General features: G+C 37.9%; 10 protein-coding genes and 2 non-coding genes across 16 annotated transcripts in view; 10 read left to right on the top strand and 2 right to left on the bottom strand.

Annotated features, from left to right (window-relative positions):
• LOC125583577 overlaps nucleotides 1–692 on the bottom strand; it is a 1573-nt gene extending 881 nt beyond the window's left edge. The window contains exons 1-2 of the mRNA XM_048750746.1: nucleotides 243–692; nucleotides 1–164 (exon numbers count right to left, since the gene is read on the bottom strand). The exon at nucleotides 1–164 is cut by the window's left edge and continues 881 nt beyond it. Coding sequence (XP_048606703.1) covers nucleotides 1–164; nucleotides 243–692 — 614 coding nt within the window. The remainder of the gene's footprint in view (nucleotides 165–242) is intronic.
• Nucleotides 693–4528: 3836 nt separating this feature from the next.
• LOC125583163 (meiosis-specific protein ASY2-like) lies at nucleotides 4529–8452 on the top strand. The gene is made up of 4 exons (XM_048749761.1): nucleotides 4529–5274; nucleotides 5333–5685; nucleotides 5772–6667; nucleotides 6756–8452. Exons 1-4 carry the CDS (start codon nucleotides 4529–4531, stop codon nucleotides 7791–7793), a joined length of 3033 nt encoding a protein of 1010 aa, XP_048605718.1. The 3' UTR covers nucleotides 7794–8452.
• A 6648-nt stretch (nucleotides 8453–15100) lies between these two features.
• Nucleotides 15101–16897, top strand: LOC106346500 (probable L-type lectin-domain containing receptor kinase I.5). Its single transcript, XM_048749760.1, has one exon. It carries the CDS (start codon nucleotides 15101–15103, stop codon nucleotides 16895–16897), a length of 1797 nt encoding a protein of 598 aa, XP_048605717.1.
• A 21-nt stretch (nucleotides 16898–16918) lies between these two features.
• On the top strand, nucleotides 16919–19966 carry LOC106346501 (L-type lectin-domain containing receptor kinase I.3-like). Its single transcript, XM_013785853.3, has 2 exons — nucleotides 16919–17514; nucleotides 17684–19966. The coding sequence occupies exon 2, from the start codon at nucleotides 17693–17695 to the stop codon at nucleotides 19772–19774; it is 2082 nt and encodes a 693-aa protein (XP_013641307.2). The 5' UTR covers nucleotides 16919–17514; nucleotides 17684–17692; the 3' UTR covers nucleotides 19775–19966.
• A 517-nt stretch (nucleotides 19967–20483) lies between these two features.
• LOC125584983 lies at nucleotides 20484–20589 on the top strand. Its single transcript, XR_007321876.1, has one exon. It is a non-coding gene; the product is annotated as a U6 spliceosomal RNA (small nuclear RNA).
• An 8477-nt stretch (nucleotides 20590–29066) lies between these two features.
• LOC106346502 (probable arabinosyltransferase ARAD1) lies at nucleotides 29067–31028 on the bottom strand. Its single transcript, XM_013785856.3, has 2 exons — nucleotides 29988–31028; nucleotides 29067–29851 (listed from the first exon to the last, which is right to left on the bottom strand). Exons 1-2 carry the CDS (start codon nucleotides 30840–30842, stop codon nucleotides 29294–29296), a joined length of 1413 nt encoding a protein of 470 aa, XP_013641310.1. The 5' UTR covers nucleotides 30843–31028; the 3' UTR covers nucleotides 29067–29293.
• Nucleotides 31029–47877: 16849 nt separating this feature from the next.
• Nucleotides 47878–50656, top strand: LOC106351257 (putative L-type lectin-domain containing receptor kinase I.1). Its single transcript, XM_013791074.3, has one exon. It carries the CDS (start codon nucleotides 48447–48449, stop codon nucleotides 50493–50495), a length of 2049 nt encoding a protein of 682 aa, XP_013646528.1. The 5' UTR covers nucleotides 47878–48446; the 3' UTR covers nucleotides 50496–50656.
• Nucleotides 50657–66205: 15549 nt separating this feature from the next.
• LOC125584652 lies at nucleotides 66206–66312 on the top strand. The gene has a single exon (XR_007321562.1). It is a non-coding gene; the product is annotated as a small nucleolar RNA R71 (small nucleolar RNA).
• An 8362-nt stretch (nucleotides 66313–74674) lies between these two features.
• Nucleotides 74675–80924, top strand: LOC106346503 (E3 SUMO-protein ligase SIZ1). 3 transcript variants are annotated; one of them, XM_048750742.1, is made up of 18 exons: nucleotides 74675–74856; nucleotides 74949–75080; nucleotides 75571–75651; nucleotides 75890–75932; nucleotides 76051–76123; nucleotides 76216–76378; nucleotides 76510–76640; nucleotides 76871–76939; nucleotides 77267–77354; nucleotides 77434–77509; nucleotides 77740–77813; nucleotides 77930–78037; nucleotides 78267–78428; nucleotides 78517–78621; nucleotides 78704–78784; nucleotides 78869–80063; nucleotides 80234–80587; nucleotides 80678–80924. In XM_048750742.1, the coding sequence occupies exons 2-17, from the start codon at nucleotides 75057–75059 to the stop codon at nucleotides 80371–80373; spliced, it is 2613 nt and encodes an 870-aa protein (XP_048606699.1). In that variant the 5' UTR covers nucleotides 74675–74856; nucleotides 74949–75056; the 3' UTR covers nucleotides 80374–80587; nucleotides 80678–80924. The 3 variants fall into 3 exon arrangements, with proteins under 3 accessions (XP_048606699.1, XP_048606700.1, XP_013641312.2); XM_048750743.1 differs by having other exon boundaries at nucleotides 74816–75080; nucleotides 80234–80405; nucleotides 80499–80587; XM_013785858.3 differs by having other exon boundaries at nucleotides 74818–75080.
• A 70-nt stretch (nucleotides 80925–80994) lies between these two features.
• Nucleotides 80995–84265, top strand: LOC106346504 (isovaleryl-CoA dehydrogenase, mitochondrial). 2 transcript variants are annotated; one of them, XM_048750745.1, is made up of 15 exons: nucleotides 80995–81507; nucleotides 81603–81686; nucleotides 81757–81814; nucleotides 81901–82025; nucleotides 82116–82160; nucleotides 82331–82379; nucleotides 82464–82573; nucleotides 82691–82767; nucleotides 82918–82968; nucleotides 83066–83130; nucleotides 83310–83464; nucleotides 83553–83593; nucleotides 83665–83719; nucleotides 83813–83869; nucleotides 83992–84265. In XM_048750745.1, the coding sequence occupies exons 1-15, from the start codon at nucleotides 81394–81396 to the stop codon at nucleotides 84136–84138; spliced, it is 1233 nt and encodes a 410-aa protein (XP_048606702.1). In that variant the 5' UTR covers nucleotides 80995–81393; the 3' UTR covers nucleotides 84139–84265. The 2 variants fall into 2 exon arrangements, with proteins under 2 accessions (XP_048606702.1, XP_048606701.1); XM_048750744.1 differs by having other exon boundaries at nucleotides 82304–82379.
• A 2245-nt stretch (nucleotides 84266–86510) lies between these two features.
• Nucleotides 86511–89787, top strand: LOC106349772 (syntaxin-72-like). Its single transcript, XM_013789741.3, has 9 exons — nucleotides 86511–86882; nucleotides 87010–87135; nucleotides 88053–88212; nucleotides 88311–88396; nucleotides 88474–88542; nucleotides 88682–88726; nucleotides 88825–88887; nucleotides 88995–89071; nucleotides 89163–89787. Exons 1-9 carry the CDS (start codon nucleotides 86727–86729, stop codon nucleotides 89173–89175), a joined length of 795 nt encoding a protein of 264 aa, XP_013645195.2. The 5' UTR covers nucleotides 86511–86726; the 3' UTR covers nucleotides 89176–89787.
• A 28687-nt stretch (nucleotides 89788–118474) lies between these two features.
• LOC106346505 (zinc finger protein BALDIBIS-like) lies at nucleotides 118475–120707 on the top strand. 2 transcript variants are annotated; one of them, XM_022699840.2, is made up of 4 exons: nucleotides 118475–118775; nucleotides 118919–119318; nucleotides 119436–120234; nucleotides 120306–120707. In XM_022699840.2, the coding sequence occupies exons 1-3, from the start codon at nucleotides 118640–118642 to the stop codon at nucleotides 120226–120228; spliced, it is 1329 nt and encodes a 442-aa protein (XP_022555561.2). In that variant the 5' UTR covers nucleotides 118475–118639; the 3' UTR covers nucleotides 120229–120234; nucleotides 120306–120707. The 2 variants fall into 2 exon arrangements, with proteins under 2 accessions (XP_022555561.2, XP_013641314.2); XM_013785860.3 differs by having other exon boundaries at nucleotides 118478–118784.
• Nucleotides 120708–143690: the final 22983 nt, after the last annotated feature.

The following is a 143690-nucleotide window of genomic DNA, read 5'->3' as shown; positions in this document are numbered from 1 at the left end:
CCACGCCCCTTGTAACCACCACGGCCATTGCCGTGTGATCTCTTATTGTTTTGGACGTAATTGCACTCGTTGGGTTCTTTCTTTTCAACCTCATTAGCTTCCGGTAATGGTGCTGTTCCAACAGGTCTAGCTTCACTGTTCTTCATCAGGAGCTCATTGTTTGCTTCGGCCAGAAGCAGGCACGAGATCAGATCAGTATATGTGGCGAAGCCTTTCATTTTGTACTGCTGTTGCAGTATCACATTCGATGAATGGAATGTAGAGTAAGTCTTCTCAAGTAACTCTTCTTCGGTTACTACTTCACCACAAAGTCTCAGCATCGAGACCGTCTTAAATAAGACTGAATTGTACTCATCCACCGACTTATAATCCAAGAATCTAAGATTCTTCCAGTCGTTTCTAGCCTTTGGAAGTAACACTGTTTTCTGGTGATCATATCTATGCTGTAAAGCATCCCAAAGTTCTAGTGGATTTTCCATCGTGATGTACTGATCTTTTAGACCTTCAATGAGGTGATGGCGTATAATACTTATAGCCATGTACCGATTCTTATCGGTCTCATTGTTGCCCTTGATGATAGTATCACCAAGTCCCTTTGACCTTAGACTGATCTTTGTATCTAGCTCCCACTGCAAGTAGTTATCTCCGGAGAGATTAAGAGCTGCATAGTCTCTGTTTGAGATTTTCGACATCTGAATCACATCATCATTCAAAATTAAGTCTCACAATGTGATCATGTGGCCGCAAGATAATCAACAAGCTCGGCCACAAACATGTCTTACGCATTTATGAAAATCAAGCAATCTAATCGACCATGGTGCGAAACAATCATCAAGCCACACGGCCAAGTAGTTCTACTTAATGCAAACGGTTTCAAGATTTTATAAACTAGATGCTGGTAGATTCCTTTTAAACAGTATGAATGCAATCCATATTCAGATTCATATGTATGCAAATAATCTTAATCAATTCTAGGGTTTTGGTTTAAACATTAGTAGGATTCGATTTTAAGATTAAGGTTTCAAGGCCTTTAGGAATATAAATCGAGATTAAGTGTTTTTAAACATTTAAACATTTCAAGCAATTCAGATTCGAGTTTTACAAACAATCCTAATCATAGCTCTAGGCGATCAATCAAACACTCAAGTTTCAAATCAAAATTAAAACCGATTTTTCAAAATTAGGGTTTTAGGGGATTTCGAAAAACTTTGATCTTTGATCAAGGGGATTTGATTTGAGATTCAAAAACCTTTAAGGTTTTGATTTTAATTGATCAATGGATCAATCTCGTTTTTAGGTTTAGATCGAACTTATAGAGCTTCAATTTACTCATAGGAGATTGATCTATTTAACCTATGGCTTTTAGTTTTAGAGATTATCTTTTAGGGTTTCAATCTTTACAAAACAACCAGGTTCGATTCATGTTCTCAGAATTTAGGATTACCTTTGTTTTGCAGGTTTGAACCGGACCACCAAAGATCAGAGACGAGCTGAGATGAACAGACGCGGGACGGCTCCTATCTGGTCGCGTTGCCGAGAGCTATCGCGAGCTTGTTTCTTCTCGCGGATGGTTGCGTCTAGTCGGGGATTTGGTCTGAGCTGGACGTAAGCTGAGCTGAGGCTGAGGACGTTGATCACGGACAGGGAACGCCTGAAGCTGAGCTTGATCGGAGTTGAGCTTGATCAGAGTTTGCAAGCCGGAACGCAAGCAAGAACAATTTAGGGTTCTTCGGGATTAGGGTTCCAAAAGATCAAGACGGCGCCGCGTATTGTTTCTGCGAGTGTGGGTGCGTCTGAGATCGGATCGACGAACGGTTTGCGCTGATGGATTGGTCTCGTCCAGAGCTTCAATTTTATATGTGGCTCGTCGTCTGGTTCCTCGGGGTTTAAGAGATAGATCGATTTTAAGTTGCGCTTGGTTTAGGGTTTATGTGTGACGGATTTTAGGTTAGGTTTTGTCTCAGGGTTTTGGAGTCTATCGTGCTGATAACGTGTTGTAATTAGAGAGAGAGTTTAGAGACTGAATATTTCTGTGTTATTATTAGTGATCAATGGGGTTCCTTGGATTACAAGATGAAGATAAATGGAAAGTATCCAAAACTTAATCTCATTAGGATTAGGAAAACTATTAATACATAATAATGAAAAGATTACATTTACTAGGAAAAGGAAAGAGTTTTCTTTTCTCCAAGCTTTGTGAGTCTATCTCTCTCCTGAAATTGGCTCTCTCTCTCTTCTCTCTAGATTTTGGCCTTCTCTCAATCTTTTAAATATTGGACCGGTCTCGGTTCGGACCTGATTAATGACAATCCACTCTTTGATTTATAACAAATCTAATGAATTTTTTTCTTTTGGTGGCTACCGCGTGTAGCAGTTGTCTTTTTTTTTTTTTTCTTTCTTTTCTCACTGATGCTGTGATAATTTATGCTAAAGTAATGTCTAGATTGAATATTTAACGACGTGAACGGTTTGTAATATACATATATAATATTAAATGGCTTCGCTGTACTTTCGAAAGCCGATAAAAAGTAAATGCATATGATGCAGAGTTCATATCCATTAAGAAACAAATTACCACTAAATAAGTTCACTTTTTTTTTTTCACATCTTGTTTTCTGCAGCCAGCAAAGTTTTGATCAAAGAGAGAGAGATCTGCTCAGAGAACAAGAGAACTCTCGAATTCATTAGCACCAATGGCTCGTGGATCGTTTATGGATCTGGTATTACTTTTAGTAAGTACTTTTTTTTTTCTTACCCAGCTTCATAAATAATACAAGTAGCTGTCGTCTGAGAAAAATCCGGTGAAAGATTGTGGGTATTGATTCCGAGGCACATGTAATGATTAATTTTAATAGTTTTCTTACTGTTTGTTAGCACTTTCGTTCGTTTCTTTGGATTCAAATTTGGATTACTTCTCTTAAACTAACATCTGAATTTGAACATTTGAAAACCATGTGAAGATATGTTGATTTTTATAATGTTATCAAGCTGTTACAGTAGAGTTGTTTATACAAATAAAGGAATGGATGCTAGTAGTTCTTATAATCACATTTTCTTTTAAACAGAGAGGAAAGAGATCTACACAAAGCAGTTTTCGCTTCATCGGCAGAGCAATGTCTAGTGGATTGCATCTGTTATTGTTGATCTCCTCTTTTCATCTCATCGCTTTGTCAACTTCAAGAAAGGAAAGCAGTTTTGTCTTCAACGGCTTTGGAAAAGCGGATCTTTCTGTAGATGGGTCAGCCACGGTGCTTCGCAGTGGATTATTGCAGCTTGCTAAAGACACGGAGCATCAAATGGGCCACGCGTTCACCAAGAACCCAGTCGAGTTCAGCTCCTCTAAGCCACTGTCATTCTCAACACACTTCGTCTGTGCTCTGGTGCCTAAGCCAGGAGTCGAAAGCGGGCACGGCATCACCTTTGTGATAACCCCTTGTTTGATCGGAAAACGGTGATAAAAAGATGTGGGTTTAACAAAGACGTTTTATTATGGTCGGAGAGACTTTCAGTCGGTTACAAGAGAAGTAAAGAGAAAGCGACAGAAGAGAAGCCGGCAACTCGATGAGTTACCGGAGAGATACAGATATCGGCAAGATGAGCAAAGGTGAAAACCCTAATCTAGCCGCCAAGTGTTAGTCAGATGATTTCGGATCCCTCTCTCGTTCCTCTTCCTTCTCCTTATATAATCCTCTGATGTGTCGTTCTTGACCTAATTTAGGTCGTCTTCGTGGGCCTTCCTCATTGGGCCGAAGGGCCCGTATTAATCCGAGCGATCGCCGAGCCGGATGCCTCCTAGTCGACGACGGTCGACTCGAGGTACTCTAGAAGTGAGCCGAGAGACTGACCTTCTAAGCCGGCTATCCGAGCCGTCGCTTTCATTGGTCCGGGCCAGGCCTCCTATTCCTTGGGCCTTGAGGGATGGTTAGATCCATCTCCTACAGTAAGTCCCCCCGGTCCATCAGTGAGCGAAGGTCGTTTAGCTCATGATGGATTCTAGAACATGGGGGTTCAAAGGAGTGGGAGTCCTGTCGGGAGGTTAAAGCGAGGGGTCGATGAGTCGCAGAAAAGGCTGTGGTAATGCCTTCTCTCGGAGTCGTTGAGTCGTCTTGGCTAATTGTCGATTTAACCGTTTTTAGGATAGCCGTCGATTAATTAAGACGAAGAGCCGGAAAGTCGCGGAAGCCATCGGGATCTTAGGGAGAGTTTCGAGGCCCATTTAGGCCCGTTTAGGCTTAATAATGATACCTCGAATTTTTCCCTTTTTCTTTCTTCATAAATGCATCGAGAAGTCGAAACGCCGCGAGAGTCGGCTGGGTTTTTAGGGAGAATTTCGAGGCCCATTTAGGCCCGTTTAGGCTTAATGATGACGCCTCGAGTTTCCCCCCTCTCTCTTCCTTATAAATACGCAGATCCCCCCCTTATTTCTTCAAGTTTTCTCCGCGATCAAAGGTACTTTCTCTCTCCTTACCTTATATCTCTAAGCGTTTGTTAGATTTGTTCAAAGCGCTCTTCACTGTTCCGTTCCGCGATGTCGTCGGGTCCGAGGTTATCGAGGCAGCAGAAGGGGAAGGGAGTCGCCGCGACGCTGAGTCCGACAAGGAATCCCGACGGGGATCGTGTCGACGATCCGGAGGTGATTCATCGCGCGGCGATGATGGATACGGTTAATCTATCTCGTTCCCAGAGACTTCTGGTCGCGGATGCTGCAAGGCTCGCGAGAGAAGGGAGCGAAAGCGTCGTTGCGAGAGACGCGATGGAATGTTCGAGGGACGGGCAAAGCGGAGCGATGCCTGTTGACTCGGTCACCCCGAGTACTCCCCCCGCGGGAGGCGGCCTCTCGGAAGGCGATGATTCTGAGGCCGAGTTGCTTCCGACTACCTTTTACCCCGAAGGGATTTTTGAAGAGCTTCCTCAACTCCATCCCGATTTATTGCGTCCTGCTTTCTTGGCCGGTCAAGATTGGGAAGGCGTAGAGAAGACAAAATCTACCCTGGGGAGCGTGAAGAGGGTTCTTCGGGCTGCGGGCGCTGTAGGCGTGACCTTCCTCGTTCCTACGGAAGAGCAGAGGCCCTGGTCTCCTCCGATCGGGTATCAGACGGTGTATGAATCCTATTTTCAGGGAGATACTCGATGTTGGTTTCCCATTCCTCGACTGATCACAGCATACGCTAGGCGCCGAGATATCGCGATCAGTCAACTCCTGAATGGCTCGCTGCGATTAGCAGTTACTTTGTCGATTTTGGCGGAGCAGATCGACATGCCGATGAGCGTTAGGTCGTTTGAAGAGATGACCTCGATAACTGACATGAAAGACGGCACCTACTCGGTGAAGATGCGACCGAACTGCAACGTGTGCGCCGGTCATCCGAACAAGACGCAGAACTGGCAGCGTTCTTACTTCTTCCTCAGATCTGACAGCTCGGCCTTCGAGGAACCTCCACAAAACGATTGTCGAGTTCTTTGGAACCGTTCTTGCGGTAGAATATTCTGTCGCAAACCGTAAGCGACTTATTGATTCTAATCGTGTCTCCTTTTTCGCTTTGTATGCAGTTGGCCATCCTACCTCCCCGATCTATCCCGAAGATTTTTTGAAGAGTGTTCGTGCCGTATCTCTGCTTCGAACCTATCGTTGGTCGGAGATCACCGTTAAGAAGATCCGTGAGCTTAAAGATCGAATCGCGCGAAGTACGTTCTCTCGCGGCTCTGAGTTATATTCTTTTAGTCGCGATTTTCACTCGTTGCGCCCTGACCTCTCTGCCTTCTGTTTTTAGGAGAGTGGAGATCTGATCTTCCGGTCGTTCTTCCTATTCGTACCAAACGACTAGATATCTTCCCGAAGGACATCCAAAAACAAATTTCCGAGGCAAAGAGGATGGGAACTCTTCCTGATTTGAGTGCGATACTGTCTGCCCAGCTGGGGTTGATCGGTGGGGGAGGATCGTCAGTAGCGGTTCCTCGCGCTGACGCGATTCCCCCTTCTAATACCCGCGACGCAGGGAAGGGTAAAAAAAGGAAGAGGGGTGGCTCGGGAACCGAAAGGAGTGCCGAGGGAACGAGCGGCGTTCCTCCTTCAGGTGAACTCCAAACGAAGAAGAAGAGAAAGAGGACAGAGAAGAAGTCTGCTGTCGAGGGATCAGGGAATCTCGAGGGACCGACCGAAACTGAGGGGGAGAACGTCCAGGAAGAAGAACTTCGTCCCGAGGAAGAGGTTCCCGCAGATAGGGCCCTTGGAGAAGAAGGCGACGAGGAAGAAGCCGTCGACGGACAAGAGTCTGAGACTTCTCTTGAAGATGCGGGCTCAGACAACCTCGCAGAGGAATCTGAGGGGTCGCCACTTCTGATAAGAGGGCGCGGCGATGAAGCTGATGGCGAGGAGCAACTTCCTGCTCCGATGTCTCCTCACGCAGAGATTCCAGCCCGTCCCAATATCGGGGCCGTCCAGACTGGTACCTCTTCTCGCGGTGACGCCATTTTGAGGAGGGTGCCCGGAGTCAGCTTTCCCGACAGAGTTGACTTTCACTACGAGGGGCCGGCTCCGCTGGCGTATGTTCCGGAAAAATGCGGGGAGCTCCTTCGTCAGTTTAGAGGAAGGGCGAAACCTTTGCCCGCTGTGGAGGATCTCGTCTTCGGGGGCGAGTACGAGGAGGCTGCAAGGGCCAAGCTGTTGGTGAGTAATTTGACTTCCTTTTGTCTTTTTCTTCCCTTGTTCCTCTAGTGCCATTTCTTTACGGTTTTCGTTGCTTCGCATCTCGTAGGGGGATAGCGCAATGAACATCGTGGTCGACAAATATGATACTGCGCTGAAGGGGGCTTTGAACGAGCTCGAGCAGGCCAAGAGGGAGCATGCGGAGAAAGAAGAGGCTTCTGCTCGTCAGCTAAGTGCATCGAAGGCCAACGTCGAGAGACTTAACGGGATGGTCACTCGCGCAATTGCTCGAAGGGATGAGCTCAAAGCCGATTTGGCGGCCTCTCGTGGAGTCATCCATGAGTTAGAGCAGAAGAATGCGGAGCTCGAAGGTGAGAAGGCTTCGCTCGCTGCCTCTCATGAAAGAGAGATGAAGCGTCTTAGGGATTCCAGAATCCTAGAGGTCACGAAGGAAAGGGGGAGAGTCGAGGCCGAGATGGCTGCGAAAGCTAACCGTCGCTTTGCGAGGATCCGTTCCCGAGAAGAACAGCGGGATGCCTATGATAAAGCTAGGTTACTCCATAGCCAAGCCTTTGGGACCAGGAAATGTCTTGAATCCTTAAGGAGGGTTGGGAGCGACATCTCGCAATCTGTTATCGAGATATTCGCAGAGCAGGAGAGGAAATACGAACAAGAGGCCGAGAAACTCAAAGTGGGCGAGATACCTGCGGAAGATCTCATACTCTCTCCTCTTGTGTTGGACTCTCAGTTCGTGGATGCTCGAATCTTGGCGAGTCTTGATCCATATGGGTCTAACGCTGGCTTAATCGACCCTGAGACTGCGCTGACTCTTCACACTCCTCTTACGCATCCGACTGAAGAACAGCACGCAGACCCCCCCTCCCACGTCGAGGGTCCTTCGACTGCGTTTGAGGGAGAGACGCCTAACCGAGGGAACCTTGTTGCTGAAGATAATGCTCCTTTGCTCGTACTTTCGGACACTTCGGCTGAAGGATCCCGTCGAGGCAATGAAGGAGAGAATGTGGGGATGCTTGAAGAGGTCCCGAGATCAGATGAGATGCACGTCTCTCCGGTTGCTCGCGAGTCGAGTGTTAGGGCTTCAGAACTTTCTGCCCTCAATGACCGTGAGAGCGATCGAGAGGGTTAACGTCTTTTGTGTGTTGTTTTCTTTTGAGTCCCGGAGGACTTTTGTTGTTGTTTTTATTTTGAACCTTTGCCCTCGAGGCTTTTGTTTTGCTGTTTTCTCGCTATCTCGAACTCTTTTGGTGATTTAGACTGATTTACTTTAGATTTGTCTATCGAAATCGTGATTTCTCAAGATTTGAAGTGACTCTGCTCGTTCGGTGTAAATATTGTTCGAGATGTCGAATCATTATAATTTTAAACTTGTTATGACTTTGTCTCGGTTGACCTCTTTGAGTCGCGACCGTTTGCCATTTTTAAGCTTAAATCGTTAATTTAGAGTTTTCGACTTTGACGGTTCCGCGTCGATCCCGATGTAATTTTCAAGCGTTTGGTTGGCCAGACCTTACTTAGTTAAATTATAGGATGAATCGGAGTCATTGTCTCGGCCGTGTTGGTTTAGGTCGCAACGCGGTCGATTCCCGTGAATACGTGTCTGATCAGGACGTATTCAATCGTGGGATGCGAGTGCCGATACGTTTGTTCGAGGAGCCGGGGCGTGTTCGAGTAGGCATCGCTTAAGTGATCGTCTGCTTCGGAGATCGATTCCTCGGGGAGGGTTTTTATATTTTTTTTTTATTTCGGCTGGACCCTTTTTCTTTGGGCTGCCTACGTATCCCTTTGCGGGAATCAAGCCATTCGTAGTTCTTAGATTGCGAGTGAAAGTGGCCTTTGTGGCGCATTCACTCGTTTTTTTTTTTTTTTTTTTTTTTTTTTTTTTTTTTTTTTTTTTTTTTTTTGGAGTAAAAGCCGCCTTTATGGTGCTTTTACTCGACTAGTATGTGCGAGTGAAAGTGGCCTTTGTGGCGCATTCACTCGGGTTGGTGTTCCCAGGCTAAGGGTGGAAAAGGCGGAGATGTTTGGAGTTCCAGGCTCTCGGTACTGCTTCGCCTGTCGAAGTCTCGAGGCGGTATACTCCTGGCTTGATGACTTCGACTATCTTGTATGGTCCTTCCCAGTTGGCTCCGAGCTTGCCAGCCTTCCACTCCTTAGTGTTTTCGAAGACCTTTCTTAAGACGAGGTTGCCCATTTCGAGAGGACGCGACTTGACCTTTTTGTTGTAATAGCTCTCGATCTGATGCTGGTAATTCTGGATGCGGAGTAGTGCTTGGTCGCGCTTTTCCTCGATATCGTCGAGTGCATCTAGGAGCATGTCTCGGTTGAGTTCAGTGTTCTGTGGCATCCGCGACCGGCGTAGACTCGTCACGTTCACTTCCGCGGGAGCCATCGCCTCGATGCCGTAGGCCATTGAGAACGGCGTAGTTTTCGTCGCTCCGCGAGGAGTGGTTCTATGGGACCACAGGACACCATCTAGTTCGTCTGCCCAGCATCCTTTCTTTAAGTCAAGTCGTTTCTTCAGACCGTCGATGATGGTCTTGTTCGTCGATTCGGCTTGACCATTACTTTGCGGGTTTCTCGGTGTCGACATGTTGAGTCGTATGCGCCATCTGTCGCAGAAGCCCTTGAAGTGATGCGAGATGAATTGCGAACCGTTGTCCGTGATTATCTCGTATGGGAGCCCGTGTCGGCAGATTATGTTCTTCCAGACGAAGTGTTGTACCTCCTTGTCGGTTATGCTGGCATAGGCTTCGGCTTCAACCCATTTGGTGAAGTAATCAGTGAGGACCAGGATGAACTTCTTTTGTCGAGATGCCGGCATTGGACCAATGATGTCCATTCCCCATCTCATAAATGGATATGGAGCAGTCAAGGTGTGGAGAAACTCCGTTGGGCTGTGTATGGTTTTGGCGTGACGCTGGCACTTATCGCACTTGCGCGCGTATGTCTCGCAATCGGCATTCATGGTTGGCCAGTAGAATCCGAGGTTTTTCACTTTTAGTGCGAGAGCTCGCCCGCCCGAGTGGTTGCCTGCTGCTCCTTCGTGTGTCTCGGCCATGACGAGTCTCGTCTCGTCGCCGGCGATACATTTGAGTAGTACCTTTGATGCAGTCCATCGGTGTAGTTCCCCGTCTAGGACGACGTAGTGTGTGCTGCGTCTTTTCAGCCGCCGGGCATCCCATTTTTCGACGGGCAGTAAACCCTCCGCGAGGTAATCGATGAGTTCCTTGCGCCAATCCGTTGAGTGATCATCTGGCGAGGGGGATTCCACTTCGTCAATATCCATCGCGTCGTTGATCGCTGCTATAATCGCGGCCTGTTCTGCCTTCGTATCGATGCTCGGTTCCTCGATTTTATGGATCGGGATTGTCCTTTTGACCTGGTCGTGTAACTTGCTTCCCAGAGCGGCAAGGGCGTCGGCACAAACATTTTCTCCGCGAGGAACCTTCGTGAGTTCGAAGAACTCGAAGTCTCGCGTGAGGTCTTGGACGAGTTTGAGGTACGCGTCCATCCTGTCGTTGCGGACGTCGTATTCACCGAGGTACTGGCTTACGACGAGTTGAGAGTCGCAGTAAGCGCTGACTCGCTTTGCTTTCACCGCCTTGGCGAGACGAAGCCCCGCGATGAGGGATTCGTACTCAGCTTCGTTGTTTGATGCCGCGAAGCCGAAGCTGAACGACTGCCGGATTAGCTCTCCTGTTGGTGATTGCAATTGCACTCCTGCTCCTGATCCTTTACTCGTGGATGAACCGTCGACGTGGAGGATCCAGTTTACGCTTGGTAGGATGAGGTCTTGTTCCAGCTCTGGCGTTAACTCGATCAAGAAGTCGGCAAGGACTTGCGACTTTGCTGCTATGCGATTTTTATAAACGATGTCATGTTCGCTTAGCTCCATCGCCCATTTGGTCAACCGTCCCGATTGGTTGGTATTTTGCATAACCGTCCTGAGTGGTTGGTTTGACAGTACTTCGATCGTGTGCGACTGGAAGTAGGGTCGCAGTTTTCTTGCCGAGGTGACGACGGCCAGGGCCATTTTTTCGAGTGTTGGATACCTCGTCTCGGGCTCCGTCATTCTTTTACTTGTGTAAAAGATTGGTTTCTGCTCTCCCCTATCTTCTCGAATCAATACGCTACTGACGGCAGAGGCGGTGACGGCGATGTAGAGAGATAGTGTGTCGCCGGCTTCTGGCTTCGATAGAACGGGTGGGGTCGTGAGATAATGCTTGAGTTGATTGAACGCCTCCTCGCATTTTTCATCCCAGAGGAACCTCTTGTTTCCCCTTAGTAGCTCGTAGAAGGGAAGACACTTGTCGGTCGATCGCGAGATGAACCTGTTTAGAGCTGCAATGCGTCCTGTTAGTCGCTGCACTTCGCGGCTGTTTTTCGGGCTTGGAAGGTCGAGAATCGCTGAGATCTGCTTGGGGTTGGCTTCTATTCCTCGCTGAGTGACGATGTAGCCGAGGAATTCTCCGGAAGTGACACCGAAGGTACATTTGGCCGGGTTGAGTTTCATCCCATAGTCGTTCAAGATCTTGAAGCAGTCGCGCAAGTGATTGAGGTGGTCGTCGGCCTTGAGTGATTTGACTAGCATATCGTCGATATACACTTCCATGGTATTGCCCAGCTGGTCAGCGAACATTCGATTAACGAGTCGCTGGTAGGTCGCGCCGGCGTTCTTTAGCCCGAAAGGCATCACCTTGTAGCAATAGGTCCCTCTGTCGGTGATGAATGCCGTCTTCTCGCGATCGTCGGGATGCATCAGGATCTGGTTGTAGCCTGAGAAAGCGTCCATGAAGGTTAGGAGTTCGTTGCCAGCGGTTGACTCGACCAGACGATCGATGTGAGGGAGTGGGTAACTATCCTTTGGGCACGCCTTGTTGAGGTCCGTGAAATCGACGCATATGCGCCATTTGCCGTTCTTCTTCTTGACGACGACCGGGTTGGCTAACCACTCGGGGTATCGGACTTCGGTAATAAAACCTGCGTCGAGGAGCCTGTCGACTTCGTCGTTCACTGCTTTAGATCTTTCTGGACCGAGTTTCCGTCGCTTCTGTCGGATGGGTTTGAACGTGGGGTCGACGTGCAGTTCATGGGATGTAACTGCGGGGTCGATCCCTTTCATGTCGGAGGTCTTCCAGGCGAACGTTGAAGCGTTGTCTTTGATGAAAGAGATGATCCTTGAACACAAGTCGTCGGACAGGTATACGCCCACTCGGATGATTTTCGTTGGGTCGGATTCATCAATTGCGACTTCTCGAACTTCCTCTTTCTGGGGGTATATCTTGTGGAGTGGTTTGCTGACGGAGTTGACGAGGGAAGCCTGTTGCTGCATCTTTACAGTTGCAATCAGCAGTTCTCTCGCGGCTTGTTGATCTCCCCGTATCGTCTGTGTTTTTCCGTCTTTGCCGGGAAACTTGACGCATTGATGGTACGTCGAGGGAACGGCTTTCATGGAATGCAACCATGGTGTTCCGAGGATGGCATTGTATGGTGCTTTGGCTCGGATGACGGAGAACTTGACGGTGCGGGTTATGCCACCTGCGTATACTGGGAGACGAATTGTTCCGATCATCTGCTCTGAGGCTCCGTTGAAGCCAGTGAGCGTGCGAGAGGAAGGCTTCATATCTCTTAAATCGACTCCCATTTTATCGAGTGTGTCGCGGAAGATGAGATCGACCGAGCTGCCTGTATCGATAAGTACTTTCGCGACTAGGCACTCTCCGATGTCGAGATCGACGAGGAGGGGGTCGTTGTGCGGCATGTGGATACCCTTGGTATCTAGTGCCGAAAAAGTGATCTGGTGATCATTCTCGACTGGAAGTGGCCACTTCTTGGAAGTGGTGGCTTGTCGCTTATAGTCTTTGACGGCTCGAACTGAGTCGCCGCAAGGAGGCGATCCTCCCATTATGACGCTAATGTTTGGCGTGCGGGTAGCTCGCAATGATTCGAGTTGCTTCCTTAAATCGTCGGTTGTGTTCTCGAACTGAGGAGCTTCCGCGGGCTTTTTCTTTTTTGACTCGAGACGTCGTCGCAGATCGGACTTCTTCGAACGGTTTAGTTGGATTCGCAGGTCATCGGCCTTTGAGTTGAGCTGGTCGCGAAGGTCGCCGTCTTGACCTATTCTCCTGGTGCTGGATTTTGAGATGGTTGTGCGGAGGTCGGCGCTTCCTACGTGTTCGTTTGTAGCGCTCTTTCGCTTCAACAGGGTACGCAGGTCTTTATCTGTTGTCGTGGTAGTAAGAGACTTCTCGACTTTGCTGTTCAGTTTCTCGCGTAGATCTGGCTGTACTGCCGAGGAGTCGTCGTCAGAGGAGTCGCAAGGATGAGAGAGTATGACGTCCACTCGCCGCCGGCGACGCGGATGTTCGTCTTCTGACGAGTCGTTGGCGGGGCCAACATTGTTGACAGGAGTGCGCTCAGGGCTCGCTCTTTCCTCGCTCGGTGCCGCGTTTGGTTGAGACCTCTGTGCCTTCTTCTCCTTGTTTTTACTCCAGCTCTTGGTGTTTTTTGGTGTTGTTGGAGAAGTGGGCATTTGAATCGTTCGTTAGTGATCCCGTCGAAGAATTGGCCGATGAGGACTTTGCATTCTTTTGTATCGTGGGAATCCCTTTTGTGGTAGAGGCACCATTTCTTTGGCTCTTCGGAGTTTGAACTCGTTGGCTCGGACGACTTCGACTGTTTCGAGGCGGAGTCTCGGTCCCAGTGATTCCAGGCTTTCTCTCGCGTGACAGCTGCTGTTTTTGGTGATTCCTCGTCGCCCACCGAACTAACGTAGCCTCGTTTCTGAGTGGTGTTCCCACCGGAGGAGTGCTGGCGGGGCTCAGGGTGGGTGTCGTTTGTTCGGGCAGGTCGTTGTTTCGCTGCTGCTTCTTTTGCGAATTTTGCTCTTGTGTCTTCTTCCATGCGGATGAAGTTGTTCGAGCGAGCGATGGCATCGGAAACAGATTTCGTCGGGTATCGGTAAAGATCCTGACGGAACGTGGAGTCGACGTGCAGAGTATTCATCAGAGACTCGACAGCGATATGGTCAGGAATATCAACTTTCGAGACGATAGCCTTGAACTTCTCCATGAAGTCGCGGAGACTTTGGCCGCTGGTATGAGTGAGGTTCCACAAATCTGACACGGTCGTTTCTTGGTTGGTGAACATGATGTAATTTTTCAGGAAGGCCGTCGAGAGATCGTGGAAACAATCGACGGAGTTTTCTCTGAGGCCTGTGAACCAAGTAAGGGCCGGTCCTTCTAGGGTTTCGACGAAAAGTTGGCAAAAGCCGGCGTCTTTGTCTTCGTCGGTCAGATTTGCGCGCCGCATCGCTATGTTGAAGGACGTGACATGAGTAGAAGGGTCAGAGAGACCCTTGAAAGTCGGGAGGCGAAGTTTTTCCATCTTCTGGAGTCGTACGGCGGTGACCCTCTGCGTGAAGGGCGTACGGAGGGACTCCGCGAGTACGTGCTCGATTTGGGGCGCCGAGGTCGTCACCTGGTGGATCTTGGAGTTGATGTCGAGGACCGACTGTTTCAACGCGGCCAGCTCGCTTGCGGTGTCGGCATTGATATTGTTGCCGGCGCTCTGGTTATCGATACCGGCGCTCTGGTCGTTGTTATTCCGCGCGGGAGCGACGTTGGTGGTCCGTTCAGTGGCGAACAGGTGTCGACGGTACTGCGCCGTTGAAGCTTCGGCGTTTGCAGCGATAGGGGCGAGTATTTTTGCTATCGCTGTGATTTGGTCGACCGCCGCCTTCTGCGCCGCCTCTTGCAGAGCGAGGCGTGCCAAGATGGTTTCCATAGACGCCGGAGGGGGGAGCGGAGTCGCTGGTGTAGGCGTGGGTGTTACCTCGGGAGCCGGCATCACCTCGAGAGCTTCGCGCTCCTCGCCTGACGAAGAACTGTCGTTGCTGACAACCATGGTACTAACGTTACTTTGCTAAAGGCCCCACGGTGGGCGCCAACTGTTTGATCGGAAAACGGTGATAAAAAGATGTGGGTTTAACAAAGACGTTTTATTATGGTCGGAGAGACTTTCAGTCGGTTACAAGAGAAGTAAAGAGAAAGCGACAGAAGAGAAGCCGGCAACTCGATGAGTTACCGGAGAGATACAGATATCGGCAAGATGAGCAAAGGTGAAAACCCTAATCTAGCCGCCAAGTGTTAGTCAGATGATTTCGGATCCCTCTCTCGTTCCTCTTCCTTCTCCTTATATAATCCTCTGATGTGTCGTTCTTGACCTAATTTAGGTCGTCTTCGTGGGCCTTCCTCATTGGGCCGAAGGGCCCGTATTAATCCGAGCGATCGCCGAGCCGGATGCCTCCTAGTCGACGACGGTCGACTCGAGGTACTCTAGAAGTGAGCCGAGAGACTGACCTTCTAAGCCGGCTATCCGAGCCGTCGCTTTCATTGGTCCGGGCCAGGCCTCCTATTCCTTGGGCCTTGAGGGATGGTTAGATCCATCTCCTACACCCCTTGGGTGGATTTCACTCGGGCGCAGCCAAATCGGTACTTTGGGATTTTCAACGCCTCAACGGGTGGATCTAACTCCTCCCGCCTCTTTGCTGTTGAGCTCGACACTATTAAAAACGGAGAGTTCGAGGAGACGAACCATAACCATGTTGGGATTGATGAGAACGATCCCATTTCAGTGGAATCAGCACCGGCTTCTTACTTCTCCGAGACAGAACAGAGGAATGTGAGTCTTAACCTCTCTAGTGGAGACACGATACAGGTTTGGGTTGATTACGAACGCACTGTACTCAATGTCTCCGTGGCTCCTCTTAATGTTGTCAAGAAGCCAAGTCAGCCTCTTTTGTCACGAGCCATGAACCTCTCAGATTTGTTTCAAAGCACAAGATTGTTCGTTGGGTTCTCTGCTGCAACGGGGTCAGCAATCAGCTACCACTATCTTCTTGGGTGGAGTTTCAGCACAAGCAGGGAACTACTGCAGCCACTTGACATCTCAAAGCTTCCTCCAGTTCCTCGGCATAGAGTTAAGCATAAGACACCATATGCTCTCATCGTCGGTCTGCCCGCTGCACTTGCTATCATTGTAATTTCTCTTCTTGCAGGAGTTTATTACCACAGGAAGAAAAAGTATGCGGAAGTGAGCGAGCCTTGGGAGAAGGAATACGGTACACACCGCTTCTCATACAAATCTTTATACATAGCAACTAAAGGGTTCCACAGGGATGGGTTTCTAGGAAGAGGTGGGTTTGGAGTAGTGTACAGAGGAGATCTCCCTGAGAGCAAACCTATAGCTGTGAAGAGAGTCTCTCATAACGGTGAGGAAGGGATGAAGCAGTTTGTGGCTGAAGTCGTGAGCATGCGAAGCCTGAAGCACAGGAACCTCGTTCCGCTTCTTGGGTATTGCAGGAGAAAAGGAGAGCTTTTGCTCGTTTCCGAGTTCATGCCCAACGGGAGTCTTGACCAGCACTTGTTTGATGACCAAAGTCTTGTTCTTTCTTGGTCACAAAGACTTGTGATTCTCAAAGGTATTGCCTCTGCGCTCTTTTATCTCCACACGGGAGCTGAACAAGTTGTTCTGCATCGAGATATCAAAGCTTCCAATGTTATGTTAGACGCTGAGCTGAACGGCAGGTTAGGAGATTTTGGTATGGCTAGGTTTCATGACCATGGAGGCAACGCAGCCACGACAGCAGCTGTAGGTACTGTAGGGTACATGGCTCCTGAGCTAATAACAATGGGAGCTTCCACTGTAACCGATGTTTATGCATTTGGTGTTTTTATGCTTGAAGTAGCGTGTGGAAGGAAACCTGTGGAGCCTGGGATGGAAGCTGAGAAACGGTTTCTCATCAAATGGGTTTGTGAATGCTGGAAGAAAGATTGTTTGCTTGATGCCAGCGATCCCAGATTTGGAGGAGGATTCGTACCCGAGGAGGTCGAGTTGGTTATGAAAATCGGGTTGCTGTGTACAAACATCGTGCCCGAATCAAGACCGACAATGGAACAAGTGGTTCTTTACTTAAACGAGAACCTACCATTGCCGGATTTCTCGCCATATACGCTTGGGATCGGCTCATTTACTCCAGTAGTGGTGGATGCAGCCTCTCTTACGGGCACATACACTTCAAGGAACTGGTCTGCTCCTTGGGCATCTTCTTCATCAGCCAACAACTCAGAGGAGCATGAACAACCATTGGAATCTAAGAAATCTCTAAACGTAGTTGTAGAATCAGAAGACATTGAGGCTCGCCTCTCCAAGCCAACCAGTGGCTGCTGATACAGTTTATGAGTATCCATTGGATGTTAATCTGAACACATAGGTGCTGCTTATTGGTGAATGATCTCATTGGGAGTTCATTCGCTTAGGATACTCATGTATAACTTGTGAATGTTTCAATTTCAGGTCTTCTTCATTGTATTTCAGCATATGTTTTTTTTTTAAAAACTTTCTAGTGATCTGGTGACTATTGTTTTTTTTTCACTCAATGTACATTCTTTCTTTTTTTGAGGATTAACTGAACACCACCACTTGTAAGTTGTAACCAACCGACAAAAAGATGTTCATTGGATGATGAATTAAGGAATAGTCTTAGATATGGACTGCTCTGTGCCATGTGAAGACTAGTCCCGTTTGAGTCACAGATTGTGACTCTGCATGCTGTGAGACTTGGTCAGCTTCTATGTTCTTTGCGTTTGATTTACTTGGAAAAGTAACATAAACTTAGATGTATCTTATCCAAAGTTTGTGGAGGAAGAAAAGTTGGTTTATTGTCTCTCTTGAGATGCTAAAGGGAAGACTGCCCAAGTTATTTGCTGAATTACCAGAGATATTAGTTAAGAGTAGAGGTTGATAACTAGCTCTACTCCCAAGGCATTTTCAGATTTCTGCTAGAGGTAAGTACTTCTTGTACTTGTCATGCTTTTGTTTCTTTTGTATATTGGGAATATATATATATATATATATATATGCGTTGGCTGGCTACAGTTGCTTAGGAGAAATTGTACAAGACATTGAATGTTTAAAATTGAGCTCCTGAATTTATGAGCAGTTTTTTTTTGGCAGCTTTGGAGGATGGTTCTTACAGAAGAGAAAAGATATGAACCATTAAATTCAGACACTCTTTCAATAGTAATGGCTTGCAGCAGGCTTCATCTAGTTTTGATCATGTACTCCTGCCTTCATCTGGTTTCCCTGTCAGGTCAACAAGAAACCGGGTTTGTTTACAATGGCTTCCATCAAGCAGATCTCCATATTGATGGGATCGCTAGAGTCCTTCCTGATGGGATTTTGCAGTTGACAAATGATTCACAGTTTCAAATGGGTCATGCTTTCTTCAAGCTGCCTTTTGATTTTGATCCATCTGATACCATCTCCTTCTATACACATTTTGTGTGTGCCTTGGTGCCTCTTCAGCTGGGAACTAGTGGCGGACATGGGATGGCTTTTGTTGTATCTCCTTCCATGGATCTCTCTCACGCACTCCAAGCTCAGTACTTGGGCGTCTTCAGCAACCCCACAAATGGAACTTCCCCTTCCCCTTCCCCTTCCCCTTCCCCTTCTCAGCTGATAGCTATTGAGCTTGATACCATTGAGTCATTAGGAATTGATGTGGTGGAAAAGCCTCATGTTGGGATTGATTTGAACAGCCCAACATCTATTGAATCCACTCTCCCGTCTTACTTTTCCTACGCCTTAGGGAAGAATGTAAGCATAAATCTCCTGAGTGGTCTGCCTATCCAGGTTTGGGTGGATTACGATGGAGCCTCCCTTAATGTTACTCTGGCCCCTATAGACATACAGAAACCAGATCAGCCTCTTATGTCAAGGCCCATCAATCTTTCAGAAAATTTTCAAGATAAAATGTTTGTTGGGTTCTCTGCAGCAACAGGTCAATTGACCAGTAACCAATATATACTTGGGTGGAGTTTCAGTAGAAAACTATTACAGAACCTGGACCTCTCTAAGCTCCCTCAGGCTCCTCTTCCTAGAGAAAAACAGCCTCCTCTTCTGTCTCCACCTCTTATCGGTTTGGTCATCTTATCGGTGATCCTAGTGCTGCTGGTTCTCGGAGCGGTTTATTGGTACAGGAGAAACAAGTACGCGGAAGTGAGAGAAACGTGGGAAAAGGAATACGGTCCACATAGATTCTCCTACAAGTCTCTCTACAAAGCAACAAATGGGTTTGGAAAAGATTGTTGTGTTGGGAAAGGTGGGTTTGGAGATGTGTACAAAGGAACTCTGCCCCTAAGTAGGCATATAGCTGTGAAAAGACTTTCACACAATGCAGAGCAAGGAATGAAACAGTTTGTGGCTGAAGTTGTGACTATGGGAAGTTTACAGCACCGGAACTTGGTTCCTCTTCTCGGGTACTGCAGGAGGAAAGGCGAGTTGCTTTTGGTCTCTGAGTACATGCCCAACGGTAGTCTTGATAAGTACTTGTTTCATGACCAAAACCCATCTCCTTCATGGTTGCAAAGGATTTCTATTCTTAAGGACATCGCCTCGGCTCTAAATTACCTTCATACAGGAGCCACGCAAGCTGTTTTGCACCGGGATATTAAATCTTCTAACGTTATGTTAGATTCTGATTTCAATGGAAGATTAGGAGATTTTGGTATGGCCAGGTTTCATGACCCAAGAGCCAACTTATCTGCAACAGCCGCTGTGGGAACCATAGGTTACATGGCACCTGAGCTAATCACAATGGGAACTTCTACCCAAACTGATGTTTATGCCTTTGGTGCTTTCCTTCTTGAAGTAACTTGTGGAAGGCGGCCTGTGGAACCGGAGCTGCCACTGGGAAAGCAATACTTGGTCAAATGGGTCTGTGTATGCTGGAAACAGGCTTCTTTACTTGACACCATAGATCCAAGATTGGGAGGAGAATCTTTATTCAAGGAAGTTGAGATGGTTCTGAAACTTGGATTGCTCTGCACAAATGCGATACCAGAAGCAAGGCCTACCATGGGACAAGTGGTGCAGTACCTAAACCTGGACCTACCCTTGCCAGATTTCTCGCTGAATAGTCCAGGTATTGGAGCGTTTATGCCAGTGTCAATGGAAGCATCATCTACCATTAGTGCCTCCAATTCAAGGAGCACATCAATACCTATGTTTGTTACTCATACAATCCTGAGAGGGAGTGGTAGATGAGATATATATTTATGAAACTGTGTATGCTCTGCATCTAATGTCTTGAGCTACTTAAAATGTTTTTACCCAAGAAATAATGGTGTTGGTGGTTATAATTGTATCTGTTATCTTGTGTGCATAGTTTTTTTCAAGTGAGAAAGTGGCCAAAAGAGTTTATAAGATCATATGATATTGGTTAACTTTTTTATGGTATCATGATCATCAGTTGACATGAATGTATTAGATAGTTAACGCTTTTTTTCTTGTGAGGCTTGAACAAGTCTCTGTTCGTAGTATTTGTTGACGTGAAACAATGTGTTTATTTGAATTCGTTTGTACATGAGCTCGTAGAGTTTGCTGTGTTTTGCATTCTTGGTGTAAAAAAAATTGTACACTTACTAAGAACAATGTATTCTCGTAACATATTCATCTGAAACATAGTACTATGCTTAGTAAATTAGATTAAAGCAAACAAAACCTGAGAGTTTTCAAACTAATCAGTGTCACCTCTTTTCTATGCGAGCGACTGTCGGCTGCGTCGAAATTCTTGTCTTGGTCGAAGGAGTCCAACAACAGTGTTAAATGGCCCACAGAGAGATGAAACAGACACCAGCCCTTTTTATTGTAAACGAGCCCATTAGATAGATACTTTAAATAGTAAGAAACGTCCCACATCGCCATTCTAAGAAGAAGAAGCTCTGTTTATATAGGTCGAGAGTCGTACATGATTGTCGCTTCGGGGACGTCCGATAAAATTGGAACGATACAGAGAAGATTAGCATGGCCCGTGCGCATGAATGACACGCACAAATCAAGAAATGGTTATTTCAGTTTTTGGTGAAGTTGCTACCTCAACCTCTGCTGCAAAACTGTCCACTGGAAAAAATAAAATGTGGAGTCGTTTTTATGAAAATCTTGTCAAGTAATCCCTTCGAGTAGGGCTGGGCACCAATAATCGTTACTTGCCTTATACCCGCTACTTAACTTGTATTCGCCTCGTTTTTTCAAGTACTCGTCGTTGCCAAGTCAAGTATTAAGTTATTGAGTTTTGTCACTGACAAGTACAAGGCAAGTAACAAGTATCATAAAAAAAGTTACGACTCGCTTTGATATTACTCGTTACTTGTTTTACGACTAAAAAATGATAACTAAACCATAAAAACCAAAGCCCTAATCAAATATTTCTTTGTTGTAAGAAGTAAACAATACTTTCTTATTAAATTCCATTTTCTTTTTTTAGGTGCAAATATTGTATTTAAAATAACTCTCGTGTTTTTACCAAGTCGAGTAAATAAAACAAAATTCATAACTTTCTATCGTAAGATATTATCTATCAAGTAACTTTTAGAAACTTGAAACTATATACAAGTAATTAATAAATACTTTTGTAAGTAGCAAGTAATCGAACAAGGCAAATAACTTGCAAGTAACATATTTTTGGACAAGTACTCGAAATAACAAGTCAAGTACAAGTCGAAAAATTCATTACTCGTTCAAGGCAAGTCAAATATCAAGTATACGTAAAAGAGCAAATACCCGCCTTGCGCCCATCCCTACCTCCGAGAAGGCAAAGATGGTTCTAAAAATTGGGGGTGGGGGTGGGGATGGTGCTCTGCACAAATGCTATGCCAGAATCAAGACCTGAGACTCCCTTGTCTCACCGGATTCTCCAGGAATGATGGGGGCTTTTATACCAGTTTCAACGGTAGCATCATCTGCCATTGGGGTCCAAATCTAAGAAATTCATCTATCTTTTTATGTTTGTTGGGACGGACGTGGAAGATTAGATCTACGAAGCTAATCCAAGCTTTGTGATACCTATGGAGCTACACATCCTCCGATCATCTATACTTATCAGCGTAAGAGGGCCACAATGAAGAATAAGGCCTCTACATCCGCTAACTAAGCCCATCATAAGTGGTCATGTGGTTACTTTACTATTGTGAGTTTACTTGGAGAAGAAGGGTCTAGAAGTCATGAAGAATAAAAGGGTGATGCTTTGGATTCGTGACAATAGCACGTGGGGTGTTTTGTCACAAGCTTTGCGTGATGCACTGCTGTCCATCTTGCCAAGTAAGATAGGGGGGACCAAAGCACATGGGGTGCTAGGTTAACGCGTTTGTGCGAAACCTTATATATAGAGGAGAGTACGTTAGTAGTAGTCATCAAGTTGTTTGATCATCATGTCATGACAAGAGAGTTTCTGAGAGATTCCTTTTGTAATTCATTGATCAAGCAATAAAAGTTATCTTTCTTTACATCTTTACATAAGTTACTGAGTCTGAGAAATTACTCGTAACAGCGTGGTATCAGAGCACTTTCGATCCGACACCATGGGATCTAAGAAACCATAAACACGACAAACCTCGGAGACGGAATCTACGGAGACGGGACCGGGTACTATCACCGACCAAAACAACGCCAGGCTAACAATGATGGAGCAGATCATGATCTCGCTTCAGCAGCAGATGCAGCAACAAATACAGCTGCAGTCGAACCAGCAGAACACGCTGAACCACTTGGAGCAGAGGCTCTGCGAGAAAGATGACCGGGAAAAGAGGACCTTGGAGATGGGTAAGAGTAAAGTCACGGAGGAAGAGAAGCTACCCACTTCTGAACCCATACTGGTGGGTAGCGTGCCGCTGAGTAGAGGTATCTCGCTGATCGGAACCTCATCAACTCCGGTGAAACCACAAGTCAGCGTAGAGCAGAGAGGAACACCACAGTCGTCTCAGACCTCTATAACGGAGGGTAGCAAGCTAGATCGCGACGATCACCTGACAAGGAAGCTGAAGATACCCTTGTTCGATGGAGATGATGTCGACAGCTGGTCTTGAGAATGGACCAGTACTTTGAGATCGCTACGTTTACCGAAGAAGAGAAGCTGCGCGCCGTCAGGATGTCCTTCATCGAAGAAGCGCTGCCGTGGTATCGTTGGGAACGGGACCGGAACCCATTTCAGAGTTGGTCGCAGATGAAGGACCGCGCTCTGGAGCAGTTCTCGACTTCCCAAGACACCACCGCGGGAGAGCGATTGATGGCGCTTTGACAAGAGGGTTCCGTTCGCGACTACATCCGCGATTTTAAAGCACTAGCTGCCAACGCGCCGGAGTACACGGAGGTGACGTTGGAACTGGCGTTTATGCACGGCCTGAAACCAAAGATCTGTGCGGGGGTGAAAATGTCTAAACATCGTACCTTGGATAAAATGATGAGTATCGCAAAGAGGGTGGAAGACTGGGAGACGCCGGGAGAGTCGGCGTCGGCGCAGACATCGGAAAGCAAGTCGCCGTCATCAAAACCTAGTTACAACCATAACTCTACAGGATCCAATGGGACGAGTCAGCGTAGTGGGTCTGGGCCGACTCAACAGAATGCGAAGCCCAATAGCACTGCGACCGGCCCCAACCAAAACACGCGCACTCAAGGCCCACATAATCGCGCAACAACGCACTTCCGCCTCAAACCTCCTTTTCGAAGACTCACCCCGGCGGAGATGGCGAAGTGGAAGGCGGAAGGGCTGTGCCACAAATACGACGAGAAACATTTCTACGGTCATGTATGCACGAAATCGGAGCTGACGGTCTTAATAGTAAGGGAAGATGGTACGGAGGTAGAAAGCATGGAGGAGCAGGTCGATTACGAAGAAGTGGAGGAGGGGGTGGAAGCAGAAGTGGTTGAGGTCTCGATTCACTCCGTCGTGGGGCTATCTTCACCTAAAATCATGAAAGTGAGGGGGCGGATCGGAACAGAAGAGGTAGTCGTGCTCATCGACAGTGGAGCCTCACACAATTTCATCTCGGAGAAATTGGCGCAGCGGCTAGGTCTCGTCGCCGTGACGACGTCTCTCGACGGGGTGTTAGTCGCGGGAGGAGTCTCAGTCAAAGGAAAAGAGGTCATTCACGACGTGGAGCTAGAAATGCAAGACTGTACCGTTACGACAAGCTTTCTTCCTTTCGATCTAGGCATCGCCGACGTCATTTTGGGGGTGCAATGGCTCGACACATTGGGGGAGGTGAGAGTAGACTGGAAGCGTCAGGTAATGAAGATAAAGCTGGAAAAAAGGGAACTTACTTTAGTGGGAGACAAAAGTCTTCATACCGCAGGGGTCTCACTAAAAGCATTACAGAGGAGTTGGGAGAAAGATGGAGAAGGAATGCTGGCAGAGTTCGCGGGTTATCAGGCACTGGAGTTGGACGCAGTACAAGCGGTTCCACAGAAGTGGGAGAAGCTGATTGAGAGCTACGAGGACATCTTTCAAGAACCAACAGGCTTACCTCCATCGAGGGGCAGAGAACATGCAATTACGTTGGAGGAAGGGGCAAAGCCTGTTAGTGTTCGACCATTCAGATATCCTCAAGTCCAAAAGCAGAGATTGAGAAGCAGGTAACAGCGATGATGGCTGCGGGGATTATACAGGAGAGCTGTAGTCTGTTTTCGAGCCCGGTGCTGCTGGTAAGAAAGAAAGATGGGAGCTGGAGGTTCTGTGTCGACTACAGGGCACTTAACAGGGTCACCATCGCCGACAAGTTCCCAATTCTGATGATTGATCAGCTCTTAGACGAGTTACACAGAGCTAAGGTGTTCTCTAAGCTTGACCTTCGCTCAGGCTATCACCAAATCTTAGTAAGAGCTGAGGACGTTCCAAAGACAGCATTTCGAATGCACGATGGTCACTATGAGTTCTGCGTCATGCTGTTCGGACTGTCTAACGCACCAGCGACGTTCCAAGCCTTGATGAATGATGTCTTCAGGCCGTTGTTGCGCAAGTCAGTGTTAGTGTTCTTCGACGATAAACTGGTCTACAGCAGCTCCGAGAAGCTCCATCAGCAACACTTAGAGGAAGTACTTCGACTATTGCGTAAACATCAGCTATACGCAAACCAGAAGAAGTGCCAGTTTGGGTGCAAGCATATTGAGTATCTGAGGCATGTGATATCAACGGAGGGAGTGGCTGCTGATGCGGAGAAGATAAGGGCGATGGTGGATTGGAAAATTCCTTGCAATGTGAAAGCATTAAGAGGATTCCTAGGGTTGACTGGCTATTATCGCAAATTCGTGAAGGGATATGGACACATTGCAAAGCCACTAATGGTACAACTGAAGAAAGATCAATTTTCATGGAGTGAGGAAGCTACAAAAGCGTTTGAGAATCTGAAGATAGCAATGACTACAGTTCCGATTTTGGCCATGCCAGATTTTGATGAACTGTTTGAGGTGGAGTCAGATGCTTCAGCATTGGGTTTGGGAGCGGTACTGATGCAGCGAGGCAGACCAATAGCCTACTTCAGCCAGGCTCTTACACAGAGACAAAAACTGAAGTCAGTTTACGAGAGGGAACTGATGGCCATTGTATTTGCAATACAAAAATGGTGCCACTACTTGATGGGAAGGAAGTTCATCGTCAAGACTGATCAGAAAAGTCTGAAGTTTCTTCTGGAGGAAAGGGAGATTAACATGGAGTATCAACATTGGTTGACAAAGCTGTTAGGTTTCAACTTCTCCATTCAGTATAAGCCAGGTCTAGATAACAAGGCCGCAGAAGCATTGTCGAGAAAAGAGGTCACACCGGAGCTCGCAGCTATCACAGGGCCAGTGGCAATTCAGTTAGAAGAGATCAGTGGAGAAGTAGACAAAGACTCAGAGCTGCAGACTTTGATAAAGGAGTGGCAGAAGGATCCTAAATCTCATCCAGATTACGTAGTAGTACATGGCCGTTTGTTGAGGCGTGGTCGGTTGGTGATACCGAAGAAATCATCAATGGTGGGGCTGATAATGCAGGAGCTGCATGACAGTAAAACAGGAGGACATGGGGGAGTGCTAAAAACTCAGAGGAGAGCTGCGGAAATGTTCTACTGGCCTGGCATGATGACGGACATTAGGCATTATGTGTCTGCTTGTCAAGTCTGCCAGCGCCACAAATAATCCACACTAGCTCCATGAGGATTGCTTCAACCGCTACCAGTGCCAGAACGAGTGTGGGAAGATCTGTCAATGGACTTTGTGGATGGCTTACCTCGCTCGTCGGGTTACAATGCAGTGATGGTGGTGGTTGATCGACTGACCAAATACAGTCATTTTGTGGCACTAAAGCACCCGTTCACCGCTACTGAAGTTGCGGGGACATTCATACAGGAGATCATCCGACTACACGGCTTTCCCAAGACCATCATTTCCGACAGAGACAAGGTTTTCACGAGCCTGTTTTGGAAAGAGCTCTTTCGTCTGTCGGGTACAAGGTTGTGCTTCAACACGGCTTACCATCCTCAAACAGATTGACAGACGGAGGTGACTAACCGAGGAATGGAGACGTATCTGAGGTGTTTCGCTAGATATAAACCAAAATCATGGGTTCGGTTCCTGCCTTGGGCAGAATACAGCTACAATACCTCGTTTCACTCTTTTATACAGATGACACCGTTCAAAGGGGTCTATGGAAGAGATCCCCCAGTTCTTTTGAAGTATGAGATGGGTTCAACCAGTAATGCAGAATTGGAAGGGCAGTTGTTAGAAAGGGACGAGACACTGAAGCTGATCAAAGATCATTTGCACCGTGCTCAGCAGAGGATGAAAGCAAAAGCAGATACTTCGCGTCGTGAGCTGGTGTATGAGGTGGGCGACTTGGTCCTTTTGAAACTCAGGCCCTATCGTCAGCAAACATTAGCCAAAAGAGCTAATGAGAAGCTGTCGGCGCGATTTTACGGTCCGTATGAGATTGAAGCTCGTGTTGGAGAGGTAGTGTACCGTCTAAAGCTCCCTTCAGACGCCAAGATCCACAACATCTTTCACGTGTCTCAGCTTAAAAAGATGGTGGGGGACTCGGTTGAAGATACACCACTACCATCACAGTTAACTGCAGAGGGATTTATGGAGGCAGAACCTGAGTTGATACTATAGTCAAGGGTGAATGCGAAATCGGGTTAGGAGGAAGTGTTGGTGAAATGGAAAGGTTTATCTGAGTTTGACTGCACGTGAGAGAGTAAAACGAAGATGCAGAGCAAGTTTAGTAACTTCAACCTTGAGGACAAGGCTAGTTTTGATGGGCTGGGTATTGATACCTATGGAGCTACACATCCTCTGATCATCTATACTTATCAGTGTAAGAGGGGCACAATGAAGAATGAGGCCTCTACGTCCGCTAACTACGCCCATCAGAAGTTGGTTGACAAAGCTGTTAGATTTCGACTTCTCCGTTCAGTATAAGTCAGGTCTAGATATTAAGGCTGCAGACGCATTGTCGAGAAAAGAGGTCACACCGGAGCTCGCAGCTATCACAAGGCCAGTGGCAATTCAGTTAGAAGAGATCAGTGGAGAAGTAGACAAAGACTCAGAGCTGCATACTTTGATAAAGGAGTAGCAGAAGGATCCTAAATCTCATCCAGATTATGCAGTAGTACATGGCCGTTTGTTGAGGCGTGGTCGGTTGGTGATACCGAAGAAATCATCAATGGTGGGGCTGATAATGCAGGAGCTGCATGATAGTAAAACAGGAGGACATGGGGGAGTGCTAAGAGCTGCGGAAATGTTCTACTGGCCTGGCATGATGACGGACATTAGACGTTATGTGTCTGCTTGTCAAGTCTGCCAGCGCCACAAATACTCCACACTAGCTCCAGGAGGATTGCTTCAACCGCTACCAGTGCCAGAACGTGTGTGGGAAGATCTGTCAATGGACTTTGTGGAGGGCTTACCTCGCTCGTCGGGTTACAATGCAGTGATGGTTGTGGTTGATTGACTGACCAAATATAGTCATTTTGTGGCACTCAAGCACCCGTTCACCGCTAATGAAGTTGCGGAGACATTCATACAGGAGATCATCCGACTACACGGCTTTCCTAAGACCATCATTTCCGATAGAGACAAGGTTTTCACGAGCCTGTTTTGGAAAGAGCTCTTTCGTCTGTCGGGTACAAGGTTGTGCTTCAGCACGGCTTACCATCCTCAAACAGATTGACAGACGAAGGTGACTAACCAAAGAATGGAGACGTATCTGAGGTGTTACTCTAGTGATAAACTGAAATCGTGGGTTCAGTTCCTGCCTTGGGCAGAATACAGTTACAATACCTCGTTTCACTCTTCTATACAGATGACACCGTTCAAAGGGGTCTATGGAAGAGATCCCCCAGTTCTTTTAAAGTATTAGATGGGTTCAACCAGTAATGCAGAATTGGAAGGGCATTTGTTAGAAAGGGACGAGACACTGAAGCTGATCAAAGATCATCTGCACCGTGCTCAGCAGAGGATGAAAGCAAAAGCAGATACTTCACGTCGTGAGCTGGTGTATGAGGTGGGCGACTTGGTCCTTTTGAAACTCAGGCCCTATCGTCAGAAAACATTAGCCAAAAGAGCTAATGAGAAGCTGTCGGCGCGATTTTACGGTCCGTATGAGATTGAAGCTCGTGTTGGAGAGGTAGCGTACCGTCTAAGGCTCCCTTCAGACGCCAAGATCCACAACACCTTTCACGTGTCTCAGCTTAAAAAGATGGTGGGGGACTCGGTTGAAGCTACACCACTACCATCACAGTTAACTGCAGAGGGAGTTATAGAGGCAGAACCTGAGTTGATACTATAGTCAAGGGTGAATGCGAAATCGGGTCAGGAGGAAGTGTTGGTGAAATGGAAAGGTTTACCTGAGTTTGACTGCACGTGGGAGAGTAAAACGAAGATGCAGAGCAAGTTCAGTAACTTCAACCTTGAGAACAAGGTTAGTTTTGATGGGCAGGGTATTGATACCTATGGAGCTACACATCCTCCGATCATCTATACTTATCAGCGTAAGAGGGCCACAATGAAGAATGAGGCCTCTACGTCCGCTAACTGAGCCCATCAGAAGTGGTCTCGTGGTTACTTTACTATTGTGAGTTTACTTGGAGAAGAAGGGTCTAGAAGTCATGAAGAATAAAAAAGTGGTGCTTTGGATGCGTGATAATAGCACGTGGGGTGTTTTTTCACAAGCTTTGCGTGATGCATTGCTGTCCATCTTGCCAAGTAGGATAGGGGGGGACCAAAGCACATGGGATGCTAGGTTAACGCGTTTGTGCGAAACCTTATATATAGAGGAGAGTACGTTAGTAGTAGTCATCAAGTTATTTGATCATCATATCATGACAAGAGAGTTTCTGAGAGATTCGTTTTGTAATTCATTGATCAAGCAATAAAAGTTATCTTTCTTTACATCTTTACATAAATTAGTGAGTCTGAGAAATTACTCGTAACACTCTGCAACTTAAATTCTTGAGCCAACTGTGTCGTTGTTGACTGATGATGATATACGCATCTACTAACATGCTGTTGTACTAAACAAACTAGGCTCACCGTAAAAAAGAGATGAAAATTAACAATTAACAAATCAACTTACAACATTATTATCTTTCTTTGGAGAAAAGCGACTAATCTCTCTGTCTATATAACCTATGATTTGGAGAAAAAGTTCAGAAATCAAACATAAACTTCTCTCTACACAAGAAAAAAAAAACAATTTGAAGTCAGTGCCAAGGCCTTCTGAGAAAATGAAGAACAAAAAAAGGATCTCATCTTTATTCACCAGAAACTCCGAGGTATCAATGACGACCATCTTGACTCTTTCCCTGCATCAGAAACAGATCCAGAGTACCTCCGAGACTTATGAATCCTCATTTTAACGCTAGGAACTTTGCGTGCAATCGCTTGCCATATCATTTGGACTGCATCATCAAACCTTGACGGGAAATGAAACTCATAGAACTTCTCCACTTCCTTCAATCTATTCCACATCCTTGTCCACTCCTCCTTGGTGATTCCCCTAATCAAGTTAACCAGAAAGTTCTCTTTCAAGGCATCAGAGGTGCGAACAAACACGGAGAACTCAGAGTAATCAATAACGTCCTCGAAAGGAAGCTCAATGTCGTCACTGATAATGACAGGCACGCAGTGACTTGCAATGGCGTCAAAGAGACGGTTAGATGAAGGAGTGTCTCCGGCAATGTTGAGGCAGAACTTGGAGTTGTGCATTCCTTGGCTTGCTTTGTTTATGCCTCCGTTTCTCACGCTCCCAAACGAGAAATGCACGTCTTTCTCATCTTGCAACAGGTAGAACAACTCCTGACGCACAAACCCACCCTGAGATATATATATATATATATGACACATCATATGAGCAAACCACATAGCAAAAAGACTATCTATATCTACGTACATATAATATGAACACTATATATTAATAACTAAATAGACAGAAGAAGGGAGTAGAACTCACATCTTTCCTGTAGATGGCACCCTGAAAGTAAAGCAGAATGGGTCTGCTATCGAAACCAGAGGTATCGTTTTGGTAAGTTTTGATGACATGCTTATAAGGCGCAATGACATCTTTCTCAACGTTTGCAACAGTAGGAGGATACCTTCCGAAGTCAGAGAGTATAAAAATCGCAGGAAAGAGCTTGTTTCTAGCATCCAACATGCTATTGGGATGATGAGCAAGAACCACATGGTCTCTACCACCTGACCTCTTCCACTCCTCCTGAGCAGTCAAGAAAGCAACAAGCTTTCCTTGCAAATCCTTGTTTCTGCTTGTTTTCTGATGAGGATTCACCTTCGAAAACCGATTGTAACTCAAGGAGGAGAAAAAGGGAACAAAGATAACATCGGCTTCGGTAGAGTTATAAACTCTTTTGGCAGCAATGGGTCTAGGACCGTTTGGATACTCGGACGCAAGAAGATCCAAGGTGAGCCAATACTCAATGCTGTGCTGCAAATTCAAGCCTCCAGGGTAAGGAGGTATGAACTTGTGAACATCAGGCCATACACTCCCCCCTCCCTCAGGTTTCCAATTTAACAATCCGAAATGAAACTCCGGATCCATGTCGTACATGAAGACCTTGAGAGGACCCCTTCTCTTCTCATCTTCAACGCATCTGCAATCATCTTTCAAGCTGGGATCGCGAGCGAATGATTTGGATTGAAATGTGGAGCTAAGGAAGCGGTTGTGGGCAGTGGAACGCAACACAAAGTAGCAGGAGAGAGCGAAGAGGACCGTTGTGAAGACGAATAGGCAGAGAAGGAAGTTTCGGGCTACGTACCCGATCGTGGAACCGTTCTTCTCCGGCATTGCCATAAGGTCAGAGTTAGGGAAGCGAGAGCATGAATGGTGGTAAGAGGATGTTCTTCTCTGACACCAATTTCATCTCTCATAGAGCGGCGGACTAGGAGGAGTAACAAACGGTACGGTGCTTATTAAGGCTTCAGGGATCGTCAACTTTCCTATTATTAACTCTTTTAATTTGTTTTGTTTTGTTTTTCTAAGAGTAATTATTTACTTTCCACTATTTATTTTTTAGTTTTGTACAAGGTAGACCCAACAAATAATTCAGAGTCCAGTCATTGAAATAGTTAGTGTAGCTAAAGCAAGATGGGACCAAGTTTGGGCCCAAAACTTGAAAGTCGAAATAACTTTCTTTTGCCAAAAAAGTACGATGGGACCAAGTTTTTTTTGTCAAATATAACATGTGTATGTTTTAAACAAACATGGGACCATGTTTGGATCCAACGCCTAACTAGAATCAGGTCAGCCCACGAGAACAGTTTTTCTGGATATTTATTTTTTATAAAGAATTTTTATTTGTATGAACTTAAATCCTTCACATATTTGTTTTTTATTGGCTGCTTTGTATAGTCTTATCCATTTTATTTACACCTGTAGAAATCATTTAGATCTTTCGCGTATTAACATATCTGTTTTGGGTTGTTAAAGGTATCAAAACTATTTTTTTTTTTTAATTATACGAGGTATCCTGGTTCTACAGAAGTGGTCCAGACTAGTCACGTGTTGCCACGTGTTGATCCCTTGTCCCTGGTGATGCCAAAATGTTAATTATCCAGTGGTCGGGACTCGAACCCTAGTAGCTTTACCGTATTGGGTTTTTGCCCTCAAATTAATCACTACCAAATCACCCGGTTAAAGTATCAAAACTATTATCCAAAGTATACCTTCAAATGATAGCAATCTCAAAACAAAAACAAAAAACAGTTTTGATGCTCATAAGTACTTACTGAAACACAAAATAAAAATAGCTCCAAAGACTTTATTAGAACATAAAAGAGAAATAAAAGAAGGAACTTGGTTTGTCACCAAGTCTTAAAATGATTGCAAATCGATTTTTATACATATAGAATAGAGAGTTGCATTTTAGCAATTCTCATAAATAACATAAAAGAAATTTATACTAGTCTACTTTTTGAAAACCCTAGTCACATGGACCAATACACTTGTTATAAATTAATCATAATGGATTTCTATTGATTCTTTAATACATAAAAAAGTCTATATACTCATAATGGCTCAATAGAGTAAAATCTATTTTATTAAAAAAAAAAGCAACACAAATCTTTGGAAAAATAAATATTCTCCTGGCAGGAAGAAGATATAATGGATTTAGCAACTATGTACACAGATTCAAAGTGCAAACATTATTAAATAACCAACGAGATTATATACTTTGTTCCCAGCCATTCGCCTGAGACCAGCAAACAGTAATCAACAACAGATTTATCCAGACCTTACAGTGGACTCCCACATTAATGTATCAACGAGATCATAGAATTTATAGGCTCTTCGATCTTTGGTGAATCCTTAATATGTGAAGATTATAAAAAGTATACCTTTAAACCGGACGCAATTTGGATGATAGAAATGTATGGTATTTTACAAATAATGAGAAATACATTGTAAAATGCCTGGTTAAATCCGCTTATCAAGTGGAAAGAGTTTATACTGATAGAGAAAAACTTTCTACAAAATATGAACCAACGATCGATTCTCTTAAAGCGTTCTGTTGGAAAATTCGGTGTTCACCTAAAATCAAGCATTTTCTATGGCAATTACTGACAGGTTGTATAGCGGTTAAGAAGAATTTACCGACCAGGGGAATCCAGGGTGATATATGTTATGCAAGATGTGAAGCATCAGAGGAATCAATAAATCATGTGTTGTTTTTAATGTCCTCCGGCGGTTCAAGTTTGTGCATTCTCGAAGATCTTTTCGAATCTGGATATTTTTTTTCTCAACAATCACTTTTCGCAAATATGGATTAGCTATATTGGAGATTTTCTCCCAAAATGGATGATCACCAATTTGCATGGATATTATGGTATATCTCGAAGGGAAAAAATAATAAAGTTTTTAGTAATATAGATGTTGATCTCAGAAACACACTTAAATTGGTAGAGACGAAATCTTTACTTTGGACATAGGCACATGTTTCAATCACACAAAAGACTGTCGCACATAGGGAGGGGGAGGCTACTACACTACCTACCATCCCGGGAAGATGGTGTTTCATGGATGGATTATAGAAGGATAAGGAAATTCATTTGGGACAAGGTTGGTATAGTACATCGGAAGGTTTTGATGGATTGATGGGGGGCAGAAATACTCGATCTAGTTTGTCACCTCTTCACTCGGAAGTGGAAGCTTTCATATGGGCAATGAAAATGTACGAGGAATTTACATCAGTTTCATGTCACATTTGCAACAGATTGTTCTTAATTGGTGAATATGGTTTTGAAACCAGAAGAATGATCAACATTTGCAAGATACATGAAGATATCAAGATCCTAAGAAGAAGTTTCTACAACTAAGTGATCATTCATATACATCAGGCACATAATTCAAGACCGGACAGTTTCACACGAAATTCAAGGATACAACCGTCGTTTGTCGTTCAAATAGATAGCGAGTTCCCAGTTTGGTTTCCAGAGTTTCATGAGTCTGTTTATATTGATGAAAAAAAAAATTGTATACTTAATTTGCTTTTTAGTGGTCATGCAACATTTTAAAATCATATGAAAATTTAAAATCCATACACCTGCACATATGTTATCTAGGAAATCAGTCATTTCCACACATTTTTTACGTACATATACGCGGTTACTTTTATTTGATACAATTATACTATTAATTGATAACACACTTAACTGAAAACGGTATAATTTGATTGACGTTAAAATGTGATCTAGCAAAAATAACGTGCATTGATGACTGAAATGTGATTCAATGCTATATAAAATTAGACAGATGACTAGATCTATGATTAAACTAAAGCTTTGATTTAAAAGAGTGTTTTACACTCAGGATCACATCTTGTGATTTAATTACACAATAATTCATTTTTTGACTACTAAGACACTTTTACCAACTAAAAAACCCAATACTCTTTCTCTTTCTTCATTCAGCTTTTACCTTTTTTTTTTTAATAATAACTTTATTGATTTGGTTCTTCTCACTTTCTTATATTTAAGGAAAGCCCAAATTTAAATATAGCCACTAGAATGTATCTTTCTCTTAAACAATTTATATTCATCTTTTTTTAGGCAAAAAACAAAAATTATGTGAGAAAAAACAAAAATCGCTGAAACTATATATTAATATTAAAATTATAAAATAAAAATTGTTAACCAAATTTGCAAAATTCGATATTTCATTAAAATTGTAATTTTTTAATTTTTTTAATATAACCTTGAAATAAAGTTTTTGAGATTTTTTTTAACAAAACAATATATCGTATTCCCGGCCAAAACTATAAATCTTATTTTGCAGCTTAAACATAAACTCAATTTTTGCGTAAAAATTAAAAAGACTTGTAAAATAATTTTTCTTAAAACATAAACAGATATATTCATATTGAATTATATCATTTTGAAAAATCTAGTTTTAACATTAGCCCATATGTACAATGGTTCACAAATGTCCACATGCACACTGTCATAAGATATTTACACTTAATTATCATTACACTTAATACGTTTTAACATATATAAAGTAAATAGCATAGAAATGTACACATATTTCGCTATCCACATATACATAAGTTTCAATTTGAACAAAACTATTTCTTACGAAACATTAAAATTTAAAATTTTATTTCTTCAAATTGCAATATCATGTCTTTAGAAAAAGACATTTCCAATATTTAGTATCTACTCTATTTAGCGGTTTAGTTAGTTTGTAAGTATTATTGCAAGTGTGTATAAGAAGATATATTCATATTATTTTGCAAATATAGTTTTAACATTATCCACATATACATTTGTTCACAAATTTCTACCTTATCATTAGATATTTACAAAATTAAAACACTTAATATATTTCAACATATATACAGTCAATAGCATAGAGATGCACATATATTTTCATTATCTATATTTAAACAAATTTCACTATCCACAAATACATATGTATCATGTATACACATGGTTCATTATCATGTATATACAAATGTATCATGTATCCACAAATACAAATTTCACTATCCACAAATACATATGTATCATGTGGTTCATTATCCACATGTACACATGTTTCTCTTTCTCTCTTTTGGGCAATCTCTCACACAGCACAACCCATAAACAATCATTCATTCATATTTTATCTCCAAACCCATCCCTCAGATCGTCTAATAAGTGACTAAAAATCTTCTGATCATCTCTCGTAAATCCTAAGGTGAACATAATAGAGGAATTTTTGCAAATATGACTCAAAACTTGAAGTCAAACACAAAATTAACCCATAATTTTTTTAGAACTTTGACTTGCCTCTTTCACCCCCAAAGTTCAGATTATTCACGAAAATGCCATCACTTTTTCTTTTTTGAAAATACTTATTTTACTCTATCACCCTCATTTTTCTCAAGTATTCACAATATTGTCATTGCCATCAATACACCAACCACCATGAACAATCAATTTGAAGCTCTTAATGCACCTAAAAATCGATTTACACTCTCTTTTTTTCAATTCTTATGAACCAAAAAACTTTCTCTTCATATTCATCTAAAAAAAAACCAAAATTTTGATTCTAAAATTTTTATGGTTCATAAAGTCATTGAAGCTTACGATTCTTGGTGGGTCACTTTTGTTTGAGATTCTGGGTGCTTGGAGAAGACTTTTGTGTGCTAAACAAGTTATCTCACTAGTTGAAACTATGAAATTAGTTTTTTCCAGATCTGTTCGTCCGGACGACTTCCGGGTAAGTCGTTTGGCTGTTTACATGGAAGTCTTCTGGTCAATGCAGAGGTTAATTTTGCAATTGACTTTTAAATGTGTTTTTTAGACGACTTACATGGAAGTCGACCATCTTTGTTTGTTAAAAAAAAAATCGAGACGACTTCCATGTAAGTCGTCTAAGGTAAACGGGTTAGTTTTGCATTTGACCGGATTGTGTCAGAAATTTGACTTTTCCTGGATTACTTACATGTAAGTCGTCCAGTGGAAAATTAAAAAATCAATATTTTGTTATACCTAGACGACTTCCATGTAAGTCGTCTCAGGTTAGTTTTGCAATTGAAAAATAAAACAAAAAAAAAATTATTTTTGTCTAGACGACTTACACGGAAGTCATCCATCAGATGACTTACACGGAAGTCATCCATCAGATGACTTCCACGAAAGTCATCCATCAGATGACTTCCACGAAAGTCATCCATGATTTTATTCTGAGATTCTGGTCAAACCTTGCTTATCTTGGACGACTTCATATAAGTCGTCGGACGGACGACTTCCGTGTAAGTCGTCTAGAAAAAAAAAAATTTGTTTTATTTTTCAATTGTAAAACTATCCTGAGACGTCTAGGTATAACAAAATATTGATTTTTTAGTTTTCTACTGGACGACTTACATGTAAGTCGTCCAGGAAAAATCAAATTTCTGACACAATCCGATCAAATGCAAAACTAACCCATTTTTCCTTGACAGCTTACATGGAAGTCGTCTCGAATTTTTTTTTTAACAAACAAAGATGGACGACTTCCATGTAAGTCGTCTAGGTTAAAAATCAATTGCAAAACTAACCTAAATGGACGACTTCCTAGAAGTCTACCAGACGACCTCCGTGGAAGTCGTCTGCGTCAATGTTTAATAAACTTTCATTTTCTCTAAAACTATAAAGAATTTTTAATTTTTTTTGTTAATTCATGTATATTAGTCAATATTGGGGTTACTGAATGAAATTTATAACTTAATTGGTGATATTTATAAGGTTACCAACATTCATGGTTAGTAAAGTTTCTAGCTAATTGAGAAGACTTTTGTGGAAGTCTTCTACGTTAGTTTTTGTAAATTTGTTAAGTAACTTTAAGATATGTTTATTTAATTTTCAAAAGTGTTAAGTAACTTCAAGAATATCAAGTAACATGATTTAATGTGTCTTCTCAGATCATAAGATATACTTTTTACTTATGTATCTAATGAAATTGTTCTAGCTTTGAACTTATGTAATGTTTTATCTTTTGTGAATTTGACTAACTTTTCTTGAGAATTCATCTCCCTTAGTTGTAATAAATTTGATTAATTTTTTTGTGTTCTTCTGTTTTGATATTGAAGTTGTATCAATAACTTCAATTATGTCAAGTAATTTTGGCAAGATAATGTCGTGGAAAATGAACATATTTACCAAACTTTTTCATTAATGTCTCTTCAAATTTACAAAAACAATCACAACTAAAGGAGTACACATGCAAATCACAAAACAGACCACAAACAAAACTATTATAGATCATTCCTCTACAAAGACAAGAAGTCGTCTGGAAGACTTCCTGGAAGTCTTCTAGCGCATTATATTTTAGAAGACTTCTGAGAAAACTTTCCATAGGTCTTCCAAAGTCTGACCCAGATCTGAAAAACATGTATATCAAACCCAGATCTGTAAAACCTGCATATCATATCCAAAAACATTCAAATGGCTTAAAACAGAGAAAATGAGTGGAAAATTAGATAAACATACTTTTATAGAACACACAAAGTACATATCCAAGTGGAAGATGAGAACCATCTGATTAAAACTTGCAACAAAAAGATAGATTAGTGATAAAGACATGAGACAAAAATGAAAAATTCATATAAAGTTTAGTGTTTTCAAGTAAAAGAGATTAGAGTGGGTTTGGAGAGTTTTAGTTTGGGAAAAAAGTTTGAATTTTATGGAACAGGAGGTTACCAAATGAAGAAAAACCAACATAAGAACTTACCAAAACACTCAGATCTATTATGAAAGGGGGACATGGGAGAAGACTCCGTTAGAAGACTTCCTGAAATTCGTCTGGAAGTCTTCATGGTCTTCCTGGAAGTCGTCTGGAAGTCTTCTGGCCCAGAAGTCTTCCAGATCTGAAAAACTTGCATCTTCAAAAAGTTCAAATGGCTTAAAAACAGAGAAAATGAGTGGAATATTAAATAGATGTACTTTTATAGAACACACAAAAATACATATCTAAAATTAATAAATCTACCTTTAAATGAGTGGAAGATGAGAACCATGTGATGAAAAACCTGCAAAACAAGATAAACTAGTAAGAAAGACATGAGACAAAAACAATAAATTGATATAAAGTTTGTTGTCTATAAGTTCAAAGAGATTAGAGAGAGTTTGGAGAGTTTTAGAATGAGGAACATACTATTTTTGTTGCAGCCATTTGAAAGGAGGAGAGATAATGTGTAAATTTTTCTTTATATATGGAGACAAATTTTTTAATAAAGTTAAATATTTTCGATCAGAAGACTTACTAGACGACTTACTTGTAAGTCGCCCAGAAGACTTCAATATTTTTAGCGGGAAACTAAAATATTTTTAGCGGGAGTTAGAAAACTTCCCAGACGACTTACATGTTAGTCGTCTAGACCCTAAACATAACCCCTAAACTAAATTAACTAACTAAACACTTCATAAAATCAAATTAAACTTAAAAAGTGTTTACTATACATATAAATAGTCACATGTTGATAAAATTTTAATTTTTCAAAAAAGATTTAAGCTTTCTAAAATCTAACCCTAAGAATACATACAATACTACAACATATGTTGTCACATGTTGATAAAATTTTAATTTTTCAAAAAAGATTTAAGCTTTCCAAAATCTAACCCAAAGAATATCATGATTCACTTCTTTCACTCATCTATGTTGAAAACAATTCAATTTTATTATATCTTAATTTATATCAATTAAAACTGTTTATAATTACATGATTTTAATTTTCGCTTATCAAAATATTTTTTACAAAATTTATAAATTATTTTTAAGATCAACTATACCAGACGACTTCCGTGGACGTCGTGCAGAAGACTTAACAGAATCTCAGAAGACTCAGAAGACTTTGCGGGAATATATTCATAAAAATGAGTTCTGTTTTTTGTTTGGTCACAAGAGATTGGCTGTAATTTCACAAGGTTTTTGGGTTACTTTTACATTTGATTCAAGTTTAGGTATACTTTTACAATCAAAATTAAGTTTTTAGTCATATTTAGTAAATCTCCCCCATAATAGAACACATTCTGCTTGGTGTTTACATGCATTTATTCCATTCTCTTTAGAAGTAATTTATTTCATTACAGATATAACCAATCTATTTGTGAACTACTAAAGAGTAGTCAAATCAGTAGGTTATTATATGCATAAATCTAACTATTACAATTATAATATTACTAACAATCAACTTTATATAAAAAGATTATATTAAATTTAACAATATTCTAAATAATATACAAAATATGTACATAAAATTTGTATGAAATATAGTTTAATCAATAAATTTATATTGAAAAGTTTAATATGATTATTATATTAATTATAAACATATAATTATTCATATTCAAAATCATATTATATGATAAATATAATATGCTAGTATAAGTTATAGTTTTAACTATTTTGTTGCATTATAAATTTAGAATATGATATTTGTAACTTTTTATATGATCAATTAATTTATTCACGTTATGGAAAATAAAATATTCAAATCTAAATAAACCATGAATGTTAATGCAAAATCATGTATATTGCAATTTAATCATAATATTTTATAATTTGTACTATTTTATGAAAACATTACAAGTTTAAAATATGATATTGTACCATACTTTATATGATCATTTTGTTTATAAGTACCATACCATAAAAAATATAATATTCAAAAATTGGTTACAATCGATTCCCTGAATATATTTTTTCTTGTTATGTATATTTAATTTTTAAATAGCTATAATGGGATTGTCAATCAAAAAGATAGTGCAACCTACTTCCTAGATTTAATATTTAAATATTCATAATGGTATTTGTCAATATAAAATCAACTCATGAGATATTTTTTTCTTAATATCATGCTTTAGTATTTGAATAGTTATCGCAACATTTGTCAATAAAAATTCTTATGAAAACTACTCCCGGGATATTCTTATTTTTATTATTAAAATTTATTTAGCAATATATTCTAAAAATAATCTTACTTTATGAGAAACATATTTTAGAATTTATTAGAGAATATTCCATTTACTATATGACTACGACATTTTCAACAAAAAATGAAGCCACTGATTCGTGCTGTAAACATTTTTGTTGCCTTTGATTTAATAGATTTATACTATTTTAGAATGCCAATATTTTTATATATACATATGTTTGAAGAATTTCCTAGGAAAGCTTTTTTAATTTATTTTCACAAAAAGAACCAGTAAAGAAGAAAATAATCAAAATAAGTTTTATTAAAGGGTAAATATACCTTTATACCACTAGATTTAACTAATCATAGATTTTGGATTTAGAGTTAAGAGATGAAGTTTTGGGGGTGAGGTTTATAATTTTTAAAAATAGAATATAAATATTAAAATTTAAAAATAAAAATTTAAAATAGTTTCAAAAAGCATTTTCGAATTTTAAAATGAATTTGAAAACATATACTTCAAGATTGTAAAATTTATTTTATAGTTTTATTAATTATATATCTATAAAAAAATGGATAGAAGAGTCTTTTGTCTCTTTAATAAAACTTTTTTGGTCATTTTTCTCTTTGAGAACTTTTTCTATGAAAAAAATTTAAAATGAGTTATTTGAAAGAATTGCCCATATATTTTTGGTTGGCTGATTTTGATTATGTTTTATATGCAAATGAACTATTATAAGTTTGAGTCCTCCATTGAAGCCATATATGATTTGATCGTCTTTCATTTTCTTCGAACTTTTCGATCTAGACTGTTGTCTCCTCTATAAATCTCAGGTAAATCCATTATCATAATATTTCATTGTTAATTTTGAAGAACTTTTCATACATGTGATCAATTTGATGTTACAATTTAACACATTTTGAGATTTTCTAATTTTGATTTTTGTTTATATGCAAATGTACTATTATAACGATTTTCCACCAAAACCACAACTAAACCACAAATTATGTTTTTCTACCAAAACTGTAAAATCGTGTTTTCCTGCAAAAACCGTAAAATCATGTTTTCCAGTAAAAACTGTAAAATCGTGTTTTTCCGCAAAACTGTAAAATCGTTTTCCGCCAAGACCGGAAAATCATTTTCCGCCAAGACCGGAAAATCATTTTTTTTTGCTAAAACTGTAAAATTGTGTTTTCCGCCAAAACTGTAAAATCGTGTTTTCCCGCCAAAATCGCAAAATAGATCATGTTTTTTTTTGCTAAAACCATAAAAATTGTGTTTTTCGCCAAAACCCCAAAATCGTGCTTTCCCACCAAAGCCGCAAAATCGTACTTTTTCAAAACAGAAAATCATGTTTTCTGCCAAAACTGTAAAATTGTATTTTTTCGCTAAAACCGCAAAATCTTATTTTCCGCTAAACTATTAATTATAGTTTTCATTAAAATCACAAAATTATCTTTTCCCTCTAAATAGTAAAATTGTATTTCCTACCAAAATCATATATATAGTTGTGGTTGTCTTAAGTCTAAGAAATATTTTTTTTAGCCCCGAAAATATTTTTTTTTACTTAATAACCATTTATAAAATTATTTTTTGATGGATTAACCATTAAAACCATTAACTAATTAACCTAAATGAGTTATGGATTGATCCAATCCATGACCATATAAACTTAAAACTATTTGGATATGGTTTGGTTTAGATTGGTTTATCCATTTGGACACCCCTATAACATAACCCCTCAACTTTTAAAATGTCTCAGATTGTTCGCTCTTAATTTCCTAGGGTACTCTTTTCTGTCAACTACACATCTTCTCTGTATATCCCAGGTAACTCCACTGTCCCGCAGATCTTCATGCTGTTTCTATTTATTACTCAATATCACTCTCTTTTTAATTACTTATTCTAGCATTTTATTATCTTATATTTTTTTCTTTTCTTAAGAATCAGATGTTGCAATTCGCAAGGACTTTGGTCTGATATTGTGTTTCAAGTTACCTTTGAAACCACCGATATTTCTTGCATCAAAAGAAAATATTATTTCAATGACTAATCTTGTATTTTCTTTTAATTTGATTATATACAACTTTGTCATATTGTAAAGTATACAATGTATCAAATTATATGAACTACATAGCTTTATGTCACATTATTTAATCAATAAATGTTTATTATAAAGTTTAGTATTACTATTTTATCAATAATTATCATATAATTGATTAAATTATATATACTATATTCAGATTCTTATAATATTCATAAGTTATAATTTTTTATCAATGTATTATAAATTTATATTTTTATTATGCTTCACATGAATTTTTTATTTATACGTAAGAACATGGCTATCAAAATATAAAATATTCAAATCTTAATAACCATGAATGTTAATTCTTTTTTTTTTGACAGCCCATGAATGTTAATTCAAAATCTTGATTTTAATATTTTAATATCAATATTGAGATTGGACTGTCAAATAACTGTTGGAATCTACTCCTTATATGTATATCTTTAATCCTTATCATCTATCATTAGTATTTAAATTTCTATAGTAGAATTTATCAATCAATAGTCTGTTACAATCAACTCATGATATGTCTTCTTTCTTAATATCATTCATATAATTTTTGATAGTTATAGTGAGATTTGTAAAAAATAATTAATATTTAAATACTATCATAATTGAGTTTTCTAAGTATACTTTCCTTGAAAAAATATATAATATGTATAGGATTTGATGTAGAAAATAGAGAAAACAAAACTGCAGATTTGAACCTACTAATTTTGGTTAATGAGATTGCTTTTGTAAGTGGACTTAGTTGGGAGGATACTACAATACATGAGACAATATGAAGATTGGGTGTCAGAAGAGTAGTAAATCTATTATTCAACTGTCGTGATGTTGATAATTAGTAAAAGAAGATGTGGATTCATTCGACTAGTTTGAATAACTAAAATGTAGGTTCCACACTGATTAAGGTTCCAAATGAATAATATTGTAACAAATAGACTTTTTAGAAGAAAAAAATTATATTAAAACTTATTTTTTGTGATCTACATATAGAACTTAGTTTATTCGACTTGGAAATATTTTTTTACTATAATATTGATATTATTCAACAATGCCTTTATTTTATTAATAATAATTTTATGTGAAATAGATGAAAAATTATAATTTATAATAAAAATATTTAAAAGTAATTAAGTTTTATTTATTATAATTTTAGCTGATAATTATTATTGATATGTATTTACAGAACAAATACAGAAAAATTGGAAAAACAAATAGAATTGAGTGCTTTTTTAAAAACCAAAACTATTGTTAAACTTACAATTATTATCTTTAAGATATGAATGTTAAATGGTTATATGGAATAAAGAAATGTGATGTGGAATGTAAAAGGTAAAAAAAGACTTCACCATTGTAAATAGCCTTATGGTTTTACTACCACAATGCTTTATGGAGTTTGATTGGGTTAGCTGGTCTCATGAAATCTGAGTAACTATTATAAAACTAAGATTTTTGGTTAATTTTAATGTAAATTATTTTAACATAATAAAACTTGTATATATAGAGCATTGTGTACATATAAATTGGAAGAGTACACTAAAAAGGATTAGTTTACAAAGAGATTTAGACTTTATCTTACTCATCTTTACTCCTATTTCTTTTAGTGTAACTGAATAAAACAGAATGCAACTTTAATATGTGGGTTTTTTGTAAAAATTGCTCAAATCTCAAAGTCAAACACAAAACTAATCCATGACTTTTTTGAAACTTTCATTTGCCATATTTACCACAAAAGTTTGGATTATTCACATAAATGACATTATTTTTTTCTAATTTTTTTTTCTCGAAGATGGTTGTTTTACTCAATCATCCTCATCTTATTATTTTATTTACAATATTGCCATTGTCATCAATATATCAACCACCATGAACAAACAATTTCAAGCTCTAAATGCACCTAAAATCAACATCTACATCTTCATATTCTTATTTCTTACACACACAAACCATTTCTCTTTTACTTCCTTTTTTATTTAAAAATTTATAAGCTTACTAGAATTACTTAAGTTTATGATTCTTGGTCAAGAACGAGTGAGTAACTTTCATTATGATTCCAACGACTTCTAAGAAGACTTCCGAGAAGACTTCCCATAAGACTTTCGAGAAGACTTCCGAAAAGACTTCCCAGAAGTGTTCCGAAGACTTCCCAGAAGTGTTCCGAAGACTTCCCAGAAGACTTCTAGTGAAATTATTATATGTTCTTGTCTTATGTAATTTTTGATATTTTGTGAATTTAACTATGTTATTTGAGAAGTATTCTCTCTTAGTTATAGTAAATTTAACAAAAATTTTGTGTTATTGTGTTTTGCTATTGAAGTTGTATATAACTTCAATAATGTCAAGTATTTTTGGCAAGATAATATTGTACACATGAATATATAAACCAATTTTTCATTAACGAATTTTCAAATTTACAAAAGAATCGACAACTAAAAGAGTGCACTTACAAATCACAAAACAAACCATAAACAAAACTATTACACTTGGAGATATAAATCATTCCTCCACATAGATAAGTTTGGACTCCACCGGACATACACATCATAAACTTTGATAGTCTTCATGTTCAGGTTTCAGTTTTTTTAAGACTCCGTGGAAGACTACCAGGATGACTCCGTGGAAGATTCCGTGGAAGACTTCCATGTAGACATTGCATGCATGAAGTCTTCCATGAAGTCTACCTCAAACTTGAAACTTCTATCAGTTTCAAGACACTCTGTTTACCAGATGATCAAAGAGCTCTTCCACTTTGATAGCTCCAAATCTGAAATTAAATCAAAGATTCGGAACATAATTTGGGAAAAAATGTAAGAGTTTTAAACAACAAGAGGTTACCAAATGAAGAAAAATCAGACATGGAGACGTATCAAAACGTTCAGATCTGTTATGAAAAAGAAGACATGGGAGAAGACTCCGTCAGAAGACTTCAGTGCATTATATCTTAGAAGACTTCCATGAAAACTTCCCTGGAAGTCTTCCAAAATTTGGCTCAGATCTGAAAAACATGCATATTCAAAAGCATTCGAATGACTTCAAAAGAGAAAAGCTTCAAAATAAGATAAGAGCTTTAAGCAACAAAAAGAGATTTCAAAAGATAAGAGCTTTAAGTAACAAAAGGTTACCAAATGAAAAATATAATATATAGATTTACATTTAAAGAAGCAGAAGATGATATCCATGTAATAAAAAACCTGCAAAAACAAAATAAATCAGTGAGAAAGACATGAGATAAAAATGAGAAATTGATATAAAGTTTGATGTTTTTAAGTTCAAAGAGATTAGAGAGTTTTAGAATGAGAAATATTATATTTTCGTAGCACCCATTTGGGAGGAAAAGAAAAATGTGTAAATTTTTTTTATATGGAGAGACAAAAATTCTAATAATGTTAAATATTTTTGATTCAGAAGACTTACTTGAAAGTCTTCTAGACCTTAAATTTACTATTCGCCCAGAAGACTCCGGCGAAAGTCTTCTAGTACATTATTTGTCGGAAAACTTAAGTCACGTAAACTCTAAACTCAAAATAACTAACTAAGTGGAAACGAACACTTCACAAAACTTAAAATCAACTTTAAAAATGTTTAATATACACAAAACTAAACGCATATAAATCAAAACTTAAAATTTAGTTTTTCAAAAAAAAAATTTTAAACTTCCAAGATCTAACCCTAAGAATACAAAAAATACTACAACATATGTTACTAAACCCTAAACCAAAAAATATCATGACACATTACATTCACTCATCTATGTTGAAAACAATTCAATTTTACTAGATCTTAATTTATTTCATTTACAAAAATTTGCAATTACATGATTTCAATTTTCTTTCATCAGAATATTTTTTTATATAATTTAATTTATAAGTCTTCTCACAGACAAACATACAGAACCTTAGAAGACTTTCCGAGGTTATATTCGTAAAAATGAATTCTGTTTTTTTGTTTGGTCATAAGAGAATGATTGTAATTTTATGAAGCTTTTGGATTATTTTTGCATTTGATTGAAGTTTGAGTATACTTTTGGGTTTAAAATCAAGTTTTGTGTAAATTTTGACAAATTACCCTTAATATGTTAATGAAAACGGTTTGGTCACATTTAAAGCAAACACTGTGGATGGCACACATATATGTACGACCATTAATATAATTCAAATACTATATGAAATTTTATTACTTATAACTGTATATGAATAAAACAGAATATAACTTCAATCAGTAAATTAATCTCTTTTATGCCTTTGTTTAAATTACAAGCTAAAATATATTTTCATTCTGCTTAGATGCAAAAAATAAATTGAAAGTGAGAAGAGTACACTAAAAGAGATTAATTTACAAAGCCATCCATACCTTATAGTACTAATATGAAATTCTTTTTTTTATAAGTGAATGAATAAAACAAATTGCAACTTTAATCTGTTAATAGATATGGTTTAGTCACATTAAAGGTAAATTAGGTAGATGGCCACATGTATGTGCGGCTATTAATATACTTATAAATTAAATGAATGTTTATTACTTATAAAATTAATATTTATAATTGTTGTTCAAATGTTTATTGATGTATATAAATGTATATAATACAAAACTAAATTAAATATCATTTTTAAAAATATTTCTATTAAGAGATAAAGTTTTTACATACTAGCACAAAACAAAAACAAAGAATCCATATAAAGAGACAAAGAAGAACTTTTAAAGTAAAATACAAGAATAAAAGAGAGAAAGAAAAGTCAAAGAATGATAAGAACTCAAAAATAACAATTAGCATGTAGTATGGTTAGTTTAGTTTAGATTAAAGGCTAAATGGATGGCCTGCATATGCGGTCATTAGTAAAATTTATAAATTATGAATGTTTACTAATATATGAAATTCATATATATTTATAATTGTTGTTGAAATGTTTATTGCTATATATATACATAGTACTAAACGAAATTCAATATTATTTGTGTAACGATTCATATGAATTGATAAAGGTTTTACATATTACAACAAAAACAAAATCAGAGATTTCATATGAAAAAATAAAGAACTTTTAAGATAAAATACAAGAACAATAGAGTGAAAAATAAGTCAAAGAATGGCAAGAACTCAAAAAATGACCAGTACCATATGGTATGGCTGATTTGAGAAACTCATAACACATGTCATGTTTTAATTAATTTAGCTTTCTTTTAAATTTAAAATTTAATCAAATAATTATGTTGTTAAAAATATCAGTATTATATATGGGGAGGATACCCTTGAGAATATATGATGTTCGTTAGACTTTTGTTTTAAGATTTTATCGACTTTATTTCGGTGTTATTGCGGTTATTGGACTTTTAGATTTATTTTTAATAATTAGCAAAGTTAAATTTCAACAATTTGTGTTATTGAGACATGAGTTATTGTTATGGCACGCCGTCCTCGACTGAAAATGAGACGTATGTTACAAAAAATATATATATGTGTGTGTGTGTCTTTGTACTGCCAACACTTAACTTTAATATATCCTTTCAACTCAAAAGATCTTGTGTTATAGACATTCACATCAAATTAGTAATTTCAAGATTATGAGAATGGGATCATCTGAAGTTGTATTTAAAATAGTTAGAGTGGAGATTCGACTAGATTATGTGGAGTTTTGTGTCAAGAATTTGTGTGAGAAATTTTTTGTAAATACCAGTCAAATTTTCAAACAACATATACATGTTTCGGTGCTCTGTTTACAGATCCTAAATGTTAAATGTAATATTTAAAATCACTATCCAAAATGATAAATATCATATTTGGATTCAGATATTTAAAACAATTGTGGATGATTTAGACAGTGTTGAATTGTTTTTTTTTTTAAATTAAACTATGCAAACAGGTAATTTGATAGCAGTTGGTTGTCAAAAAAAAAAAAAAACCCAAGTCCACACCTTCAATAATCAATTCGGATAACTCGGTTCGTGTATAGAGCAAGCATGGGTTTGACAAAGAGAGCAGGGCCTTTACCGGATGCTTCTTAAGCACGTTACCCCCATTTCTTCTTCCCTTGGCCTCGCAACTCAATCACTCACAAGTTCACAACACACCTTCGTCTCTAACTAAAGTCGTATAGCTGCACAGTCTTTGTCTTTTCAAGACGTTTCATGCCCAATAATTGTTTCCTTTGAGGGTATTTCGCTTTAATTTACTCCGACTTGATATTGTTAAAATGAGAGTAGACCAAATACTTTTCTTAATGACTTTTTAGTTTTGAGTAGTTTTTTTTTTTTTTAATCAGAGAAGACTATATTATTTGTAGAGTAACTCTCACGGTTAGATATAAAACAATTCTAAAGTCAACTCTCTGATATATGCCTAGAGGGAATATTTTTCCTGAACTTTGAACGTCGAAACTGACATTTGAGTCTCTCCCTTATGCATTATATGACCTGATCAAACAAGGCTTATTACCTCTTGTGTTTCGTTAACCAATGGCTCAAAGATTGCATCTTCTACTCTCTATAATCTTGTTTGTTAATTTGATTCGCTTTTCAAATCAACAAGACTTAAGTTTCGTCTACAACGGCTTTAACCAAGGCCAAGGCGGTCTTCTCCTTGACGGTCTTGCAAAAATCCAACTCCCAGGTGGACTGTTGCAGCTAACCGATGCCACGGCTCAGCAAAAGGGTCATGCTTTCTTCAACCGTCCGTTCGATTTTGGTTCAGCTTCTTCATCACAGTCTCTATCTTTCTGGACTCATTTCGTTTGCGCTTTAGTCCCTAAACCAGGAGCTGACGGTGGTCACGGGATTGCCTTTGTTCTATCCTCTTCAAAGGATCTCACACAAGCAGACCCGACTCAATACTTAGGACTCTTCAACATCTCAACTAATGGGTCTCCTTCTTCTCAGATTCTAGCTATCGAGCTCGACACCGTCGAAAGCGCAGAGTTTGACGACATCGACAAAAACCATGTCGGTATAGACGAAAACAATCTCCACTCTGTTGTGTCTGCTCCAGCATCTTATTATTCCGACAGAGAAGGAACGAACAAAAGCTTGACACTCTTGAGTGGAGATCCAATCCAGGTGTGGATTGACTACGAAGATACTCTACTCAATGTTACATTAGCTCCTCTAAGAAACCAGAAGCCAAGTAAGCCTCTTTTGTCAAGAAACATCAATCTCACATCAGTTTTCCCGGATCGAAAAGCATTTGTCGGGTTCTCTGCAGCAACTGGGTCACTGATCAGTTACCAGTACATCTTAGGATGGAGTTTCAGCACAAGCAGAGTTTCATTACAGAGCCTTGACTTCTCTAAACTTCCCACGGTCCCTCGTCCCAAGATACCGAAGAAAACATCTTCTCTGCTTATTATTCTACTGGTTATACTCGGACTCCTAGTAATGGCTGTTCTTGTAGGAGTTTGTGTGTACAAGAGAAAGAAGTATGCAGAAGTCAAAGAGCCATGGGAAAAGCCATACGGTCCACTTCGCTATACCTACAAGTCTTTATATAAAGCAACAGGAGGGTTTAAAAGAGATGGCCGTCTTGGAAAAGGAGGTTTTGGAGAAGTCTTTAAAGGAACTATGCCTCTTGTAGGAGATATAGCGGTTAAGAGACTATCACACGATGCTGAGCAAGGGATGAAACAGTTCGTTGCTGAAGTTGTGACGATGGGAAGTTTACAGCACAAGAACTTGGTTCCTCTTCTAGGGTATTGCAGGCGAAAAGGCGAGTTGTTGCTGGTCTCCAAGTACATGGAAGGAGGTAGCGTTGATCAATATTTGTTTCAAGATGATAAACCACCTCTTTCGTGGTCTCAAAGACTTGCGATTTTGAGAGATATTGCATCTGCGCTCTGTTACTTGCATACGGGAGCTAGTCAAGTTGTTTTGCACCGAGATATCAAAGCTTCTAATGTCATGCTAAATGGAAACTTACAAGCGTTTTTAGGAGATTTTGGGATGGCTAGGTTTGATGACCGCGGAGCTAACCTCTCAGCAACGGCAGCTGTTGGAACCATAGGTTACATGGCCCTCGAGCTAACATCATCAGGAACTTCAACTAGAACCGATGTGTATGCATTTGGTGCATTCATGCTTGAAGTAACGTGTGGGAGGAGACCATTTGATCCCGAGATGCCGGTTGAGAAGAGACATTTGGTCAAATGGGTTGTTGAATGCTGGAAAAGGGGCTCTTTAGTTGATACTATAGATAGAAGATTGGGAGGTAAATTCATACCCGGGGAGGTCGAAATGGTTCTGAAACTCGGCTTGTTCTGTACAAGAATTGTACCTGATTCACGACCATCAATGGAACAAGTGGTGCAATACCTAAACAGACACCAAATGTTGCCTGATTTATCTCCAGATACTCCCGGAATTGGAGTTTCCACGCCAGTGTTAATGAGAGTACCTTCCCTGGCAATTACTTCCACTTCAGGGATCTCATCAGCATCACCACCATCGGTTTCTTCTTCCCCTGCCAACAACTCAATGTTCATTTCTCACACAATCATGTATGGTGATGGAAGATGAAATCTGACAACTCGATCGCGTGTCTCTTTGTCCTTAATCTATAAACTCTGTATAATTGTATTAGTTCTGTTGTAGAGAAATCTTTATTTGGGACACAAGTAATCTATGTAAAAGGAAGATGTATAAATATTTCTCTACATGACATGTATTGTTTTTGTGAACTAGGTGGTGTTTTATAAATCTATACTACAAACATTATAAATACTTTTATATATAACTATATACCATATAACATATAAAATACATAAATATCTTAATTTCAAAAATTATATTGAACAAGAATTGAGAACTTCATATTTTAATTTTAAAAAATTTGCAAGAAAAATTATAAATTTTAAACCTATTAAGAATCCCCATTGAAAATTTTGTTATTAATAATTTAAGAATTTTATTATAAAAATATATGAATCCCAATATATAAAAAGGATTGAGGGTGAGCTTTTAAGCTATCCACGTATGCATGAAAAATCAACCAATGAGAAAGTTTGATTTTACCACTGTCACCATTGCTAAAATAGAGTGGACTTTCGTATGAGTTATATGAAAATTATCAGTTTGGCTCACCTCAGCTGATGCAGAGAAAAGACATAGAAACATGTATCGTTTCACGCTTCAGACTTTCTCCTCCCAACTCTTCTGCTTCATTTTCTCCAAAATCTGATTTTTTTTCTCTCCTTTGTTACCTTCTCTTCGATAATGATCATAGGAACATCATCTTCCCTGCCCCTGCAGCTTATGGAGTAATTGCTTATGGGCCTCTGAAGTCGCTATGCCCCTCTCCCTTTAATGAAATGTGAATTGACAAAAATGCCTCAGTTTATTTTTAAAAAGTCAAAATTCTGAATGTGGTTCGGGTTTCGTGGAGCAGTTCTGGTTATTGTGGTCGGTAATTGCGGTTTGGTTGGAACCCAGTTTGATTTTTATCAATTTTCTTAAAAAATTTTAATTAAAAGTGGAAAAAGAAAAGTAACCGCAGCTCGCAGCTCCTCCTCCTCAATCCCGCAGCTTCTCCATTGCCGCCTTCTGTCGGTAAACCAATCATTTCCCGACTAGACAACTACACTAAAATGGTGTTTTTCAGTTTGGTTGGAGATGGTCTGATAAAGCTGGTTGTTAAAATTTACTAGAAACAAATTTTATTGTGAAAAGTCACCACTAAAATAGTTGCGCCTTTTGGCTAACATTTTCTGTAAATTTATTTATGTGTATGCATGAAAAATTGCATGCTAATTTTGGAATTAAAAATGTATTTAGTAGATAGATTATTTTTGAAAAAGACATTCATTTACATATTGGAATGCCCAAATACTTTAAAATATTTTAATATTTTAAAATGATTTAAAATTATTAACCTTACTTTTATCGATTGTTTATAATGTGTATTTTCAAAAAATCATATTTACTGGATGGTTACAAATAAATATATATATCTATTATATGTACAAGATCTGATTTATGTTTTTATTGAAAACTTAGTTACATAATTTCAATAATTAGCATATAGTGTTTATTGAAAATTTAATTATATCATTTCAATAATGTAAGCAAATCACTGTAATTTTTTAGATGAACATTTATTGTTTAAAAGTAAAATTGTACATGTTTAGATAAACATTTGCAACTATTTAAATATCCAATTGCAGTGAGATAGTTAACCATTGTAAAATTTGATCAACCACTGCAATCTGATCAACCATTGCAAAATTAAAAATCTTACTATCACAAGGCCAAGCCGGATGAAACATTCACCTCTTGCTCCCAAAATTATTAAATATATATATAAATAAGCCCCTAAATTTAAAAAAAACTATTTTAGACCTCCAAATTATTGAAATCAATCTTAAACTGTCTATAACCTCCAAGATCTCAGAACCTATTCTGCCTTTCGTCTATATATAAATATTTGTGCGTATTGGGAAAATCCAACATAAAAACAACGAAACAAAAAAAGAGAGAGAGAATTTACAAAGCCAAAATTATGAATTTTATTCTGAAAACATCTTACCAAAGAAATGAAATTCTAGAAAAATAAGTATTTTTATTTGGGTGAGAAAATTTATAACAAACGCATGGTTCCTTTCAAACATTGCATTATAAACCGTTTATCTCGTCTCATTTCATGATTATGTATTCTACAAATATATTAATCCTAGCCTTAATTTCAGAGATATTATTAACCGGAGGTTTCATTTTAAAATATCATCCTACTCATTCTAAATATTTTTATATAATTAGTATTTTTTAAATTACATTTAAAATTAGTATTATTTCCCCCGCGGGCCGCAGGGGTCCAAATCCTAGTTATATATAAAACCCAATTATAGTTCATTCCTTCTCTCTTCTTTGAATTATAATGATAAAATGATTATCTTAAGTTGATTTCACATAGGAGGAAGTACTTATAACTAATGATAATCTTTTGATCAAAAAAAAAAAAAACTAAAGATAATCTATACAACTACATTAATATATATATATATATATATATATATATTTCAGCTATAAAACTCATTTTCTGTTTTTTTTTCTTGAATCTTATATTGCTAGTACATGCAATGGATTTTTAGGTTTGCAGAACCAACATTTAGCCATTTTATAGAAATATCAAGTATGTTTCTTAGTCATGGTTTTACAGAAAATAAAAAGATCTGAATAAAATAATGGCTTTATATTTCATAAAGGTGAACAAGTGATATGAGTAAATGTTTCTATTTGTAAGAAAATATTTATAATGCTAGTATTAGAAATGTGAGGGAATATAATGAGGGGGTCTACAGTTTAATAGTTATTTCTAATTGTTAGTAAATGTTTTCCACGTTTCGAACTATATATATTGTATAACGTTGTATTATATATTAGTGATACCAATGAAAACTTTTGTAATATATCTAGTAAAGAAAGGGTGATATTAAATGTAGGTTGAGAAGGTACGCAGTCAGAAATCATAGGGAAAAAGACAGTGGAGCATCTGTTAACTAAAAAAAACCTTTAAAACTCTCTCACGACTCAGCTTCATCTCTTCCATCTGAGGTCGTCTCCGGCCGGCGCTCCTCGCCGTGCTGTGAGATGACCTCCCTGCTCTCTCTTTTCTAGTAATCATTCACCTGTAGTCTTTTCAACTTTGACGGTGGTGGTTAGTGATGGAACGGTGGTGGTTAGTGATGGAACGCTTCTCCGACAGTGATGGTGGTTTGGGTGGCCGATCAGTGGAAGGGTGCTGTTTCAATTTCGGCGAGGTCTGCTTCTATGTCAAGGGCGTGCTCTCTCCGCCTGTGGTTGATGGGAAGTAGATCGTAGATCTGAATGGATTTGAGTGTTGTCGCCTTGTCGTTGGAGGGTGGGTCGTGTTTTGCTTTCCACAGGTTGTAGCTTGGTCTGTAGCAGTTTAATTTCGTTTAGTCAAGATGAGTGTGATGTTTGCTGGTTTGTTCTGTTTTGTGAATCGAGATATTAATCTGATTGTGCATTGGGTTTCTCTATGGTTTATGCTCGTTTGAGGTGGTTCAATGTAGTTGCTATGGTCCTTCTGATGTTTCCTTGCTTGGTTCGAGCTGCCTTTGTTAAACCTTATATGGTTTCTGGTATGTGGTGGAAGTACTTTGCCGGTTCAGATGTGGGTTCTTCATTGTGTGGGTTTGGTTTGGCAATCTCTCAAATAAGGCATCAGAAGTCTATTGGCTCTTCCTTCCTTCCAGTCGCAACATTTCACCATCAGTTCTTGGATGATTCATTGGAATTCTCGTAAGCCTTGTTCGAGTGTAAGTTTTGTGGAATAGCTTCAGTTTTGGTAAGTATTCAGAGTTTTCATCTGGTTTCCTTTGAAGATCCATTTGGACTTATTTGTGCTACAATATGGATGGACTGATGTAAGTTCTGGCTTGATGCTTTGGGAACTTTGAGGATCTTCCACCTTTGCGTTTTGGCTCTTTGGATAGAAGTCTTTTTCAGGCCCTCTACATGTTTCTCTGAAGTTTCTCTGACTTGTTTCTATCTTGGTTTGGAGATCGATGTGCTCTGCTCTTTGGACTGCGATCACAAGAGTATTTCCATTCTTATGTCTCGGCTTTTGGCTTGTCTTAGATTTCCTTATTATCTGTTCTATATAGTTGTCTAGTAGTTTATTTTATGTCTCTGGAAAGATTTCGATCTTTGCCGGCTTCTGGCTCCGAAAGGAAAGTGTTCCTTGTCGGTTTAGTTGTATCTGAATGTTTTTCACCTGTTTTATTATAATCTCCGGATGACAAAAAAAAAAATATGCGGTGATGACACATCAGGTAAAATGACATAGTTGTGAATAAAGTACTAAACAAAGGTTAATTTTAAAAAATGCTTCTATATTATTATAATAGGGATCAGCCAATTGATTCTACGACCTAAAATGTTCCGTTAATATAAGCTTGGACTGGACAACATCTCGAACATGGTGACAATCTCTCTCAAAATGCTTAGTTCTTTCATGAAATACAAGATTTGCGACAATGTGTAGAGATGATTTATGATGTTAGGAGTTTTCAAGGCTCATAAGACAAATGTTGTAGTATAAATGATTGTCGAACCAGTTCTGAGAGATATGAAAGCACTGATAATGCAAGTAATCACTTAATCTAAGTGCAACCAATGGTTTTTAAAAGGGTTTTTAAACTATAACTAACTAAAAGGAATAACTAAATGATACTTTCTTAACTATGAGAAAAGAGAACTCATGGATATAGGGATTAGACCTCGGGTGATCAAGTTTCGAACTAAGGATGGCAAACGATCAATCAACTATCAACCTTAAGCTTAGACACAATCCTAAACAAACTCTATGTCTAGATGAATGTTCATTTACTAACACAATTCAAACATCAAATGTCTTTGGTTGAATAATATGAAAGCAATCATAACTAGCAAGTCCAATGGCTATCTTAGGACCTCTAACAACAAATGTCTTTGGCAAAGTATGCTAAAAGCTTAGAAGAGTTGTCTCGGGCATTTCCTCGAACACCTTTCGGGTGAGAAATGCCTAAGGATCAACAACTGAGTGGCCAACTCAGAAGATGCATTATGTTCACTCTGTTAGCAAGGAAATATGAATGATCTACACTAAAACATCCTAGCTCTAGCCTAATCACCATTAATCTCCCTAACCCATGAATTCAAAGGGTGATTACTCACTAATCTCCATGATTCCTCTTAAACTCATGTTGGATTTCAGATTTATCATGTAGAGAAACACAGAAAATAGATATAAGAACACAAAATTTCAATAACAAAACTGATCAATTGATTCAAGAGATGACTTTCCAAAGGTTTTTGGTGGTTTTTCTTAAGAACAAAAGATGATCTGCCTCCTGGTGGCTTACAGAGTATTAAAACATAGGTTTAGAAAATAAAAACGTGCATAATGAAATGACTAAAAGGCCCTTGAGAAATCATAAGTTCGAGCAGAAATAAGATGCGCAGCGACCTCCGCTCGTCGCTCCATGCTTCGGGAGCGACCTCGCTGTGTCGCTGCGAGAGGTCGCTCCGGACTCGTTCTCGCGTCTCCGACTGATGAAAACGCGAGTGACTCCTCCCTGTCGCTCCGTGAAGTCGCTCCATGCTTCGGGAGCGACCTCGCTGTGTCGCTGCGAGAGGTCGCTCCGGACTCGTTCTCGCGTCTCCGACTGATGAAAACGCGAGCGACTCCTCCCTGTCGCTCCGTGAAGTCGCTCCATGCTTCGGGAGCGACCTCGCTGTGTCGCTGCGAGAGGTCGCTCCGGACTCGTTCTCGCGTCTCCGGGTGATCAAAACGCGAGCGACTCCTCCCTGTCGCTCTGGTAAGGTCGCTCTGATAGGGAGATCAGAGCGACTTGATGGTGTCGCTCCGGATTGGTCGCTCCGGTAAGGTGCTCGCCCAATGATCACTTTAAACACTTCTTTTGAACTCCAATTGCACCCAAATGTCTCCAAGAACTCCATGTGGTACTCCAATACCTGATAAGGACTCATGTATGCAAAATGCAACCTAAACATGGCTAAATCCTAATCTATATGATCAAAATGCACATGGGTGAATGGATAAAACAATAGAAATATGCAAGATATCAACTCCCCCAAACTTGTTCTTTACTTGTCCACAAGTGAACTTTCTAGAACTCATAGGGAGAGAGGTTTGAAGGTGGGAGCTCATAGCCAAAAGAAACACAACTAGCAAACACAATTAGCACACTCTCTTATTATACTCTAGCTTCTCTAGGCCTATCTCAACTCCTTTTGCCCCTACACTCATCATCAAGCATCCACACATTCAAATCAACCAACTCTCACATTCATTAAGCACAAAACATCTAGTGAATTCTTGCAAATGGTCAGTCGGTCCAAGTCATTTGGGTAAGGGAAGGCTTTTATTCAAGTGATTCAAGAGGTTCGAAACATAAAATCTTTAAGGTGGTTTACTCTCGAAACAAGTAGCCTTGACATTGCACATAATATATCTAAGAAAGGGACCAACTCATGCATACAATGCTCAATCTCCATTGTTCTACCCTTTTCCCAAACATACAATTACACAATCTTTCCCCAATGTCAAGCCCAACTCACATCTCTTACCAAAAGATCTCAAGAATGCCCTGCACACAAAACACTTTTCTTTGAAATCTCATAAGGATTTTTCTTAACTTCAAAACAAAACTTAGCTCTAAACAGTTTTGCTAGCCCCCTTTCTTCCTTTTTTCTCTTTTTTTTTTTCATATATATATATTTTTTCTTTTCTTTTCCTTTCTCTTTTTTTTTTCTTTTTTTCGGGGGCCAAGGCTTTTCATAAACTGAGCTAGAAGTTTCTCAACTTATCCCATAAAGACTAGTCAATTAAGCACAAGAGTTCACTCTTTTCCTTCCACTTTCTCATACTCCCAAATCAAACTTTACAACACTCACCCCCATCTATGGCTAGACAATGACGTGCCTAATCTAGCAAGAATGAAGATCAAGCATTGTCGTTCCCGATACTCTCAACATTACGCACATGTAAAACTTTCCTAAGAAGGCCTCACTCATCAAACAATGAAAGCTTAAAAGGAGGGAAAGGTTTTTGGGAGTGGTCTACCACTAGAGTTTGTCAAAAAAGATTGGCATAAAAGATGTGACAACTCAAGTGTGTATAGCCATGACTCAGTACACAAAGGACCCTAAGCAAGAAGCATTAAGTTCGTTTAGTTCAAATAGGGTTGTAGTTGGCTTCAAAGACTAGGTTTCAGCAATCAACAAGTTTCAAGCAGAGTTTTCAAGGCACGAAACATACAAGTCTTTTCGAGAGGTGCATAGCTTTTCAGGTGAAACGTAGTGTTCTTTATAAGGCATTTAAAATCATTGCTCCCAATGCAAGTGAATGCAACCTATATGCCCTAGACTCTCCTAGAAATGCAAAATGATGCAAACTAAATGAATTTGTTTTTTTTTTTTTTTTTATGCAAATAGGTATGCAATGCATGACTCATGAAACAACATCAAAGCAAACATGATCAAATGCTTGGTACCTCCCCCAAACTTAAGTTACACAGTCTCTGTGTTGTCAAGTAAAGAGAGAGATACCGAAAATAAAACGAATATGCAAAAAGGAAATGGTATATACAAGGGAGAGAAAGAAGTACCTCCTATGGATAGTAGGTGGGGGCAGATGCCCCAGCATCGTCGTCGTCAGGTGGGAAGGAGGTGTAGTAACCACCGGATGCTGAACCGGAGCCTCCATACCATGGTTGGCTCTCAACCTCGTCAATCTCGACCTCACTATCAGAAGAAGCGAGGGAGGGGGACTTGTTACCAGAAGTGGAAGGTTGAGTGGGTGGGTTCCTCCTCTTACGCTGAAGCTGCGCAGCAGTGAGGGGGAAGCCAAGAGCATCAGGCGGAGGTGGAGGCTGGGGGTTTGAGGTGTTCGCGAAAGCGAAGTCTGCTGAGCTACATCCCGCTATTCCTCCCCTGGTTAAGACATCAGCTACTTTCTTCATGAATTTGGCTGAGGTCTTTGCCTGCTTCTTTACTGTCTTGCTTAGCGCCTTGCACTTATCCTTCAGCTTTTCTATCGTTCTGTCCTGAGCCTTGTTCCACCTCTGAAGGCGACTAATGTGGTCATGAGCATCACAAAGAGCTCCAGGGGGAAGAACTCCGTCATGTGGCTTGAAGTAGTAGCGCGGAGGTCTATAGATATGCTCAGAAGGGTCTGCAACAGGCGAGTCATGTTGCGTAGGAACACTTCTTCTCCTTGATGGAGCAGCATTAACTGAATCGAGAGGCCCGTGTTCTCCAAGAAAGTACTCCTGGGGTATGTTGAAGCTGATAGCTCCAGGTATCTCTAAACTCGTCAGGTTCCGGTTTGGAAGAACCACTTCGACTGGCTTGTCCTGCAAGTAGTAGTGGTAGACGTAGTCCTTCCCATACATCCCACTAAAATAGGTAGCAATCCTCAAGTAGGTGCTATCAATGAACTTAGGTCCCGCTGCGTCCTTTCCCAAGGAAACATTCAGAAATTGGAGCAGTGGTGTGATCATTCCACCTATCCCCATCTTTGGGCGCGAATCAGTGGTGTACCACGCCCAGTCTCTGTAGTGCTGGAGACGACCCACAAAGAAACTGACCATCCCGAAGGTAGCATAGATGTCGGTGCTGGGAAGGGGTAAAACTCTAGGTTGGGTGTAGGGACGGATAGCCGGACAGAGCAGTCGCATGTCTTCTTCAGTAACCGTACCAGCTTGCTTCCGTGGGTAGAATGCATGGACGAGCATCCTGTGGAGGTAACGTACGGACGGGTGTCGGATGTGTGAGTTCTTGTCAGCCCCGGTAGTGTGTTTGTTTCCAGTGATCAACTTCCAAAGCTCCGTGGGAAGGTTCTCACACTTGGGTAGGGAGTGGTCTTCTAGGTCTTGGAACCCCATGACTCTCCCAATGTCCTTGAAGTTCATGTTGTATTCTCGTCCATTGACCTTGAAACTGATTTTGCCCCATCCTTGCCTCACATGCGCGGTGTCGTGGTAAGTGACCGCAAGAGAAGATAAGAACTGACAAGTGACATCCTTGTAGAAAGGATATGCCATGGTGAGGAGTTTTGGCATCTTCAAATGTCCTAGCATCTCCTCAATGTCAGATTCAAGACCCAACTCCTTCAGCAGATCAAGGTCGGCGAACCTGGTTGGAGTCCAAGTGACCTCATTCTTCAAGTGATCATACAGCTCCTCCACAGATGGAGTTTTCGCCCTATCTCGATCAACCGCAACCCCTTTGCCTTTGGACATCTTGGCTTTCTTCGTAGGTGCCCGCTCATCAGCACTCTCAGTTTCACTTTCCTCATGGTTGGGAACTACTACGCTTTTCCCTGCCCTCTTCTCCTGTTCTTTCGATTTCCTTGCAGCCAAAGTCTGCTGTCGAACAGTCCTCTGCGTCCCTGAGCCAGTTGGCTCGCAGGGTAAAGCTTTTCCTCTTAGTGCAAACTCTTTTCTTTCAGCTTCTTGCCTTTCAGCTTCCAACTTTCCCTTTGTCTTCTTAACCATTTTCACCTGAAAAATTAAAAACTTGAAAAGGGATAAGTAGATGGAAGTAAAGACGGGCAAGACTTTGCAAGTGAAAATTGCAAAAGTGAACTTAACAAATGAATTATCAATTTAAACTCAAGTTCAACACAATGCAACAATTCTCACTCTTGTAACACCTTAACGCATCTAGTTCACCCACAAACACCCAATTAAGGTCAAATTCGAAAACCCCCAAATCCATGAACCCTAATTTTGCCAAAGTGCAAATTAAACTCAATTTCACCATTTATTCGACAACCCAACTTGATAGATAAGCTTTCCCGAGTCTATTTCACCACAATCTAGCAAGAAAATGACCAAATTTTGATTTTCAAATCCTAGGGTTCATGGACTTACGAATTTGAATTTAAAAACTTAATACCTTGCTTTGGATGAAAGGAATGGTGAATGGGTGGTGAGGAATAGGCTACAGGGGCGAAAGCTTGGATTAGAAACAAGAACTAGTTGATTTGGGTGAGAATTGAGAAAGTTTTGGGATTTTTGGTGTCGGTGAGTTTGAGAGAGTTTGAGAGTTTGTGAGAGGAGGGGAGAGTGATAGAGATGGAGTCGCGGGGGTTGGGGGTAGGTTTAGGGTCGTCCGGTTCGGTCTAGGGTGGTTAGGATCGGTTTACTTGAATTAAACCGGGGTTTAGAGTTAGAAAACTTACCTGGACCGGTTCGGGAGCGACGTGAGGGTGTCGCTGCGAGAGGTCGCTCCCGAGTCATTTTCTCGCGTCGTGATTCGACGAAAACGCGAGCGACCTTGGAGTGTCGCTCTCGAAACCTCGCTCTGGAGCTGGAGCGACTTCGAGGTGTCGCTCTAGGACGTCGCTCCAGGCCAGTTTTTTGAGCTCCGTGACGACGAAAACGCGAGCAACCTCGAGGTGTCGCTCCTGTAACGTCGCTCCCAGCTGGAGCGACTTCATGTGCTCGCTCTAAGAGGTTGCTCCGAGAGTGTTTTTGGAGCACATAACGTCTTTAAGCCGAGCGACCTCGAGGTGTCGCTCCCGTAACGTCGCTCCCAGCTGGAGCGACTTCAAGGTCTCGCTCTGAGACCTCGCTCCCACGCACGATTTTTGCTCAAACCTGCATCGATCAAGCACCTGCACACGACTTCTCTTTTTTTTTTTTTTTATGCAATAAGATGAAAATGAAAATACCAATGCAATATATACAAGGATACGCATGGGACTTCCTCCCAAGTGAGCTTGTTTTAAGTCTCTAGCTTGACTTTGCCTCTTTTTGGATTAGGCCGGGGTAGGGTCAGACAGTGGAGTTGAAACCCCATCTTCCTCTGGTGCAGTAGCCATGTAGAGCTTAACCCTTTGTCCATTGACTGTGAAGTCTCTTCCATCAGTACTCCACAAAACTATTGCTCCATATGGCCTAACCTCTTTGACTTTGAAAGGACCTGACCACCTTGACTTAAGCTTTCCTGGAAATAGCTTCAGCCTAGAGTTGTAGAGAAGAACTTGATCTCCTTCTTTAAACTCTCTCTTCAGGATATTCTTGTCATGGAAAGCTTTAGTCTTCTCCTTGTAGATCCTTGAGTTCTCAAAAGCATCCATTCTTATCTCATCAAGCTCATGTAGCTGAAAAATCCTTTTCTCCTTGGCACTCTTGATGTCAAAGTTCAGCAACTTTATTGCCCATAGTGCCTTGTACTCAAGCTCCACTGGCAGATGGCAAGCTTTCCCATACACTAGGTTGAAAGGTGTGGTGCCCAGTGGTGTCTTGTACGCTGTCCTATAAGCCCAAAGTGCATCATCAAGCTTATTGGACCAATCCTTCCTTGTGATCCCCACAATCTTCTCCAAGATAGACTTGATCTCCCTGTTAGAAATCTCAACTTGGCCACTTGTTTGGGGGTGATAAGGAGTTGCCACCTTGTGCTTCACACCATTCTTCTTGAGAAGTCCCTCAAGCAGTTTGTTAATGAAGTGGGAACCTCCGTCACTGATCACAACTCTTGGGACTCCAAACCTTGGAAAGATGATGCTCTTGAACATCTTGGTTACAACTCTAGCATCATTGGTGGGGCTTGCAATAGCTTCCACCCATTTGGAGACATAATCAACAGCCACAAGGATGTATTTGTTTCCAAAAGATGATGGAAATGGTCCCATGAAGTCAATACCCCACACATCAAACACTTCAACTTCAAGGATTGGATTCTGAGGCATCTCATTCCTCTTGGTGATGTTTCCTCTTCTTTGGCAAGAATCACACTTTGAAACAAAGTCTTGTGTATCCTTGAACATATGTGGCCACCAGAATCCAGCTTGTAACACTTTCGCAACTGTCTTGAAGGTGGCAAAGTGGCCTCCATAAGATGATCCATGACACTGTGTAAGGATCCCATCAATCTCCTCATTTGCAACCACTCTTCTATAAAGCTGATCCTTGCAGAGAATGTAGAGATAGGGTTCATCCCAGTAGTATCTCTTCACATCCTTGTAGAACTTCTTCTTGGCATAGCCCACAAGATTGAAAGGTTCTCTTCCTGTGGCTAGGTAGTTCACCAAATCAGCATACCAAGGTTCCTTCTCTTCTGTTGCCTTGACTTCTTCCAGCTTCCTACCAGTCTCACAAACTGCTATCACTGCTTCAATAGCCATGATCTGCTCCTCAGGAAGTCCTTCGTCAATAGGAATACCAGACTCTACCCTCAACCTGGACAAATGATCAGCTACACCATTCTCAACTCCTGGCTTGTCCTTAATCTCCATATCAAACTCTTGAAGCAAAAGGATCCACCTCAAAAGCCTGGGTTTTGCATCCTTCTTGGCCAAAAGGTGTCTCAAGGCAGCATGATCTGTGTAGACAATGACTTTAGACCCAACCAAGTAGCTCCTGAACTTCTCAAAGGCAAAAACAATTGCCAGCATCTCTTTCTCTGTTGTGGCATACCTCATCTGAGCATCATTGAGGGTTTGGCTGGCATAGTAGATCACATGGGTTTTGCCATCTTTCTTCTGCCCCAAAACAGCTCCCACAGCATAGTCACTAGCGTCACACATGATCTCAAAAGGGAGATCCCAATCAGGTGGCTGGACAATTGGAGCACTAATGAGTTCACCTTTCAGCTTCTTGAAAGCTTGTAGACATTCCACATCAAAACTGAAGGTGGCTTCCTTGCACAGCAGCCTGGTCAAAGGTCTAGTGATCATGGAGAAGTCCTTGATGAACCTCCTGTAGAACCCAGCATGACCAAGAAAACTCCGGATGTCTTTCACTGTCTTTGGTGGGGGCAAACCAACCATAACATCGATTTTGGCTTTATCCACCTCAATCCCCTTCTCTGAAATCTTGTGTCCCAGCACAATCCCTTCCTTGACCATGAAGTGACACTTCTCCCAATTCAGCACAAGGTTGGTGTCTTCACATCTCTGTAGGACCCTGCACAAGTTTGACAAACAAGCAGAAAACGAAGATCCGTAGACAGAGAAATCATCCATAAATACCTCCACAACATCCTCAATCAGATCAGAGAAAATTGACATCATGCACCTTTGAAAGGTGGCTGGAGCATTACATAGACCAAATGGCATCCTTCGATATGCAAAGGTACCATAGGGACATGTGAATGTCGTTTTCTCTTGATCATTGGGATGTATGGGGATTTGGAAAAATCCTGAGTACCCATCAAGAAAGCAATAGAATGGGTGATTTGCAAGTCTCTCAAGCATCTGATCAATAAATGGTAATGGGAAATGATCCTTTCTAGATGCGGAGTTTAGTTTTCGGTAATCAATGCACATTCTATGACCTGTGATGGTTCTTGTTGGTATCAATTCATCCTTGTCATTTTTAATCACAGTGATACCACCTTTCTTTGGTACAACATGCACAGGTGATACCCATTTAGAATCTGAGATAGGGTAAATAACACCAGCATCTAAGAGTTTAAGAATCTCTTTCTTTACAACATCCTTCAGGTTAGGATTTAACCTTCTTTGATGCTCGATAGAAGTCATTGATTCATCCTCAAGATGTATCCTATGCATGCACAAAGAGGGTGATATTCCCTTGATGTCATCCAGTGAGTAACCTATTGCCTTTCTAAATCTTTTAAGCGTTTTCAAAAGTTCAGATAGCTCAGTTTCAGTAAGTTCACTACTCACAATGACAGGATAAGTTTCATTAGGACCAAGGAATGCATACCTTACACCATGGGGGAGAGGTTTAAGCTCCACTTTAGGTGCCTTAAGCTCACTCCAGTCATCTTGCTGAGTGGCTGAGACTTCTTGGTGAACCATCTGTGGAAGCTCCTCGTACTGATCCTTACTGACAAACCCCTGGTGTGAATCCAGCATCATCCCATAGGCAGTACTCTCCAGGTTCTCAATCACCTCAGCCTCTCTCTCTACAGTCAAAGCATGCTGTAGAGGGTCCTCTAGTGACAACTCTTCAAGGATTTCATCAGCAAGGGCGTCCATCTCTTCAATGTAGAACACTTGCCCTTGAACTGTTGGCCTCCTCATTACCTCCTTGATGTCAAAATGGAGAATGTGCCCTTTACCCAGATGGAGATCAATCTTGCCTTCTTTCACATTAACAATAGCTCCTGCTGTTGCTAAGAAAGGCCTTCCAAGGATTAAAGGGTCTTGAGCTTCTTCACCCATTTCAAGCACCACAAAGTCTGTAGGGATCTCATAATTTCCAACCATCACTGGGAGGTCCTCTAAGATACCCACAGGGTACTTCACTGAACGATCAGCCAATACCAGAGAAAGTCTACACTTCTTGTACTGAGTGAAGCCGAGCTTCTTAGCAACAGATAGGGGCATCAAGCTGACACTAGCTCCCAAATCGCAGAGACATCTATCAAATACCATAGGTCCAAGAGCACAAGGTAATGTGAAGCATCCTGGATCTTCTAGCTTCTTTGGAATGACAAGCCTCTGAATGATAGCACTGCACTCATGAGTGAGAATCACCATGCCCTCCATCTCTTTCTTCTTTGCAGCTACAACATCTTTCAGGAACTTGCTGTATTGAGGAATCAGCATGAAAGCATCAATAATGGGCATTGTGACCTGGACTTCACTCATTTGCTTTTCAAATAGAGCTTGGTACTTCTCTAGCAGCTGCCTCTTGAATCGACCTGGGAATGGGAGCTTGGGTTCATAGGCAGGAGGAACAAAAGAACTTTCACTTGCAGGAGTGACAACTTCACCATCCTTAACTGTTTTCTTCTCTTCTCCAACCTTTCCTTTTCCTTTGGCTTCCACTATCTTCTCCAAGATCTCGTCATTGATCTTCTCATCAACAATCACCACTTCATCATCTATGTTGATGGCAACCCCCTCACTTTGTTTCTCAGCATCCTTGGTGAGAGCTCTCTGAGGTAACTCCTTACCACTCCTGAGAGTGATAGCTTTCATGGTTTCCTTTGGGTTTTGCTCAGATTTTCCAGGTAGAGAACCTTGTTGGCGATTTTGTTGAGTGTTCATGGCAGCAAACTGGTTCTCCAAAGCTCTGAACTTGTTGTTGAGCTCATTGTAGCTCCCATCAATCTTTGAGTGAAGGTTCTTCAACTCATAGCCAACATGCTTCTCACTTATTGTTTGAGACTCCAGGATTTGTTTCAATAGAGCTTCAGTGCTGTTGACTTGAGGAGTTGGGGTAGAGGGATTAGATTGCTGTTGGGAAGAATGGTTGCCCTTGTTGTTGAAACCAGGAGGAGGGTTTTGCTGAGGTTGATAGCTGCCTTGCTGATTATTCCGAGGCTGATAACCACTCTGTTGGTTGTTGGAATAGGATTTCTGTTGGTAGTTGTTGTACTGAAAGTTGGGCTCTTTCTTGTACCAGCTACCATTGTTGTTGATGAAACACAGCTCTTCCTGACCTTCCAAACCCTCAACTTCATGGACAACAACTGGTGTCTCTTGGCTTGGGTTGCCAACAAAGTGCAGCTGCTCTTGGGTAGCTTTGTCAGCAATGAGGATGTCTATCTTATCCTGTAGAGCCTTCAACTCCTTCCTCGTCTGCTTATCATCTGTTCTACTACCTCTGTCGTGGTCTCCACTGTAGACTGCATCACTCTTAACCATGTTGTCAACAAGCTCCTCTGCATCCTCCTCAGTTCTTCCCAAGAAGAACTCATTGCTAGTTGTATCCAGTCTGGCCATGTACTTAGGAAGAGCACCACGGTAGAATGTGCTCAGCAAACTCTCCTTAGAGAAACCATGGTGTGGGCATTGAGCTTGGTAGCCCTTGAATCTCTCCCAGGCTTCACTGAAGCCTTCTAAGTTCTTCTGTTGAAAGCTGGAAATCTCGATTCTCAGCTTAGCAGTTCTTGAAGTAGAGAAGAACTTCTCCAAGAATGCTTTCTTGCAGTCATCCCAAGTGGTGATGGAGTCGCTGTGTAGAGACTTCTCCCACTGACGTGCCTTATCCCCCAAAGAGAAGGGGAATAACTTGAGCTTTAAGGCATCTTCGGACACACCATTGGTTTTTGACAACCCACAGTAGCTGTCTAACCTGTCCAAGTGATCAAATGGATCCTCTAGAGCCAAGCCATGATACTTGTTGTTCTCGATCACGTTGAGGAGTCCTGATTTGATCTCAAAGTTGTTGGCTGCCACAGCGGGTGCTCGGATTCCCAATCTATGACCATGAATGTTGGGGCGGTCGTAAGTGCCAATGGGTCGAGCTGCTCGCTGTTGGTTAGTTGGAGCATTGTTATTAGCGCCATTGACGCCTGCATCATGCTGATGAACGTCTCCCATATCAGTGTTCAGTCTTTGCAGTTGAGCCTGTTGCTCTTCTTCTCTTTTCTTTCTAGCACACTCTCTCTCTAAAGCTCTGATGTCTGCAGCTCGTGGAACTAGGTTTGATGGACCGTTGCTCCGCAAGTTCATACACCTGTAGATTAAAGGGAGGTGAAAAAGAGTCAGTAACAAGAGAAAATAAAAATGACTTAGTCTCAAGCAATTGACTAAATCTCAATGTTTAAATCTACTCAGAATTTGGCAACGGCGCCAATTTGATGTTAGGAGTTTTCAAGGCTCCTAAGACAAATGTTGTAGTATAAATGATTGTCGAACCAGTTCTGAGAGATATGAAAGCACTGAGAATGCAAGTAATCACTTAATCTAAGTGCAACCAATGGTTTTTAAAAGGGTTTTTAAACTATAACTAACTAAAAGGAATAACTAAATGATACTTTCTTAACTATGAGAAAAGAGAACTCATGGATATAGGGATTAGACCTCGGGTGATCAAGTTTCGAACTAAGGATGGCAAACGATCAATCAAACTATCAACCTTAAGCTTAGACACAATCCTAAACAAACTCTATGTCTAGATGAATGTTCATTTACTAACACAATTCAAACATCAAATGTCTTTGGTTGAATAATATGAAAGCAATCATAACTAGCAAGTCCAATGGCTATCTTAGCACCTCTAACAACAAATGTCTTTGGCAAAGTATGCTAAAAGCTTAGAAGAGTTGTCTCGGGCATTTCCTCGAACACCTTTCGGGTGAGAAATGCCTAAGGATCAACAACTGAGTGGCCAACTCAGAAGATGCATTATGTTCACTCTGTTAGCAAGGAAATATGAATGATCTACACTAAAACATCCTAGCTCTAACCTAATCACCCTTAATCTCCCTAACCCATGAATTCAAAGGGTGATTACTCACTAATCTCCATGATTCCTCTTAAACCCATGTTGGATTTCAGATTAATCATGTAGAGAAACACAGAAAATAGATATAAGAACACAAAATTTCAATAACAAAACTGATCAATTGATTCAAGAGATGACTTTCCAAAGGTTTTTGGTGGTTTTTCTTAAGAACAAAGATGATCTGCCTCCTGGTGGCTTATAGAGTATTAAAACATAGGGTTAGAAAATAAAAATGTGCATAATGAAATGACTAAAAGGCCCTTGAGAAATCATAAGTTCGAGCAGAAATAAGATGCGCAGCGACCTCCGCTCGTCGCTCCGACAAGTCGCTCCATGCTTCGGGAGCGACCTCGCTGTGTCGCTGCGAGAGGTCGCTCCGGACTCGTTCTCGCATCTCCGACTGATGAAAACGCGAGCGACTCCTCCCTGTCGCTCCGTGAAGTCGCCCCATGCTTCGGGAGCGACCTCGCTGTGTCGCTGCGAGAGGTCGCTCCGGACTCGTTCTCGCGTCTCCGACTGATGAAAACGCGAGCGACTCCTCCCTGTCGCTCCATGCTTCGGGAGCGACCTCGCTGTGTCGCTGCGAGAGGTTGCTCCGGACTCGTTCTCGCGTCTCCGGGTGATCAAAACGCGAGTGACTCCTCCCTGTCGCTCTGGTAAGGTCGCTCTGATAGGGAGATCAGAGCGACTTGATGGTGTCGCTCCGGACTGGTCGCTCCGGTAAGGTGCTCGCCCAATGATCACTTTAAACACTTCTTTTGAACTCCAATTGCACCCAAATGTCTCCAAGAACTCCATGTGATACTCCAATACCTGATAAGGACTCATGTATGCAAAATGCAACCTAAACATGGCTAAATCCTAATCTATATGATCAAAATGCACATGGGTGAATGGATAAAACAATAGAAATATGCAAGATATCAATTTACTATCACGAAAGAGTTTCATTGGCAAAGGATGTGGAATACCAAACAAGTTGAAGAGTTGTATTAACCACTTGAGTTCTTTAACGGCAACCGCATAGCTCGATCTTCGGCTTCGGCAAAGGAGAGAGACACAGTGTCATGTTTCTTGATATGCCATGTTACTGGAGATTCACCAATAAATGTTATGTATGCGCTCAGAGAATAATGACTGAGTGGACAAGCTCCCCAATCAAATTCATTGAAGATACTAATGTCAAGAGAGTCATTGACTTTTAAGAAAACACATGTCTTCCTTTGAGATAATGAACCACTCGTAATGCAGCTTCTCCGTAAGGAAGAAGTGATTTCTGCATGAATTGAGCTAGAATATGAATGGAGTAACCAAGAACGGGCATGTATTGGTGAGATATATGAACCGACCAACAAGACGCGGTACTGAGGATCATTCACCAAAGGACCCTCAGCTCGTGCAAGTTGATGATTAAGTTCAATAGGAACTGGTGATGGTTTTGCTCCTAATAAACCCGCTTTAGATACAATATCAAGGGCGTATTTCCGTTGTGATAAATAGAACCCCGAAGCATTGCGAGCAACTTCGAACCAAGGAAATGTTTTAATTTTCCGAGATCTTTCATACGAAAACAACGCTGAAGATAATCTTTAAAATCATGTAGCGCCGTAAAATCGTTGCAAGCAATGATAAAATCATCTACATAGACTAGAATTGCAGACATATAGAGCCACAAACTTTAGAAAATAGTGAATGATCTGCATACTCATGAGAAAACCCAAACACATGTAAAGATTTTGTGAGTTTTGAGTACCAACATCGCGAAGCTTGGTGAAGGCCATACAATGACTTCTTTAAACGGCATACCTTATAATGATCACCCTTGAGGTAATTTCATATAGATTTCTTCAGTATCGCCATGAAGAAAAGCATTACTCACATTAATTTGATGAACTAACCAGTTCTTCGTTGCTGCGATTTTAAGAATAATATGTACAGTTGATAGCTTTTCGACCGGTGTGAATGTATCTGTAAAATCCTCTCCTTCGATCTGATTATTACCATGCACAACTAAACGAGCATTGCGCCGTACAATCGTTCCATTCGCATCATACTTGTTAGAATAAATCCATTTGTTTCCAAGGGATTTCTTTACTAGCTGTAGTGTTATAACATCCCATGTATCAGTAAGCTCAAAGGCATCAACCTTTGTATGCATTGAATCATTCCATATTTTATGTTTGACCGCTTCTTTGAACGTCTTTGGCACATCATCATTTATAATCGGAGCCATAAAAGCTTTGTGCGAATCTGAAAACAAATTATCAGAAACATAGCTGGAGATAGGGTAAGTAGTATTACCTAAGATTGTTTGTGGAGACCCATGATTGGACGTATAGTGTATGTGTGGGGGGGGGGGGGGTAGTCGTATAGTGAGTCACGTAGTCTTCCTAAAATTTCAGGAAGACCTGGATAAACATAAGGTAGATCATCAGGAGATACCACATGCACAAGAGTTGGACACATATGAGTAACAGTAGTAGATACATGTAAATCAGAAGGTTCAGCTGTAAGAGAAACATGGGTCTGAATCACTGATAGAGACGAAGAGGTAGCTGCAGGTTCTTGAACTGGCGGAATAAGTACTGGAGACGATGCACTCCCCATTAAGCTCGTAATAGGTAGGAGCCAACCATCAATTGTAGGATCATAAGTGTTCAACAGCAGTGTGACAAATTCATGTATATCAACACCAGGGAATTTTGTTTCCGAGAAAGCAACATCTCTACTATCAAAGAACTCATTCGTATCTAGGTCATATAATCTCCAAACCTTCTTTCCATATGGATAGCCAACAAAGATACACTTTCTGCTTTGATCACCAACTTATCCTTATCTCGCAATTTGCGATGAGAGTAACATAAGCATCCAAATACTCTAAGTTTATCATAATCTTGTTTTTAATCGGTGAGAATTTCACAAGGTGTCTTACCCTAAAGAACCTGAGAAGGAGTACGGCTTATAAGATGAGCTGCAGTACAAGTAATCTCTCCCTAGAATGAGACTGGTAACCGAACTTGGAAGAGACATGGATGCACAACATTTAATATATGACGATGTTTTCGCTCAATCCGACCATTCTGTTGCGGAGTCTCTACACATGATGTTTGAGGCTCGATTCCTTGTTGCTTAAAGAATGGCGTGAGGACCATGAATTCAGACCCATTGCCAGTCCGAATCGTTTTTATCGTTTTGCCAAGTTGCCTCTCAAATAGTGCTATAAACTCGCGAATCAGGTTGGCAACTTCAGACTTTTGTAACATTAAGTAAGTTTAGACGGCTCGTGAATAGTCATCAACTAATGTTAAGAAGTAGTGTGCGCCACAAGAAGAAGGACTCCGATAGGGTCCCCAAACATCACAGTTAAGTAAAGAGAATGGCTCAAACGCTTTATAAGAACTATCATTAAAAACTTGACGTGTTTATTTAGAACGAAAACAAATCTCACAAGACGTAGCTTGTTCATAATCAAAAACTAGTCTATCTAAAAGAAGCAAAGCCAATAAAATCTGATAAGAAGGATGTCCAAGTCGTCGATTCCATAGTTCTGATATTGAAGAATTCTTAACCTCAGTGCGATGTACTCGTGCAGTCGTGACCCCTGTAAAGTAATACACCCCCTCACGTTCTTCACCCGTTCCAATCATGATCTTCGTAAAACAGTCATTCCAGACAAAGAGAGTATCAATAAAAATAGCAATGCAACCAGTTTGTTTGAGTAAACACGACACTGAGATCAGTGTGCAGTTAAAGTCAGGCACATATAGAACATCTGATAAATAGTAATCTTTTCTTAAAACAAGCGTGCACGTTTTCCCTGCTTGGAAGAACCGTACATTAAGAAATTTGACCTAAGAAGACATTATGTCGGTAACATCACTAAGAAGAGATAAGTTGCCCGTTATGTGATGTGATGCGCCAGTGTCAATAATGAAATCTGCAATAGTTGGTTTAGCAGAGATTTTTCGGTTCATATTGTTGATTTAGTGTTCTGTAGTTGTTGGAGAAGTTGAGTAATATGGGCAATAGGATCAGCATTCATAGAGTTGGATGTCGTGGTGTTGTTGGAGACGGCTCTAGTTGAGTTAGAACGTCCATGGCCACGATTACTAGAGTTAGAGGACCGGCCTCCTCTTCCTCGTTGAGGTGAACCATAAGAACCACTCGATGATGTTGCATTCTTTTGTTCAATCCACCAATCCGGATATTTGTGAAGAAGATAGCACTCAGTGTTGTCAAGAGCTTTCTGAGAGAAGTGGGTGCACATACGATTTGGATCACAAGTTCAGAAGGTGATAGCTAAGGCTTGATGCAGATATGTTTTAGGAAGATGGGTTTGTGGAGAAAACCCTATAGCATCTGGTTTCTGTTCTTTAGAACGTACTGTATTATACTGTTGTTCTTCTCGTAGAACCCTTGAGTAGACATTATTAATATTTGGTAGCTGATCTTCATCAATGATTTGAGAATGTATGTTCCTGAATCGAGACTCATCAAGTCTGAATAAGAATTTATGAACACAAAATTCTTCGCGTTATTTCTCGATATCTGCGGAAGCTTCAAGTGAACACAATCGAGTAGTTTTAAGGTTTTCGAGTTTTTCCAATAGCTTGGTGTGACGTCCGTAGTACTCAATTACTGTTTGACCATGCTGCTGACAAGTATTTATTTCATCACACAATTGATGAATTCAGACACCATTCTTGACCAGGAAAATTCGTTGAAGATTATCCTACAACTTATGTGCCTCAAGTACAAACGAGACAGTCGATCTTATCTTAGGATTTACCGAAGTCCGAAGTCCGAATCCAACCAACCAGCATAGAATTAGTTGCTAGACATCGAGAGAGGTCTGGTTCTGTGGAGAGTTTCAGAATTGTTCCGCTTAAGAAACCAAGCTTTTGTTTTGCTAGTATGGAATTAGAGAGCTTTGTCGTGCATTATGTATAATTATCGCCTCGAAACAAAACCAAAGTAATAAGAGCTCCTGGAAGATAATATGATCTAGATGAATCATCAGTTGTAGGTAGGGACGCCAAAGTCGTAGTAAATGTAGAGAATGTAGTTTCAGCCATGTTCCTTGAGGATCAAGAAACACGGTATGTAAACCATTTATATTCTTTCCTAACTGATTTATATTAACTAATTGCGTACCAAACCAAAACAACTTCTATCCGTCGTGAGACTAAACCAAAAATAATCATCATAAATCGGTTAAGACTTTCATTATTTTATTTGTGGTTTTCTATTTGACACTTCTATTTACAAAACTTACACAAGCCAAAACAAATATTTAAAATGACGATATGTTATGTATACTACTTTCATAATTTATTTTCTATAGTATAGTTAGGTTATATGCATTATTACATTATCATATTAATTTTAATTTAAGTTTATAAATATAATTTTAAAATACACAAACAATATAACTTTACATTATCAAATATGGTTGGGTGAACGTCCTATTTACCCACGAAAACTATCATATAGCACTAAATGTCCACCAAACTTTGGCCTCATTCAAAATCTCCCCAAACTAAAAGATACATACTTATTTCTCTCCGAATCGATAGTTCGAAACTTATTTACCCATAAACCGTGGTCTAAGCTGGTTTATTATTAACCAAATAATTTAACCAAATAAACCAAACAAAAAAACTAATTTGAAACCAAACCATAAAACAGTCCGACCCGTCTATGTTTCTTCTTCACCAGACTTTGTCTCTGTCTTTTACTGTCTCTGTTAATAAAAGTTCACTTATCGAGTCTTATATGTGTTAATAATGGGTCATTGACTTCGCAATAGAGAAATGTAAGTAACTAAATATCACAGAAGTAAATGAAAGATGAACTTCTCGTTTAATAATCACTTCATTCTCTTCTTCTCCAATTGTAACTTCTCTATGAAGCTATCAACTATGGCAATGGAACTCAACCATAATAATTTCCATTTTCTCTCTTACATTTTGGGTTGTCTCCCTTCTGATGGCCATCCACCACCGTCCAAATCTGATTCCTGTTACTCCCCGAGCAACTCGCTTCCATCCAAGCTTATCTCGATGTCCTCGATTCCATGAAAAACGCAATCGCCGACATCGCACAGAGTCGCTCCATTCTTCGAACCCTTGGACGTAGACCTGATCACAAGGCAAGTGGCAGATTCGCTAATATCGACGTGTCATTATCGGAATTGTTGGAGGATATAGCTCTCGGCGAACGACAAGGATGTAGAAGAGAAAGAGCTTAAGTGGAGGGAAGCTATGGATCAAGAAAAGACATTGTATAATGTTTATTAGTAAAGACTATGGTTTCTCAAAAGAAAAAAAACAGAGACCATGGTTGGCTGGTTGCATAGACAGGTAAAGAAGAAGACATAAACGGGTTGGTTTAATATTGAGTTTGATTAAAAAATTGTTTTTATGGTTTAACTGGTTAAAATTATTGGTTAAATAATAAACCCGTTGAAACCATGGTTTATGGCTAATTAAGTTTTTAACTTTTGATTCGAGGATAAATAAGTTATATCTTTTAGTTTTGGGAGATTTTGAATGAAGTTATAGTTTGGTGGACATTTGATGCTATATGATAGTTTTCGTAGGAAAATAGAACGTTCAAGCGATATGGTTCAAAACTCATGTAAATAATATAATTTTCTCGAAAACAATAAAATATTGTACATCAAAGTTTATAAAAAATCATATAATCATAAAATGTTAAAAACATAAAACATCAAAATAAATGCAGAAAATTCCGTGCACCGCGGGGATTAGAATCTACTGTATATGTTTGAGAAGAACAAATTGAGTTTTGTTTACTTTGATTTAATAAAAGACATAAATTTGCACGAAAAAAGAGAAAACGACGACAAACTTAAATGATTTCAGGTAAAGTGGGTATTGAATATAAGTGGGTATTGAATATAAACCGAGTCGATGATCCAACGGCTAAAATAGTTTCACGTGGCAAGATCTGAATAACACGAGACGATACTACAAAGTAACAACAATACGATTCTCCGAGAGAAGACGGAAGAAAGGCGGGGTCTTTGGTTCGTCCTCGTGTACGTGAGCACACCGGAACTTAACCCGGACATATTGCAGAAAACTAAACCGGATTTGATAATTGGCAGTCGGTCCGGTTCCAATCGATTTATGGAAATCTCGATGATTTGATAGGCAGTATCCGATCCCTGGGTATTTGTTCTTGTTATTTGCTGGATTTCTTCAGAGGAAACCGATTTCGATTTGAATGATCGGTTCTTGTTTGATTTCATGTTGTTGTTTAGATCGGCTGCTGTATGGAATAGAGACTCTATGCTGTGAAAATCTTCGGCTTTGATTCTTGTTTTCGGGCTGTGTGATTTGAATTGAGCTGCTGCTTCTCGTTTTAAGATATGGATTTGGTTGCTAGTTGCAAGGTATTGGTTCGATATGTTTGCTTATTGCTGAATCATTTAAAAATGCTCGAGAAGAGGGTTTCAACGAGCTTTTTTTTTTGTTTTAGTAGTGATCGGCGTGAAGATTGATTTATTTATTTTGCTATGATACTGAGTAGAAATTGCTGCTTTTAGAAGCTCTACTTTGGTTATATGATTTGTTCTTTGTTTATTTATGATGCCGTGGTGAGGTGAGTTGATGATGGGTGGTTCACTGAAAAGATAATGCTTTTGTTCATTCCACTGATGGTTATTGTATCGGCGCAGTCTGGTTTGCATAACATGCGGATATTAAGATCCAGTGTTTGTCTGTCTATGTGTCTTAGTCAATCTCAGAGTCTGTTTAGATGACTTTGCAGGGAGAACCTTGTTCATGGCTTTTGCAGTCAATGTTTTGTTTTCATCTTTGTTTAGTTAAACCCGAAGTCTTTTTTTTTATATATATATATATGTATATCTGATATGTTTTCAGGAGAAACTTGCTTATTTCCGAATAAAAGAGCTCAAGGATGTGCTCACTAAGCTGGGACTTTCTAAACAGGGAAAAAAGCAGGTATATATAAACTTTTCTGCCAATCTTGCAATGGTCGGAATTTATCATCTATGTTTGGGCTGTATAGTTATACTTGTCTCAATTTGGGAGATACTATTGTTATAAATTGTGACAAGAGTTGTTGATAGTGAATTCCTAGCGTATCCATCTACGTAAAAGAAGAGGATTATCTTCATATAATTTCATGGCCTCATAAGCTTAATTCCAATTTCGATTGTCGTTGTTTTGATTTGTGCAGGACCTTGTTGAGAGGATCTTCGCCATTCTTTCCGATGAGAAAGGTATTTTGGTTGCCCATTGTTTATTTTTTCATGCCTAACTGTGACCAAGATAAAGTTCAGTGCTGGTGCACCATCTTCTGATAAGCATTTGGCTCCACTACTTACTGTTTACTGACAGCCGCCAGGTTGGGGTCTAAAAAGGAGGCCGTGGCAAGGGAAAATGTTGCAAAACTAGTGAACGATGCGTACAGGTGAGTGCTTGCTTTAGCCATGGATCTCTTATTGCAATTTTTCCCTTGTGCACAGTTGTAGAATTTTCCTTTCCACCGTTGTGTTTCCACAGGAGAATGCAAGCATCTGGGGCAGGTGACTCGCCATCAAAAGGACAAGTAAGTTCAGACATCAGTAATGTGAAAGCTAAGGGAGAGCTCGAAGATTCCTTTCAACCAGATGTTAAAGTTCGGTGTATTTGCGGAAGCTCACTGGAGACAGAGTCAATGATACAAGTAAGTCTATGACACAGATGTTTAATCGAACTCTTGGTTGAGTTACCAGCAGCTCTTGGTGTTTTATGATTCAGTAAAAAAATTTGGTGATACCATGTGGATTAAATTATGGTTTGTTTTGTAATTTTCAGTGCGAGGATCCGAGATGCCATGTCTGGGAGCATGTTGGGTGTGTTATTATCCCGGAGAAGCCTATGGGAGGAAATCCACCGCTTCCTGATTCATTTTACTGTGAAATATGCAGACTTACCCGAGCTGACCCGTAAGATGCTCCCGAACATTCCCTTCTCTCCTGACTGTTTATTTGTATATCGCTTTGATACATACAATTCTGTCCAGCTTGCTAGATTTCCCTCTTTTTTTCTTTGTTCATGTGTCCACCACTGAAGAAAATGCTAACTTTGTTGCAAAACTGGAATGTGATCTATAGGTTAACCAGATTATGATTTATTAGTTTATTTGTGTCTGTTTTACATGGTCTATAATGTGCAGGTTTTGGCTCACGGTGGCACATCCATTGTTCCCAGTGAGATTGACTGCTACGAACATCCCAACTGACGGGTATGTATACCAAACTTTATATTCATGCTTGTTAAATAGATTATGTACTTTCACCTGTTCTTAAAAGTACAATTGGTAGCACTTCTTAGCATGGAAAGCTGAGGAACTGCTGCATGTGTCGTATTTTTTTCCTGTCTAGGAATCAAGCTTTAGATTTCAATTGAGGGATGAGGCGAAACCTAGTTACTTAGCTTTTGAGATGAACTTATCTTCTTCCTAATATTTAGAAAAAAAGAATCATAGCTGTCTCCTAGACAAATTCACAACCCCTGCTTAAACTTTATGTTGATGTTTGTTGTTTCTCTTAATGCTCTGCAATTTTTTCAGTACAAACCCAATGCAGAGTGTGGACAGGACATTTCAAATAACTAGAACAGACAGGGACTTATTAGTGAAACAGGAGTACGATGTTCAGGTTATTGGCTTTACTAGTAGATATTTAACTTTATAAATGCGTATTTTCTAATTGGCAGTGCATTCTGCCTTGTTTGTAGGCTTGGTGTATGCTTTTGAATGACAAAGTTCTGTTTAGGATGCAATGGCCTCAATACGCTGATCTGCAAGTCAATGGTATGCAAGTTAAATTCACAGTTCAGATTTGAATGTACACTAATTGTGTCTTATCAGCATCTCCTTAATAAAATGAGTAACATGGGTTGCAAATACCATCATACATGTATATTAATCACTGGGATAATTTTTCTTTACAAATCTATTAACTTTCCTGGTGTTGTAAAACTCGGTATATATGTTCTTTGCTAGCTGATATGGGTTCATGTTAAATCGTTGCCATCCTATAGGTGTACCTTTACGTGCTATTAACCGACCTGGGTCACAGCTTCTTGGGGCCAATGGCCGTGATGATGGACCTATTGTAAGTTTTTGATCGATCAGCAACATTTCTTTATTTTTATATATGACTATGCTATCTTAAAGATTAGACTCTTGCTATTCGTAATCTATTATGCTCACATCGTATTATTTTGGCAGATTACACCTTGTATTAGGGATGGAATTAACAAGATTTCCCTGAGTGGATGTGACTCCCGCAGTTTTTGTTTGGGTGTAAGACTTGTGAAGCTAAGGAGTCTGCAACAGGTACTTATATTTACTGCATGAATAAAATGAAAAAAAAAAATCCAATTAACTAAAAAATAAAGCCATTACTTAATTCAAAAATGACACCTTGTTGGTAGAAATCAGAGAATTGTTTTCCAAGGGAAAATGTGCTAAAGTTTTTATCCATTACCATATCTATCGTTTCTCAATGCTCAGAACATTAGCTATTTGTGCTAGTCCTTTAAATTCTATCTTATTTTTCATTTAGGTCCTAAATATGATTCCAGAGGAGGCTAAAGGCGAACCTTTTGAAGTTGCTCTCGCGCGAGTACGTAGATGCATTGGAGGTGCAGCTGGAAATGATAATGCCGACAGTGATAGTGATATTGAGGTCGTTGCTGATTTTTTTGGTGTTAATCTTCGGTGTCCTGTAAGTAATTTGTAGCTCATTTTCAATAGGCTGTTGTAATCACTTAGTTTGTTGTTTACCTTATTAACTCATTTCTGATTGTCATTAGATGAGCGGTTCTAGGATGAAAGTTGCTGGGAGATTCAAACCCTGTCTACACATGGGATGTTTTGACCTTGAGGTGTTTGTGGAGCTGAATCAACGTTCCAGAAAGGCAGGTATTTTATCATAGTATACATAATTAGGTTGTTCATATTTTTGACTGATTTTATTTGTTATGTGGTTTGAAAATGCAGTGGCAGTGTCCTATTTGTCTGAAGAATTATTCTCTGGAGCATATAATCGTGGACCCTTATTTTAACCGAATCACATCAAAGGTACATTTTCATCGATATTAGAATTCTTGATTTTTATAATATTAAATTAATCTAGCAAATTTATAAAGACGTCTTCCTTGGCAGATGAGACATCTTGATGAAGAGTTGACTGAGATTGAAATGAAACCTGATGGTTCTTGGCGTGGGAAGTTCAAAAATGAGAGTGAGCGCAGGGATTTAGGGGCACTCTCACAATGGCACAAACCTGATGGTAGCCTCTTCCCCATGGTTGATGAGATTAAACCCAAGATGGAAATGCAAACAACAGTTACACAAGAAGGTTACTCAGATGGGCCAACCCCTTTCAAACTTGGAATAAGAAAGAATCGCAATGGCATTTGGGAAGTCAGCAAACCTAATAATAATGGTTTATCTTCTAGTAATAGGCAAGAGAAGCTTGGGTACCAGGAGTTAAATGTTATACCAATGAGCAGTAGTGCCACTGGAAGTGGTAAAGATGGTGATGACCCTAGTGTAAACCAGGATGCTGTAGGAAGCTTTGATTTTGGAAACAACGGAATGGAACTTGACTCTCTCTCCATGAATGTAGATTCAGGCTATAAATTTCCTGACAGTAATCATCAACCAGCAGCAGCTAGTAATAATGACGTTATCGTTCTAAGTGATTCCGACGAAGAAGATGATGTTGTAATCACCGCAGGACCTGCCTACATTGAGAATCAGGCTGATGGCGGGGTAAATTTCCCATTGCACCGAGTTGGTATCACTAACTCCTATAATGAAGATCACCAGGTAGCTGCTGCAGGCAATTCCGGCTTGGGTCTTTTCACAAACGATGATGATGATGATTATGATATGCGCCTATGGCAGTTATCTTCAGATGCCCAAGGAGGCCCGGGGTTCCAACTATTTGGATCTGATGCTGATGTATCAGATGGTTTAGCCGGTTTGCAGCCTGGTCCACTGAACTGTGACCCTGCAATAAATAGTGGTTACTCGATGGCTCCAGGTACGTCTATTCCTATGGTTCCTGAGTCAGTTGGAAGATCCGAAGCAGATGCAAACGATGGACTATTCGACAATCCTATGGCATTTAGTAGAGACGACCCCTCGCTTCAGATATTTCTGCCAACAAGACCAGAGACATCAGCTCAGTCGGATTTTAGAAATGAGGCTGGGATGTCAAACGGAGTCAACAATGATGATTGGATCTCTCTGAGGCTTGGTGATCATGGTGAGACGGTAGGTGCAAATGGGCTTAACGAAAGCAATCTAGTATCAACGAGAGAAGGTGCTTTGGATACTTTGTCAGAGACTGGTTCGTTCCCCCGACAGAAACTGATTTTCTCTTTTTTTTTCTTTTTCTTTTTCTGATACGTCCTTAGTACTGCTTGTTGTGCTTATGCCGAATTTGTACTGTTGCATTAATAGGAAAGATATTGTATTAATGGGTATTTGTTACTGACTGTATTAATTGCTTACTTGCAGCATCGTTGCTTCTGGGGATGAATGACAACAAACAAGAGAAGGCAAGTATACAACGATCAGAGAGTCCGTTTTCATTTCCTCGCCAGAAGCGTTCAGTAAGACCTCGGCTGTTTCTGTCGGTTGACTCAGACTCAGAGTGATGTGATTTGTCTGTTTGGATGAGAGTACCACTGTATCTATAGCCTCCCCGACTTGTTTTTTTTTTTTTTTTTTTGGGGATATGATTTGGTGTCCTATGATTCTTTTTATATACGCATATGCACAGAACAATCAGATGGATCATGACAGCCAGAGTTTGGGAATAGTTGCTTAATTCTCTCCTCTGTGCTTGGAACCTTGAGGCTCTCATGCAAGGTAGAAAAGAAGCCAATCTGAGTTGTTGACATCTCCAAACCTAGTGAAATAATTAACTTGTCAGAATCTGAAGTTTCTGTGTGGTTGCAGGTTGTTATTTGGAAAGGAGAAGACAGGTATACATAAGTTGGTTAAAATTTGAAGGAGACTTGTGATGGGGTGTATGTATTTTCGAAAGGGTTTCTCGTTTTTTTTCTTTTTGGGGTTAACTATATAGACTCGAAAGCTGTTCTAAAATGATATGGGCCAAAATGAGAAACAGCATATGTAAAAATGTATGGCTTCCAAATTATATTTTGTTTGTTTAATATAGGGAAAAAATGTCAGCTATTGGTCATTTTGGAAAAGGGCAAAGATTATATAATACGAAGGGTATGAAACTGAGTTTGGCTGGCACTGAGATGGTGATTTCTAACTTGATTTGTTGTTCGTAAGAGATGTAATGTGGTTAACCCATGTTAATAGTAATGCCTGCTCAGTGTTCCAACTTTGACAAGTTAATTGAGCTGTAGTGAGAGAAAACAACCCACAAAAGAAGACAGCGAAACAAAGGGGATCACGGAACCTTATGGACGATGACTCATTGCTCACATCTCTTCTCTTTGTATTTCCATCCTTATCACAATTTCTTCTCCTTGTGTGTCATTATTTTAATTTCAATTGGAGCATCCCCATTCTTCTTGTAATAATAAAAAAAGCCGTTTGGTTAAAGAAAGAAAGAGAACATTGTGAGATTCATTATACAAAAAAAAAAACTTTTAACGTTGGGTCATTTATCTTCACCAGCCGCAGAAATATCGAAGAAGATGCAGAGGCTTTTCGCAGCGAGATCGGTTCTTGGTAACGCCGTCAAGACGCGGAGGAGACAGCACTTGTCGTCTCTCTCTTCTTCTCTCCTCTTCGACGAAACTCAGCTTCAGGTTCTCTCTCTAAAATCAGTGCGATTGCGTTTGGTGGAATAAAATTGTTTTTTTTTTTTTTCTAATTGTGATTGTACTCCTTTTGTAAACTGCAGTTTAAAGAAAGTGTGTCCAAGTTTGCACAAGATGTTATCGCTCCTCATGCCGAAAGAATAGATAAAACAAATTCATTTCCAAAGGTCTTTTCATTCCCTCTTTCTTACCATTTTCACCTCCCAAAATCTAATCTGTTTTTTATTTGTGAAAAAGGATGTAAACTTATGGAAGCTAATGGGTGAGTTCAATCTCCATGGAATCACAGCGCCAGGTAACAACATGTCACTCTGTCCCTAGTACCACTGATCATATAACCATTGTTCCTTCCTATTAAGCTCAATCATGTTAATCCTGCAGAGGAATACGGAGGTCTAGGTCTCGGTTACTTGTATCATTGTATAGCAATGGAGGAAATCAGTCGGGCCTCGGGCTCAGTTGCTCTCTCTTACGGTGCCCATTCCAACCTTTGCATCAATCAATTGGTCTGTACATTGCTCCCAAAACAAAACAAAACTACTTTTTGCAATAATATTTGAGGTTTTATTGACAAACATTTATCACTACTTCTACAGGTGCGGAATGGAAATACATCACAAAAGCACAAATATTTGCCCAAGGTACGGTTTCATCTGGTCACTGCTTTGCTATTAGGTTTATCTGCAAATCAACACCCCTTTTAGAAAACTAATTATTATTAGTGGAATAAAGACTGAATAGTTTGATATATTCTTCATTCCTGAACTGTTTTTCAATGTTTCAGCTAACTAATGCTTTTATTGTTATGAAGCTGATCAGTGGAGAGCATGTTGGTGCTCTTGCGATGAGTGAACCCAATGGTAATATACTAATATCCTTTGGATGAAGATGTTAGAGAGCGCAAACACCCATGCCTAAACGCTTTGTTCTGATTTTGGTTACAGCCGGTTCGGATGTTGTCAGCATGAAATGCAAGGCTGATAAAGTTGATGGTGGCTTTTTAATAAATGGCAACAAGATGTGGTGCACTAATGGTCCCTCTGCTGAAACACTGGTTCTCCTTAACTTCTGAAATTTTCATCCTTTTTTTTTTTTTTTTTTTTTTTGTATAATAGCATACATAATTTCTGTTATATTTTTCTACTTTTTGTTTTGTTTTTGGTTCAATCAGATTGTGTACGCCAAAACTGATACAAAAGCAGGCTCTAAAGGAATCACAGCTTTCGTTATAGAGAAGGAAATGGCCGGGTATGTTCTTTTTTTTTTTTTTTTTTTTAAACTCAGTCTTGTTTAATAAAGTTGAAACTGCCTTTCTGTGATCTTTCGTAAAGAAAAGAGAAAGGAGTTGAGAGAGTTCTGCCTTTTTAAAAAAGAAAATCTATTTCTCTGGCTTTGCAGATTCAGTACTGCTCAGAAATTGGACAAGCTGGGAATGCGGGGAAGCGACACGTAAATCCCCTCTTTCTCAGGATCCCCTCCGTTTAAATTTAAAGTCTTTTCTCTTTGCCTCTTTGTGTTCTCTTATATCTGTGTCTCTTCTGAGCAGGTGTGAGCTTGTTTTTGAGAATTGCTTTGTTCCAGAAGAAAACATTCTTGGCAAGGAAGGAAAAGGTTTTGATTCCTACGATGTCATCTTTCTTTTTCTTTTTTATAGTGATGTGATGATCTAATATCTGATTCGAAAAATACATGACTATATATACACACTTTGTAAGTTCCTTAAGTGGTGGAGGCTACAAAGCCTTAATCTTTATACTTGGTCTGATGTAGATATTGTCTTGTACGTGCAGGAGTGTATGTTTTGATGTCAGGTCTTGATTTGGAGAGACTTGTTTTAGCAGCTGGGCCCTTAGGGATCATGCAGGCATGCCTCGACATTGTACTTCCCTATATTCGCCAGAGAGAACAGTTTGGTCGTCCAGTTGGGGAGTTCCAGTTTATACAGGTTGATCTTTATCATATAAACATTTTATGTGAATTATCTCCAAGTTTGATCATAAGATTCTTAAAATAGTTCTGCTGTACGATTTCAGGGGAAAGTTGCTGACATGTACACTGCATTACAATCTTCAAGGTAGTTATCAAAACTCTGGATTTCATTTTGTCCATACACCCAAATATTGAGCTTCCGCTTTCGCATCTCAGGTCATACGTCTACTCTGTTGCAAGGGAGTGTGACAATGGGAAAGTTGACCCAAAGGTGTACTGATAATGAATGATTCTTCTCGTTTTATATTTTTATAAATAATCCTCACTATTTATTCTAATTCCTACTTGTGTTTTATTCTTCTAGGATTGTGCCGGAACTATTCTTTGTGCAGCAGAAAGAGCAACGCAGGTGGCTTTGCAGGTCAATCACTCTTACTCTCTTGCTTTGTTTTCTACCTGTCATCCATGTCTACTTCTTGAACGTTAAGTATATGTTTACCTTTCTTGTAAGACTTATTTAAGAGATTTGGTTTGAGGTTGCAGGCGATACAATGTTTAGGCGGAAATGGATACATCAACGAATATGCAACGGGACGCCTTCTTAGAGATGCAAAGCTATATGAAATCGGTGCTGGTACAAGCGAGATCAGAAGGATGGTCATTGGTCGCGAGCTTTTCAAAGAACAATAGAGATAACTTACTAGTCTCTTTTCATCTTTGCCAAAGATGGTAACAACGTGACATTTTGTCACTCTGCATAAGTGTATAATTTACAATGTCCTCAGTAGCCGCACAATAAAAAGAGGGCTTCAAACAATTCTTTCTAGATACCATCGTATGCTTTTCACTCCCTAATCAATATTACGCCTGGGCGTTCGGGTATTCGTTGGCGTTCGGCGGGTTTTTCGGATTTTCGGGCTTATGTTCCTAGGTCCCATACTAGAATTTTGGGTTGAGTTCGGATAATAACACTTCGGGTTCGGTTCAAAATTGTATTGCGTCCTAAAACCCATAAAGTAATCATATATCGTACGGATTCAGGTTATATCGGTTCGGTTCGGATATAACCGAAGTAAAAAACAAAAATTTTGAAGCAAAAACATAAAGAAAAACATCTAAATTAAATACAAATTAATCTATCATACGTAAAACTGATAAAATAACAATAAAATGTTAGATCAAGCATGAAAACAAACATTATTTGTAAACAATATGTATTGCCTTACAGAGAGTAGACTTTTTATTTCAATGAGCAAATCATAAAATACTTATGTATAACTAACTGTGTACTTAAAGCATTTATTAAAATTTTAATATTTATTATTATATATCATATTACCACAAATATTGAATTTAATAATTGAAACACTTATATATATTTCAAAATATTTATATTGACTTACTGGTTCGGGTTCAGTTAATAACACTCCGAGTTCGGATATTTTTTGTACTACCCTACAAGACCCGTTCGGGTGTTTTTACATTTCGGATCGGATAATGGGTCGGGTTTTTCGGTTCTGATTTCGGGTTCCGGTTTTTATGTCTAGGCCTAATCAATATTATAACACAAGCTCTAAACTTCTAATTTAACTCTCATTTTTTTTTGTTGGTAAAAACTCTACATTCATTTCAGTACCAATAGTTTCTTCCTCATTTTCCTTTAAACCCTCTCACCTTCCTGTTTTGTTTGTAATGATATCTCTTGTAATATTGGTGGGTGTGTATACCTGAAATCAAAAACAACTACTGGATGAATCTTGCTCTTGCCAGAATCGATATCACCGTTGTTTCCAGCGTTTGGTTTCATATCCTGTTGACTCTTAACCTACCACACCATTACCTTAACGCATTTGCTATATGTTTTGGATGAGCGTCTTTTCCTTTGTTCTCTTTCGGATACACTTAAAATGACCGTTGCTGCATTTGAGTGAGCTCTGCATTTGGACATGTAGGTTGTGATTGGAGATTAAACTTTTAAGTCTTTAAGGATTTAAAATTGATTTGAGGTTTCTAAGTCAATAGTTTAACCAGCCACACTTTTGTTTATAATTTTTCAAAGTTCTCAAGTCTTTAACTTCCATTTTTTTTCCTCTGCTTTTTTTTTTTTTAAAGTTGAGATTATTTTCTAATGTCACAACCATAAAAAATTACAACATAAAATCGTTATTTTAGAAGTGTTTGGATTTGAGCCTAATGATATGTTGCTTGGTAGGGGTGGGCACTTCGGTTAAATTTTGGATTTGGTTGTATTGGTTCTAATAAATCTCTAACTGAACTTAGTTTAGTTCATGTTTTATTTGATTTATGTTAATTAATGTAATTTTAGTTTAGTTAAAAATCAACTTATAAAGAAAATAAAATAAAAGTGATTTTCTCTATAAACATAGTAATAAAAATGTAATAGTAAAAACTTAGACACAATTTTTAGAAAACCATAAAAATCAGTTATCATTACTAAAACCAAGCTAACTTAAAACAATGAATAATGGAACATTGTCATATCGCAATATTTTATATATCATATCATAACAAAATATCAATAAATCAGAATTACTTTATAAGTCATATACAAACTAATTAAGTTAATAATTATTAATTAATTACCATGAAACTAATATATTTATATTAGTATTATAATATTAGGTTTCAAACTTGATGTGAATTCAAAGTTATAGTAAATTTTTGATAAATGTTTGAAATATGTTATCATTATTAATGTAATCAATATAATTAATTAAACAAACACACAAGACTATCAGTTCAGTTTAAAACCGAACCAAACTGAATAATTTGGGTTAAGAAACAATTTAACCAAATGATTTCATAATAAAATTTTGTTTCTTGGGTCGGTTTAGGTTTGTTTTTTTTGTTACCCCTATACTCACTTGTGGTTTTAATATAATTGTGGCAATAGCAACGGAAAATATGACACGACTATATGAACTACTGTTCAGAGAAAACATGATGAAAAACCAATCTGTCAGAATCACGAGAAGTGGTGATTAGGGGGCGAAAAGTAATTGACATACAATGAATCCATCACGTATTTATCAACTCTATAATTAGGGTTCGCTATATTTAGATTTTTTAAAAAGTGTACCAAAAAAAGCAAATTTCACTTCCAACTATTAATATTCCATGCCGCCTTTTACGCTCCGCGTCTCATTTCTGGAGTGAAAATAGGGTCCAAAAATGGTGAAAGAAGAGGTTGAGAGGGTGACAAAAAACAGGAAAGATAATCAGAGACATTATAGAAGAAGAAAACGAATCACGGAGAGATGACGGTTATTAATATTATCTTCAGAGTCGAAGAGATTTGCAAGAAGTACGACAAGTACGACGTCGACAAGCAGCGCGAGCTCGGCGCGTCCGGCGACGATGCCTTCTCCCGACTCTTCAACTCCATTGATACCGATATTGAATCGGTTGTACATGTTCGCCTCTCTCCTTCTCTCTTTTGAAACCCTAGAATAGATTTTTTTCTTTTTGACAAGTCCTAGAATAGATTCTTGCTAGTAACGTAACGTTATTGAGTTTTATATTTTGTATCGTAATATGTAGAAAGCGGAGTTGGCATCAACAGAGACCAATAGAGCTGCAGCTGTGGCCTTGAATGCTGAGGTTCGAAGGACGAAAGCGCGTTTAGCTGAAGATGTTGTTAAACTGCAGAAACTGGCCGTTAAAAAGGTTAAAAATTAATTACATATCGCCAGTGTTTTTAAAACCGGACCGGCTAGCAAACCGGAAATGTTTTGGGTCATGGGCCATTGTGGTTCGACTGGGTCTGAACTGGGTTCGATCAAGTTTACTTAGATTAAATTTAATTTAATGATATTTTATAAATAATATGCATATTCTTTAAAAAAAATAGATCATATTAAATAAAATGTTTAAATATCCATAATGTGTAGAAAAACTGAAAAATAACAATTAAAATCTAAAATCAATATGAAAAGCATATTTAAACTTTATTCGTAGTTTTTATCACTCTAAATTTTCATCACCTTTAAAAAAAATTATATACACATTAAGTAAAAAATATATTTTGAAATACAAATTTCACAAACGTAAATGTTTCAATTATTTAAATTCTTCAAAACAAGTGATCATGAAATAAAACTTAAACAAAGTGAGAAGTAGGCACAAACAATATCTTGACGTGAATATTAAACTTTGTGAATCTTGTAATTTATGAGTTGTAAAGACGACAAAAGAAAAAGACGAGAGACGATAATTTATTAATCGTTAATAAATCTTATTTTTACTTAAAAAAAGAAAAAAATTTAATTGTTTCATTAACAAAATTTTGGCTTATATACGAACTGGGATTTGACCGGTTCATTGGATCGCCGGTTCCCGGATTTTTGACGGTTCGATAGGAGTTTTTAACTGGTTTGATTTTAGTTGGGTTTTATCATTAACCCAACCCGAATTATTTTTGGTTCATGGTTCAACCCGATCCGATCCGTTTTAATTCATTTTTAACCGTTTTAATTGTTTCGAAAAAAAAAAATATTACCGTTTTAATTCACTGAATGAGTGAAGCCGGATGAATATCAATTGGGTGTGTTCAAACTTTGGAGTGCATACATATATATATACAGGTGAAAGGGCTAACAAAAGAGGAACGAGAGTCCCGATGTGATTTAGTTATCGCGCTAGCCGATAGGATTCAAGTGATACCTGACGGACATGAAAGACAAGCTAATAATGAATGGGGAGGTGCTTCTGCCCCTAACAAGAACATCAAGTTTGATATATCTGGTACTTCGGCTTTCCTGTTTTCTCCTTAACTCAAGATTCTGTAAATACTAAAAATATAAATAAGATTTGCTTTTTTATTTCTTCTTGTTAACCATCAGAGGAAGACATGGATGATGGGTTCTTCCAGCAAACTGAAGAATCCAGCCAGTTTCGACAAGAATATGAAATGAGAAGAAAGAAGCAGGCATCTAAATACATCGATCTAACTTTTTTTTTATTTTGACAATGAGGTTACAGATTTAACGTATGATTTTTCTTCAGGACGAGGGCCTTGATGTTATATCAGAAGGTTTGGACGCACTGAAGAACTTAGCACGTGACATGAACGAGGTTTGTTGTTTCCTCACCTGCCCAAATAATATAATTTTTTTTTATCCGGTGGAGACTTACATTTATTTTTGTTTCAGGAACTTTTTTTTTGGCTAACTTTTGGAAATCTAATCTATAGGATCTTAATTTTTTGTTTCAGGAACTTGACAAGCAAGTCCCATTGATGGATGAAATGGAAACAAAGGTGAGATTCGTTTTCCTATATATCATAATTTTTCGACCCTCATTAGTCAGTTGAAGAAAATGCTAGCATGACATGTAAGTTATGCATGGTTGTCTTAGGTTGATGGAGCAACTTCGGATTTGAAGAACACCAATGTTCGGCTCAAGCAACAGCTTGTAAAGGTAAACAAAAGAAAACCAACCAATAATTTGTTTAATTAGTAAATCAACTTATTGTTATTGTCATTGATCATACGAAACCATCTGCTAAAATTGGTTGGGAATTTCAGATGAGATCGAGCCGCAACTTCTGCATCGACATTATTCTTCTCTGTGTGGTCCTTGGAATCATCTCTTACATCTATAAGTAAGCCAATGTTTCAATTCCACTCTCTACCTTTTCTTCACCTCCAAAATTGTTTCTCTAACAAGTGGATCATTTACGTTGTTCATCGCAGTGCTCTGAACTAAAGTTGGTGACGGCATCTACCGACATTCTCATTGCCATTGTGAAGCCTATGGTAACTTCTTAACCAAAGTAATAATAGTCATTTCTTGGAGAGCAAGGAAACAAGTTTTTTTTCACAAGCTTTTACCATATGTATACAGTTTTAAGGAATTATTCTTGGCAAAAAATAAATATATATTTACACAAGTTCGCTGCTGTAATTGTGTTTGTTTTGTTGGGCGATTTATTTTTGTTGAATCAGAATGTTTTAGCGTTTCCATGTGTCATGAATTTGTAAGAGAATGGAAGTAAACGTTTGTGGACATTGCATAGTGGAAAAGTCTTTTTTTTTTATAGTTGAAAAGTGATGATTGGAAGCCAGTTACAAAAAAAAAAAAGTAATGATTGGAAAAATGATTTTACCTACTTATAGCTTTTTTGTTTGACCAAAAAAGTTTAGAGTTTACTAAAACCTAATGATCTGGAAATCTTATGAAACATTTCCTAATTTAAATATATAAGTTTTTGGAGAAACACAACTATTTTTTTATAGAAAAAACAAACTAAATTAAGAAAAATCACAAAAATAAAAGAGAGATAAAGAAAAAAGTTTGAAACCAAAATAAAAATGAATAATTCAAAAAAAATTTCCTAATTTCAAAACACCTAAATTTCCGATAATTATGTAGTCTCTATTCTTTTTCTAAATATTAATATGTAAGTTTTCCAAATTAATGAAAAGACACTGAATAGTCCTGTCCTTGCACAGATGTCACAGTAATAGAGATGTCACAGTAGTAGTCCATGTATTAATCCTCGCAAACCAATAAATTTTTGGTCGAGAAAAATCCCGTTCGACCAATTTTAGTTGTTCAACCAGGATTAATAGAAATAAAAATTGACCCGGTAGATTAATTTCTCGATGGGACTGTCTTGTGGTCGAAAGACCTTCCCTTGATAGTTTTGGTCGAGTCTTAAATATTTGGTCGAATTTTTATTAAGTTGACGAGATTTTCCGAGAACAAGACAAGAAGAACAAGGATTATTTGGTTGAAAACTTATTTAAAATTTCGACCAGCTGCCTAATTAATTTTGGACCAGACTCATGTCTTCCACTAGCCTGCTTGCTCAATATTCAATCACATGACTTGCACTTGCCTGCTTACCTAGCTTCGTAGTACATGGCACATGACAACCACAAGCTGCTTGTGTGCTTTGCTTCCTCTCTTAATTATTTATGATTTGCTGGAAACTGCTTCATGGGAGGGAAAGAGCGGTCTAGATGATGAAGCAGGTTGCCAGCTGTCTGCTCTCAGCCAAGCTTTGTTATGAGTTAAACCCTCATGTGAAGTAACACAGATTGTATTTAAACCTTCTCCAGGTGCTTCCCACGTCCTGAAACCTAAAGAAAAATCAAGAGAATTTCAGAGAGAAAGAGAGAAAGAAGAACAGAAAATCAGTGAAAAAAATTCAGGAAAATAAATCAAGAAAAATTGTTGGTGATCTAATATTCAACCCTACCTCAGTTTGTTCCCTTGAAAAAGATCAGAAGGTGAGATTTTTAAATAAAACCCTAGACCTAGTTCAGTTCAGATCATGATCAGACCTTGATCTTTCTCTTTGATCAGTCCAGCCGCAAGCTTACCTTGGAGAGGAGAACCATCTGAGTTCATCCAACGGTTTAGATTTTGGGTAAGCTTCATCTCCTTGCCTCAGACCTTGCTTGAGCAGAACCAGTTCATGTTTAGCTAGGGTGTTGGTCGGATCACTTGTCTAAGTGATTATATGGTTCAATTTGTTAGTTTCGGTTTGAATTAATTTTCTGTAAACCGCTAGCTAACTGATGTGAACTGTCTAGACCTAAGCTGAACTGAACTGATCCTGTCCTGAATAAAACTTGTCTGAACCGAGCTGATCTGATTTTGGATGAGTAGAACCGAGCATGGACTGAGCTGATATGAACCTAGATAAACTATTATAGCTTGAACCAACTGATCTTATGATCATACACTTCTGTTTCAGGTCATAGGTGGAGTAAGGCTTTAAGTATCCAAACAGTTTCAAGACTAATTTCTTAGGTGAGTCTAGATGGATGTTGAGTTAGATCATGAAGAGTGCATGATTAAATTTAAAGTGAACGATTAGTTAATAATGTCTCTGAATTTTTGTGAATTGTGTTGTAAACACTTACTTGAAGATGTAATCAAAATGTTAAAGTGAGGTTAATCTTAATCTTAATAATTGTTCTCAAGTACTAATCTTAATTAAGAATTAATCTTGGACTAATTAAGGATTAATCTTGGATTAATGAAGGATTAATCTGAGATTATTAAAGATTAATTATGATTAATTAAGGAATAATTATGGATTAATTCAGGAATAATTATGGATTAATTCGGGAATAATCATAGAAGTGAAAATCATGTGAAGTCTTGTTACATTCACTATCCCTAAAGTCTGTGCATTACTGTGACTTGGTCCTGCGAACGGAACAAGATCATGAAGACACGTTGATGGGGTAGCTCCCTAGAGACCGTGTACTGCATGACGATGCAGTGTTGGATTGTTCATACTTGACATTCGACAATGATGGTGATGCTAACTCACTATTCTCGGTTAGCCTTAGTGGTTTCTCGGATCTAGTTTATATATTGTATTATATGAGTATGGTAACGGGCGGGTGTTGGGTGTTGTGGAAGTGATGTTTAAAATAAGTAGAGAGGCGGCTTTCGCGGAGATCGTCGTTTAGCCTTAGTCTGCCATCTTGTTGCTTCTGATAGACTAGAGAGGCGGCTTTCGCGAAGATCGTCATTTCGTACTTCTAGATCGGTGTCGACGAGCGAGGTCGCTAGCAGACTACCTCCGATTTCGATCGCAGATTTGGATGACAAAGACGCCCTTGGTGGACGGGTGTCTCCTGTTTCCTTGAGTCCTGGTTCACAGGACAAACTCCGTCGTTGTAAGTCGTAAGCGGCGTCGATTGTCGAAAGCCGCTGTGCCCGAATCATCTCGTTCTGGTCGAAAATCGAAAGGTTAGAGGCTCGTTCTTGAAGGCGATGGTCCCTTGTCTATGGGTCGAGACATTCATATTTCTCTTGCTCAGCGTACGAGATCTGCGGACTGTCGTCCTCCATCTCTTGTTTCTCCTGGCGAGGAGGAGGCCTACGCCAAAGTGGTTACTGCGAGCTCCAAGGTTCGATTCGCTGATCTATGTATACACATACGTATTTTTCTTCGGAAACGTTGGGGTATTGACTTCGTAGTTTTCAGGTCGTGAAGCTTTTAACGAGTTTACCGTAACGATGGAGGACCGCATTCGTGCTCTTCGCAATGAGAGTGAAGTGGAGAAAGGAAAGGCCGAGGTTCGGAGGCTTACGGAGGAGCTCCGAGTGGTAAAAGAAGAAACTAGAAAGAAGACGGGGGAGGCGATGCTCTTGAAGGATGAATGGCAGAGGGCTCGTTGTGAAAGGGCGGCTTTTGAGACTGAAGTTGCTGCTCTCGGAACCAAGGTCGCGGAGCTTGAAGCAGGTCGTGATCGAGACATCCGTAAGGGTTCTCGCGCTGCTCATCGTGAAGTCGCTAACAGCTTCCGAGAGATTCTTGCTTCCTTAGAGAAGAGGTGGGTTGGCAAAAAGAAGGAGGAGTCCGCCGAGATTCAGCTCCACGAGGTTGTCGCCAATCTTGATTTATTGAACGAGATTAAGAAAGAGGGGCTTGTAGTAGATGAAGACATCGTTCGTCTGAAGGAAATGGTGAAGGACTGCGAAGCTATTGCTAGCTTGGCTGCTGTTCCGGACTGGTCGGTGGCAGGTCTCGACCTCCCTCAAGTTTCTGAAGATTCGGTTGTTAATGACGAAGCTGCGGACTCGTCTTCCGGCGAAGGAGCTAGTTCTTAGGTGTTTTGTTTTTTGTTTTCTATTTCTTTCGTATCGGCTATAAGTGATCTTTTTTCGTTTTTGATATCTTTTATTTTATTTTTGAACGGATAACTAATACTTTTGGAATATATGATCTTTTGATTCGATTCCCTTTTCTTGTTGAGATCTTGCGGTGCCTTCTCTCTTTATAAGGTCTCGTTTTACTTGATATTGATTTCATGTCCGTTAGGCGACCTTTTGGTTGCGCGTTTTATCGATTAACGATGAGACCATTCCTTGGAGCTCGGTCACTTCTTCCCGAGTATGGGCTAGGAGGGTCGGAGATATCGGCCTAGCTGACTGAGGTCAGGTTAGGTCATCGGCGGCTTGCCTTTTTTCCGGGGCGATTCCAGACTCGAGCTCCGGTCCGGTCTGGGATCGTGGTTCGGTCTGGAACCGAGGTGCGATCTGGTGGTGATGATCGATCGTGGCCCGGCGGTCGAACCTGGTTCGAGGCTCCTATTGGAGTGATTCATTGCGTCTGGGTTATTCCAGCCATCCCGTCGGTACCCGTTGGTCCAGTAGGTAAGGTTTCGGTTCTCGAATCGGATCCAATGGGATCGACGTTGTCGACTCCTGATGGTGTGGTTCCGATGGTTTGATTAGGATCTATAATCGCGCTTAGGAAACTTAGATCAGTTCTCTTAGCAAAGATGTTTTTTCGTTTATCTTCCCCATAGTCGGCGCCAAAATGTAGATCCTAAAACCTACACTAAGTATTTGATAGTGATCAAGAGTTTAATCTAGGGAAGATAAGATGATGTATGCAATGATATCTTTAGAACACAACGATATAATCATGTTCCGGTAGGCAAAGATGGATTTTATTGATGAATAAGATTGAATACAACGAATGAGACGAGATCGAATGTTACAAACGGGATCGAAAAGACAAAAGACTTAAAGCTAAGTGAAAACAAGGTTGATGTATGGGTGTAGCTCTCTCCCTCTAGGGTTTTCAATGTGTCCCTTACTTGTGTCCATCGATCTCTTCTTATAGTGGGTAGATTCCGCAATCTCCGCAACCGCTCCGCGATCTCCGGTTCCTTGAATCGATCTCTTCCTGCTTGTCGGAGTCGGGCTTCTTTGTTGGTCGCGTGGCCCAAGTCATTTTAGGCCCATTTACCTAGTTGACCGAAATTGGGTCCAACACTCATCACCGCTGATTCTAATCTGATCCCACGTTCTCGCAGTTGAAAAGTTGTCCTTGTAATCCTCCTCATTATGTCGCCATCATATAACACCTCTGCCCATAGTTGCATTCGGTGTCTAAGCACTCTCAACTGAGAATACACCGCACCAAAAACTCTCCGACCTCGACTGCTGATTGCCCAAACTCCATTTGCACACGCTTCAGCAACGCGAGCTTGGCGAGGAATGCCAAGGTATCTCAAACCCAAATCTCATGTAGCTTCAATAATACTTCCAGTACCTAACCAATCATCAAACCAGAAGAAGGCCGACTCGCCACTTCTAACTTCATATCGCATAAACCTCGAAGCCTCTGGTCAGAGTTTAAGCAATTTACGCCAAAGCTAAAACCCCTTTTTGAGTCTTTTGCATTCCAAAATGATCCTCCACCCAAAAGTTCAACTCCAACCCAAGAAACCCATAGATATCCCGACAGAGAGAATAATTGCCAGATAAGACCCGAAGCAAAGACCTTGATGTTTCTCTAAGCTTTCGAATCCCTAACCCGCCTTCACACTTAGCTAAACATAGATAATTCCAAGAGATCTTTGCTTTATGATGAACATTCGGCGAGCCAGACCACAAAAAATAGCATTACAAAGACTTTCAGTTTCATCCAAACAATCCCTTGGCAAGATAAAAGCCGTGCACCAAAAGTTAATGACACAAGAAATGACTGACATAATTAAAATATATTAAATAAACTTTTCTTAAAATTTCTAAGCTGGTTTAGTTATTTCAAGTTATTTATATAGATAAGATTCAAATATTCAAGAAAAATATTTGATGTTGTTTTTTCTTCTAATTTATTTATCAAAAAGCCTCTTTACATCAAGTGTAGACAAAATCCAAACCTACAACTCATATAACTTCCTTTCAACTTTACTACTGAAAAAAACAAGAGAAATCACACTCTTGTTTCAAACCAAAATTGGAGAGCTTCTTCCATACCCCTCCCCCTTTCCATCCTTATCAAACTAAGTTTATTTCTGATCCATTTTTCAATAGTCTTCTTCAAAACAGGTATAGGCAAAGGCTTCTCCCCATGCTTGATTTTGTTTCTTTCTCGCCAGATTTCATAAACAGCAGCTTGGAAAGCATATCTGATGCAGAATAATCTCAACCTTACCATATTACCATCTAGTAACAGAGGCACAATAACAGAACAGACCGTAGAGAAGGAGCTTCTCAAAATCCCCAATGAGAGATGTTCACAAATCTGAGATGAATATGAACATTCAAAGAATAAATGATTTCTAGACTCTGAATCATTTTTGCAAAGAGCACAAGTTGTGTTCTAATTTTGGCTCCAGTTAGATACTCTATCCATAGTAGATAGTGTATCCAACATTGCTAACGAAGATATAAATGCAAACTTTGGGGTAGCCATAGAAAACCAAATACCTCGAGCCTAAGAGCAGTTAGCATAATTCTTTCGTATTAACATCCATGTCTCTTGAGTCGAGAATATTGTCTTGAAACCCGACTTCCTTCTCCATTGATTTACATCCTCTACATTATCTCTTAGCTTCTCTTTGACTACAGCCAACTACTCCTCAATAATATTTAGAACCTCCATTCGGTGCTTTCTTCTTCTTCTCGTACTCAATACCACATCCTCAATTGTAGTTTTTTTCCTTATTCCCATATCAATAATGCTTCTATTACCCAACAGATCAAAAAGCACTCCCATATCCGACCATTTATCATACCAAAAAGAAACATAGCGGCCATTCCCCATTTCCTTTTTGAAGAAAGTCTTCGTAAGTTCCCCCAGCTTCAACATATTTCTCCACATCCAAGAACCCACTTGTGTTTTAGTGCTAACTTCCCAAAAACTCTTCTTCCTGAGAAGATTTGTTTTATTCCATTTACCCCAAAGTGAATCACCCGACATCATCCTCCAAATAAGTTTCAACCCATAAACCATATTAACTTCCTCCAGAGCTCTAATACCCAAGCCACCTTCACTTTTAAATTTACAAATATCTCTCCACGCTACTTTTGCACCCGTGGACTTAAGAGCCGGACCTGACCAGAGGAAAGAAGCGCATAGTTGTTCTACCTCCTTCATACATTTACTTGGACGTCTGAACACTGATGCCCAAAAGTTTACAATACTCATCAGCACTGCCTTAATCAACTGCAACCTTCCCCCGTATGAAAGAAACTTACAAGTCCAGGTGTTTATCTTACTTCTTATTTTTTCCACCAGAGGCAAATCGTCATGTTTTCTCATCACCTGATTCATGAGGGGAAGACCCAAATACCGCACCGGAAGAATACCCAACGCAAAGGGGAAATTCATCAAAATTCTACTTCTTTCTTCCACTGACACACCCGCCATGTACACAGTTGACATCTCAATACTGATATTCAACCCTGACCACTTAGCAAAATCTTCAAATACAGATAGAGCACCTTCAATAGACACTTTAGACCCTTCAACGAAAACCATCAGATCATCTGCAAAGCATAGATGAGTAAGAGATAGGGACTGACACCGTGGGTGATACTTGAACTTCTTCTCTTGCACTGCCTTATAAATCTTATGAGATAGCACATACACAGCAAAAATAGATAAGGAGAAAGAGAACAACCTTGTCTCAGTCCTCTTGCGCTTTGAAAATACCCTGCAAGCTCCCCATTAACTTGTACTAAGAACAAAGGAGTAGTTATACACAATTCCAGTGAATGAACCTGACAGGAACTCCAATTGCCTCCAGACTTTGCAACACAAACTCCCACTGTACTGAATCAAATGCTTTCGAAATATCTATTTTCATCACACATCTTGGGGAAATAGAATCTTTGTGATAATCCTTGACTAACTCCGAAGCTAATAAAACATTCTCCATTAGAAGCCTTCCTCTAACAAATGCAGTTTGATTCTCTGAAACTATACGAGGGAGAATCAGCTTAAGCCTATTAGCCAGTATTTTTGATACCACCTTGTATAGAACATTGCAACATGCAATAGGTCTATAGTCTCTATCTCCAAAGATATAAAATATAAAATATAGTACATAAAAGTTTTCATATCAAAATGGCGTACACTTTTTAATTGATTTTCCATATCGATTTTCTTGTAACTTAGAAAATTGTAGTTATATACATTTAATGACGATTTATACAGTGATCCGGTGGGCTGTTTTGTCGGGCCATAACAGTGATCCGGTTTTGAAGCAGAAGGATAACAATATCGTTGGGTGTACATCACCGAATTGGTTCCAAGTGCTATAAGCTATATGGGAGGAGGGGGAGATAGACGCTAATGATGCGGATGTGGTTTCAATGGAGGAGGGTGAGGGAATTGAGAGTAACTCAGAACATAATGAACAGGTTGATCAGCCGAATGTGGCTGTATCTGATCTCACGGGGAAAGGAGCTCTCCAAAGGCAAGGCATCACTCATCGTAGCCGAGGAAGAGGCTTGAAAATGGCTATTGTGAACTCAAGGAGTCTGGTTCAAGCTGTTACACAACAGCAGAAGGGGTCTCAACAAGCGAAAAAATCTTCCTATAGGAAGCACTGATGTCGTCAATCTTCGCTTTGAACATGTGTGGGTTCAATAAGCCATGTAAACAAAGGGTAGTAAGACATTGGGTTAAAGTGGCGAAAATGTCTTTGGGTGTTTGTTAGAAACAAAAGTGAAGGTTGAGAATTTTCAGAAAGTATTTGATGAAATATTTCCAGGTTGAACTTATTTGCACAATTACTTTCAACATAGGTCAGGGAAGATTTGGGTGTTGGTCTGATGAAGTAGAAGTTCCAGTTCTTGTTAGTGCACAAATGGTCACAGTGAGGGTGAAGTACAAAGGATCGGGTGATACGTTCCTTTCCTCATTTGTGTATCATCAAACTGTGCAATGGAGAGAAGGCAACTATGGAGTGAGATTGAGCTATGGCGACACGGTCTGATCACATTGCGATCCAAAAATTTCAGAATGTACTTCAGAAGTGTGATATGATGGATTTATCTAATGTTGGACCTTCCTTCACCTGGGCAAACTGTCAAGATGACAATCCGATATGTAAAAATCTTGATTAGGTTATGGTTGATATATGTTGGATAAATGCTTCTCCACACTCGTATACAACGTTTGAATCTGGTGATGTATCGGACCACATGCTTATGCACACACAGCTTCGAGAAGTCCCTCATGGTAATATAAAGTCTTTTAAGTTTTTCAACCATGTTGCCTCACATCCTCGGTTCCTGGAAGTTGTGTCTCGGGTTTGGAATGACATTGAACCTATGTTTCATTCACGATCAGCAGTTAGAAGATTCTATGAGAAGTTGAATTCCCTCAAATCTGAAATGATAAGTCATACTGGTGATATGTTTCGTGACTTTCCAGGGAGTGATAAAGAAGCTTATGAGGAAATGTGTACAAAGCAAACCAAAGCAATGCAGAATCCGCAGACATCTTCTTTTGAAGCTGCTTCAGATGCATGATATCACTCAAATTACCCTAAGGAGTGATTTTACTCTCTCAAATAAGAGGTTCAATTGTAGTACTTAGGGATCGAATCCACAAGGAGCTAGGGAACCAAATAAATCTAATTGGATTTGTTAAGTAAGGTGGTTTAATGATTTAAATGTAAAGTTGCAGTTGTTTGAGAAAGTAATTGCTCGGTTGATTGGTTGAGGTTTTGGTGCTTAAAAGAGAATAGCTAGAATTAGGGTTTTTATTCAGGAAATTTGGAATTATAATCCTATAGATGCCTAACAAGTTGCATGTATGATATTGTAGAGCTCAACACTTATAAACGAACCACTAGGATCTCGCTTTCTAGATTCGTCTATTGACCAGTGTCGATAGAAGATTCTATATGAATATCGATCGATGCACTATTCGAAACGTCGACCGATTATTCAATTTGAATATCGATCGACGCTATTGGTCAAGCGTTAATGCGCGGGTTGAATGTGCTCACTAAGCTCAATAGATCAGCTCTTGCCTTACTCTAGCAATAATCTTAGCTCAATTAGAATGGTTTCAGGATGAGATTAAAGCTATCGCTTATATCTAACAATTCTAGGGCAAGTTCTAGGTAGCTAATCTAGAATCATGCATTAATGACAATCCTAATGGTTAATATCAAAACTTAACAATCTATAGTTAAGGCTAATCCCTCATAACCTATTTAAACCCTAAAATCTAACAAGAGAACTACTCAGACATGGCCAAACAATTTATAACTACAATAAGGTATGAAAACTGCATTAGAATAGTAAATAGATATCAATGGAGTTCCAATCACAAATATAACTTTGGATCTTCTCTTCAATCTATCAAAATCCTAGAAAACCTTTTCTGTGAAAATAGTAAATCAAGAAAGCACACTTTGCCTCTAACATGTTGGCAAAGCTTATATAATTAGGTTAAAACTCGTCAGGGGTAATCTTGTAAATTGGCGAAGACTTGGGCTTCAAGTCGGCTGTGACCAAACGGGTTTTCTGCGCACTTCGCTGTCGATCGATGTCAAGATGTGAACATCGATCGATTATTCTCTTCAATATCGACCGATGGTCGAGCTCGACGGTCATCTCGGGTGCTTACTCCAAATATCTCAAAAATGCTCCAAATATCTCCAAATCACTCCTGATCCTATAAATATACTAAATAGACTCTATAATATAATAATTAATAGTTAAAACACTTATAAACCATGGGTAAAGGTGGGTCAAATCCATGGTCTATCAACTCCCCCAGACTTAACCTTTTGCTTCACCTCAATCAAAACAAACAGGTAGTCACTCTGAAAGAGGTTTGAAAACAGCAGGGACTCACATGATTTAAAACTTAGAATCATCACCTCTACAATATTGCAATCCACATCTAAAAAATCCTAATCACAAAAGCACATTATACCATATTCTAACTTAGCAACCAAATTCACCTAGCCAACAATTTAGCAAATTTTGTCTGACATTCCCCTCAACCAACCTCATTTCTTAGCATAAATAAAAGTGCAAGCTTTACCTTGAGAGTATCGATCACATGATGCAAGGATTTTCAAACAAGTATCTGGATCTGGAGGTAAACATTAGTTCATATCCTCTCTCTCTACTAATTTTCTCTCTTAGTCAAAGTATGCTTATATTTGCAAGATCATTGACCAAGATTGGACATGCTTCCATGAATCAAGCCTTAATGGTGGTTGCCACCAAGTCCTGTTCACTTCTTTTTGACCTATATCCTAGGAATATTTGTGAAGCAAGCCTTAATGGTTGTAGCCACCAAGTCATGTTCTAATCCTTTACCTATATAATTCTTATGAATCAAGCCTTAATGGTTGTAGCCACCAAGTCCTGTTCGAATCCCTTCCTAATAAATCTCTAATAAATATGTATATATATATAATTATATATATATATATATATATATATATATATTAATATCTATATTTCGAAAATAGAGAGAGAGAGGGTGATAAATCTATCTACACAAGGCTTTACCTTCCAGACTTGTTTGAAGAATCCGATCTCATGTATACCAAGCCCCAAGACAAGCAGTTGTGTCAAGTTTAGTGTTGGAGGTAAGCTTTGGTTCCTTCAAACAATCTCAGCAAGTGTGAATAGTTGACCGGTTGATCCACTTTAGTATCGTTAGTACTATCTGCAATCAGTAAGTCTAGAATGGTGCTAAAGAGTGGTTAGATAACAAGCAAAAATCTAATAAGTTCATTATCCCCTTCTTGACTCAATAAAAAAAAAATTTGAAAATATTTTAATAAAACTCATAAATAAACTACTATTAGTAAACCTCCCCCCAGACTTAAACTACGCTTTCCCCAGTGTAAATTTAGTCGGAGTTATGGTTATAATTAAATCATAAGGACTCAATGTAACAAGTGAGAACGATATACCAGACCAGAATGGATGTCGACCGATGTAAGGATGTTGATATCGGTCGCGACAGGTGATGCTCTGTCGATCGATGTCGACAGTGTCTCGTCGGTCGATACACACGGCAATCGTCTACTCGGATCTCTTTTTTTTTGTTTTTTTTATGACCTGCAATAAATAAATAAAAACCAATATCAATACTAGATATATAAAAACCAAATAAATATTACCTAATAGTGGGTTGCCTCCCACTCAGCGCTTTGTTATAGTCATTTATCTTGCCTTTGGAGGTGATTTGGCTAGTAGTGTTGAAAGCTGGAACTTTTTGAAAACAAGTGTCCATCTCTTCTCTGCGCTTGTTGAACCATGTACCAGTGAAGTCTCGCATTGCTTCATCCCCTCTGCGCCATTTTTCCTTCATCATTGCAGTTGTGTTTTCCATCGTCTGCAATATATCTCCAAGACTCTCAAGGTTGAATTGATGTCTTATGAGTGTGGCGTAAGTGTCAGCTGAGATATCCTCTCCTTGGTAATGTGTGTCAGACATGTCTGATGTCACCTTTGGTACTAGCCGGCCTCGGTTTGTAGCGTCGTCGACCGATGTCTATCTAAGAATGTCGGTCGATTTGTTGTTGTGTCTGTTGATCGATGTCGGTCGATGTTTGCCGGTCGCATGCTGAATCTTGCCTATGTCTTGCCTCATCTCCTCCATGCATGTAGTCAACCAACTGATGCTATCATTCAGTGGATAGTAGACACCATCAAGCTTCATCTGGAAATCACCTTTATACTTCTCTTGGGCTCCACAGACTCCATAGACATCTCATTGATCTCGTCCTTGGTGTAGATCTCTGGTACCAGCTTGGTCTGTGTGAATAAGCTAGCATGTTCTGGAAGACATATGTAGTTGTGCCCATCGCTCGAAGCTCTTTCCATTAGCTTTTTGATATCCTCCTTAGACACATTGATGATGTGTCCATCCACATCTCTTGCACATCCCTGATCATCTCTGTAGACTCCATACTCATCTTTTTCTTTCCAATAGAATTTTCTGGTTCCAAAAAGGTGAAAGCTCTTCTGCCGAATTCTGGACATCTGTCGATCGATGGTGGGATGTTAACATTGGTTGACAGTCGAGTAGGATGTCTATACTTCTTCTTGAAGCGATTGTCTATGCCACCAGATGTGTCATATACTTCTTTTGTAACCTTCCGAGTTGCTGGGACTGTGCGTTGTTGCATGAAGAGAGTGTCTGCTCCATTAGCCATCTAAAGAATGTCTGCAACGTCCTCTCTGGATACTTGCAGTGCATGTCCATCTATTGCTCTTGCGTAGCCATCTGGGTCCCTGAAAATACCAAATTCGTCTAGTGTTAGATACTGGTTATCAAAGGTTTTCGCTTACAGTCGATTTTGGTTTTGGACGGATGTCGATCGATGATGGAAGCTTTTCATCGATCGATGAGCCGTTGGCTCTGTCGGTATAATGGCAGAAACATGTTCCTTCCCCAGTAGCTTCTGCTTGCTGTTGATCTGCTTTATCACGTCTTTGCATGTTGAAAAGTTCCTCATATGTGAAACCCCCATGAGGTTCATCTGCTCTTGGCTCTTGAATTGCCGTTTCTACTGCATAGCTTTCGTGATGGTGATCATCTGCCCAACTTCCAATCGAGTAGTCCCCTTCCCGCACACGGTCGACTCCAGTGTCGATCGATGGGTAGTAGACAATGTCGGTCGATGCTCGTTTTCGGTTTCTCTGATGAGTTTGAGTGTCGATCGATGTAGAGACTGTTTTGTCGATCAACGGCGCATTCCTTTTCAAAGAGGAATGATGTAGAAGTTTATCTTCCTCATCAAGAATGGCTATGTACTCGGTAGTACGTTCCTCCTTATAATCTTCATCATACTCCTCCGTATGCATGTTGTGTCTTGTGTATGCTGCCATAGTGGGGTTGTAGTAGTCGTTCTCCCAATCTTCTGGACTACTGTCGACCGATTCTTCCCTAGGTGCATCGGTCGATTTCTGCTGGGCACTGTCGATCAATGTTGCAGTGTGAGTTTCGATCGACGCCAAGTATTCTGTCTCGTATTCTGCTCCACAGTGGCAGGCTGCAAGGATTCATGGATCATTAATTCTTCTGGAGGACGTCTGTGGCTTCTTGACTGGAATAGGGTTGTAGTGGACATGAGGATCTATGAGCGTTAGGCACAACTGGTTGTCTCCCCATTTCGGATAATATCAAGACTAGTTTGCAAGTTGCACACTGCTCCCACTGTTGACAAGAAAGCTCTCCCAAGTACTAGAGAAGAGTTCAAGTTTAGCTTGATATCCAAGACATGGAAATCAAGTGGAACTAGGGCATTACCAATCTCCACCTCTAGGTCTCTCACAATCCCTCCTGAGTTTCTCTGAGAACAATCCACGAATGTGAATAATTCCTTGAAAGGCTCCCCACCTGCAGACTCAGATGGTTTGCCATAACCCTAGGTAGGATGCTGACTGATGCTCCTGTGTCGCACAAGGCATGTAGAAACTCAATACCCTTCACCGTACATGGTATTGCAAATTACCCAGGATCACTCTTCTTCTTCAGTGTAATCCTCTTCCTCATCTTTTCTCTAGCTTCACAAAACATTCTCCTATGTCTTTTTCAGTCTCCCTTGTATCTTTGAAAAACATCCACAATCTGTGGGTAAAATAGGCTTCCTCGAATGGCTTTTCTAAAGGAATCCGAAAACTCTCTTCTGGAAACTTTCCCTTTCCTTTTCATTAGCTCCCCTCTTCAGATGTTTCGCCACTTTTTCTTTTCTTTTCCTCAGGGTTCTTCCCATAGGAACCCTATCAACTTCCATAGGATTTGCAACATCATCTGAAGGTATCCTGGCGGTCTCTGGTGGGTTTTCTAAAGGTTTGGGTTTGGGCCTGAGTGCATTAAGACGTGCAACATCTATCTTTGATGTCTGCACTCGGTACGTAAGAGGTGCTCGTCGATCGATGAACCTTGGAGGTTGTCGATCAATGTCGGTCTCTGTTTGTCGATCGATGGGAGTATCAGAATGTCGATCGATTTTTACGTAAACAGGGCTGGCGGATGTGGGTGTTTTGCTGCGAACTCCTTGTGAGTAAGAATCCTCACGGCATTGCAAGATGTGATTGACTCTGTTGGTGTCATCGATCGATGCTCTGGAGAGCCTGTCGATCGATTTGGATTGTAATCCGTCGATCGATGTTAGAAGTCTGGCGTCGATCGATGTTAGAAGTCTGGCGTCGATCGACACCAGTGCGGTCCGCCGAAACTCATCAAAATTTCTACTTCGAAATCTCCTTCTTGCAGCTTCTCTTGCTTCACCACTTGCCAGAAATCATCCCCAATGATCGCATTCACGTGGTGCTTCATCACATCATCTCCTACCCCTCTTGTCAAGGCTTCCTATCTCTTAACAGCTTCTCCAGTCTGAACAACCTGCATCTCCAGCTTCTTCACATGAGTGCTCAAAGTCTCAAACTTTGTGTTCAGGTTGGTGTAGACAGAATCAATCTTCCCATTGAAGTCCACCGTCATGCGCTGCTGTCCCTCAAGAACCCTATCAAGCATCTCTTCAATCTTGCTTTCTTGAGTAGGCGGTGGTGGCTTCTGGTAGTAGGAATTTCCATAACCTCTGTTGTTGCTGTAGTTGTTGCTGTAGGGTTTCTGGTGTTGCGAACTCTGGTTGAAACTACCCCTATTTCCATAGGAGTTTCTGTTTCCACCCTGGTTTCCAGAACCTTGGAATCCAGTTCCACTGATGAAGTTCACATCTTCTTCTTCCTCTGCTCTACCCTCTGTGTCTACAGCCTCTGCATCTTCAACCAAACAGACCTGCTTCCTGAGAAGCTTGTGAACACAGTCCAGCTTTGCCTTCACTTCATCCATCTGATCATTCCCAAGGATGGTGGCAGATCTCTTCCTCTCAAAGTCAGTGTTCTTGGTGCTGTTGCTAGATGCTAAGTTCTCAATAACTTCCACAGCCTCCTCTAGATTCCTGGTGTTGAAGTTCCCATTGCTGGAAGCATCAAGAACCATCTGGTACTGTACCGCGATGCCTCTGTAGAAAGTACTGAGCAGTTGTACTTCATTGAATCCATGGTGTGGACAGTCTCTCTGATAAGACTTGAATCTGATCCAAGAGCTTCTGAATGATTCTGCAGGCTCCTGAGTGAATGTAGCAATCTTGCTCCTCAAGTCTTCAGCATGCGCTTCATCAAAGAAGTTGCATAAGAATGCATTCTTGATCTCGCTCCAGGATGTGAGAGATCCTGGTGGTAATTTCTTAAGCCAATGCGAAGAATCTCCAGCAAGTGAGTACTTGAAGAGCTTGCATATGAGATAGTCTTCAGAGACTCCCTCGACTTTAATAGCAGATATCAGATCCTTGAACCTTTCCAGATGGTCCATCGGATGCTCGTGAGATAACCCATAGTAGGGTGTCTGTCCCACGAGTGTGTAGTACTGCGGCTTCAACTCGAAATTCCTCTGAATAGTTGGAGGACGAATGGCTGATCTGTTGGTGTAGAACTGATCAGGACGGTTGTAGTCAGCCAATGTTTTGGGTCGAGCAGCCTCATCTACAGGTAGAGTAGTGCCTGTAGCATCAATTTCAGACTCAGGGATTGCAACCCCCTGAGCATCTATCCTCTGACCTGCTGCATTACGCAGATGACCCTCCTGGTCATGCAGGTCTCCTCTCTTATCACGTACAAGAATCAATGTCGCAACCATGTCTCGCGGATTAGTATCGATCGATGTTCGGACTGAAGTATCGATTGATGTCGGATGGAAGATATCGGATGACAGAAGATGAGTGTCTTCGGTCGACGGTGGTGAGCGAGTGTCGGTCGACGAGACTAGTGCCTGGGTCGACGGTGGCTGACAAAAATCGAGCGACGAACAAGTGTTGTTGTCGATCGATGAGGAACACGCTTCTTTTCGGATTGAACGCTCCAAGCTTGCAGGATCTGGTGAGAATAGCAGTTGAGTTTCCTTGTTGCTTCTGGTACTGCTGGGCATATACCTGAAAATCCAAAATAAAATTTTGTGTGAGAAATTGGTTTTAAACTTAACAAGAATCAAATCTAATAGGCGATCAAAGCTCCCCGGCAACGGCGCTAAATTTAATATCACTCAAATTACCCTAAGGAGTGATTTTACTCTCTCAAATAAGAGGTTCAACTGTAGTACTTAGGGATCGAATCCACAAGGAGCTAGGGAACCTAATAAATCTAATTGGATTTGCTAAGTAAGGTGGTTTAATGATTTAAATGTAAAGTTGCAGTTGTTTGAGCAAGTAATTGCTCGATTGATTGGTTGAGGTTTTGGTGCTTAAAAGGAAATAGCTAGACTTAGGGTTTTTATTGAAGAAATTTGGAATTATAATCCTTTAGATGCCTAACAAGTTGCATGCATGATACTGTAGTGCTCAACACTTATAAACGAACCACTAGGCTCTCGCTTTCTAGGTTCATCTATTGACCAGTGTCGATCGATGATTCTATATGAATATCGATCGATGCACTATTCGAAACATCGACCAATTATTCAATTTGAATATTGATCGACGCTATTGGTCAAGCGTTAATGCGTGGGTTGAATGTGCTCACTAAGCTCACTAGATCAGCTCTCTCCTTACTCTAGCAAGAATCTTAACTCAATTAGAATGGTTTCAGGATGAGATTAAAGCTATCGCTTATATCTAACAATCCTAGGGCAAGTTCTAGGTAGCTAATCTAGAATCAGACATTAATGATAATCCTAATGATTAATATCATAACTTAACAATCTATAGTTGGGGCTAATCCCTCATAACCTATTTAAACCCTAAAATCTAACAAGAGAACTACTCAGACATGACCAAGCAATTCATAACAGCAATAAGGTATGAAAACTGCATTAGAATAGTAAATAGATATCAATGGAGTTCCAATCACAAATATAACTTTAGATCTTCTCTCCTATCTATCAAAATCCTAGAAAACCTTTGCTGTGAAAATAGTAAAAGAAGAAAGCACACTTTGCCTCTAACATGTTGGCAAAGCTTATATAATTAGGTTAAAACTCGTCAGGGATAATCTTGTAAATTGGTGAATACTTGGGCTTCAAGTCGGCTGTGACCAAACGGGCTTTCTGCGCGCTTCGCTGTCGATTGATGTCAAGATGTGAACATCGATCGATTATTCCTCTTCAATATCGACCGATGGTCGAGCTCGATGGTCATCTCGGGTGCTTACTCCAAATATCTCCAAAGTGCTCCAAAATCATCACTTATCTCCAAATCACTTCTGATCCTATAAATATACTAAATAGACTCTATAATATAATAATTAATAGTTAAAACACTTATAAACCATGGGTAAAAGTGAGTCAAATCCATGGTCTATCAATGCCTGGGAACATTGGCAATATATCTCTGGGGTTGAGGAGCAGTTTTACTACCAGAAATCAAGGGTCCGGTGGTTGGGACTTGGAGACAGAAACTCGAGGTTCTTTCACTGAGTCACTTAAAGCATGAATGTGAGGAATACTATTAGGAGAGTTGTTATGTCAGATGGCAGGATCCTCACCTCTCTCACTGACATCAAGCGAGAGGCAGCTACTCATTTTGAGACTTTCCTGAATGGATCTTAACATAGTGTCCCACATATTTCTCAGGAGGTGCTTTCTGAGCTTATTGACCACCAATGCTCCAGTGAAGATGCAGTTTATGAGGCCCGTGCAGGCTGCTGAGATCAAGGAGGTCATTTTCTCTTTGACATGTAATAAAGCACCGGGACCTTATGGATTCCCTATGGATTTTACAAGGATGCTTGGTCGGTGATTGAGAAGCACTTTGTTACGGATGTGCAGTCCTTATTTATATATGGATTTATGCCTCTAGGTAGCTATATATGTCATAATAAGTAATGTCCTATCTAAACTACTTAGTAAGACGGCTATTAATGGGCTTATTGGATATCATCCTCAATGTAAGGAGGTAAATCTCTCTCACCCGAGCTTTGCCAATGACATCGTTATCTTCACTAATGGTACTCCAATGTCACAACATAATACTTTGATTTGTGTTTGAGGAATCTGGATACATGTCAGGCCATGAGAATCAATATTGTAAAATCTATGATCTTTTCTGGGGGAGAGGGAAAGCTTTACTACGAAGATAATGTCGAGGAGTGATTATGAGCCTTTGGTTTCAAAAATTAGGAACTGTTTTCTCTCTTGTTTGAGTAAGGCTCTCTCCTATGCAGGACGCTTACTACTCATAAATTCAGTCATTGCAAGTATATTAAATTTCTAGTGTCCCGCGTTTTGCATTCCATAATCATGTATTGATGAGATTGAGAACATGTGCTATGCGTTCTTATGGAGTCGCAATCCGAATGACGCTTCCAAGGCCATTTTTTGTGGGAGCATGTGTGTTACCCGTTTCCAGAAGGTGGCCTAGGCATTCGGTGTGTCAAAGAGGTGAGTACAATGTTTATGTGTAAGCTCATTTGGTGGCTTTTTTCTTGCTCTACATCTCTGTGAGGTGAGTGGGCGCGACAATATTTACTTCGGGGTGAGACTTTTTGGGATGCAAAGGATACATAACACGGCTCTTAGGTTTGGAGAAAGTTGCTATGGCTTATACCACTAGCTAAGCAGTCTATAAGGATGATATCAGAGACGGTTGTACCGTGAGATTCTGGACGGATGTGTGGCACCCAAAAGGCAGATTAATTGAGCTCACTGGTGAAATTAGAACGCAGAAACTCGGTATAAGGAGAGATGCAAGGGTGTGTGATGTCTTAGTTAATGGTGAGTGGAGGTTCAAACTATCATGACCAACAAATCAAAGGTGTGATTCAGGATATTGTTCGGTTTCCACTCTCTCTGGCTGTTGCTGAAGCTGACGGGGTGTCTTAGACGTGTGGAGAAGAGGAATATAGTGACAGGTTTGTGGCAGCTCCAACATGGCATCAGATCTGAGAGCATAAGGACGAGGTTCAATGGCATAAGTTAGTCTGGTTTTCTTTGGTTGTACCTCTTATTGCTTTCATTACGTCACTGGCTGTGAGAGACAGACTTGCAAAAGGTCATCGTACTCGACAATGGGGTCAGACGCATTGTGGTGAACTGGATTATAAGCGAGATCACATTTTCTTTGCTTGTCCTTTTACCTTCACGCTTTGGCTACGAGTGGTGGGCAATCTGTGTGGCATTGACTCCGATCCGGACAGGGACACAACTCTCATGCGCTTGATGACTGGAACTTTTGACAGACTCACGTTCATTCTTCTGAGATGGTCTTACAGATCACTATTTATTCTATATGGCGGGAACACACACAATGGTAGAGAAAAGTTGGTGGATCAGCTTGCTTGGGTGATTGATAAGACGGTGAGGAACAAAATCACATATTTAAAGTACAATTTGAAGCCAAAACTCCAGGATCTGATGCGTAGATTGTTTAGCGCCCACTGATGGTTTAAGTTTCTTTGCAGTTTCTTTTTAGCAGCATCTCTATATGAACACGTTGACATTCTTTGTACATTTAATTCTTTTACAAAATGATCAATAAATTTAACATTTCATCAAAAAATGATAATTTATACGTGAAAATTGTATTGATTGAATATAATTTTAACATTAAAGAATAAAACTAGGAAAAATGATATGTACAATATATATATATATAACATTTCATTTGCTTTTGAAGAAAATGGTGGATAAATATTTATAAAATTATTTAGGAAGGTATATATTTATAAATTGTTATCGTAGTATATTAAAAATAAAAATACAATAAAAACTAAATTAAATATTATTCTATTAGATTATAACCAAAAACATAGGAATTTGTCATAAATACCACTTTCCTAATACCACATTTCATCTATACCTTAACCAATTTTACCATTAAAATTTTAATAGATAAAGTACCATTGTATCCCTAACTAATCAAACATAAACCTTTTGTCTTTCTCCCACGATTTAAAGAGTTCTCAAATTGAACGACAAGATTCGACGACTTCGGCGATTTCTCCGGCGAGATTCGACGAATATGACGATTTCTCCGACGAGATTTGACGACTCAAACGATTTCTCCGGCAAGATTTGAAGGCGCTAACGTCCGCCGAGATTTGGCGAAGACTACAAGCTCAAACGAACAGAACATGACGATCTCTCACCACGAACGCGTAACAAATGTGAGAGGATAATAGATGGTGGTTTCCGTCTCTTTCTGTAGTTTCATCTTTGATTTTTCAAAATCGATCAGTTTCTGGGAAGGAAAACGAAGTTTTTCTCATAAAGTTTTCAAATCTCAAATTAATAAGACTTTATAAATTTATCGATGAAGAACATAGTGCTTATGAATGAAGACGACTAACCACGACCATCAAGCTTTCTGAATTGTGTTTATGAATTCCATGGAAGCTCCACTTCCACTGTTTCAATCTCCTTCTTACTTTCTCGATTCAACTTAGTTTTTGAATCTATACCAAAATCCCGCAAAAGCAATTACTAAATCTTTTGGATTTCGTTTTTGGTTTCTGCTTAGAGTAATCAAAAGAATGCTGAAAGACGCTCTCTTGGATCACGAGGTGGTTCAAAGGTTGAATCTTAATATGGTCTAAAGACCCCTCCTTTATCCACTTGTAAGTCTAAATGAGACATATACGCTTGTTTGGTAGTTGTCTCAGTGTGAGATGCGTTTATCTTTGGGTTGCTTATGAATTCTTAGTTTCGTATGTGTCTCTTGCTTCACTTTATCCATTGATGTTCCTTAGGAAGAAAAACATAGGGAAAGTTTGTTAATTTGGTGAATATCTTGTAGTTTCAGGGCTAACTGCAACTAGATCTGTGTATATTTACTCTTTCAGTTGCATTTAACATGATCTTAGGACCTTTGGTGATATGTCAAAGAACATATTTTTTTATATTCTAAAACAGTGTGTGAATATGATGCTTTGTAACCGGAACCGTATATGAGTCGAAGAACACTAGAAATGCATTGAGGAAACACCATCGAAGCTATGTGGACAATCAAAATAAACCTTTGATAGTGTATAGCATATAATTCAGGACACTGTTTTTTTTTTTTTTTTTGCTTCTTTTGTACATGAATTATTCTACCTGAGAGGTTTCATGAACCATAATCTTTTTTGTGATTGCAGTGTATATATCCGTTTAGATGCTCTTAAGAAGTCTATATTTGCACTCGTAAATGGTATTTCAAACTGGTTGGTGCTCAGATTGGCTTGCACTCAAGGCAGAGAAAGTATAAAGTGCTTACATGTTAATCTTTTAAAAGATAACAGTGATACTTGAATTATAGGTTTTTGCCTTATGATTTTACAGAAGATTGTGTTTGAATGCTTTAAAATTTTCACAGAGTTTTTCTCATCATCCGATGATGCAAAATTATATGTTTTGCAAAGTCTTTTTGTGTTGATTGTCTTTTTGAGGGACTTTAGAAAAAATAACTTGTAAGCCATTATAAATCAATTTATAAACGTTTATAAATCATTTTTGAGTTCATTCTACTCATTCTGCCTAGCATTAAGTACACTGGGTATTCACCCTATCAATTTTCATAAACCCTTATCAATCAGTAAACAAAAAATACTTAAACATCGACTTATAAACTCTTATAAATTAACTATTTTATATTCTCTTACGAATGAATTTATGAGAATTTCTAAATTCTTATAGATATATTTATAAGCCCTTATAAATTTATTTATAAACCCTTATAAATATATTTACAAACTCGTAAATTTATTTATATAGATTATAAATGCTTACAATCGATTTTATAAACTCTTATTAATTATTTTATAAACCTTTCTAAGACAATTATTACTACCTATGAATGATACATAATATCTTGTAAATGGTTTTATATAAATCATTATAAATAAATTTTTTATTTCTTATCAATGATTCATAAATAATTATAATGATTTACAAAGACTTATAAGAAATTATAAACACTTATAAATAGCTTTATAAAGATTTACTTATAAATTTTTGTAAGGATTTGTAAATTCTATTAAATGATTTATTACATCTTATAAATTGTGTTATGAATATTATTAAACTCTTATAAAATTTTTTATAACCCCTTATAAATAGATTTACGTATAAATAGATTTATAAAATCTTATGAATGATTTATAAATTCTTATAAATGATTTTATAAACCCTTATAAATAGTTTTATAAATATTTTAAGTGTTTTATAAAATTTAGAGATAACTATAAAAATTTATAATTAGTAATGGTTCATAAAAAGTTTTATAAACTATTATAAATGGTTTATATACAAAACTGTTTTATATATTCATATGATTGATTTTATAAAACTTTATAAACAAACATGAATAGGTTTATTAATCATTATAGATACTTCCTTCTCGCAAACACAATTGATCCATACAAGAATAAATAAATAAATTGAAAGATGGATTAGACTAAATGGTGTATTTCTTGGCATATGTGATGAGCATTTTGGTTTTGCTGAATATTAAACACTTGAAGGAGGAATGGATTGAGGATGGAGGAATGGATAAAACAGGTGAAGCTTGCATTGGGGAAGCTAACTCTTGATAACTACTAGTCTAGAATGCTCTCATGAGAAACAAAAAAAAAAACTAATGGTGAGTGCAAAGAAGTGCACATAGTAAAAAGAAAAATTTGAGCTTTGTTACCTTAGTGTTAAACTCTTCTAGGAAAGTTCCAGAGACATATCATTTAGTTCTTTTAGAAAAGTTCCAGGGACATGCTTAGCTTTTAGCTCTTCGATCCAATCTATCATCACAAATTTCGGTGATATAATTACATATAAACTATAGTTATCCAATCTTTCTCAATTTAATGCTATGAACTAGAGTTGTAAATCATTTCTTGTGTATTCATGTTTTTTCAGTAATTTCATACAACACAATAGTTATGCACACATCTCTAAATCATGGAATCATCTTATATTCTTTCTACCCTTTGAAAATAATGATAATACAAAACAATGTTTCTTACGTTGATCATTGTTTGTAGGCAATACAGTTCTCTAGCAATTACCATCACTATGTCTTCTCTCTTGACTAGTACTTAGACTAAGCTTTCACTCTACAGACCCTAAAGCCTCGATTGGTACAACTGATGATAAAGCAGTAGCAATATGTTGTAGAAGCAGTATGCTGTAGAATCTGTATGCTCTCATTAAAGTTTTTAATAAACTGATTGGTAGAGCAGAAGTAGTGTACAATTTTAAAATTACCACAAAAGTTAATATATAACAAATTTATTTTGAAATAATATATACTAAATTGTAATATATATTAATAACATTTTTTATTAAAAATAATAATTCTTATTTAATTATATAAATTAAATTAAATTTTAAATGTGAATTATTGTTATCTTAAAAAATCTAAAATTTATTTAGAAATATAAAATTTATTCAAAATAAATAAATTATATATAATTTATATATAAATTATCATTATTTATTTATTGGTATAGCAGTAAATGATTCATATATAATATTATCATAAAACTAATATATGATATATAATTTACTTATTTCTAAAAAGTATATATATTTTTATTTTATAATATGTAATATATAAATATATATTATGTTATGTTTTGTTATTAAAAATAATGAATGATATGTGTAATTATATAAATGTGAAATATTGTTCTTTAAAAAAATTAAAAATATTTAATTGCAACTTTTATTTTTAAAAATATAAATTTTTTTTTATTATAAGCATATATTTTTATAATATTAAATAAAAATAAATTAATTATATATAATTTTTTAAAAATTTCATATATTATAACTGCAAATGTTCTACCAAAAGCTCCATATGAGAGCATTGAACAAAGAGCATTTGGAGAGCATTAACATCTTGTAAATGCTTTTTTAAATACTTCTTTGATAAATGTTGATTGGATAATGACGAGCATAATGCTTATGATAATGCTCTACCACTCTTTATAACGACGAGCCCTTATAAATTATTTTATACATATTTATAAGTTATTTTGATTATTTATTAGGACTTTTTAAATCCTAATTCTTTGTTTTATGAAATCTTTTATATCTGATTTTTATAAACTATTTTCAAGTAATTAATAACTGGGACCCATTATAACTCCTATAATTTGTTTATATAACACATTTATAAGCTTTGGGTAGTTAATTTACATAAACATTTATTAATCTTAAGTAATTTTGTTTATTAACCTTAATAGAGAATTTTTGCTTGCAAACACATAGATAATGCTTAGAACTGATTTTATGAGCTCTTGAAAATAATTATTACTAATTATACCGATTTATAAGCCTTTATATATTATATATAGGCTCTTATAAATTAATTTAAATAGAATTATAAGTCTTTATAAATAGGCCTTTGTATATCCTAAACTCGATTGATTTTATAAGAGTTTATAAACTATTTTTAATACGGTGTTATAAATTTACTGAATACAAATATACCTATTAACTTTCTAAATTAAAGCAGAGCCATAAATCCAAGTCATAAACTCATAATATTCAGAATTCTACAAACAAAGTTCACCAAATACGCGTAGAAAAGATAATTGTATAAATCCTTACATTAGTTTATACCGATTTATAAGCCTTTATATGTTATATATTGGCTTTCATAAATTAATTTACATAGAATTATAAGTCTTTATAAATATACCTTTGTATATCCTAAACTCGATTGATTTTATAAGAGTTTATAAACTATTTTTAATACGGTGTTATAAATTTACTGAATACAAATATACCTATTAACTTTCTAAATTAAAGCAGAGCCATAAATCCAAGTCATAAACTCATAATATTCAGAATTCTACAAACAAAGTTCACCAAATACGCGTAGAAAAGATAGTTGTATAAATCCTTACATTAGTTTATACTGATTGATAAGCCTTTATATATTATATATAAGCTTTTATAAATTAATTTACATAGAATTATAAGTCTTTATAAATAGGCCTTTGTATATCTTAAACTCGATTGATTTTATAAGAGTTTAAACCATTTTTAATAAGGTGTTATAAATTTACTGGAATACAAATTTACCTATTAACTTTCTAAATTAAAGCAGAGCCATAAATCCAAGTCATAAACTCATAATATTCAGAATTCGTCATTGTGTGAGACAATGGAACATATCCTGTGAAAACTGAACGCTAGTCCTTCTAGCCAGCTTCACAATGCTTCCAATGTGAGAGTTCTCTATCCGAGAAAAGTATTTATTTCCTAATATATCAGCTACATTATAGACATAATCCATATTTGAATGTTGGATAATTATGTTTGGATTGTCTGGTGGTTATGTTCCAGCTTCATAAATCCTTGGAGGCAATCTCAAAGATGTGCAAAATTCATTTCTATCTAACTGCAAAACGAAATAAAAAGATGATATTAACTTTTAATCATGTTATAAAGATACTTTATCCAAGCATAATGTTTCATGTACGGATAATAAAAGACAAGACTTCTCAAGTTCACACATTTATATGTTTTTTATAGACATATGCGATCAACTTTTGTTTAAAAACTTCTTTATAAAGACTTATAAATCGTTGAATTATTCTTTTAACAATATCCTGAAATCCAGATTTATAAAGGATTATAATTCTGTAAAATGTAATGTTCACTATCCGAAAATCTTAATCTTAACCAGAACTATTCAAATAACAAGTGCAAATCAACTCACATGAAAAAAAAAAGATCTATGAAACAGATTTGCTGTAGCACACAGGTTACTTTCAAATTGTTTTACTAAATCAAACATTTTTTATGAAATATAAAGATACACATCCATGCATACACGACAAGTAGGAAAGGGCAAAGTATCTGTAAAATTTAATCTGATCCTTTATTCAACTCGTTCTAAAAAATCTGGATATTTGTGACTTTACGAAATAAATCACAAATGCTAATATTTTAAAAAACGATTATCTAATCGGATATCTGTTATATACATATATACACATGTCTATAAATTATATAATTTTATATCTGTATATAAGTTTTGTAATATTTTTATTAACTAAATTAATTATTTAGTTGGATGACAAACAAAAATTAATTATTTAGTTATTAAATTTTTTTAAAGTATGTAGTTTTTCAAAATTATTGTAATGAAATATTATTATTTATATTATTTTTTGTAGATCGAATCAGATATCTGGTAAAATATATCACTTTCTTATATCCGGAACACCAAATATCTAGAAAGTTATGGATCGAATCAAATTGAAATTTTGAATATCCATACGGAACGGATCACTGTTATCATTGATTAAAATTCTGAATATCCTCTTCGTGCCCACTTCTACAAGATAAGTATACACTATAGCTTTTTGTATGTATTCATACATTTCTACATACACTTGACAGCTAGAGTGCATATACTTAATGATTACCTTTTTTTTTTACGACAAAAAGTCATTTTATCCAAACCACCTGGCTAGAATATAATAACCAATAAAAAAATATTCTTATGAAGGGATTTTGCTGTCCTAGCTAAATGATCTGCAGCTTCATTATGTCCCCTAGGAATCGATATAAGTGATCTTGAAATCTTGACACTAACTCTTTAGGTATTTAGTCTCTTTCAACTCCGTCGAGAAGCTCAGCCATGATTAAGGTTCCTTTACCATTGCTATTATTTCTTTGCAATCCGTAAAACATTGACACGTCGAATGATGCAACGTGCTATCCATAGCCCACCAAAACACTTCTAAATCCGTATGCACTGGAGATTACCTCATCTTGTATTTCTTGTACTCGGTATATGTGTCCGTCAATCACCATCGGTCCATGTTCATCCACATCCACTATATAAAGAAGTAGAGATTCAAGAACCATCTACTATTTAAATCTTTTCAAGCGTAAAATTTGAGGAGTATATCACAGGCTCAAGATGTAAACTATAGTTAAAGTATTAGTCGAAAACCATGCTTGACATTCTCCTTCACTATATTTTATCAATTCCTATGGATTTCCGTCGATTTCTATAAATAGCTTGTCTTCTCTCATTTTTCAAAAATACCATATTATCTATTGAGATAAATCTCTATCTATTTCCGGATCTTTCAATACTATTCTTTCACCAAAAAATATAGTCCTTATTAGTATATATACTTACGTTAAGTAGATGCGTATATTAGAGATCGAGAATGGTACGGTTTGAGTCTATCGGTGACCAATTTGTAAGAGAGAACAGACTTAGTGAAGAGAGAGAGAGAGATTCCCTTGTCGCCAGCTTTCTTTTTGGTCTTATCCTATCTGTCTCTTTGCAACAGCCCAAAAGCTTGCTATCAAAATAATAAGAACAAAATTGCATCTATTAAACTGTACCGACAGCCATCCCAAAAAAAAAAAAAACCTTTTTTTGATATTTTTTTTTTAGCAAACACCTTTTTTTAATCTTTCTTGGAAAAAATGGACATCCCATTTTTCAGTCCATCAAACAAAGGAAATATCTTGTTATATTTTTGCGTAAAGTCTTGTGGGGTTTATATCAAGAAAACTAGTGTAAAACGTTCGTCATTTTGAAATAACATTTCTAGATATAAACAAAGGAATTATACTATTATATGAAGAACATATTTCTTATATGCTTATTACATATAACTTATAAAATAATACTTGAACTTCTTGTCACTTGTGTACTCTATTACAACTGTGAGATTAACATTATTTTTTTTAAAAAGATTAACATTTATATATATATATTCATCTGCTTGCAAAATTAAACATTTATTTTTTTTGAAGCTACAAATTTGGGCAAATCTCCAAAATAGCACATTTCTAAGTTTATATCACAAAAATAGCACTCAAAAACTAAAATGACCAAAATAGCACATTTCTAAGTTTATCCTTTGAAAATTTTAATTTTTTTATTTTTCAAAATTTGAAATCTTATCCCCAAAACCTCATTTTTCAACTCTAAACCCTAAACCCTAAACTCTAAACCCTAAACCCTAAATCATAAACCCTAAACTCTAAACTCTAAACCCTAAACCCTAAACCCTAAACCCTAAACCCTAAACCCTAAAATCTAAACCCTAAACCCTAAACTCTAAACCCTAAACCCTAAACCCTAAATCCTAAACTCCACCCTTTAACTCTAAACCCTAAGTTTGTGAATTTTGATAAAACATTAAGTGCTATTTTTGTGACTTTTGACCTTGAGTGCTAGTTTGGGAACATAAACTTGATTTAGTGCTATTTTTGTCTCTTTCTCTACAAATTTAGATATTTATTATATATGCGAATTTGGTTATTCAGCAGATTTTTTTTTTTTTTGGGTAACTCTCTCCATCATCTTGCTTTCAGATTTTTTTACTTGATTTAGTAGAGAACTGTGAGACGAGTTGAAGCGTGTTTCGGTATATTTCTCTGTCCAACTCTTTTGCCTTCTTACTTCGAAACTCTCTTTACCTCTTTCTCTCTCTCCTCTCTCTCAGCTAAACCAACATGATAATACCAGATGATCCTCATCTCCTCTCATTCCCCAGCTACGTCCTTCACCAAGAACACATCACCCCGAATCCTAACCCTAACCCTAATCCTACCGCCTCAAAGTCAAACAAAAGGAAAAGAAATCTCCCGGGTAATCCAGGCATGTACAGTCAATTCAAATCTTGGACTTTGCATATTCTAATATATGCGTTTCTTGAACAGTATAATTATTTTCTCTTTTTCATTTCTAGTATTAATTTGGTATTTTAAACATACAAAAACAAAAAAAAACAGATCCAGATGCAGAAGTCATCGCTCTATCGCCAAACTCGCTCATGACGACGAACAGATTCATATGCGAGATCTGCAACAAAGGATTTAAGAGAGACCAAAACCTTCAGCTTCACCGGAGAGGCCATAATCTTCCATGGAAACTAAAGCAAAGGACGGACAAGGAGCAAGTGAAGAAGAAGGTGTACATCTGCCCTGAGAAGACCTGCGTACACCACGACCCGGGTCGAGCCCTCGGGGACTTAACTGGAATCAAGAAGCATTTCAGCAGAAAACATGGAGAGAAGAAGTGGAAATGCGACAAATGTTCCAAAAAATATGCAGTCGTGTCGGATTGGAAAGCTCATAGCAAGATTTGTGGTACCAGAGAGTACAGATGTGACTGCGGTACCCTCTTTTCCAGGTTTTTCGAAGTATCAAACTCATACCTAATGATTAGTTTTAGTTTCGACTGATCAGGATCTCTGGTCACATGTATAACATTATTGATTTAGTTTCTTTGATGAATAAAATGGAACAGAAAAGATAGTTTCATCACACATAGAGCATTTTGTGACGCTTTAGCCGAAGAAAGTGCTCGATTTGCCTCAGTTCCACCAGCCGCAGCTGCATATTTGAACAATTCCTCGGATGCAGAAGTCAATCTTGGAAACATCAAACCAAATCATCAACAACGACTACTTGATTGTACATCTTCTCAACTGGATCGACACGGTTTCAATGTCAATCGCAACAACATAAATGGCTTCACGGGACAATCCTCCACCAACCAGCTTCCTTTAGCAGCCAACGTTTTCGCATCTTCATCATCTCCATCACCTCATAGTGCATCTGCTTTGCTTCAAAATCTATGGCAATTACAAGGACAATCATATCAGCAGTTGCTACTCAACAAAAACAACAACAACATTATACAAAGTGGAATGCCCAATAATCAAGAAGATCATAACACTATAAAAAGGGAATTAGTAATTAATGGTTCTTTGTTTTCTTCGGAAGCACGCACCAGTTATAACCAAAACGGTGGACAGGAAATAGCCTCGATGTCAGCCACGGCATTGCTGCAGATGGCGGCTCAAATGGGCTCAAAGAGATCGTCATCAAGCTCCAACAATGGCATGGCTTTTGGTCTAATGACTTCCTCCATCTTCAACAATAAAGAAATGGAGAATAAAATCAAAACTAAGGAAGTCGATGAAAGAGGCTTCACAAGAGACTTTCTTGGTGAGGGAAGTCAAAACCGTCCTCGGCCAATATTGATGGTCAACCATAATCTTCCAACCACTACGACGGCACACCAACCACCGACATGAATCACAGTATGTTATATTTCTTTATAAATAAAAAGAAAAGGCAAGAATCCTCTGGTTAAGATGTTTTCTAAATGCAGAAACATAAACTATAATCAACGTGACGAGCGGATACATTAAGCCTGGCAGCACAAAATGAAGAAAATTGTGAAAGAAGCTATTCTGACTCGGAACTCGGAGAGAATCTCTGAGTCAACTCGGTCCTGAACACTGGGTCCTCTCGCTTGAGAAAGATAGCTATTTGGGTCCCCTCCTGCATGCAGGGCGAAACCTCTGACCCTGCATGCCCAACAAACCATACACTCCTTTCTTTCTTTTATGAACACACGCTATTTTTTATTTTATTTTTTTTTGTTCACACGCTATTTCTTTTCTTCTTCTTTCCTTCTTCCTTGTAATTATTTCATGATTTTTTTTTGTCAACGTCATGATTTTAATTTTGATACACTCAAAAAAGAGAAGGCAAGTGTGTACGTAGGTTATCTTAACCCTTCAGTAACTTGTTAGTCTTTTTTTTCCTGGTTAAAGGTTACCCTTTTAACAGAAAAAAAAGATAAAACTTTTGAAAGTATTAAACCACAAGCAAACTTTAACAAAGTTGTTATTGGAAACCTTTGGTTTTATCACTTAGAAACTTTTCTTTTATTACCGTGTGATTATTTTGGTCGTATGGAAGGGCCAAGTTAATCTCCAATGGAAGGTGCAACTCATGATTGGATTTTTTCTCTGGGTATTAAAATGGTCGTAAGCAATGGATTGGATCCCTATTTGCGTTGCCAAATTTAGAGCTAGTAATTTCGCTCTTGAAAGAAATGTATCATGAACTAACATGACAACTCCTCGTCCAATGAAAATATTTTTCTATTGTTTATAGAGATAATTGGCTGTATATATCTTTTATGAGCTAATATTAAGTAAATGCTTAAGAGCCATAAAACCCCAATTCACTGTAGAATTTTGGCAGTATTGTTCTCATAATACCCTTCTGTCTACGATTTCATTAGATTTGACCTATGTCTCTATTCATCTCTAGGTGCGCCAGCACACTGATTCTAAACCATATTTTTATGTTTTTAATATATTACTTTTTCATTGCCATAAAACATCACAATCATCTTCTTCCTCTTTCTCAACTCTTCATCAACAATTTTTTTCTACTCCTTTCTCCTTTGCGTATTGATATTTTTCACAAATGATCATTTTTTATTGTTTAATCAATTTATATATATACTCTTCGGTCGACTAACGATTCTCCTTCTATTTTTCATATGTAATTTGAGATTAAAAAAAAAAAAGAGAAAAGCGATGATGTTTATGGAGGCTATGGAGCACAAACTGGTAAAAAGGATTTGTGTTGAAGAAGAAAGAGACAGATTTGGAAGATTAAATCGTAATATCTACCTTCGTATTTTACTTTTATGAAATTGATAAGTTTTAATGTAGCAACTAATATATTGTGTTATATATAAAATATACTATAACGGTTAACATTGTAGTTATCGGGTGCATAATATTTTAGATGATATATAACACCATAGCTTAGCAAAAACAAATATGTGATGTTTGTCGGTGTTAGATAAATGATTTGTATTTTTCTTTCAAAGCATCTTTTTTTTATCTTTTTGTACTTCATCGCATTTTGGTAGAACTTAAGGCCGTTTAATTAACAACATGTGAAAGAGCTCGCTTGTTCAAAAGATGCGCGAACAATCTAACAAATGATTAAGAACATATACTTCTTGATGCAATAGTAAGTCCGCTGGAGTTGCAAAACCAAAGTATAACACTACGATTTAGCGGTAAAGCATTTTGTTAGCTGACACTAATCTGTATTGTTTATCGGTATTAGAAATATCATCTGTATATTTTAACCAAACTTTTATCAGTTAATGGTAACTTAATTTGTAGCATGTAACAAACCAAGTATCATCTAACAAAAACTCTTCATATATAAGATAAACATTGGTCAGTCACTCACATTTAACAAAACCATTAACCTTTAAGCCAAAAGATAGATAATATATCAATTATATTATCTATCTTTTTGGTTTAACAAGTAACATAATTTTTTTTGTTAATCTGATTGTTGTTCCAACATAATGTAAATATTGTTCTCTTGGACAAGTTCAAAAATTTAACACATACTCCATGTACTCAATAGAATCTCATGAGGGCTAACAGTAAGCCGGGAATACCTTATAATAACCTCTAACAATGCATGTTACGTCTAACATCGGTTGTAGTGCCTAACATCATGCTAAGCGACCATAAAAGAATGTAACTAGATATACATCGGTTGTAGCACCTAACACCATGCTAAGCGACCATTAACAATGTAACTAGATATCATTTAACAAAATAACCTAACATCTAACAAATCTTGTCATCAAATAACTAATATAATTTAGGCTAACATAAAAGTCAACCAAATGACTAAGATAATGCATCTAACATCAGGTGATAAAAAAACTGAGACGAAGACGGCGCTATAGGAGAGGAAGATCGGTAGCGGACTCTCACCATTCAACTCATGCAGAACACCCACAAGATCTGGCGATTTTATTCGGATGCAGCGGCTCGTGTGACCTCTGATTAGAGCTACAATTATGATTTGGAATTTGAAAAAGCTTCGATTGTGAAGGAAGGTTAGAAACAATTATTAATGGAGAACTGAAATTTAGATACCTAACAACAAGGAGCTTAGGAGATTTCCATGCGACAGAGGAGGTAGAAGAACTGGGCACGAGCAGTTGCAGCAGAATCGATCACCGCCATAGGTCATCTTCGTCTAGATATTTATCATTAAAGGTATAGGAAGAAATCAAAGATCGTGACGATGGCTCTATGAAATTGTTCTCTCTACAAAAAGTGTTAATTCTCTCACCAATGGATTCTTCACCTGCTACAAAATTCTAATAAAAATGAAATAATTCTCTCACCATATGTATACGTAGAATACGATCGTAGAGTCATTATTTCATCTGACACAATATCATGTATGCTCCCATTTAGAGTCATAGATTAGTAGGGGTCAAATGTGGATTAAGAAAGTTCAACAGTGCCGTGGGGATTTAGCTAATTTTGAGTTATTGTATGCATATAGAGCCTAATTTCTCTTGTTTATATATAATTCAGGTATTGCCAATTTTTATCTCAACAGTTAACATTCTCTAACGGTTTAGTTCCGGAACTACATTCATAATATGTGCTAAAATATATCCTAGTGTAGTAAATATTTTCAAATTTACACTTAAATATATACTAATAAATTAGATTATTTGAATTTTAAAGACTAATCACATCAAAAAAATAAATATTTTAGAAAGCATACACCGATTTATAGAATATTGTTACCCTAGTCTTAATGTTTTTAGCACAAGTTACACATTTACCTTTGTTTTTAGCAAAAATATTTTTTAAAATACTTGCCGAGTTCATATTATAAAATTCCTTCATCTTTTTCATTCATAATCTTCTTCAAATTTGGTGATTTATTTGTTCGATTATGAACATTTTATTGTTGCTAGGTAAGTGATCCTGGACAACAAAACTTTTTAGTTGTTGTGGTGCATCATATTCACAGACTGAGTGGGAATATCAAGCCTTTTTCTGTTCACACCTTGTGTGACCTTTTAATAGATGATAATCCGCGTGTATGCACGAAGTGAATTTTTTATATTAATGTTTGTTCATTAAATGATTTTAACATTTTGCAACACTATAATCTTTATTGATTGTAAAATGACGAATACAAATGTTGCTCTATTAAATGTATCATCTTCGTTGTTGAAGATTTAAAGTATTACATCTCATTTTAATTATTTACAAGACTTTATATGCATAAAAAAAATTAAGTTTTGCGGCTGACACAAATCACCAAAATCAGGTAGGCAACATCAATTATAAAATGACGAAAGTGATTAGGTTTTCTGATCTCTATTTGTATAATATTGACTCTTCATAAGTGATTTCATTTTCTACCTCTATAAAATTGTTCTTTCTTTTTCACTGATATGAGTTTTGTTTTTTTTTTTAACTTTTTTGAATTTGATGAATATCATAAGTATCAATTTAAAAAGATGGACATCTGTAAAAATTAGTTCCACTCCAGAATCAAATTTTGAAGAAAATCACCGGCAAACTTTACTCACAGGTTAGTGTTCAAATAAATTATATCAAGCTGTTATATAATATAAGTGCAGACTCGAAATATAAATATATATCTAATATATATTCACCGTTTCGGTCTACAAATCATCTAATTTTTTTTTTTTGTTGAAATGTTAAATTTATTTGTCAACAAAAGAAAAAAATGTTTACAATACGGGAGAGTTTGGAAAAATAGGTAGAGGCATTAGCTTAGGAGAAAACTAATAATTGATAGACTATGTGGTTCTTCCCATCCACTCCATCATCACAGTGCTATAGAATGCCGCGTTTTTACTGCGCAGGGACGAGACTCTGTTCCGAATCATCTTATCTATCTGTCGGGTAAGTTCGTGGGCAGAGCGGAAGAGGCTGTTGTGTTTGCGACTGTTTCGTTCTCTCCAAACACTGTGGAGCACAGTTTGGAAGGAGAGACGTAGGAGGCAAGTTACAGCGGCGGTTCGTCGGCGAGAGAGGAGCATCGTGATAGTTATATTCCAATCTGGGTTTGGTCTTGGCAACAGTGATCCTATCGTCTCTGTCCATACAGTATATGTATACGGACATGCGAAGAACAGGTGATCTCGCGTTTCCTGTGGCTCACCACAGAGGCGACAGTGTTGGTGCTCTCCCCAAGCTTGGGTGCGGTCACCTGTAGAGAGACGATTCCTAACCGCGAGCCACGCAATGAAGGAGCATCGAGGAATAGCTTGTGGAAACCAAACTAACTCGCTCCAAGTCACTGCAGGACTGCTCACTCGTATCTGGTCCCAAGTTCTAGATGTAGAAAACCAGGCCTTGTAGTCGTCCTCCCCATGTCGCCATAGCAGCCCGTCGCTTTCTGCATCCACTACCGGAGCTGGAACATCATGGATACGAGCTATCATCGCCCGTAGGTGATAGCTGCGGCATCGTCTAATGCTCCATTGTCCAGACGTGGCTGCATCAGCAACAGTTGCATAGCGAGTAATACCGAGGAGCTGTGTACCAGAGTCGCCTGCCACATCGAGCAGTTTCCCCATGTTTAACCAATTGTCAAACCAGAATAAAGTTGTCCTCCCATTGCCGATTTCAGACCGTAGAAATGGAGCTGCTTGTTGCCGAAGCTTGAGAAGCTTTCGCCAAATCCACGAGCCAGAACCTGTATCGGTGACGTCCCAAAAGCATCGCTGACGCAGAAGATTCTGTTTAGTCCAAGCGACCCACAAAGAGCCTGAGTTCGTAAGTAGACGCCATATTAAACTGAGAGCAAAAACCCGTGAAGAATCAGCCATTCGTCTGATCCCTAGCCCCCCTTCAGATTTGGGCTTGCATACATCCAACCAAGAAACTTTAGCCCTTGTGTTTGAGTGTGGTGAGCCAGACCAGAGGAAGGCACTACACATACTCTCTATTGTTTCAAGACAGTTCTTAGGCAAGCGGAAAACAGAGCACCAGAAATTGGTGATGCTAACAATGACAGAGTTGATGAGTTGGAGACGCCCTGCATAAGATAGAGCTCGACTAGACCAGGACAGGAACCTTGATCTGATCTTGTCAATAAGAGGCTCGTAATCTGTTCGAGTCATCGATTTCGTGGTAAGAGGGAGGCCAAGGTAGCGAACTGGGAGCGTGTCAACTGGGATGCCTAAACGAGTAACCTCTGTTTGAAACTCCGGAGTGATTCTTCCTGCCATAAAAATAGAAGACTTCGCAGGGTTTATTAGAAGCCCAGAAATTGCTGCAAACTCGTCAAGAGTGTTAAAGATACCATGGAGAGAAGCTGGATCTCCATCAGTGAAAACCATAATGTCGTCCGCAAACTTAAGTGAGTCAGGTTTACCGCAGAGCAAGTAGGATGGAACCCAATTCTTCCTGCCATGGCCTCTCTATTTAAAAGGCGAGACAGGACGTTTATGGCTATGACAAAGAGGTAGGGGGAGAGAGCACAGCCTTGCCTTAAACCTCTAGTACTTGGAAAAAAACCCTCAAGTTCACCATTTACCGATACAGAAAATGCAGCAGTAGAAAGGCAGACGTGAATCCAATGCACGAATTGATCTGGGATATTCATGGCTCGCAAAGTGTCTAGGATGAATGACCATTTAACCGAGTCAAAAGCTTTGGAGATGTCAAGTTTCAGAACACTGCGAGGGCTGATAGAGTCTTTATGATAGTTCTTAACTAGCTCAGTGGCCAGTAGAACGTTCTCTAGAAGAAGACGCCCCTTAACAAATGCACATTGGTTCGGTTCAATCAGCTCAGGAAGCAATACTTTGATACGGTTTGCTAGAACCTTGGAGATCACTTTGTAGAGGATGTTGCAGCAGGATATTGGTCGAAAGTCTTTTAGTGTTTCAGCACCCTGCACTTTAGGTATGAGTGCCAAGGTTGTGGCATTAACTCCCTTCGGAAGAAAACCGTATAGGAAGAAAGACTGGACGGCAACTGTAAAATCGCGACTGATGATAGGCCAGGCTGCGCGATAGAACTCTGCCGGATAACCATCTGGTCCAGGGGATTTGTTGGAAGGCATGGAGAATAGAACATTCTTTATCTCTGCCTCGGAGATAGGATGGATCAGCAGAGCTGCAGTATGGTCAGGGCAACGGTATTCCAGGAGGTTTGGCAAATCGATGAGCGTCTCAGTAGGTTCTGGACTTGCTGGTGGGCCAAGAAAACTTGCAAAATACGTTGCTGCTGCTGTCTTGATTGCAGTCGGGTCTGTGATGATTTCTCCAGTTTGCAATATCAGCTTCCTAATGGCGTTGAAGGATGTACGGGTTTGTACTATTTTGTGGAAAAAAGTAGTGTTCTGATCCCCATATCTGAGCCAAGTGATGCGAGATTTCTGTAAATAGAAACGCTCTTCAATGCTTGCCCAATGGTTCCATATCTCCATTGCTTCTGCAACACTATTGAAAGAGGTAGTGGTTGGGGCTGAGAGTGCTTGTTCTTGCATATCACAAAGGTTTTGGAAAGCCTCTTTTGTTCTTAGAGGTATATTCCCAAAACGAGTTTTATTTAGCAGTCTGATTGCAGGTTTTAATTGCTTCAGTTTGCGATGGAATAAGAACAGAGCAGATCTTGAATGGTATAAGGGCTCTACTGAGTTCCAAGATTCAGCAACGATCGTGGCGAAGTCAGGGTGGTCCGCCAGGAAGTTGAAGAATTTAAACGGCCGCTTCTTACCCATAGTCGGCGTTTCCAGAAGAACTCTGCATCGCACATGATCTGAGACACCGGATGCTTCAAACTGCGCATAAGACTGAGAATATTGCGAAAACCAGACATCATTAACAAGGACTCTGTCTAGCTTCTTTGCAATGGGATTGTCCGGTTGACTATTTGTCCATGTGAACTCTGATCCCAAGGACGCCAAATCTGTGAGGTTGCAGGTCGTGACAGCAGATTGGAAATCCCTCATTCCACTCTGACTTCGAGGGTTAAGGCCTGTGGAGTGCTCCGATGAAGAGAGTGTCTCATTAAAATCGCCCATGATGATCCAGGGAACCCCGTGAGAAGCAAACTGAGTATTATTATTTATGAGATCCAACCAGAGTGCACGTCTCTCATTCTGAAAATTCGATGCATAAATGCAGGAGCAGAGGAACTGCTCACCAGTAGTCGAAGTCACCCAAACCGTGATGACTTGAGAGCTTTTGTAAAGAAGAGTAACAGTAACATTATCTGACCAAACCACCCAGATTTTACCCAAACGGTGATGATCGTAGTTGTGAAGATACTGCCACCCCGGAAGAGTTGCAGTGATAATACCATCACAGTTGCTTTCTTGAACACGAGTTTCAACCAAGCATCCGAAAGACGGTGAAGCAGAACGAACCCAAGAACTAAATGATAGATGTTTGCGCTTTTTGTTGAAGCCCCGAGTATTCCACGCAAATCATCTAATTGTAGAAGAACAAAACAAATTACTTATTTTATTAACTTACGATTTTGAGGTTTAGTTACTTAAGAGTATACCGATAAAAAATATATATAATACTTTATCATTCTACTATATATAAACTACGTACAGTAGAAGCTCCATAAATTAATACTCGGTAAATTAATAAGCATCATAAATAATAAATTTCTCTTGTCCCAATTTGAACCATTTCAAAATATAAAACAAATCGATAAATTATAAAAAGACATCATATTAATAATAATTTCTCTGATCTCATTAAAATTATAAATTAATAATTTATATGTATATTCCATTTATAATTACAAAAAACCATTATATTATGGGTTTATTTCAAAAATGACTCAAAATTTCAAGTCAAACGCAAAAATAATCTATGCTTTTTTTGAAACTTTGTTTTGTCCTATTCACCCTAGAAGTTCTAGTTATTCCCGAAAATGCCATTACTTTTTTTTGAAAATAATGCTTTTATCTTACCATCCTCATCTTCACCAAATATTTACAACTTTGCCATTGATATCAATACCTCAGCCACCATGAACTACCAAATTGAGAGTGTTAATGCCCTAAAGTTTCGAACTATCCACACAAACCACATATCTTACACTTTCTCTCAAAATTCATCAAAAAGCAGAAGATTTTGATTACAAATTATGTAAGGTTCATAAGCTCATGATTCTTGGTGATTAACGAGTAAGTAGCTGTTCTAGTGAAGTTCTGGGTGATTGGAGAAACCACGCAAGTCATCTCACGAGTTCAAGGTATGAAATTGCGAACCACATTTTATTTTTCAGATCTGTTCGACGAAGAAGGCTTCTTTAGAAGTTTTCTTCATCGAGAAGACTTCTTTAGAAGTTTTCTTCATCGAGAAGACTTCTTTAAAAGTCTTCTGGTCAATGCATATGTTAGTTTTGCAATTGACCTTTTGTGTGTTTTTAATAGAAGACTTCCCTAGAAGTCTTCTAACTTTCCTTTGTAAACAAAAAATTTCGAATTCCCAGAGAAGACTTCTTTAGAAAACAAAATTAAAACTTCTTTAGAAGTCTTCTCGGATAAACATGTTACTTTTAAATTTGACCGAAGTTGGTCAGAAATTTGACTTTTTGTAGAAGACTTCCTTAGAAGTCTTCCTGGAGAAAACTTCTACAAAAGTCTTCCCTAAGTCTTCTCAGTGCCGGAAGATGTCTGCGTGGATTACTTTTGCAATTGAAAAATAATAGTCAAACATTTAGCAAGGCGAGACCTACTTAAGTCTAGCCTTGTCTCCGCCCACATGTGTTCCAGTATTTTCTTCTCTTTTTTTTTCAAATCTTTCTAATTTGAGAAGCAAACTGGTGAGTAATTATCTCTGATTTAAGAAGCAAATTGGTGAGTTTATCTTTGATTTGAGAAGCAAACTGGTGAGTGTTTATAGGAAATTTCGAAAGGTTTTACGACCAATTAGCGTCGTCTCGTTCCTCGTAAATAAAAAAGTGGGCCTCGCTAATTCCTCGTAAATGAACGAGGACGTTACGAGGAAACCAAACACGGGCCTCGTGAGTTCCTCGTTAAAGGGAAGATGGGTTCGGGGTTTGGAATATATGAAGTAGAAGATAAGGAAGATGAGATTTGGGGTTTGGGGTTTCGGATTTTAGGGATTTAAACATAATCCTCGCTATTTCCTCGTAAACTAACGAGGAGCTTATGACGAATCCTAAAAAAATAAAGAACACGGGACTCGTTAATTGCACGTAAGCACAATTCGTCGTAAAGACCTCGTATTAGGAAAACGCGGGCCTCGCTAATTCCTCGTAAATAAAAACGCGGGCCTCGCTAATTCGTCGTAAATAAAAATGCGGGTCTCGCTAATTCCTCGTTAATCGACGAGGACGTTACGAGGAAACAAAACGCGGGCCTCGCTAATTCCTCGTAAAGAAAAACACGGGCCTCGCTAGTTCCTCGTAACTTTAAGAGGAAATTACAACGAATACTAATTTCTTATATATACGCGCAAACTTCTCACTTCCATTTCGTCTCCACTTCCTCTCTATTTCGTAGCAATGGTATGTACTCTCTCTATTTCCTCTCTAATTTGATTAGTTTAGGGTAGATTAGGTGGCTAGAGTAGGGAATTTAGATAGGTTTACTGATTTTATGTTAATTAGTGTTGATTAGGTTGTTAATGTAGGGAATTTAGCTAGATTTATAGAATTTGCTATTTATAGAATTTATTAATTACTGTTGATGTTAATTTTAAAAATTAATTTTTTTTCTAGACGGTTCGAAAGAACAGACTTACTCCCCATTACAGAGAGATGTTCAGTGAGCCTGGTAGTCGTTTAGACCCGTCTTCTTCAGCTCCCGATTCTTTGGGTCCGGAGACTGTCCCCGAGACTCAGCCTTCTCAAAGAGTCTCTCGGTCTCCTTCTTCTAGTGCACCATCGGTTCCTCATGTGCCTCCCCCGATGGCTCCTCCGACGATGCCTCCTCATGTGCCTCCTCCGATGGCTCCTCCGATGCCCGCCGAGATTCATCCCAATTTGATAGTGCCTCCGAGTGCTCCTTACTCGCAGTACACTGTCGAGGACCTTCTCGGTCAGCCAGGCAAAGAAGGTTTACCAGTCATAGACCCGGACCGACTGGACGGAACTTTGTGGTATGTTACATTAGTTATTATTTTTAATTCTTTTAAAATTCTTTTATAACATTAGTAAATAATTTATACTTTAAATTTGTTTTTTTCAGGTTTGGGGTTGACGGATGTCTTCCATCAGACGTAACCGACACGATCAAAGGTTACTTCTCCATGGCACATCCGAACTGGAAAAAGACGCCGATCTACGTCAGAAAGACGTGGTTCAAAATTTATGTTGTAAGTAACTATTAATTAATTATATATACTTTAACTTTTTCTTGATTTATATTTTTTCTTAAAAACTAATTATTAATTTAATTTTTTTTTACAGCAAAAATATCATTGGTCCATGGGGGTCAATGAGAGGGTGAGGAAAGCGTTTTACGCGAAGGCGAAATTTCGGTTGTTGAACACGGTCTCCAACTGGAAGGGTGACTGGATCGTGAAGGGGTATGAGCGTGGCAAACCCGCTGAGCTCACCACGGATGTGTGGGATGGCCTCATCCGTTATTGGCGGGAACCTGACGCCATTAGAATCGCCCAGTCTTGCTCTGCCTCCCGTAACATGGTAGATGAGCACGGCCACGGGCCGATGCTTCACTCTACAGGGCAAAAACCCCACGCCGGTGTCCGTTTGGAAATGGTAATTAAATATTTTAATTAATTATTTTAATATATGTATATATATATATATATATTCTAACTTTCTTAAATATTTTTTAGGCCAAAGAGACGGGACAACTCCCGTCTCTTTTGCAACTTTACAAGAGGATCCACAAGAACAAGGTGGGCCAATTTCTAGAAGGCAAGTCCCCGAGCAAATCTTCAACGACTTGGTTGCTCGGGTTGACGACCGCCAGACCCAGCTGACCCAGCAGTCCACCAACGGATTACCTGTCACCTTATCCACACTTGAAGTGGATAGGATTTACGAGGGGGTAAATGTTTTTTATTATTCATTTAATTTAACTTTAAATTTTTACTAACAATATTTATTTTTTGTTTTTAAGGTTGTCTCGACAAAAGATGCGTTCACAGCTCGTATGGGTGGAGTCGAGGGCTTCTTGGACGTTATAGCGTCCACAAATCCGGAATGGGAGCCCATGTTGAGGAACATGCGACAACAACATCTCATTCCAGGCGAGTCATCCGGCACACATAAAGAGGCGGATGTTGCGAGGAAGAGTGAGGAATTCTACCAGACGATGAATGACCCTTAGTTTTTTTTTCGGTTGTTGTATTATAAATTCAAAACTTATTTTTATATAAAATATTTTTGTATTGATTTTTATTTTAAATTATAATTTTATTGTAAATTAAATAATTTTAATTATTATTTTTATTATATTTTTAAATTCTGTAAAATAAAAAAAGAAGTAAATTCGTAGCTAAATTACGACTTATTTACGTGAAAATTTTACGAGGAAATGACGAGGAAGGTTAAACGAGTATTTTACAAGGAAATAATTTCGAGGTATTTACAAGAATTTTATGAGGAAATACTTTCTAGATATTTACGTGTAATTTAAGAGGAACTCCTTTCGAGGTATTTACGAGGAAATATAGCGACCTCCTTACGTGGAATGATTATGTGGTTTTTACGACGAAATGATATACTTCGTCTTTACGACGAAATGTTTTCTTTGCTAAGTTACGACGAATTGGCGAGGAAATATACGTTACGACGAACGAGTAACGACGAAACATGTTTCCTCGCTAATTCCTCGCAAAGCCTCTTTTACGACGAACTCACGAGGAATACCACCGTCGTTAATCTCATGTTTTCTTGTAGTGTTTGGTCAAACCTTTGCCCGCGAGATAAGACTTCTAGAGAAATCATCCGACGGAAGACTTCTAAAGAGGTATTCTCTCGAAAAGCCAAATACAGTCAATTGTAAAAGTAACCCAGCAGATTTCTTGCGACATTGAGAAGACTTCCGGAAGACTTAGAGAAGACTTATTTTGAAGTATTCTCCAGGTAGACTTCCCTAGAAGTCTTCTGGAAAAAGTCAAAATTCTGACCAACTTCGGTCAAATTCAAAAGTAACTTGTTGATTCGGGAAGACTTCTAAAGAAGTCTTCCCTGTGAATTTCGAAAAAAATTCAATTTCAAAAGTAAGCCAATATTTACAAAGGAAGACTTCCGAAGATATCTTCTGTAGAGTAGACTTCTTAAGAAGTCTTCCTTCGTAAAATTGCAATTACAAAAATGACCTAAACAGAAGACTTCTTTTGAAGTCTACACAGAGTAGACTTCTTTTATAGTCTTCCGTGGATGACCTCCAAAGAAGTCTTCTACGTAAATCTTTATTAAAGTTCAAATTTATCCAAAATTAAAATGATTTTTTTAAATATTTTCTTGCTAATTCATGTTTATTAGTCAATATTGGGACTACTGAGTCGAATTTATAACTTAATTGGTGATAATTATGAAGTTACAAACAATGATGTTTAATAATGTTTCAAGCTGAACGGAGAAGTCTTCTGTAACTCTTCCTCATAGAAGACTTGTAAAAGACTTCTCCGATGATTTTGTTTTATTAAGTTGATGTTCTGTGTTTACTTAACTTTCAAAAGTGTTAAGTAACTTCAAGAATATCAAGGCATGTGGTTTAATGTGTCTTTTTAGATCATAAGATATAATTTTTAACTTACCTAAAATTTTAAAAATTTCAACTTTCACTTAAAATTCAAGTTTGATCTTTTGTGTATTTGACTAAGTTTTTTTTAAGTCTTCTCTCTTAGTTTTAGTAAATTTGACTAAGTTTTTGTATTGTTGTGTTTTGTTATGAGTGGGTAGAATGGTTAAAAAAATTTGTGGTATGTTGTATCAATAACTTCAATAATGTCAAGTACTTTTGGCAAAACATGAACATATTTAGCAAATTCTTTTGATTAACATTTCTTTAAGTTTACAAAAGAATTCACAACTAAATAGTGCACATACAAATCATAAAACAGTCCATAAACAAAACTATTACACATGGGGCTAGATATCATTCCTCAACATGGATAAGCTTGGACTCCAATTGACATCATTCCTTTGTACCACTTTTGATAGAAGACTTTGAAAGACTTCCCGACGACTTCTCAACAAGTCTGCCAAGAGTCTTCCGAGAGTTTCTGAGTCTGCCAAGAGTCTTCCGAGAGTTTCTGAGAGTCTTCCAAGAGTCTTCTGAGAAATCTTCCAAAGTCTAACTCATATCTGAAAAATCTGCATATTCAAACTTTGGAAGACTTCCTGAAGACTTCGTGGGACGTCTTCTAGCATAATATGCATTAGAAGACTTCCCAAGAAGTCTTCCGAAAGTCTTCCAAGAGTCTTCTAAAAAGTATTCCAAAGTCTGATTTAGATCTGAAAATTTTATATATTCAAAAGCATTCAAATATCTTCAAAACAGAGAAAACTTCAAAAACACTTTTATGCTTAATAATAAACAAAAAATTGTCACATTAGGTTGAATTTATAACTTTTTAGAATCCAACATATAAAATACTAAAAAAATACATATCCAAAATTTGTACCACTTTGGACAGAAGACTTCCTGAAGACTTCGGGGGAAGTATTCTAGCATAAAATGCATTAGAAGACTTGTCTAGAAGTCTTCCGAGAGTCTTCTAAGAAGTCTTTCAAAGTCAGTCTCAGATCTGGAAAACCTACAAATTCAAAAACATTCAAATGGCTTCAAAACAGATAAAAACTTCAAAAATATAATTTTATGCTTAAATATAAACAAAACAGTCACAATAGGTTGAATCTATAGCTTTTTAGAATATAATATATAACACCAAATAATACATATCCAATATTTATAGATCTACCTTTTAATGAGTAAAAGATGAAAACCATATAATGAAAAACCTGCAAAAAAAAAGATAAATTAGTGAGAAGACATAAGAAAAAAATGAGAAATGGATTTAAATTTGGTGTTTTGATGTTCAAAGAGATTAAAGAGAGATTGAAGAGTTTTAGAGTGAGAAACATTACATTTTTGTTGCATCCATTTAAGAGGAAGAAAGAGAATGTGTAAATTTTCTTTATATATGGAGACAAAAATTCCAATAAGGTTAAATATTTTCGAAATAGAAGTCTTCTAGATCCTAAATTCAAATACATGAGAAGACTTCTAGAAGACTTCTGGAAGACTTCACCTAAAGTGGGAAACCTATATTCTACTAAAATTTAGGCGGAAAACCTAAATTCTACTAAATTTAGGCGGGAATATGTCAGAAGACTTCTTGGGAAGTCTTCTTGTGAAGTCTTCCAAACCATAACCTAATCAAGTAACTAAATAATAATTCATTAAACTTATAATCAACTTATAAAGTGTTTAATATACACAAAACTAAACGCATGGAGGGCAAAACAAGTTTTTTATAGTTAAGATTCAAAAATCTAATCCTAAAAATACCAACAATACTATAACATATGTTACCAAACCCTTAACTAAATGCTATCATGACTAATTATAAATTCACTCATCTATGTTAAAAATAATTCAAATTTAGTAAAACTAAATTTCTATCGTTTTGAAATGTTTATTAACACATGATTTCTATTTTTTCTCTTTCAAAATAGTTTTTATTAAATTTATTAATTATTTTTAAGATTTAATACATGAGAAGACTTTCCCTAGAAGACTTTGGGAAGACTTCTAGAAGATTTCGATTTAGGCAGAAAACCTTCAGTTTTCTAAATTTAGGCGGGAACCCTAAATTCTACTAAAATGTAGGCGGGATATGTCGGAAGACTTCTTGGGAAGTTTTATGTGAGTCTTCCGGACCCTATAATCAAATAACTAAGCAAAAAACACTTTTTAAACTTTTAATATATTTAGAAAGTGTTTAAATCAAGTTATTAGATAGTAACTAATCACATATAGGTCAAAATTTTTTTTAAAAAAAATAAGATGAGATTTCAAAATCTAACCCTAAAAATACTAACAATATTACAACATATGTTATCATACCCTAAATTGAAGAATATTATGACTCAATTTACATTCACTCATCTATGTTAAAAATAATTCAATTTCAGTAAAACTAAATTTCTATCTTTTTGAAATGTTTATTAATACATGATTTTGATTTTTTACCTTTGAAAATATTTTTTATAAAATTTATTGATTATTTTTAAAATCTAATCTATAAGAAGACTTTCTCTGGAAGACTACTAGATGAGTTATGGAAGACTTTGAATTAGGCGGGAAACCTACAATTTTCCAAAATTTAGGCGGGAACCCCAAATTCTACTAAAATTTAGGCGTGATGTGTCAGAAGACTTCTTTTTAAGTCTTTTGTGAGTCTTCCAGACCCTAAAATCACTAACTATGCAAAAAACATTTTCTTAAACTTAAAAAAAACTTAGAAAATGTTTAAATCAAGTTATTAGATACTTACTAAACATATATGAGTCAATTTGAAAAAAAATGAAGGTAAGATTTCAGAATCTAACCCTAAATATACATACAATACTATAACATATGTTACCAAACCCTAAACCAATGACTCATGAGCCAATATACATTCACTCATATATGTTGAAAATAATTCAATTTCAGATGAACTAAATTTACATCATTGAGAAATGTTTATTATTACATGATTTCAATTTTTTACCCTTCAAAATATTTTTTATAAAATTATAAAATTATTTTTGAGATCTATTGAACGAGAAAACTTACAAAGAAGTCATAATAGAGAAGACTTCTTTGTAAGTCTTCTCTAACGGAGGGTTATAACGGTAAAACTGAATACACGTTTTTTGTTTGTTCATAAGAGGGTTGTTGTAATTTCACTAGCCTTTTGGATTACCTTTGCATTTGATTGAATTTGGGGTACACTTTTGTATTCAAAATCAAGTTTTGAGTCATTTTTTGGCAAATCCCCCTTATATTATTTGTTTCACATTCACAATGGAATTATTTTTATATTTCATAACACTTAATATATTTTTATGAGATTTAATAAAATTTTATCTAAAACCACATTTAAAAATTCTATGAGACATATTTTTGTGTATACAAATAATATGATAAAACTAATATAAATTTCAAACTTCAAAATTTTAATTAATTTATATACACTAAAATCAAATATTTTTCTTATTTTAGAAAAGATATATGTTTTACACAGAAAAATCTTAAAAAGAAACTTTTTTAAATTAATAACTCTATAAATTAAGAAAATATCAAAGTCCCAATTGTATAAACTAAGAAATGTTTGATTTGTTAAATGATAAACTATAAAACTTATAATAAATAGTTCAAATCTCTAATTCTTACAATTATAATAGCTAGATAGGTATTAGGGAGAAACAAATATCAGACGAACAATCAAGTCTCTCATTCTTCCAACAAACTCAAAAAGAGGTGATTGGAATCTTGTCAAGGTATTTCATTAAAACATTTTGAGGAATAAAAATCAAGACTAAATTATTTTATATGAATGAAATAATATATATATATATATAGTGCTTCCAATATTAAAAATCAATTTGATTTGTAGAAATGTATTTCTGGGATTGTCAGGGTCAAATAACATATTAGAAACCACATATTTAAAAAGTTAATTTATATACATAAAAATATATACATTAGAGTAAGCACATAAAGGGACATTTGCTAAAAACAACCTAAATATTCAAGTCAAACCTAAAAGTGTACCCCACTTTCAGTCAAATGCAAAGCCAACCTAAAGGGATAATGAAAGTACTATTTAACCCTTATGACCAAACAAAAAAACAGAAATATATTTTACGTTTTTATCCTTCGGAAGTCTACACGTAGTAAAAGAAGTCTACATATATATAGACTTCCTACGAAATCTACCTTATAGACTTATTTTGGAGTCTACACTCTAATTTGATCTAATAATTTAATTTTGAAAATGTATAAAAATAATTATTGTGATATTTTTAACTAATCATCAATATAGTAGATAATATGAAGTAAATAAATTAAAATTTCATATAATTGAACAATTTTGAAGAATATATACTAATTTGGTTATCATATGTTAGACAATGTTCATAGTTTAGAAACAAAAGGTTCTAACATGTTATGTCTTTTAGTGGTTGATTTCATAGGGTTAGATTTTAGATTTTGTTTAGATTTTGTTTTATTAACTTAAATCTGCATATTAATGTTTAGTAGTTTATATTTTGTATAATTGAGACTTTTTGATTATCAAGCAAAACATTTAGGGTTTGAAATTTGTGGTTTAGGGTATCTTAGACCTACAATAAAGTCTATTTATTTGAAGACGTCTTTTTAGTCTATATTTTTCAATTTTTTTTACAAAAAATCATTATATTTAAACTAAGTTAAGTTCCTTAAAAATAAAAAAATGAAATCATAAACTATAACTATTAAAAAATAAAGAAATAAATTTAGTGAATCATATATTATAATTATTAAAATAATAAAGAATAAACAATAATAATGAAATTATTATAGTAGACTTCTAAAAAAGTCTACTATGTTATAGTAAAATCTACTCCAAAATTTTAATTTTATTAGACTTCAAAAGAAGTCTACAGCATCGTAAATTTTAACCTAGTTACATTTTTGTCTCCCTATACAAACAAAATAATACAGTCTCTCTCTAAAGTGGCTGCACAAGTTTTTAAAACTCTCTCCTTTCTCTTTAAAACTCTCTTCCTTCTCCCTAGAATTCTCTCAATTCTTTCAAAAACTCTCTCATTTCTCTTTTTTCTCTCTAAAATTTTCCTAAGTCTTTCTCACAATGTTATCTTGTCATTTTAGATATTATGATTCATGGTTTTCATCTTCTCCTTTAAAAAATGTAAGTTTTAGATCTATAGATTTTAAATGTGTATTTTTATGTTATTTATTTCTAACAATGTTATCTTTTTTTTGTAGGTATTATCACTCATGGATTTCATTTCTCCTCTAAAAATGTAAGTTTTAGATTAATAGATTTTAAATATGTATTTATATGTTTATATTCAAATAAATTTATAGATCAAGCTCTGTGCATTAATTTGCTACTAGTTTATGTTATAAATTCTATTTTGAAAAGTATTTCAGATTTAAAATTATTTTCAAATTTCAAAATGTATAGATTTTTTCAGATCTGAAAATTATCAGACAGTGTAGACTTCCAAAGAAGTTTACTAAAGCTAGTAGACTTCATATAAAGTTTACTAAACCACAAAGTTTAAGCAGACTTCATTGGAAGCCTACAAAAATATGACTTTAATTCTTTTATATGTTTTTTAATAATTTTATCTTATTTTGCAGTTATTTTTTTCTATAGTTGTTTTCTTCTCCTTCCAAAAATGTAAGGTTTACATCTATAGATTTTAAATATGTGTTCTAGTATTTATATTAAAATAAAGTTACATATTCAAATTCTATGTCTTTAATTATTTCTATTTTATCTATTAAATTATATTTTTAAAAGTTTTTTAGAATTTAACTTATTTCAGATCTAATTTTTTTTTGATAGAGTAGACTTTAAATGAAGTCTACTTAAAAGTTAGGGCTGGTAGACTTGAAAAGAAGTCTACAAGCCTTGAATTTTAAACATATTTCATTAGAAACTTACTCAAAATATGATTTTAATTTTTAATCTTTTTTTGCAGGTATTCTCTTCCAAAATTTTAAAATCATCTTCCCAAAAATGTAAGCTTTACATATATTCATTATAAGATATTTTGTGTTTATAATGAACTAAATTTAAAGATTCATACTTTATGTTTTTGCTTTGTTACAAGGATGACAAAAAAAAACTATTTTTGAAATATCTTCCAGAACATAATATTTTCAAATTTTCTAAATGTACACTTTTAGATATGAAAACTTTACGTCAGTGTAGACTTCAACTAAAGTCTACTAAACAATAACTTTACGTAAAATATGATTTATTTTTTTATCTTATGTTTTTCTCATAACTCTATCTTATTTTGCAGGTATTTTTTTCAAGACTTTATTTGAGGCATCAAGATTATGAAAAATCAAACATACTCAAGAATACTTTTTAATATACTCAAGAATACTTTTTAATATATTGCTCTGTAATAATTTCTCATAATAAAATATTAATTTTTAAATAATTATTTAATGCATAATCTATAAAGATTGTATTCATCTTTAGTTGTGTTTCACTTGTATGATATTATTAATGTTTTGTTAGATATCAATTTTTTCACAAGATCTAATCAACCAAACAAGTAAAACCACCATAGGCTAAAATAATAACTAACACACATGTGTGAAGAAAAAAATCTATACAAAATTCTCAAAAAGTTTCAAGAGTAAAACTAATCAATTTTTTTTGCAATAAGTTCCAAGTGTATAATTATAACACATTAACTTTTGAAATTCACCTAAGACCATTAAATTACTAACATACACTGTAAAATAATTAAATCATGAAAAAATATGATGAATAATACACAATTGCACTTTTAATAGAATTTACTACGTAGACTTCAACTGCAGTCTACCTTTGTAGATTTACAAAGACGTCTACACTTATTATCTAACACCAAAAATTTCTAGTTGGCTCTGACTTGATACACAAAGGCGTACAAAGTGTGTCTTAGCTAACTCGATCAAGTTCCGCACTTGTCTATCATTCGTGACATGCATAGGAGGAGTATCCGGAGCCATTTGTTGTAAAATGACGTCTGGTAAGGAATATGTTAGCACCACCTTCTCAATTTTTTTGTCTAGACCATAATCTTCTAGTGCCATTTCAAGAAGTTCACCATGTGTAAAACCACCCGACGTAAGAAACATTCTCCCTCATTTCCGATTATTGACCACAAACTCCCGCAAAGAGCCTTTCACCACCCATTCTCCGTATACAACAGGTATCTGAGCCATTTCCTGCAAAAAATACAGGTTTACATAATCAGCAAAGAAATATTTCATGTTTCATAAAACTATAAACGAAGACTTACAAATACGTCTACAATTATTAGCTAACAATATTGTCGAATCAAATGAATTACACTTTCATAATTATAAAACATTTTCTTTTCAAAATCACTCAAACCCATTAGGATTAACTAACGCACACTGTCAAACAAAAAAAAACTAAAAAAAACTTAATGAATAATACACAAATTCACATTTTTATAGATTTTTCTATGCAGACTTATTATTCAGTCTCTGAAGATCTAGACGTTCGTTTCAGTTTACAGACGTAGACTGTCAAATAGGTCTACTCTTTGGGTTGATTTTTGCAATTGACCATTTTACGGGTTGCTTTCTATAGTTGAAAAAAACTGTGATTTTGTACATGTAGACTTTCATTTCAGTCTACAATTTAAAAAAGGTTAGTTTTTGCAATTGACCAGAATTCATCCAAGATTTGACTTTCAGAACCAGACTTCATATGCAGACTACATGTTTGATTTTTTTTTAAAGAGGTTAGTTTTGCAATTGACCAAGTTTGACTTCCAATCAGTAGATTGAAATGAACGTCTACGGGTGTGTAGACTTCTTGTGAAGTCTACTCTCAAATCCGATGGGTTGGTTTTGCATTTGACCAAAATAAAAAAAGTAGACTTTATATGCAGTCTACATTTTTTTTTCTAAGATAAGAAGACTGCATATGAAGTCTACAATGTAATAAATTTTTGATTGCTTTTTAAACTTTTTGGTCAAACACAAAACTAACCTATTCAACGAAGTCAAAGTTTTGGTCAAATGCAGAACTGGCCTTTTATAGACTTTGTTGGCAGTCTACATTTTGTAGACTTCCGTTGAAGTCTATTTTGAAAAGTCAAAAGTTCGGTCAAATGAAAAACTAACCTTTTTTAGGTAGACGTCTTAGTAAGTCTACCGAAAGTTTTATTTTTGTTGTCAAAGGTAAAGACGGAAACTACTGGGGAAGTCTGCGTTAGAAAAAAAATTTGTTTAGTCAATTGCAAAACTAACCCGTGCGTTGACAAATAGACTGCATCGTAAGTCTCCACGGAGGCGTAGACATACAAAACAGTCTACCGTCGCGACACAGATCTGAAAAAGAACGAAAACCATGTAAATAGTTACCTTTTTCTTGTGTAAAGCTCGTTTCCAACCTTTTCAACCGTCCAAACTCCAAATATGAGCAAAAAGAAACATCTTTGACTATTCACTAATGAAGAAACTCGAAAATATGAAGTTTGTGATTATGAAAATGAAAGTTAGGAGAGTTTTTTAGATGGAAATGTAGAGGAGATGAGAGGAAATGAAGTTTTTTGGGTTAAAATGAGGAAAAAAAGTGGTTGAAAATTGAATTCTTGAGCTTTAGAGCTCAAAAATGATGGTTCATGGTGGTTGGAAAAATTGATGATGATGGCATTTTTGTAAATAAGAAGAAATGGTTAGGGTGTATTTGGTTTTTTGTTAATTTCGAAATTAATAAAAAAAAAAAAATAGCAATTTTGTGAATAATTCAAAAACATATGGATAGTATGAAAATTTTATTGATGAATAGTAATGACAAAAAAAAAGAGGTTGGTTTTGGGTTTGACTAGAAATTGTGGGTTGGTTTTGAAAAACACCCGCACATAAATAAAAAAAACTAATACGGCAATACCTTTTGTTTATTTACAATCATGTTTTTGGTAAATAAATCAAAACAATCATTTTATTTACTTTATATGGTATATAATTAAACTTTGAGGATACTGACATAGATATATATATAGTATATTTTAATATAAATATTTATTATTGACACTTCCTATTCATATGATTTTATTAACATTTGTATATTTGTTGTAACAAAAATTTAAACCGTTAATTACAAAACTTTTAATGTGAGATTTTTCAATACAAATTTCAAAATTAAAATATTAACATAGCAATAACTTTTCAATGTGAAATTTGAAATTTTGAAATTAACATATATTTTCTATAATGTATAATTTAATTTAATAAGACTCAATATTCATACAATTTATGATAATTTGTATCTTGTTTGAACAAAAAAAAGTTAAACAATTGATCAAAAAAAATTCAGTGTGGTGCTTTTAACATTTTTAGTAATTTATAGCCTTTTTAAAAAAATTCAAAATATAACATATAAGAATAAATATAATTTTTTTATCATATGATTAATGTGATTGTTTAATTTTTTTTAATAATAAAAATTAAAAAAAAAAAGAGAGGATACAAAAGTTATTATCAAATATGTATTATTCGTAACCATTAATCGTTATATATATGTTAATCATATTAGGTAATTACTTAGCTTTTATTTAAGGAAGGAATTGAGAATATTCTTTTGTACAATATTAATCAATTTGATAGTTAGTTTAATAAAAGGAAAAATATAATATATATTTATATGGACCAATTTATTTTTATAAGGATTGTAAGAATCATCTTAGTGATGACATGTGGCTACGAAAACATGTTGTAATGCTCTACGATTAATATACATGGGATATGTGTTGATCGATTGTGCTAGTAGTCTAATTCGATTTAAAATCTGACATTTTACCAACCTAAGAGCAACACCAACGGTGCCAACCCACATAGATTTCTTAAAATAACAAAATATTAATTTTTAATACAACTTAATTACTTAATTAAATTTATTTTTTGTTTTTTAAAATCAAACCAATAAAAAATTGTCATTTGGATAGTGAGGTTAGTACGAAGTTCTAAGACCATGTTTATCCCAGGTCCTTAACGGTTTTTTAAGGAAAATAGATGATTTAATTAATTCAGAAGTAATTATAATGTTAGTTACCGATCCTTAAGTGGGATTTTTGGGAATCGATTTTAATGGGGTGTTTGGTACACGTGTCAGCGAGGAAAGGCAACAAGCTTT

Source organism: Brassica napus, chromosome C3 (genome assembly GCF_020379485.1).
Source record: "Brassica napus cultivar Da-Ae chromosome C3, Da-Ae, whole genome shotgun sequence".
NCBI lineage: Eukaryota > Viridiplantae > Streptophyta > Magnoliopsida > Brassicales > Brassicaceae > Brassica > Brassica napus.
The sequence above is the reverse complement of the archived record's forward strand: the minus strand, read 5'-3'. Positions and strand labels throughout refer to the sequence as shown.

Excerpts from the sequence above, each read along its gene's own strand:
- LOC106346500 (XM_048749760.1), top strand. The coding sequence starts at position 15,101 with ATGGTTAGATCCATCTCCTACACCCCTTGGGTGGATTTCACTCGGGCG.
- LOC106351257 (XM_013791074.3), top strand. The coding sequence starts at position 48,447 with ATGGCTCAAAGATTGCATCTTCTACTCTCTATAATCTTGTTTGTTAAT.
- LOC106346504 (XM_048750744.1), top strand. The coding sequence starts at position 81,394 with ATGCAGAGGCTTTTCGCAGCGAGATCGGTTCTTGGTAACGCCGTCAAG. Across the intron at positions 81,815-81,900 it reads CCATGGAATCACAGCGCCAG|AGGAATACGGAGGTCTAGGT; the intron begins GTAACAACATGT and ends TTAATCCTGCAG. Across the intron at positions 83,594-83,664 it reads ACTGCATTACAATCTTCAAG|GTCATACGTCTACTCTGTTG; the intron begins GTAGTTATCAAA and ends TTCGCATCTCAG.
- LOC106349772 (XM_013789741.3), top strand. The coding sequence starts at position 86,727 with ATGACGGTTATTAATATTATCTTCAGAGTCGAAGAGATTTGCAAGAAG. Across the intron at positions 87,136-88,052 it reads AGAAACTGGCCGTTAAAAAG|GTGAAAGGGCTAACAAAAGA; the intron begins GTTAAAAATTAA and ends ATATATATACAG. Across the intron at positions 88,543-88,681 it reads TAGCACGTGACATGAACGAG|GAACTTGACAAGCAAGTCCC; the intron begins GTTTGTTGTTTC and ends TTTTTGTTTCAG.
- LOC106346503 (XM_048750742.1), top strand. The coding sequence starts at position 75,057 with ATGGATTTGGTTGCTAGTTGCAAG. Across the intron at positions 76,379-76,509 it reads AGACAGAGTCAATGATACAA|TGCGAGGATCCGAGATGCCA; the intron begins GTAAGTCTATGA and ends TGTAATTTTCAG. Across the intron at positions 77,510-77,739 it reads CGCTGATCTGCAAGTCAATG|GTGTACCTTTACGTGCTATT; the intron begins GTATGCAAGTTA and ends GCCATCCTATAG.
- LOC125583163 (XM_048749761.1), top strand. The coding sequence starts at position 4,529 with ATGTCGTCGGGTCCGAGGTTATCGAGGCAGCAGAAGGGGAAGGGAGTC. Across the intron at positions 5,275-5,332 it reads GACATGCCGATGAGCGTTAG|ATGCGACCGAACTGCAACGT; the intron begins GTCGTTTGAAGA and ends TACTCGGTGAAG. Across the intron at positions 5,686-5,771 it reads TAAAGATCGAATCGCGCGAA|GAGAGTGGAGATCTGATCTT; the intron begins GTACGTTCTCTC and ends TTCTGTTTTTAG.
- LOC106346501 (XM_013785853.3), top strand. The coding sequence starts at position 17,693 with ATGGTTCTTACAGAAGAGAAAAGATATGAACCATTAAATTCAGACACT.
- LOC106346502 (XM_013785856.3), bottom strand. The coding sequence starts at position 30,842 with ATGGCAATGCCGGAGAAGAACGGTTCCACGATCGGGTACGTAGCCCGA. Across the intron at positions 29,852-29,987 it reads GTGCCATCTACAGGAAAGAT|GGTGGGTTTGTGCGTCAGGA; the intron begins GTGAGTTCTACT and ends TATATATCTCAG.
- LOC106346505 (XM_013785860.3), top strand. The coding sequence starts at position 118,640 with ATGATAATACCAGATGATCCTCATCTCCTCTCATTCCCCAGCTACGTC. Across the intron at positions 118,785-118,918 it reads AAATCTCCCGGGTAATCCAG|ATCCAGATGCAGAAGTCATC; the intron begins GCATGTACAGTC and ends AAAAAAAAACAG. Across the intron at positions 119,319-119,435 it reads TGCGGTACCCTCTTTTCCAG|AAAAGATAGTTTCATCACAC; the intron begins GTTTTTCGAAGT and ends AAAATGGAACAG.